At 39.4% G+C, this 121,896-nt stretch overlaps 7 protein-coding genes and 1 pseudogene across 9 annotated transcripts; 1 reads left to right on the forward strand and 7 right to left on the reverse strand.

Annotated features, from left to right (window-relative positions):
• Positions 1-5,127: 5,127 nt before the first annotated feature.
• Positions 5,128-6,072, reverse strand: LOC116872933 (putative olfactory receptor 9A1). The gene is given in 1 exon segment (XM_032866448.1): positions 5,128-6,072. A coding segment is annotated over 1 exon segment (945 nt).
• Positions 6,073-21,801: 15,729 nt separating this feature from the next.
• LOC116872939 lies at positions 21,802-22,775 on the reverse strand (annotated as a pseudogene).
• Positions 22,776-44,614: 21,839 nt separating this feature from the next.
• On the reverse strand, positions 44,615-80,146 carry LOC116873527 (probable inactive serine protease 58). Of its 2 annotated transcripts, none has more exons than XM_032867356.1 (5): positions 79,780-79,848; positions 63,691-63,832; positions 46,506-46,750; positions 45,570-45,706; positions 44,615-45,182 (listed from the first exon to the last, which is right to left on the reverse strand). In XM_032867356.1, exons 2-5 carry the CDS (start codon positions 63,804-63,806, stop codon positions 45,033-45,035), a joined length of 648 nt encoding a protein of 215 aa, XP_032723247.1. In that variant the 5' UTR covers positions 63,807-63,832; positions 79,780-79,848; the 3' UTR covers positions 44,615-45,032. The 2 variants fall into 2 exon arrangements, with proteins under 2 accessions (XP_032723247.1, XP_032723238.1); XM_032867347.1 differs by having other exon boundaries at positions 44,616-45,182; positions 79,794-80,146.
• Positions 77,918-78,880, reverse strand: LOC116873540 (ATP synthase subunit s, mitochondrial-like). The gene is given in 2 exon segments (XM_032867369.1): positions 77,918-78,449; positions 78,451-78,880. Coding segments are annotated over 2 exon segments (600 nt in total). The 5' UTR covers positions 78,859-78,880; the 3' UTR covers positions 77,918-78,257.
• A 3,099-nt stretch (positions 80,147-83,245) lies between the features above and the next one.
• PRSS37 (serine protease 37) lies at positions 83,246-88,758 on the forward strand. Of its 2 annotated transcripts, none has more exons than XM_032865271.1 (6): positions 83,246-83,328; positions 83,667-83,781; positions 85,708-85,849; positions 87,040-87,293; positions 87,863-87,999; positions 88,521-88,758. In XM_032865271.1, exons 2-6 carry the CDS (start codon positions 83,748-83,750, stop codon positions 88,659-88,661), a joined length of 708 nt encoding a protein of 235 aa, XP_032721162.1. In that variant the 5' UTR covers positions 83,246-83,328; positions 83,667-83,747; the 3' UTR covers positions 88,662-88,758. The 2 variants fall into 2 exon arrangements, with proteins under 2 accessions (XP_032721162.1, XP_032721172.1); XM_032865281.1 differs by having other exon boundaries at positions 83,305-83,328; positions 83,730-83,781.
• Positions 88,759-101,745: 12,987 nt separating this feature from the next.
• Positions 101,746-102,632, reverse strand: TAS2R5 (taste 2 receptor member 5). Its single transcript, XM_032865295.1, is given in 2 exon segments — positions 101,746-102,041; positions 102,044-102,632. Coding segments are annotated over 2 exon segments (885 nt in total).
• Positions 102,633-111,894: 9,262 nt separating this feature from the next.
• Positions 111,895-112,794, reverse strand: TAS2R4 (taste 2 receptor member 4). Its single transcript, XM_032867399.1, has one exon. The coding sequence runs from the start codon at positions 112,792-112,794 to the stop codon at positions 111,895-111,897; it is 900 nt and encodes a 299-aa protein (XP_032723290.1).
• Positions 112,795-120,107: 7,313 nt separating this feature from the next.
• TAS2R3 (taste 2 receptor member 3) lies at positions 120,108-121,430 on the reverse strand. Its single transcript, XM_032867383.1, has one exon. The coding sequence runs from the start codon at positions 121,137-121,139 to the stop codon at positions 120,189-120,191; it is 951 nt and encodes a 316-aa protein (XP_032723274.1). The 5' UTR covers positions 121,140-121,430; the 3' UTR covers positions 120,108-120,188.
• Positions 121,431-121,896: the final 466 nt, after the last annotated feature.

The raw sequence follows: 121,896 nt of genomic DNA on the forward strand, positions 1-121,896 counted from the left end.
AAACGTATATCTAATTTATCATGACATAAGTACCCTTATAGCTAACAGCCAGATCAAAGAAAAAGAAAGAACATCCACAGAGACCTCAGAACCTCCTGCACTATCCCACTACAATTATAATCCTTATTTCCCTAAAAGTAACTATCTTTGCAGTAATCACTTCGCCACGTTTCTTTTATCACCCAAATTTACAACACTACATACTATAGCTTAGTTAGTTTTGACCATTTTTTTTTAAATTTCATGTATCCTTTTAGTCCTTTTAATCTGTAGATCCTTTCAGCATCCCTTTCTTTTCTTTATAATCTATCTGTTGAAATCACTAGGTGTTTTGACAGTAGTTGTCTATAATCTGGATTTTGGTGATGGTATCCTCATGATACAGTAAGTAAAGTTCTCTATATATTTTCCTGTAAATTGGCAGCTGAATTCAGAGGACTGATAAGACTAAACTCCTCTAGTTTTGACAAATGAAGGTCTTTTACAGTATTTCATCCAAAGACACATAAGATCTATTTTTCTCTTTTCTATGATGTTAGAAACAGTTGATGCATGATGTATAAACATCACTGGGCATTGCTAAATGGTGATATTCTAATTCTATCATGTTTCATTAATTATCTACAATACTTTGATATTTTCAGTTACTGTATATTTGCCCAAATTAAATACTTGAATCTTTCCATTTATCAGATCTCAAAATATTAAATAGGTTTCCTTAATCTCTTTTGAAGGTGAATAACTTGTAAATATCATTATGAACTCATGGTTCTAAATATGTTTGATGGGTTTTAAATAACTGCAATCATTGTATTTTCAAATTACAACTTGTCCCATATTGGCTAGTGAAAGTCTCTTCAGTTTGGACCCTGAATCCTTTTAACATGTCCCTAGTCAGCTTTGATATTTGGTGTGACAAAATGTTCCAAGCTCATCCTGTTTATTTCTGGCCCCAGACCTGGAGTTGACCATACATCCTGGAGGATTTGCTTTTATGGTTTAAATGGTCATTTAGGACTGTGATCAGGGCCTAAAGGGCATGCTCATTGTTACTGGGTTAGTCATTGAACTACCACTCAAAAAAAAAAAAAATTGAGAATACACACACACATACACACATCCATATGCATGTATATGCATATATACAGAGAAAGAGAAAAAGAGAGAGATTCATACCAATATGTGTAATCCAATTCAGAAATAAACAGACTATGATAATGGCACACACCAATCTGACTATAGCCCCAGCAATGGGGCGGGGGGGGGGGAACCAACTACTCTGACTCCAGGCCCCACCCACCAACAAAAGCTCCTCAGGGAACAACACAGAGAAAGTGCCCTTTAGTTCAATGCTATCACCTCTTGGGCAAACACCTGATCTGACTCAATGAAAGCAATGGCAGCTCCAGACAAGCCTAATAACAACACAGTGACAAAACCCTTCCCACAACAGGCAGAGTCATTGCAGACAAATGGACTGAAGGCAAAAGTGGCTCAGCCAAAAGAGCAGGGCACATGCCACACACACAGAAGACATCCCTGAAGTGCCAGGTTCCATTGAACAAGACACATTGCTCTGCAGGTCACACTACAGGACCTCTTCTTCATAAGTCCACTACTTTCAAGAGCACCACAGGTAGCTGACTTTCCTAACATGCAGAAACAGAGAGACAAAAGGAGACAGAGGAATATGTCCCAAATTAAAGAACACAACAAGATCAAAGAGTGCTGATTGAAACAGAGATAAATAATATACCTGATAAAGAATTTAAAGCAATGGTCATAAATATATTCATTGGACTTGAGTAAAAAGAGTGAAGGACCTTAACAAAGAGATAGAAAACATAAACAAGAATCTATCAGACATGAAGAACTCAATAACTGGAATTAAAAATACACTAGAAGGAATATATAGCAGACTAGAGGAGGCAGAATAATAGATCAATGACCTGGAGGACAAAGTCAAGGAAAATAATCAAGCTGAACGGGAGACAGAAAAATAATAATAATAAAAAATAAAAATAGAGGGAACTCAGCAATACCATCAAGCACAATAACATTTGCTTTATACAGATCACAAAAGGAGAAGAAAGAGAAAACAGGGCAGAAAACTTATTTGAAGAAATAATAGCCGAAAACTTCTGAATCTGGGGAAGGAATAGAAACTCAGATCCAGGAGGCACAGAGAGCCCCCTATTTAACCAAACCAAGAAGATCCACACCCAAATACATAGTATTTAAAATGGCACAAAGAAGGGGTGCCCGAGTCGCTAAGTTGGTTAAGCATCTGACTTCAGCTCAGGTCATGATCTTAGGGTCATGGGATTGAGCCCTGCGTTGAGCTCCACATTCAGAAGGAAATCAGCCTGAGGATGCTCTTCCTCTCTCTCCCTCTGCTTCTTCCTCTGCTTACTCTCTCTCTTTCTCAAATAAATAAATCTATAAAATTAGATGAGATTAAATTAAATTAAAATGTAAAATGGCAAAAAGTAGTGATAAAGAGAGAATTTTAAAAGCAGCAAAAGAAAAACAATTATATACAAGGGAAGCCCCATAAGTCTATCCACTGATTTTTCAGAAGAAACATTACAGGCTGGAAAGAAATGGCATGGTATGTTCAAAGTGCTGAAAAAAAAAAGCCTACAACCAAGAATATTGCATCCAGTAAGGCTATAATTCAGAATAAGAGGAAAGATACAGTGTTTCTCAGATAAACAAAAGTTAAAGGAATTCGTAACGATTAACTCAGCTCTACAAGAAATGAAAAGGGGACTCTTAATGGAAAGGAAAGACCATAAGCAGGAGTAGGAAAAGTAGGAAACACAAAAGCAAAAAAATTAAGTACACCTATAAAAATCAGTCAAGGGATTCACAAAATAAAAGGATGTAAAGTACAATGCCATATTCCTAAATGTTAAGGTGGTGGGGAAAGGAGTAAATAATGGGTTTAAATTTAAGCAACCATAACTTACTATATACTATTATATGCATAGATGTTATATAGAAACCAAATAGTAACCACAAATCAAAAACCAGTAATAGATATGCAAGAAATAAAGAGAAAGGAATCCAGCTATCTGATTAAAGAAAGTCAGCAAACCATGAAAGAAGAAAGCAAGAGAAGAAACAGAGAACTATAAAAATAACTTAAAATAAGTAACAAAAGGGCAATAAGTACACCCTTAAATAATTACTTTGAATGTAAATGGACTAATGGCTCTAATCAAAAGACACAGGGCGGGACGCCTGGGTGGCTCAGTTGGTTAAGCAGCTGCCTTCGGCTCAGGTTATGATCCCAGCATCCTGGGATCGAGTCCCACGTGTGGCTCCTTGCTCGGTAGGGAGCCTGCTTCTCCCTCTGCCTCTGCCTGCCATTCTGTCTGCCTGTGCTCGCTCTCTCGCCCTCTCTCTCTGACAAATAAATAAAATCTTTAAAAAAAAAAGGCACAGTGTGACAGAATGAATAAAAAAGCAAGACCCACCCATGTGCTGCCTACAAGAGACTCATTTAAGACCTAAACACACAGACTAGATTGAAAATAAAGGGCTGGAAAAGCATTGTCATGCAAAAGGAAGTAAAAAGAAAGCTAGGGTAATGATAAGTATATCAGACAAAAGAGACTTTAAAACAAAGATGTAATAAAAAACAAAGAAGGACATTATATAATCATAAAGGGAACAATCCAACAAGAAGATACAGTTGTAAATATTTATGTATTCAACATAGGAGCATCCAAATTCATAAAGCAGCTATTAACAAACATACATATTGACATAATCAATACTAATACTATAATAGTAGAGACTTTAACACTCCACTTACATCAAAGGATAAATCATACGAACAGAAAATCAGTAAGTAAGCAGTGGCTTTGAATGACACAATGGACCAGGTAAATTTTAACAGTTATATTCAGAACATCCTATCTTAAAACAACAGAATATATATTCTTGTCAAATGCACATAGAACAGAGTCCAGAATAAATACATGTATTATGTTGGGAGGCAGTCTCATGTGCACAGTCTTTTGACCTCTACTTAGCCACATAAGAATGGCAGAAATATTGACAATGGCAGTCTGACAGGAAAGGGGCTGGGACTAGACAATATAGAAAGTGAGATATGGATTAGGAAGCTCCCTATAGACCTGGAGGACAGCTTGGTAAACTCTGTCTTTGTAGGGGGAGGGGGAAAGGAAGAAAGAAATGTAGCTGAGAGAGAAGGGAGATGGAATGCCCTGTGTCACGATTGGATAATGTGAGGAATGTAGGGAGAAGCCACCAGGGGTCGCCTCTTTTCTGCACTCCTGCCTCATCCCAGGGACACACCAAGGTCAGCTTGCCGTTGTAAGTTCAGGTCCCAGAATTCATGCCCTCCCACATCTGGGGCTTGGGTGATAATGAGAATCATGCTAGATAAGAAAAATGCCTCTTTCTAAGACCCTCCCTCCTCACCATGAGAAAGTCCACCAATTAGAGACATGCCTGAATTAACATACATCTCCCTGAGATTGGAAAGGAGGCAGGATTGTGGAATGAGTTCACTCTTACAACTGCCAGTTGAGAAGATCTACAGGGAGGTAGCATCCCTGTAAGACCTGGGGGCAGGAACCTCAAGTAAAGGTTGGACCCCCTGAGGCTGAACTTGGGGTCACTCACAAAAGAAATAGAGGGTGCTTTAGGCAGTGAGAAAATCATGAAAGCCCAGGACAAAATATAGGAAGATGACTCAACACCTAGAATCAATCATGGAGGTCAACTGCCACAGAATGAATTATACTCCTCCTTGCTTTTCCCATTCAAAGAGCTGAGTGTTCCAAGAAATATCACATATATTTTGCACATTTATACCTGTTAAATTTATACTATAAGATGTATTATAACTACAGAAGCATGTATGAGAATATATATCCAATTAAAAAATAATAATGAGATCTCCCATTGTAGGAATCATCTGATTATAAATTGGAGCACTGTCGTGTCTTAAAATTCTCTTGAAGAATTTTGTGGAATTCTCATGTAGATCACAAACAACTTAGTGTTGAAAATGATCATTTCAGATTGCATTATTGCTTTCAGACTACTCAGGTCCATGACGATGTGTCTGTGATTGTCCTTAGGACACAGCTACCCCTTGAGGAGTTGATGGCAGCATTTCATGAAATCTCGAAAGGCCTCTATAAATTTATCATTCCGGAGGGTGAAGATGAATGGGTTCAGAAAAGGGGTCACCACTAAAACCATCAGTGATGCTACCCTGTTGTACTCAGCTGCCTGTGTTTGCTTGGGTTTCACATACAGGAACAAGCAGGTGCCATAGCCAATCACAACAAAGGTGAAGTGGGATGCACAGGTAGAGAAGGCTTTCCTCCGACCAGAGGCTGAAGGGATCCTGAGGATGGTGGAGATGATGTAGGTGTAGGAGATGATTGTAGGGATCAAAGAACCAACAATAATGAATACAGCCATTAAAAAAAGAATAAACTCTGTGAAAAGGCTGTCATCACAGGATAGTTTGAGCAGTTGCCCTCGTTCTCATAAAAAATGGTCTAACACATTTGATTTGCAGAAGGTAAGCTGAAATGTGGCACAGACAGGCCAGATTTGAAATAGGAACCCAAACACCCATGACACAATGACCACCCAGATGCAGGTGTGGCTGTTCATAATGATGTTGTACCTCAGTGGGTTACAGACAGCCACATAACGGTCGACAGCCAATGCTCCCATTAATACCAACTCTGACGAACCCAAAGAAAGGTACAAATATAATTGTGCACTACATGCTGTCAAAGATATTGCCTGCATCCCAGGGAGCAGTAACCCCCAGAGCATCAAGGGGACAGCAACTGATGTGATCAGGATCTCTAGGACAGAGAGGTGGCCAAGAAAGAAATACATGGGGGACTGCAGGCGTTTATCAACACTGACAATCACAATGATGAGCATGTTCCCCATGACTGTCACTGAGTAGAGAAGGAAGAATGTGGCAAAAAGAATATTGTGTAGTTCTTTGGAGCCACGGAAGCCAAGTAGATAAAATTCAATGGCACTAGAATAATTCTTCAACATTTAGTCCTGTGTCTTGCCCTTTATGAAATCTAGAGAACAAAGGAGAGCTTACATTCTTCTAATTTCAAAGGACTGAAGCTATTCCCAAGTCGAAGAAGTATTATCTCTGCTCTTGGGTTCCACATCATGACCAATGGGCTCATCTTCTAGTATTCTCTGTACAAGGTTGATGTGAAATGTTTTATGAAGAAAATACATATTAGAATAAATATACATATGCAAAAAGGTGAGCATTAGTCACCAACAACCCCCCCCCCATATGCACCCTCGTCTTTCAACTCACTGGTCCTTCTGCCCCTAACTCTGCTCTGACCTGCCACCCTGTCCACTTCCCTGACTACAATGAGCTCATTTATAACACCAATGCTTCCCTCCTGAATGCCCTAAACCATATTCTCTGCCCCTTATGTCCATGTCCTACAGAATCCTGACAATCCCACCCAGATATGGTATCTTCTTCCCTTCATCTCCACTGAATGTGCGCTCTATTTGCCTTATGTTCACTTGAAGTTCTCACTTCAGTTATCTTAATCATTACTTCAGTCTGTTGTTAGAGCCAGCTTGCAGAGAGGTGGGGTCTACCTAGGAAACTGTCATAAGATAGGAGCTATACTGAAACAAACTATTGAGTCTTTCCCTGTATTCTGAGGACCTGGCTCCCTGGAATAGAGTATTCTACTTTGTTTCTCCTTATTCTTATCACGAAAGACATCTCTATCTCTCGTTTCAATGACTGTGCCTCCTCCTCATAGGAAGAACCTCATTCGTTTCCAGTTGGTAACCCCTAGTTCTGAGATCATTCCTTTTGTCACCAGAAGACAGCAGGGAGTAGAAGTCCAGAGCAGTGAAAAGGAGGCTGGAACTTTCATCGCCATCTCCCACCTGTCCTATACAATCTCCACCCTGGCACCGGAGACAAAAAAACAGGAAACATTCTCTGCCATCCTCATGTCTCAAATCTCTAGTTTCAGTGAAGAAATAAGACCTCCAAATGGGCAGCCTATCTCTATTTCCAACCAGCTATGGTCTGCATCCCATAGAAGAGAAGCTTGGAAAAGTCCCCAGGTATCTGCTATCTATGTCCTCCCATTTTCTCCAGAGTCCTGACAAAAAGGAAAAGTGTCAAAGTGTCAAAGACACCAAAATGAATCACACTGATCTGCTTAGTATATCTGGGCTCCTTCCCTCACCACATGCAGGTCTTTGCTCAGAAGTCTCCAACCATGGGTCTTCCCCAGTCACCCTCTCTAAAATAGTACAAGTATGTCTTCACATTCTATCCTCTTAGAGGCAGCATTTTCTTCTTATTGGTTCTCATCAATAGCTGAAATTGAAGTACCGTGGTCTTTCTTATTCACTGTCACATCTCCAATGCCTAGAACAGAGTCTGACACAGGGTAAGCACATATGTACTCTTTCAGTATTTATTCAATACATTTCTCCAAACAAGTCAGTAAATGAGTAAAGAGTATCCATCCTGACCTGCTTTTCCTCCTATTTCAAAATAGAACCTTCTCTTCACTGTTCACTAAGGCATTGTCTGGTCAATCTGTGGGCTCTCCTCCTGGAGATCCCCTGCAAAATGGCAAGCTTACATAAACAAGGAATAAGGACAAATGAGAGAGCAGGGTCTTAGGTCATGGCAGAGAGCTATGTCTACCACCAGCACTGAGAAGAGCTAAATATGCTCTCTGCTGTGGAGGGAGGATTTCATTTGGGTTCCTCCATTGCACAGCTCTCCTAGCCCACTCTGCACAGTCTATTGAAGATGTCTTCATTTTAGACAGCAATGAAGCCTAGAACTTCCCATCCTGATCTTCTCTTACTCTCTCCTTCATAGGTGGGAGCCCTGGCACTCACCTCCAGGAAAAGAGCCTGAGCTGGAATGTCTATGGCTGTCCAGGGATCAGCCCAGGCTATTCCTGCCTCACTAGTACAGAGCACACTCTGTGGCCCAGAGCATGCTACTGCTGTCCTTGCTCTCAGTGCAAGAGAAAACAGTCTTCATACAATTTCTCAGGGAAAAGTCCAGTAGTAATAATTCTGTGGAAGTCCAGTTGTCTCCCTCTATCTCTCCCCCTCCTTCTTTTCTTCTCCTGTCTGTCCCTATGGGAGTTATTCACTGAGAAACTAAATTTGTCAAGTTCAGAGAAACCCTAGGGATGTAGTCAAGGAAAAGCCAGAGAAAGTTTCACCTTTCCCTCCTGAGGCTAATCAAGTTTTAGAACATGGTGAAGTTTTATGTCATGGGCAAACTTGAAGTCTCCTCGTCAGGGGTTTCTCAATGCCCAGGCTGCCTTCAACCCAGTCACCAAGTCCTGATGATCACCAAACAGTCCGTGCTGTAAGCAGCCAGACCCCTGCTCTCCTCTGTGCCTCTGTTTCCAATTAACTCTGCAAGAGCCCTAGCAACCCATAAGCAGAAGACACCACAAATGGCTCCAAAACACTTACCAAAAATCAAAAACCCAGTGGCCAACAGGGGTGCCTGGGTGGCTCAGTCAGTTAAGCATCTGCCTTCAGCTCAGGTGATGATCTCGGGGTCCTGGGATCAAGCCCCAGGTTGGCCTCCCTGCTCAGCTAGGAGCCTGCCTCTCCTTCTGCCCCTCCGCCTGCTGGTGCTCCCTCCCCGCAACCCCCAGCCCTGTGCTGCTCCCCACTGGTGCTCTCTTGCACATCTCTCCCATTCTCAAATAAATCACTAAAATCTTTAACAAAACAAAACAAAACGAAAAAATCCAGAGGCCAACAAATAGCCTCTGTCAAAAAGTTTTTCACCTCAAAGCCCTAAGAATCCCATATTATTCAGATGATTTCTGCTCTCCCTCTCTACAAGATACTCTGCTATCATAGTTATGGGAACTCATAACAATGAATCTTGGAAAAATTAAATTTTAAAAAAGAGAGAGAGACATAGGATCTGCCCTGCACACCAGTCTCAGGTTCTGCTAATGCCACAACCCGTTCCCATCTCTGCAACATGCATGCATTGCAGCTGTGGCTCTTCAGCCACAGTTTCCCTTCTAGGTCTTCAAATGCTACCAGGGCACCTTCCCGAGCTACTTGAAGTGAGAGGTAAGGGCTTAGGAACCAACACAGAGAGCCGACAGAAAAAATAGTGTATAAAAGTGAGGATGGCTGGGGTGCTGAATAAAATAGCAAAGTAACATTGAAATATGTATGTTTACATTAATAAAGCACTTTCCATTTATCATAAAGTTAGCACAACTCAAGGTAAAAATAAAATTTTATACAGGGATATAAAATGGATGTAAATGTCTCTCTCACCAATGCCTGATTTTCCTGATCTATCTCCTAGAGTAAACAGTACTATTAGTTTCTGTTGTGTCCGTACAGGAATTTTCTATGCATGTACAAGCTTATCTATATATGGTCTTTATTTGCTATTTTAGTAAGTCTATTGTCCTGCTACTTTTTTTGTTATATGCATGTGTGTGCATACATTAAGCCTTTGCATATTAGCAATAATATACTCTCACATGTTAAGTGGCTGACTCTTCCAGTTCTTCACCAGTAAAGAAAAAAGCTGCTACTATAAAAATCTTCACATGTAATCCTGTACATTTGTACAGCTATAACTTCCTAAATTACTATATTAAATTTAATAGCTGTTATCAAATCATCCTCAAAAAAAAAATCTATCAGTCAAAATCTCTTGAAATGAGGCCCAGGGGTACCTGGGTCACTCAGTCAGTTGAGCATCCCACTATTGGTTTTGGCTCAAGTCATGATCTTGGGGTCATGAGATAGAGCCCCATGTTGGGCTCTATGTTCAGTAGGGAGTCTATTTGAGATTCTCTCCCTCTGCTCCCCACCTGGGCATACTCTCTCTCTCTCTCTCTCAAATAAATAAATCTTAAGAAATTTGAGGCTCACTGAAATAACTTCAGTGTTAACCCTGTGCAGATCCCAGAAATGCACTGACATATCAGGAGTCAGTAATTACACTGTGAAATAAGGGCCCATAACAGAGGCTGTTCACTCCCATGGGGAGTGCACTGATGGCTGCCCATGACACCTCCATCCCACTATGTGCCTGTTAGCTTCTGAGCGGTTGTGTGGGCTCATGTACAGACTGTTGGGGAACAGTGAAGGAAGGTCACTGGCAAATGAGGAAATCCGAGGAGAGCGGACTCTTTCCCTCAAAATCCTTAAGCCCAACCAGCTTCTCTACTTGGGTTACTCTAAGATATCCTCCCAGTGTTGTTTAAAGCCACAGTAGCTCAGTAGCCATGGGAAAAAATGAAAACTAGTAAAACCCATTGGAAAAAGTGTTGTCAGTTTAAAATTTTTTTGTGTGTATAGTTGACACATCATGTTACATTAACTTTAGGTGTACTGATTCAACTTCTCTACTCATCATGCTGTGCTCACCACAAGTGAAACTTCAGAACTAAGTATACACTTCCCCTCTGCTGTAGCAATTACACTCCCAGGTATGCACCCAAGAAAAATGACAACATGTGTCCTCACAAAGACTCCCATTAGAATGTTCACAGTGGTTTAGCTCATTATAGAAACTGATACAAAACAAAAATCCATCAGTAAGAGAATAATAGTTCTTTCTTGATCTTTTTTTTAATCTGTAAAAGGAAAAATTGGAAAAGAAGTAAATGTCCATTCTTAGTGGAAGTTGAATAAACCACATTATACAACTACTTATGAAATATTATTCAATCTGTAGCTTTCACATTAGTGCCTATCATATAGTAGGTATTTATTAAAAGAATACGTTATGAAAATGAAGAGTAGGGAAAAACTTATGGTTTGTTGTGATAATGCTAGAACAATGTGTAATTTTGCATATATGATTGCAGTGATGAAAGGGAAGAATACATGGGTCCCTGGCCTCTAAATAAACTCAAAATTCAAAATAAAAATTAAAAAAGAGAGAATGATACAGTCATTCATCCCTATTCAGATTCTGTATTTGTAAATTCATCTGTTAGCAAAATTTTATTTATAACTTCAAAATCATTATCTGCAGCACTTGCAAGGTCATTTGTTTTAAGCTCTAAATGTTATATCTATAGTTCTAAAATCTAGAACTTTCCAAGTTTAATTCTTTTTAATGAGAATAAAGTCTTGTCTCTTCGAGCTGTTGTGGTGGGTGGGTGAAATGTCGACAGCGTGAACAAGTGCCCTGGCTGGACGGTGGACAGAGGGAGTTTCCAGGATGTGGGAATTTCTGTTTTTTAAAACTGAGACAGACCTTGGCAAAGTGAGATAACCAGCACCCTACCTGTGAAACAGATATTTCCTTGGCGACTCAGAAAATACAAGGGACTCTCAGTACCCAATTGCTGTGTATACCAACTTTTAACCACTGCTCCCATTTTAACCCCTAAACCTTCCCCTCACCTTCAATGGTAGCTGATGCTTCCATGTGCTGAAGCTTTTAACAGTTCTGTGAAGTAAATGCAATTACTGGGTTGTTTGGGTTTTTTGGGGGTTTTTTGTTTGTTTTTGTTTTTTTCATTTTCCCTTAGCAGAAATTTCATTTGCATTGCATCATCTTATTATCTTGGAGACTCTGCTTTCCCACATCAAAAATAAACTGCAAAATATCATCTGTTGTACCATTTTCCCCATTCTCTGTTCTTGTTATTTAACTCCTTTTGTATTCTTTTTTTTTAAGATTTTATTTATTTATTTGACAGAGATCACAAGTAGGCAGAGAGGCAGGCAGAGGGGGGGGTGGGGAGCAGACTCCTTGCTGAACAGAGCCCAATGCGGGGCTCGATCCCAGGACCCTGAGACCATGACCTGAGCCGAAGGCAGAGGTTTAACCCACTGAGCCACCCAGGCACCCTCCTTTTGTATTCTTATAGTGCCTCTTATTATGGCTGGAGGAGCAAGTGGAAATTAATGATCAGTTGATCATAAATAGAAAGTCAGGCTGCTTATTTCTTCTTGTCCCTGGAACTCAACTGTAGCATGTTAGGGGAAGAGACAGCTGTCTGCTTGTCAGGAATCTTGATCCTCCCTGATGCTTTATCCGTATCTTTTGGCCCATCTCAGGGCCCATAAGAGTTACTAGGGCAATCATATAGAGTGAATGCACTCCATTCTCGACCAGAAGGAGAACGAATTAGTTTTGGTGAGGAGGGAAAGGGAAGAGCTTAAGAAAGGGCAGATTTAAGAGAGATGCTTTCTCTGGGGCACCTGGGTGGCTCAGTTGCTTGAGCATCCAACTCTTGATTTTATCTCAGGGTTGTGCTTGGCGTTGGGCTCTGCACTCAGCAGAGATGCTTGAGATTCTCTCTCTCTGCCCCTCCCCTTACTCGCTCCCTCCCTCTCTCTGAAATAAGTAAATAAATCTTTCTTAAAAAGAGAGAGAGGTGCCTTCTCTGAGCTCTCTCTTACGCTTAGGGAATCATAGGGAGGACTGTTGTATGAATAGTTCAGGTCACAGAGCCTTGAAAAACATCCTGTTTCCTTGGTCTAGATGGCAAAAAGGTCAGGATTAGAAAAATAGAAAAAGGAATAGTTATGAATGGGCCCTAAATAGCACAAGGAAGCAAGCTAGATCACTTGTGACGTCAATGCCACAGACACTGTAATTGGAGAAGAAGCATCCCTCACAATCTGTAACACAGACCTACCGTACAGGGCTACAGTCGGATCAGCTGGTGTTGCGCTGGAGGTGGAGAGATGGGTTACACTGAGGTGTGCGAACACACTTGCATGAATGCGTACACATGAGTACATCACAGAAACACGAGTTATGGATGTCAATGTCTAGTTAACATATTGTTTAATCCTTAATTAAGGGTCTTCTCCAAATGCCACTGGACACTAGGTAGAAAGCTCTCCGTCTTTGAGTAACTGTGAGTGTTTTAAATCATCTTTAAACTAGGAAAAACATTTTTCTCCACCTGAAAAGTTTCTTTGCACTGACTCACAAGGGACTAATTATTTCCTCTCTTGAAACTTTGTAAGGAAGCAATTATGTCCTTGCTAGATGGCATTCACCTTCACTCAGCTCCTAGTAATATATCAGGGCACACAATCACTCAGAATTTTCTCTTCGGAGACTCTCTGCTGTAACTCTCCAACCTCTTAATAATGCCCCTCCTCTCATCATAAATCAAGCACAAAAACATCTTTTTTTTTCTTACTCTCCCCTTCTGAAGTGATGAAGTTGTTGGCTTCTGATTTTCGGGAACTTGGTTTAGGATAAAGTAACTACCCCATCCTTAGCAGCATCACACAGGACCAACTCTGTCTTGGGTTTCATTATATCAAAAACTAATGATGTACTATATGTTGGCTAATTAAATTTAAATTAGAAAATCAGATTATTTACAAAATGAAATTTATCAGGGCATTATTAGGCAGGTAATTTCCTAATCTTAAGGATGAAGGATCCTCTAAAGGATATTTAATGAAGTATTTGCCATTAATTTCTGAAAGCCTTTTTCCTTGGTCACTACTCTTTCAGATCCCATTTTGGGAGATAGAGTCTGAGAGTTAGAACCTCGGGAATCTTAACCTGAGTTTTGTATTAACTTGTCAGGTAAGCTATACCAAATCATTCGGCTTCCATAATCTCATGAATAAGAAGAAAGGGTGTCTTAAAAATTGGGAGAACATCTGTCCTGTTGAGACTGACCCTTAGATTCTCCAGTCCTCTTACACTAGCTCTTGATTTGTCAGGGACCATGGGTGTAGGTAACGTACCATGAGAAACTCCAGAACGGGGTTTGTGACGAGGCATCTAGCAGATGGCAAATGGAGTCCTTAGGTTAGTTTTACGGTGTATCTTGAAATCCAAAGATCTGAGTTGGTTTTTCAGTTCTTTATCTGACTGACTGACGGTGAGCACAGTGCAGAGACTAATTATGTGATCTATTCACTACTCCTCTGCAAAAGTCACCTAAAATGGCTTTCAGGGGGTTAGTCCTGTGATCACCATGCTTCCCATATTCACTCATCTGCATCCTGATTAGTAAAGATATCTACTATGTTCCTGGTACTGAGATGACACTTTATGTTGAGTAAGGACATCCTCCCACGTAACAAGAATAGCATAATCACACATGAGAAAACTAACATTACTCCAGTCATAGAAAATGTATAGTCCATATTCAAATTTTCCAAAATTTTTCCCAAATACATTTATAGCTTTTTTAAAAAATCAAAGATCTGTCAAGGTTCATGCATTGTCTTTGTTTATTTTGTGTTTTAATTTCTTTTAATCGATCATATTTCCTCTGATCATTTCTAGCTTTTCATTTTAGGGTTTTTTGGCTGTTTTCATTCTCTTCTCAGTGTCACTTATTAAATTTTCACAAAATATAGTCCTCCTTAAGGACCCTATAATATGGCCCTTGCTTGAGATTATTTTTTTGTTATAAAATACTTTATTTCCTAGATTAAGTAAGTTATATAAAAGGAGCCAATTATTTGGGAAATACAAATTCTCAAAGTTCCCTTAAGACAAAAATGATAACTAGAATAGCCCTTATAACTATAATTAAAGACCTTTCAAAAACAAAACAAAACAAACAAAAACAATGGCAACAACAAATAACCTCTAGGGATTGTTGACTTCACCTATGAAGTATTTACTAAAAAAATACCTAAAATGATATAATTTCTGGAATAAATTTTCCAGTTGAAAGTGTAGAAGTACTCCCATTTCATTCTTTTTTTAAATTTTTTTATTTTATTTTATTTTTAATTTTCAGCATAACAATATTCCTTGCTTGAGATTATTTTGACTGTTTTTTCAATTTACTGAATTTACTTAACATTTTTTTCACACCTGTTTCCCTGCACACTTGTATTCTGAGTTTTTTTTTAAGTTTTCTGATTTCCAGTGTTGTTTCATATTTGTAAAAGAGTCTTAATTATGGTTAATTCATGTGGAGATTTATTTCACAAAAGCAACTTTGCCAATTAGAGTACAGTGATTATATATAGCTCTTTTGTCTTTAGCCTTTCAGTTTTTAGGCAAAATACTGTTTTCCAAAATTGCACAGGACTTGCTGAGAACTATGCTGATATCCAAAGTTTCTTAGGTCCTTTTCAACCAACCTCTCCAGGGAGCCCGTATCATACATTCATAACACAGTAAGTTCTTTTGTCTGTATCTTATCCTGGGATTCCCCCAAACTCCTGGTTGATTTTTTTTTCAATTTATATACTTTAAGCTTCAATTTTTATATTGCAAAGTCCTATGAGTTTAGCAAATACATAATGTATCCACCATTATAGTGACAAACAGATTAGTTCCATTGCCCCAAAACACCCTATACTTCCCTAGTCAAACATTGTCCCCTTACTTATCCTAAAGAGATAGGTATCCACTTACCTGTTTTCCATCCCTATTAGTTTTTTGTTTTTGTTTTTTTTTTATTGCAAAATATCATTAGAATTGAATCGTACAGTATGTAGCCTTTTGTTCTGGCCTCTTTCACTTGGCAAAATGCATTTGAGATTTTTTTTCATGTAATTATGTGAGTTATTAGCTCATCTCTTTTTATTGCTGAATAGTATTCACATTCTATGTATAGATTGTAGTTTCTTCACCCATTCACCTACCAAAGAATATTTTGGATATTTCCAATTATGAATAAAGTTTCTATAAACATTTACATGCCTGTTTTTATACGGTAGTAAATTTTCCATTCATTTCAGAAGCACAGTTTCTGGGCTGTACGCTAAGTCTATATTTAACTTTATAAGAAATTGCCAAGCTGCCTTCCAAAGTGGTTATAATATTCTGCATTCCAAGCAGAAATGAAAAACATTTCTGATGATCTATAGCCTTTCCAGGATGTGATAATGTCAGTTTTTTACAATTTTAGCTATTCTAGTAGGTATATAGTGGTATCCGATTGCTGTGGGTTTTTTTAAGATTTTATTTATTTATTTGAGAGAGATAGCAAGAAAGAGCATGAGTAGGGGCGAGGGAGAGGGAGAAGACTCCCCACTGAGCAGTGAGCCTGATGTGGGGCTCCATCCCAGGACCCTGAGATCATGACCCAAGCCAAAGGCAAAGGCTCAACCAGAACCAAAGGCAGAGACTCAACCAACCAAGCCACCCAGGCACTGCCTGACTGTTGTTTTAATTTACATTTACCTAATAACAAATGTTAGCATTCTACATCTTTTTATTTGATATGTTTTTAAGTCTAGCTTAATCTACAGATTCTCCCTACAGCTCATTAATTTTCTTCTAGTTTATTTGTTGAATAATCAGGTTTTCTTACCGTAGAGTTTCCCACCATCTACATTATGATTCCATCCACATGGCACAGTTAAACATGTCTTTCTGGTCTCTGCATATATCTTTCTGTAACTTAGTAGGTGGTCACAGTGCCTTGATCAGACTTGGGTCTGATAAATAATGAATGTAATCTTTTGAAGGTGGCTGCTTTTTAAATACCATTTGAACTCATGGATTTAAATATATTTGATGGATTTCCAATGGTTACAATTATTATATATTTTTGAAGTATTCCTTCTCTCATCTTGGCCAGTATAAGTCTCCTCCAGTCAGCTCCTGACACCTTTTAACATAACCCTAGTAATCTCTTCTATCCAGTATGTTAAGATATTCCAAGCTCATCTTATAGATTTCTTGCCCCAGACCAGGAAGGAGCTCTTTCTCCAAGAAGTCCTAGTTACTCATATTGGGAAACAGTATTTCAAAACCATAATCTCAGCATACGCATATATAAAACTGTGCCTATTTATATAAAATGAGTCTACCTTGATATGTACAATTTAAAGTCAAGACCCTGGAGGCTTTACCTAACCTTTTCTATATTATTTTTTGGAACTAGAATATTGCATAATTATTCATCGCCTTTATCTTACTTACATTACACATACAACAGTCCTAGAATGATTCTGCTAATACTTTCTCTACCAGTATGATTACTGAAAACTGTTCAAAAAAAAAAAAAAACTTTGAAGGAAACCTCAAAGTTGATTAAGTGTCTGCCTTCAGCTCAGTTGATTAAGTGTCTGCCTTCAGCTCAGGTCATGATCCTAGGGTCCTGAGATCAAGTCCCACATTGGGCTCTTTGCTCAGCAGGGAGCCTGCTTCTCCCTCTGACTGCTTCTCCCTCTGCTTGCTTCTCCCCGCACTTGTGTTCTCTCTCTCTCTCTCTCTCTCTCTCTCTGAGAAATAAATAAATAAATAAATAAACAAATAATCTTAAAAAAGAACTTTGGGGGTGCCTGGGTGGCTCAGTGGGTTAAGCCTCTGCCTTCGGCTCAGGTCATGATCTCAGGGTCTTGGGAATGAGCCCCGCATTGGGCTTTCTGCTCAGTGGGGAGTCTGCTTCCCCCTCTCTCTGTGCCTGCCTTTCTGCCTACTTGTGATCTCTCTCTCTCTCTCTGTCAAACAAATAAATAAAATCTTAAAAAAATAAAACCTTTGCATATGCTCTTCCCATTTCTTATTTTATTTTTTTAAAGATTTTATTTATTTATTTGACAGACAGAGATCATAAGTAGGCAGAGAGGCAGGTGGAGGGGGTGGGGGAAGCAGGCTCCCCACTGAGAAGAGAGCCCGACGTGGGACTCGATTCCAGAACCCTGGGATCACGACCTGAGCCGAAAGCAGTGGCTTTAACCCACTGAGCCACCCAGGCACCCCCCATTTCTTATTTTAAAAATAGTTGTACTATATCTACATTGTCAGAGTCTGTAGCTGTGACTATTAAGTCCTTTGAATGGAAAGGGACTCTTAAAGCAATATATATAAATATAAATTACAGAAAAAAATTAAATTTGACAACAGCAAAATTAACTTTTGCATGACATAAGATTTCAGTTAAAAAAGTGAAAAGATAAAACCCAGATTGACAAAAGGTATTTCCAACATACCTATCAGATAATTAAAGATGGATATCTACAATATTTAGATGATCTCTACATCCCTACAAAAGTAGCCAAGGTCTCTGGATAAGAAATGTGAAGCTCTGTTGCTGCACCCCAATTATTCCCCCATTTGCTCTACTCAGCTCTAAGGAAACCTTACAGACTGTCCAGACTTACAGAAGATTATTCTGCTAAAATATCTCCCCTGCTACAGAGAGATATTTGTAGAAACAAGCAACTGGTTTTGGCAATTAGAAACAGGACGATTTCTTTTATTTTTGACTCAGTAAGGCAGAGTATGAAGTAGAATTCATAACCATGTAAAGACCTAGCTGACAGAACCTCACTCCCAACACTATTCCTTAGTCCCCCTCTTGCTGCCACCTCACCAGAAATGTAGCTGAGAAGGAACATAGAATGCCCTGTGTCAGGATTAAACAACGTGAGGAATGTGGAGAGAAGTAATCAGGATCTACCTCTTTTCTGCCCTCCCTGCACTCCTGCCTCAGCCCACGAGCACAGTAACGTCAGCTCACCCTCATCAGTTCAGGTCCTAGAACTCAGCCCATTGCCCTCCCACATTTGGGGCTGGCATGATAATGGGAGACATGCCACATAAGAAAATGCCTCTTTCCAAGACCTTCCCTCCTCACCCTGAGAAAGTCCACCAATCAGAGACATTCCTGGATTAACATCTGGCCCTGAGGTTGGGAAGGAGGCAAGGTAGTGGAGTGAGTTTGTTTTTACAACTGCCAGTCAAGAAGACCTACAGGGAGGTAGTGTCCCTGTTGGAACTGGGGGTCATGAACCTCAAGAAAAGATTGGAGGCTGAGCTGGATGTGGGGTCACTCACAGAAGAAATAAAGGGTGCCTTAGTGAGTGAGAAAATCATGAAATCACAGAACAACATATGGGAAGATGACTCAGCACCTAGAAACAATCACAGAGGTCAACTGCCAGAGAATGAATTATACTCTTCCTTGCTTTTCCCATTGAAAGAGCTGAGTGTTCTACACTTATGAAAGAAATTGAAGTGGACACAAAGAAATGGAAAAACATTCCATGCTCACAGATTAGAAGAACAAATACTGTTAAAATGTCCATACTACCCAGAGCAATCTATACATTTAAAGCAATCCTTATCAAAATAACACCAGCATTTTTTCAGAGCTAGAAAAAACAATCCTAAAGCTTGTATAGAACCACAAAAGACCCTGAATAGCTAAACAATCCTGAAAAAGAAAAATGAAGATGGAGGTATCATAATTCTCGACTTTAAGCTATTATAAAGCTATTACAAAGCTGTAATCATCAAGACAGTATGCTACTGGCACAAAAACAGACATAGAGATCAATGGAACAGAAAATAAAACCTAGAAATGGACCCTCAGCTTTACAGACAACTAATCTTTGACAAAGCAGAAAAGAATATCCAATGGAAAAAAGACAGTCTCTTCAACAAGTGGTATTGGGAAAACGGGACAGTAACACACAGAAGAATAAAACAGGACCACTTTCTTACACCATACACAAAAATAAATTCAAAATGGATGAAAGACCTGAGTGTGGGATAGAAAACCATCAAAATCCTAGAGGAGAACACAGGCAGCAACCTTTTTGACCTCAGCCATTGCTTCTTACTAGACATATTGCCAGAGGCAAGGGAAACAAAAGCAAAAATGAACTACTGGATCTTCATCAATATAAAAAGCTTCTGCATAGCAAAGGAAAAAATCAACAAAACTAAAAGCAGCCTACAAAATGGGAGAAGATACTTGCAAGCAACATATGTGATAAAGGGTACTATCCAAAATCTATGAAGAACTTATCAAACTCAACACCCAGAAAAATAAATAATCCAGTAAAGAAATGTGCAGAAGACATGAACAGATATTTTTTCAAAAAAGACATCCAGATGGGGGCGCCTGGGTGGCTCAGTGGGTTAAGGCCTCTGCCTTTGGCTCAGGTCATGATCCCAGCGTCCTGGGATCGAGCCCTGCACTGGGCTCTCTGCTCGGCGGGGAGCCTGCTTCCTCCTCTCTCTCTCTCTCAGCCTCTCTGCCTACTTGTGATCTCTGCCTGTCAAATAAATAAATTAAAAAAAAAAAAAAAGACATCCAGATGGCTAACAGACACATGAAAAGATGCTCAACATCATTCATCATCAGGGAAATACAAATACAGGGAAATACAAATCAAAACCATAATAAGATACCACCTCACACCTGTCAGAGTGGCTAAAATTAACAACACAGGAAACAACAGATGTTGGCGAGGATGTGAAGAAAAAGGAACACATTGGCACTGTTGGTGGGAATGCAAACTGGTACAGCCACTGTTGAAAACGGTACGGAGGGGTGCCTGGGCGGCTCAGTGGTTTAAGCCTCTGCCTTCGGCTCAGGTCATGATCCCGGGGTCCTGGAATCGAGCCCCGCATAGGACTCTCTGCTCTGAGGGGGGCCTGCTTCCTCCTCTCTCTCTCTCTCTCTTTGCCTGCCTCTCTGCCTGCTTGTGATCTCTGTCTGTCAAATAAATAAATTAAAAAAAAATCTTAAAAAAAAAAAAAGAGAACAGTACGGAAATTCCTCAGGAAGTTAAAAATAGAATTACCCTATGATCCAGCAATTGCATCACTAGGTATTTACCCAGATGATACAAAAATACTGATTTGAAGAAGCACATGTACCCCAATGTTTATAAGCAGCATTATCAAAATAGCCAAACTATGGAAGGAACCCAAATGTCCACTGACTGATGAACGAATAAAGAAGATTTGGTGTATATATATGTTTCATGTGGATTCTGCACATTTTTTGAAGAGGTTAAAAATGTCATGGTGTGCACAAGAAGCAGGCAAAGGAGTTCTGAGGGAGCTAATGCAGGGAGGTAGAACAAACCATCTGGTCTACTCTTGGCCAGGAACTCTGGGAGAGACACAGGAGCTAGGGGGCCTTGAGGAAGGTATATATACAGATATAGATATAGATATAGATATAGATGATATAGATATAGATATACACACACATATATATATGGAAGGAATACACATATGAGTATATATACATATAATGGAATATTACTTAGCTATCAAAAAAAATGAAATCTTACCATTTGCACTGATGTGGATGGAGCTAGAGTGTATTATGCTAAACAAAGTAGTTAGCTACAGAAAGACAAAGACCATATGATTTCACTCATATGTGGAATTTAAGGAATGAAACAGATGAACATAAGGTACGGAGGCAAAAAAGAGAGAGGGAAGCAAACCATAAGAGATTCTTAACTATAGAGAACAAACAGAGGGTTGACGGAGGGAGGTGGGCAGGGGATGAGCTAAATGGGTGATGGGCATTAAGGAAGGCACTTGTGATGAGCACTGGGTGTTGTATGTAAGTGATGAATCACTAAATTCTACCCCTGAAACCAATATTATAATGTATGTTGACGAATTAGAATTTAAATAAAAATTTGAAACAAAGAAATAAATAAAAATAAAACAATTAGAAACCATAGATTTTAAAATAGACTATAAAAATAAAGATTGCATAGAATGCCAAAAAAAAAGAGATGAGTGTTCTAAAAAAGAAAAAAAAATCACATATTTTATATATTTTTATTTGTTAAATTTATATTGTAAGATGTATTATAACTACAGAAGAGTATATAAACAAATATATCTGATTGAAAAATAATGAGATCTCCCATGCAGGAATCATCTGATTATAAATTAGAGCACAATCAGTGTCTTAAAATTTCCTTGTACATCACAAACAACTTGGTGTTGAAAATGATCATTTCAGATTGCATTATTGCTTTCAGATTACTCCAGTTCATGATGATGAGTCCATGATTGTCCTTAGGACGTAGCTACCCCCTGAGGAGTTGATGGCAGCGTTTCATGACATCTTGAAAGGCCTTTATAAATCTGTCATTCCGGAGGGTGAAGATGAATGGATTCAGAAAAGGGGTCACCACTAAAACCATCAGTGATGCTACCCTGTTGTACTCAGCTGCCTGTGTTTGCTTGGGTTTCACATACAGGAACAAGCAGGTGCCACAGCCGATCACAACAAAGGTGAAGTGGGATGCACAGGTAGAGAAAGCTTTCCTTCGGCCAGAGCCTGAAGGGATCTTGAGGATGGTGGAGATGATGTAGGTGTAGGAGATGATTGTAGGGATCAAAGAACCAACAATAATGAATACAGCCATTAAAAAAAGAATAAACTCTGTGAAAAGGCTGTCATCACAGGATAGTTTGAGCAGTTGCCCTCGTTCTCATAAAAAATGGTCTAACACATTTGATTTGCAGAAGGTAAGCTGAAATGTGGCACAGACAGGCCAGATTTGAAATAGGAACCCAAACACCCATGACACAATGACCACCCAGATGCAGGTGTGGCTGTTCATAATGATGTTGTACCTCAGGGGGTTAGAGACAGCCACATAACGGTCCACAGCCATTGCTCCCATTAATATAAATTCTGATGTGCCCAAAGAAAGGTACAAGTATAATTGTGCACTACATGCTGTCAAAGACATTGCCTGCATCCCAGGGAGCAGTAACCCCCAGAGCATCAAGGGGACAGCAACTGATGTGATCAGGATCTCTAGGACAGAGAAGTGGCCAAGGAAGAAATACATGGGGGACTGCAGATGTTTATCAACACAGACAATCACAATGATGAGCATGTTCCCCATGACTGTCACTGAGTAGAAGAGGAAGAAGGTAGCAAATAAGGTATGGAGTAATTCTGGGGAGCCAGGGAAGCCTAAGAAATAGAATTCAGTGGCACTAGAGTGATTCCCCAACATTTAGTTCTGAGCAGTTGTTCCTTGTGAAATCTAAAGAGGATAAAAGAGATCACAGTGCTTCCGATCCAAAATAAAAACAGACTCAGGCAGAGAAAATATTCCCCTCCTGTTCACAGACTCCAGAACATGACTAGGAAGGGTTCAGGTTCTATTGTACCCTTTACATGATCACTGCTAATCTTTTTTTTTTTTTTTAGATTTTATTTATTTATTTATTATTTCTTTTCAGCATAACAGTATTCATTGTTTTTAGAATAATCATGATATATGAAGAAAATTAAATCTAGCCAAGAATATGAGCCCAGCTACTAATGGCATATAGGCACATAGGCAAGACAGCTAGCCCCCTGCCCAGTGTACCACCTGCATCTCTCAATCCACAGGTCTTCCAGCCTTCCACTGTGCTGTGACTAGCCACCCTGTCACCTTCCTGACCAGTGCATTCCTTTTTATCACTAGATCCCTTCCATCTTGAATGTCCTAAACTATGTGGTCCACCAAATATATTCTATGAATCCTGCTCCAGAATCACATTCTGTAGAAAAGTCTTCCTGCCCAATCCTGCCCAGAGCTGGCACATGTTTTACTTTGTTTCTTCATGACATAGGGTCCATTTGCATTACATCCATTTGAAAACTTTTCTTTTCCCTCTGTCATCATTTGTGTTACAGCTAGGCATGGGTATGGACAACTCTTTGAGGACTTTCTGTAAGATCTTGAGGGCAAGGACTGAGTATTTCAGGTCAGCTAGCTGCTGGAGTGAATTACCACTTTCTTCCTCCCTATTTTTGGGAGGGGATGTGTGCCCTGCTTTTCTCCCTCATAAATGTGACTTCTCATAGGTGACAGACTAACCAGCACCTGGGCTTAGTCAGTCAGGGGCCTCATTCTCCTAACCCTAATGTCAAAAATCCACCAGACTGACAGAGGAGGGACTAGAGGAGGGCACAGGTGGAACTGCCATCCTAAACTTCCACTTGTCCCACACTACATCATGTTGGGACTGGCAGACAAGAAGCTAAAGGTCCAATTTCAACATCACCCTTTTGTGAGAGCTCAAAACCCTGGATCCAGCAGAGTATCAAAGCCACCAAATGTGATCTCTGGACTCGGCCCAAGACCTACATATAAATGTAGGGATCTATCTAACAGAAAGTAAGGAGAGTCTCCCCAGAGCCAACAAATAGATTTTTCCTCCAAAATCATTTGAAAAAGATTTAGCTGTCACTAAAATAAAATAGACCAAAGGACCTAAACTCCTTAGGGTTTCTGGGATCCATCCTTCACTTCCTTCAGGTCTTTGCTCAAAGGCTTAAATCCAGGGAGTCTTTCCACATGATCCTTTCTAAAAGAATACAGTCCAGCTTTTACTCTCTATCAGCTCACCAGGATCTATTCATCTTTGCTCTCCTTACTAAAATTGTGTTTTTACTTTTTGTTTATTTTCTGTCTCCTATTTTACAATGTAAGCAACCATGAAAGCAGAAACTTTGTCATGCCTACTGTTTGACACTCGGTTAATATTTTTAAATGAATGAATTAATTAGTCAATCAATTAAGGGATAAATCTGTGAACAAAGCTTATCCAATCCTGGCTATGGCCAATTTTTGAAGGAAATTCTGCTTCTTCTCCCTTCAGTCTTCACTAAAATGCTGCCCTGTTGATATGCAGCCCTCTCTGCAGAGATCCTTTAGGAGATGACAACTGGGTAGCCAGGATCAAGGACAGACTTACTAGGAGAGATGTACTCTCTCACTCTCCAACCTCATGCTCTCACTCTCACATCCTCGTGCTCTCGCTCTCATATTCTCATTCCCTCGCTCAGTGGTCTCCTTTCATAATTTTTGTTTAGCTGGGACCAGATGCAAGGAAAGGATAGAGGAGTGTCCTGACAAGAGCAAGGGTCTGTACCTATGCCCAGCATTGAGTCAGGGAAGAGTTGAATTTGCTCTCTGCTGTTCAGGGCAGATTTGAAGATGAGCCCATCCACTCTGCTGTCCCCTTCACCACTCTTCAGGCTGTAGGTGTCCTTATTCTAGAGAGCAGCCAGGCCCAGAACTTCCCATGCCAATCCCCTCTTATCCTCTCCTTCATAAAGGGGAACCCTGACAGACACTCACCTCCAAAGAAAGAGACTAAACTCGAATGTTCTACAGCTCTCCGGGGATCAGCCCAAGCTATTTCCTGCCTGACTAGTGCTGAGCACGCTCTGTGGGCCAGAGCAAGCTACTGCTGTCCTCACTCTCAATGCAACAGAAAACTGTTTTCATATGAGTACTTAGGGGAAAGTCCAGTAATAACAGTGTTGTGGAAGCCCAATTATCTCTCCCTCTGACTTTTCTTCTCCTTCTTTTCTTCTCTTCATTGTCCCCAAGGAGAGTTTTACACTGAGGAACTAAATCTGTTCAACTTCAGAGAAACCCTAGGGATGCAGTCAAGGGAAAGCCAGAAAAACTTTCAGCCCTTCTCCCCTGAGGCTAATTCAATTTTAGAACTTTTGAAACTTTCTTTTTCTTTAATGGCCTAACTTGAAATCTCCCTTGTCAGGAGTTTCTCAGCCCCTTGGCAGCCTTCCTCCCAAGTCCCAAGTCCTTGTTACCAAAAAACAGTTGAAACCAGCCCCTGATCTCTTCCTGTGCATCTCCCTGATTTGGCCCTACAGAGCCTACGTATCCCCAAGTGGAAGACACCACAAATAGTTCCAAGATACATATCAAAAACCAACACACCAGAGATGAGCAATGATGTGAGCAAAATGGCAGAAGTCAGTCCTTCCTTATCAGCTACTTTAAATGTAAATGGTTTAAACTCTTCAGTCAAAATGCAGACATTGGCAGGATGAGTTTTTTTTTTTAAATGAGCCAACTATTCATGCTATCTACATGAAAGTCATTTTACATCAAAAGACACAAATAGGTTGGGAATGAACAGATAGAAGAAGATATTCCATACAAGTACCAAAAAAAGAGAGCCAAAGTGACTATAGTAATGTCAGACAATATAGATTTTGAGTCAAAAACTGTTAAAAGAGACAAAAGACATTATATATTAATAAAAAGATCAATTCATCAAAAAACATTATGATTATAATAATATATGTTCCAAAAAATAGAGCCCCACAATACACGTAAGAAATATTAACAGAACTGAAGGAAGAACTTCAATACCCCACTTTCAATAAAACATCTAAACAGAAGACAGTAAGGAAATAACTTGAAAAACAGAATAAACTTACAAGGTCTAACAGGTCACACTACCCAATAAAAGAATAGTACACATTCTTCTCAAATGCACATAGAACATTTTCCAAGATAAGTCATATGTTAGGCCAGAAGTCTCAATAGGGTTACAAAGACTGTAATCATACAAAGCATTTTTTTTCTGACTATAATCAACAAAACTAAAAATCAAAACAGAAAGAAAACCATTAAATTCATAAATATATGTAAATTAAACAGCATACTCTTAACCAATGAGTCAAAGAATAAATTAGAATATACTAAGAAATAAATGAAAATAAAAATACAACATACTAAAATTTATGGGATGCAGCAAAGCTAGTGCTAAGAGGGAACTTGATACCTGTAAATACCTATTTTTAAAAAGCATAAAGATCTCAAATGAGTATTTTACACATTATGGCATTAGGAAAAGAAGAGAAACTAAAACCAAAACTAGAATAAAGAAATAAAAATTCAAGAAAAGATAAATAAAATAAGGGATAGAAAAGCAATAAGGCAAATCAATAAGATCAGATGTTGGTTATTGATAGCTTATCAAACCATTGTGAACACCTACAAATCCAACAGAAGGTCAAAGACAAGAAGAGCAACAATTCTAGGAACAGAAAATTGACCACTTTCTGAAAGGTAGGACCGGCGGAGAAGTGACTCCAAAGCGACGGGAAGATAGACCGCAGGGGGAGGCGCCGGCTCCCAGCAAGTGGCGGAGCAACGGACACAAAATCAGGACTTTTAAAAGTCTGCTCCACTGAGGGACATCACTCCAGAGGCTAAACTGGGGTAAAGCCCACGCAGGGTCAGCATGGCCCCAAGTCCCCCGGGGTCGCAGAAGGATAGGGGGTGTCTGAGTGTCACAGAGCTAGCAGGTATTAGAGCAGGGAAGCCAGCTACAGAGACAGAGCCGAGGAGTGACCTCTCAACTCAGGGTTACCTTGAACTGGGCACAGGCTGGGTGAGCTCAGAGTGCGGCTGGAGGCCAGGGAGATGGGAGTGATTGAGCGCTTTTCTCTGAGGGCACACTGAGGAGTGGGGCCCCGAGCTCTCAGCTCCTCCAGGCCGGAGACTGGGAGGCCGCCATCTTCATTCCCGTCCTCCGGAACTCTACGGAAAGTGTTCAGGGAACAAAAGCTCCCGAAAGCGAACCCAAGCAGATTACTCAGCCCAGCCCCTGGTAAATGCAGTGCAATTCCACCTTGGGCAAAGACACTTGAGAATCACTACAACAGGCCCCTCCCCAGAAGATCAACAAGAAATCCAGCCAGGACCAAGTTCACTTACCAAGGAGAACAGTGGAATTCCAGAGGAGGAGAAAGCAAAGCACAGAACTCATGTCCTTCTCCCCATGATTCTTTAGACTTGCAGTTAATTAATTTTTTTAATTTTATTTTTTTCTTCTGCTAAATCTTTTTTTAACTTTTACCTTTTCCTCTTTTAACATTTTTAACTAGTTTTATCTTAACTATACCTTTCATTAAAAATAATAATGTTTTTTGAACCTTCATTATTATAGTCTTATTTTATCCTTCATTGTATCTAACTTTATTTTTTGTATACACATAGGGTATTTTCTTCTAAAAAATTTGGGGTACAACCTCTTCTAATAGATCAAAATATACTGTAAATCTAGCTCCAGGCTTATTCTAGTCTCCAGCCTGAGCAAATTCTCTCCACTTTCTTTTTCTTTATTCTCCCAACCAACTTACTTTATCAACTCCTTTTTTAGAAATTTAAAAAAAAATTTTTTCACCTTATAGGCATATTCCATACCTTCATCATGTTTACCCATATATGTTTTTCATTCTTTAAAATTTGGGGAGGTAGTTTCTTCTAAAAGACAAAAATACTCCCAAAATTAAGTGGGTGACCCTGTTCTCATCACCAATCTAATATATATATTTTTTTCTTTTTTATATTTTTTCTTCATTTGTTTTCTTTCTTTTTTTTTTTAATTTTTTTTTCTGAACTTCTTTTTATCCCCTTTCTCCCTCCCACAATTTGGGGTCTCTTCTGATTTGGTTAAAGCACATTTTCCTGAGGTCTTTGCCACCCTTTTAGTATTTTATTTGTTCCTTCATATATTCTTATCTGGACAAAATGAAAAGGCAGAAAAACTCATGACAAAAAAAAAAAAACAAGAGGCAGTACCAAAGGCTAGGGATGTAATCAATATGGACATTGGTAATATGTCAGATCTAGCATTCAGAATGACGATTCTCAAGGTTTTAGCCAGGCTCAAAAAAGGCATGGAAGATATTAGAGAAACCCTCTCTGGAGAGATAAAAGCCCTTTCTGGAGAAATAAAAGAACTAAAATCTAACCAAGTTGAAATTTAAAAAGCTATTAATGAGATGCAATCAAAAATGGACGTTCTTACTGCTAGGATAAAAGAGGCAGAAGAAAGAATTAGTGATATAGAAGACCAAATGACGGAGAATAAAGAAGCTGAGCAAAAGAGAGACAAACAAATACTGGACCATGAGGCGAGAATTTGAGAGATAAGTGACACCATAAGAAAACAACATTAGAATAACTGGGATTCCAGAAGAAGAAAAGAGAGGGGAGCAGAAGGTATATTGGAGAGAATTATTGGAGAGAATTTCCCCAATATGGCAAAGGGAACAAGCATCAAAATCCAGGAGGTGCAGAGAATCCCCCTCAAAACCAATAAGAATAGGTCCACACTCCGTCATCTAATAGTAAAATTTACAAATCTTAGCGACAAAGAGAAAATCCTGAAAGCAGCCCAGGAAAAGAAGTCTGTAACATACCATGGCAAAAATATTAGACTGGCAGCAGACTTATCCATAGAGACCTGGCAGGCCAGAAAGAACTGGCATGATATATTCAGAGCACTAAATGACAAAAACATGCAGCCAAGAATACTATATCCAGCTAGGCTATCACTGAAAATAGAAAGCTTCCAGGACAAACAAAAACTGAAAGAATTTGCAAATACCAAACCAGCTCTACAGGAAATATTGAAAGGGGTCCTCTAAGCAAAGAGAGACCCTATAAGTAGTAGATCAGAAAGGAACAGAGACAATATACAGTAACACAGTCACCTTACAGGCAATACAATAGCACTAAATTCATATCTCTCAATAGTTACCCTGAGGTAAATGGCCTAAATGCCCCAATCAAAAGACACAGGGTATCAGAATGGATAAAAAAACAAAACCCATCAATATGCTGACTACAAGAAACTCATTTTAGACCTGAAGACACCTCCAGATTTAAAGTGATGGGGTGGAAAACAATGTACCATGGTAATGGACATCAGAAGAAAGCTGGGGTGGCAATCCTTAGATCAATTAGATTTTAAGCCAAAGACTATAATAAGAGATGAAGAGGACACTCTATCATACTCAAAGGGTCTGTCCAACAAGAAGATCTAACAATTTTAAATATCTATGCCCCTAACATGGGAGCAGCCAACTATATAACCCAATTAATAACAAAATCAAAGAAACACATCGACAATAATACAATATTAGTAGGGGACTTTAACACTCCCCTCACTGAAATGGACAGATCATCCAAGCAAAAGATCTACAAGGAAATAAAGGCCTTAAACGACACACTGGACCAGATGGACATCACAGATATATTCAGAACATTCCATCCCAAAGCAACAGAATACACATTCTTCTCTAGTGCACATGGAACATTCTCCAGAATAGATCACATCCCGGGTCATAAATCAGGTTTCAACTGGTATCAAAAGATTGGGATCATTCCCTGCATATTTTCAGACCACAATGCTCTGAAGCTAGAACTCAATCACAAGAGGAAATTTGGAAAGAACCCAAATACATGGAGAATAAACAGCATCCTTCTAAAGAATAAATGGGTTAACCAGGAAATTAAAGAAGAATTTAAAAATTCATGGAAACAAATGATAATGAAAACACAACGGTTCAAAATCTGTGGGACACAGCAAAGGCAGTCCTGAGAGGAAAATATATAGTGATACAAGCCTTTCTCAAGAAACAAGAAAGGTATCAAATACAAGACCTAACCCTACACCTAAAGGAGCTGGAGAAAGAACAACAAAGAAAGCCTAAAACCAGCAGGAGATGAGAAATCATAAAGATCAGAGCAGAAATCAATGAAATAGAAACAAAAAAAAAAAAATAGAACAAATCAACAAAACTAGGAGCTGGTTCTTTGAAATAATTAATAAGATTGATAAACCCCTGGCCAGACTTATCAAAAAGAAAAGAGAAAGGACCCAAATAAATAAAACCATGAATGAAAGAGGAGAGATCACAATGAACACCAAAGAAATACAAGCAATTATAAGAACATACTATGAGCAACTCTACGCCAACAAATTTGACAATCTGGAAGAAATGGATGCATTCCTAGAGACATATAAGCTACCACAACTGAACCAGGAAGAAATAGAAAACTGAACAGACCCATAACCAGTAGGGATATTGAAGCAGTCATCAAAAATCTCTGAACAAACAAAAGCCCAGGGCCAGACGGCTTCCCAGGGGAATTCTACCAAACATTTAAAGAAGAATTAATTCCTATTCTACTGAAACTGTTCCAAAAAATAGAAATGGAAGGAAAACTGCCAAACTCATTTTATGAGGCCAGGATCACCTTGATCCCAAAACCAGACAAGGATCAAAAAAGAGAATTACAGACCAATATCCTTGATGAACACAGATGTGAAAATTCTCACCAAAATACTAGGCAATAGGATCCAACAGTACATTAAGAGGATTATTCACCACGACCAAGTGGGATTTATTCCAGGGCTGCAAGTTTGGTTCAACATCCACAAATCAGTCAATGTGATACAATATATTAATAAAAGAAAGAACAAGAACCATATGATACTCTCAATAGATGCTGAAAAAGCATTTGACAAAGTACAGCATCACTTCCTGATCAAAACTCTTCGAAGTACCATGCTGTCTTGGTGATCACAGCTTTGTAGTAAAGCTTGAAATCAGGTAACGTGATGCCCCCAGTTTTGTTTTTCTTTTTCAACATTTCCTTAGCAATTCAGGGTCTCTTCTGATTCCATACAACTTGTAGGATTATTTGCTCCAGCTCTTTGAAAAATACTGGTGGAATTTTTATTGGAATGGCATTAAAAGTATAGATTGCTCTAGGCAGTATAGACATTTTAACAATGTTTATTCTTCAGATCCAAGAGCATGGAATGATCTTCCATCTTTTTGTGTCTTCTTCAATTTCTTTCATGAGTGTTTGTAGTTCCTCAAGTACAGATCCTTTACCTCTTTGATTAGGTTTATTCCCAGATATCTTATGGTTCTTGGTGCTATAGTAAATGGAATCAATTCTCTAATTTCCCTTCCTGTATTTTCATTGTTAGAGTATAAGAAAGCAACTGATTTCTGTACATTGACTTTGTATGCAATGGTCACAGTCGCCAAACTGTGGAAAGAACCAAGATGCCCTTCAACGGACGAATGGATAAGGAAGATGTGGTCCATATACACTATGGAGTATTATGCCTCCATCAGAAAGGATGAATACCCAACTTTTGTATCAACATGGACGGGACTGGAAGAGATTATGCTGAGTGAAATCAGTCAAGCAGAGAGAGTCAAGTATCATATGGTTTCACTTATTTGTGGAGCATAACAAATAACATGGAGGACATAGGGAGATGGAGAGGAGAGAGGAATTGAGGGAAACTGGAAGGCGAGACTGGACTCTGAAAAACAATTTGAAGGGGCTGGGGGTGGGAGGTTGGGGGAGCCAGGTGGTGGGTATTATGGAGGGCATGTATTGCATGGAGCACTGGGTGTGGTGCATAAGCAATGAATTCTGTTATGCTGAAAAGGAAAAAAAATCTTCAAAGTATAGGGATAGAGGGCCCATACCTCAATATTATCAAAGCCATCTATGAAAAACACACTTCAAATATCATTCTCAATGGAGAAAAACTGAAAGCATTTCCACTAAGGTCAGGAACATGGCAGGGAGGTCCATTATCACCACTGCTATTCAACATAGTACTAGAACTCCTAGCCTCAGCAATCAGACAACAAAAAGAAATTAAAGGCATCCAAATCAGCAAAGAAGTCAAACTATCACTCTTTGCAGATATGATACGATATGTGGAAAACCCAAAAAACTCCACTCCAAAACTTCTAGAACTTGTACAGGAATTCAGTAAAGTGTCAGGATATAAAATCAATGCACAGAAATCAGTCGCATTTCTTTACAACAACAACAAGACAGAAGAAAGAGAAATTAAGGAGTCAATCCCATTTACAGTTGCACCCAAAACCATAAGATACCTAGGAATAAATCTAACCAAAGATACAAAGAATCTATACTCAGAAAACTATAAAGTACTCATGAAAGAAATGGAGGAAGACACAAAGAAATGGAAAAATGTTCCAATCTCCTGGATTGGAAGAATAAATATTGTGAAAATGTCTATGCTACCTAAAGCGATTAATTAAATTAACTAATCTAATTAAAATCATTAATTAATCATTAATTAATGAAATCCCTATCAAAATCCCATCCCATTTTTTCAAAGAAATGGAACAAATAATCCTAAAATTTATATGGAACCAGACAAGACCTCGAATAGCCAAAGGAATATTGAAAAAGAAAGCCAAAGTTGGTGGCATCACAATTCCAGACTTCAAGCTCCATTACAAAGCTGTCATCATCAAGACAGTATGGTACTGGCACAAAAACAGAAACATAGATCAATGGAACAGAATAGAGAGCCCAGGAATAGACTCTCAACTCTATGGTCAACTAATCTTCGACAAAGCAGGAAAGAATGTCCAATGGAAAAAAGACAACCCCTTCAACAAATGGTGATGGGAAAACTGGACAGCCACATGCAGAAAAAAAGAAATTGGACCATTTCCTTACATCACACACAAAAATAGACTCAAAATGGATGAAGGGCCTCAATGTGAAAAAGGAATACATCAAAATCCTTGAGGAGAACACAGGCAGCAACCTCTTCGACCTCAGCCACAGCAACTTCTTCCTAGGAACATCGCCAAAGGCAAGGGAAGCAAGGGCAAAAATGAACTATTGGGATTTCATCAAGATCAAAAGCTTTTGCACAGCAAAGAAAATGGTTAACAAAACCAAAAGACGACTGACAGAATGGGAGAAGATATTTGCAAACGACATATCAGATAAAGGGCTAGTACCCAAAATCTATAAAGAGCTTATCAAACTCAACACCCAAAGAACAAATAATCCAATCAAGAAATGGGCAGAGGACATGAACAGAGATTTCTGCAAAGAAGACATCCAGATGGCCAACAGACACATAAAAAAAGTGGTCCACATCACTCGGCATCAGGGAAATAAATACAAATCAAAACCACAATGAGATACCACCTCATACCAGTCAGAACGGCTGGAAATGACAGACGCTGATGAGGATGCGGAGAAAGGGGAACCCTCCTACACTGTTGGTGGGAATGCAAGCTGGTGCAACTACTCTGGAAAACAGCATGGAGGTTCCTCAAAAAGTTGAAAATAGAGCTACTCTATGACCCAGCAATTGCACTACTGGGTATTTACCCTAAAGATACAAACATAGTGATCCGAAGGGACACATGCACCCGAATGTTTATAGCAGCAATGTCCACAATAGCCAAACTATGGAAAGAACCTAGATGTCCATCAACAGATGAATGGATAAAGAAGAGGTGATATATATATATACAATGGAATACTATGCAGCCATCAAAAGAAATGAAATCTTGCCATTTGCGACAATATGGATGGAACTAGAGGGTATTATGCTTAGCAAAATAAGTCAATTGGAGAAAGACAACTATCATATGATCTCCCTGATATGAGGAAGTGGAGAAGCAACGTAGGGGGCTTGGGAGGCTAGGAAAAAAATAAATGAAACAAGATGGGATTGGGAGGGAGACAAACCCTAAGAGACTCTTAATCTCACAAAACAAACTGAGGGTTTCTGGGTGGAGGGGGGGTCAGGAGAGGGTGGTGGGGTTATAGACATTGGGGAGGGTATGTGCTATGGTGAGTGCTGTGAAGTGTGTAAACCTGGCAATTCACAGACCTGTACCCCTGAGGCAAAAAATACATTATATGTTTATTAAAAAATAAAATTTTAATTAAAAAAATAAAATCTTTAAAAAATTTAAAAAAAAAAATAAAAGGACATCCTTTGATGATCAAAAGATTCAGAAAAGTAGGAACAGAGGGAACTTCCTCAACATGATAAAAGGTATTCATGAAAAACTCAAAACTAATATTATACTCAATGGTGAAAAATTGAAAGCCTTCCCACTAATATCAGGAATATCTGGTCAAAAATGATCACTTCCACTACTGCTAGCCAATATTGTACTAGAAATTCTGGCCACAGCAATTAGGAGAAAAAGAAAAAGGAAGGAAGGAAAGAAAGAAGGGATGGAAGGGTAGAGGGAAGGAAGGAAGGAAGGAAGGAAGGAAGGAAGGAAGGAAGGAAGGAAATTAAAAGCATTCAAATCAGAAAGGAGGAAGTAAATCTGTATTCACAGATGACATAATCCTATATATGGAAAATCCCAAAGAATCTCACAAGAAAGCTCCTATAGCTAATAAATTAATTCCACATAGCTACAGTGTTCATTGCTTTTCTATACAATAGCAAGGAACAATCAGAAAAGAAAATTAAGAAAACAATTCCTATTACAATAACACCCAAAGAATGAAATACCTATTACCTAAAATACAACTTAACAAAGTAGGTAAAAGACTTGTACACTGAAAACTAAAACATTGCTGAAAGAAATTAATGCAGGCTATTATATGAATGAGCAAAAGATGGCCTCTGTGTATTGGTCCCTAGATTGTTGACTTCTTCACTGCAGACTGAGACCTGACCTGTTAGCTTAACAGCCCATCAGCATCAAAGTCAAATTTTATATATCTAATTATTTTTTAAATAGCCCAAAATAAGCAGATTTTTAGCCATTTTGAGTTTGCCTGCTTTGCATATGTCCTTCAGGGTTGTATGGTAATATGGCCTTGTCCACTTTGTGTTATACTCTCCCTTTTTTGCTGTCTTTCCTGCAGATACACTGATATTCTCTCTGCTCATTGAGCAAGTTTTGCTCTCTCCTCCTGCCTCAGGGCCTTTGAACATAATATTCTTTTCTTTTCAAAAATGTTTTTCCCCTTTCCACCCACCTTTCCCAGTTAACCTTTAGTCATCCTTCAGCCCCTACTCAAAGGTGACTTACTCAGGAATGCTTTCCCTGAAACATGTGAAATGCTCTCATTGCACACATTTCCTTTTTTTCATGGCATTTTTCACAAATTGTAATTGTGTGTGTGTGTTCAGTTTGTTGCTATTATTTTTCAACACCAGCCCTCAACAGGGAAGAAATCATTTTCTTTTTTCTCATTGTTAAAGTGGCATGCATTAAGAGCACATTTAATAGGGGTGCCTGGCTGGCGTGGTCTGTAGAGCATTTGACTCTTGATCTTGGGGCTGTGAGTTCAAGTCCCATATTGGGTGTAGAGCCAGCTTAAATAAAAATAAATATTTATATCTATGTATCTTTGCTTCTCTTTAATTGTAAATGAAGTTGAGTATATTTTTACAGTTTTTAAAGTCTTTTGTATTTGTTTCTCAGAAAACTCCCTCCTCATATACTATTTTTTTATTGGCTTGTTGGCTTTTCCCTTATGATTTTTAACACATTTTCATATACAAAGAAGTAAATATACTGTTTTACTCTCATACATATTAGAAATATCTTTACTAATTTGCTCTTTGCCTTCTGTCTTTGATTATGCTTTGCCATGAAATAATTTTTTTAATTTTAAATTCAATTAGCCAACATATAGTATTCCTCTTATGCACAGCTCTCGAGTTTTGTGCTATTTGCAAAGTCCTGCTCCAGGGTTACTTTCTTCTGCTATTGTGAAATGTTTCCTCTTGCATTGTTTTTTATGCTATGGGTGATCTTTACTGTTTCCTTTCCTTAATTTTTCAGGTTTTTTTTTTCAATAAACTTTGCTACTTTTATAAACAGAGATAAGCAATTTTAAACTTTCTTATGTAAAGGAGATCCTACAAAGTTTACTGCAAAAATGTATGACTTTTGTTCAATATAACATACATTCAATCTACTTTATTTCTTGCCCAATTGAGTTACTATATCATAACAAATTCTAAAAATGTGTTACCTTTCTCCTGAAGGAGTACTTTAATTTTGACCAATATAAATTAAGAAAATATTTGAAATGCAGGGTAGACAATATTTAATATTAGTGAATATGAGGCTGAATGACTTACTCAAGGTCACATAGAAATTTACTAGCAAAACAGTTTTAGTGACCAGAGTCTCCTGATTCCTAGTGTTCATTATGAATACAAAATACTATTTTGTAGAAGGTTTCTTGTGAATAAGGAATTGTCCTGGATGGTCTGTTAAAACCTACAAACCAAAATTGTAAGACACAAACATAAAAGGATATGTTTGATTTTTGGCACATAATAGATGCTCAGTAAATTTTATCCATATATCTTATTCTAGAGTAAACTCTAAAGAGGGGGATAAAATATAAATTTGAAAATGGGAACATTTGTTGGGGTGCCTGGGTGGCTCAGTGGGTTGAGCCTCTGCCTTCAGCCCAAGTCATGATGTCAGGGCCCTGGGATCTCTGCTCGGTGGGGAGCCTGCTTCCCACTCTCTCTCTGCTTGCCTCTCTGCCTACTTGTGATCTCTTTCTCTGTGTCAAATAAAATCTTTTAAAAAATTTTTTTTTAAATAAAAATAAAAAAATACTATGTTGAACAAGAGTGGTGAGAGTGGGCATCCTTGTCGTGTTCCTGATCTCAACGGGAAGGCTGCAAGCTTTTTCCCATTGAGGATGATATAAAATGTGGTCCATATACACTATGGAGTATTATGCCTCCATCAGAAAGGATGAATACCCAACTTTTGTAGCAACATGGATGGGACTGGAAGAGATTATGCTGAGTGAAATAAGTCAAGCAGAGAGAGTCAATTATCATATGGTTTCACTTATTTGTGGAGCATAACAAATAGCATGGAGGACAAGGGGAGTTAGAGAGGAGAAGGGAGTTGGGGGAAATTGGAAGGGGAGGTGAACCATGAGAGACTATGGACTCTGAAAAACAATCTGAGGATTTTGAAGGGGCAGGGGATGGGAGGTTGGGGGAACCAGGTGGTGGGTATTAGAGAGGGCACAGATTGCATGGAGCACTGGGTGTGGTACAAAAACAATGAATACTGTTATGCTGAAAATAAAAATAAAATTAAATTAAATTAAATTTAAAAATTTAAAAAATAAAGAAAATGGGAACATTGGGGAAGGCATGTGCTATGGTGAGAAAAAAAACATTTAAAAAAAAGAAAATGGGAAAAAAGAAAAATAGTTAAATTTCCTTTATAATTTGAACATATGGAAAGACTCACTGTGATACAAAATTAAAAAACAAAATAAATGATAGATAAATTTGACCACATAAATATTTTTTAAAGTTAAACTTTTGCTTTCCAAAATGACTCTAACCTAAGTCATACACAACAGACAGATCTGGAGAAAATATTGGTAAATTATAGCACAGATTAAAAGCTAATCTCCTTAACATATAAAGACCTCTTAGAATCAAGAAAATAGATTAAAACCTAACAGAAAAAAGTAAAAAATGGAAATAAATTGTCCTCAAAGATACACTAATTATTTACATTATTTAAATAATTATTTAAATAATATTTAATAAATACTAATAAATATTCATATGTTCTATATAATATATAAAATAAATATTAATAAATATTCAATAAATAATAATTATTATTTAATTGTTTAAAAATAATGTTAATCTTCACTTATTATAAGAGAAATCCACATTAAAATTACAATATCAGTTCTCATCTATCAGATGGGCAAAAATGATTTGCTGGGAAGACTGAGGCAGAACAGAGAAAACTGCTTTTTCTGATGACCAACTCCTCTAATGGCAGGTTCAAGGACACTCTCAGAGAGAAGGGGGGTGGGTATGTCCACCTACTACCCTGTGGCATTGGAGATAAGTTTTAAGGTACATTCTGCTGTACTAATAGGATATTGATTCTTTTAGGTTATGTCTTGTTATAACATTTCCAAGAACACACAAAAAAAGAAGAGAGATTGATGGTGATATGCATGTAAATATAATATATAGAAGCGTATCACTGACAAACAGGCTTAGATAGGTAGGATCACTGCATCCCAAATAGGGATGAAAAGAAACATAGGCTTCCCCCTCTACCCTCACCCTTTTTCTGGCTCTGCCTTTGCAAAACCCACCACATGGAGTTGCTGGGTTTCTTGTGGATCTCTGGGTCTCAGAGACTCACCAGAAGGAAAAAAAGCAGCAGGGCTTGGTGTCTGCCCCTGAACTCAACAAGCAGAAAGATCCCTCCACCTTCCACTGGGAGTAGGGGAGGGAATAGGGCAACAGGTCAGGAGTGTGTAGGGACAATCTCTTCTCCTGGAAACCAGTGAGACAAGGAATAAGTGTAAGCACTGTACTCATAATCTATCACACTTGATCCATGACCCACCCTTCCAGTTATATGTAGCCAATCTTCTGTATACACTCCCCCTGTGTTATCCCCACTCCGGACTACTTACTGTTTGCCAAAGTCTTACTTAGCAAATGTCCCTATCTCTCTGAATTCAGACTTTTGTTCATGCTGATTCTACTACTGAAATGCTCTCTTTTCCCATCTATGTTTATGAACATCCAATTAGTACTTTAAGAACTGGCTCAAGTGATTACTCTCTCAAGTGATCCGTTCCTCCTCCTAGATGTGATCTGCTCCTTGTTAGGATTCCCGAAGCACTCCGTATGCCTCCTCTAGAACCCAGCAGTTCAGCATTGCACAGTTTTTTGTGGATATGTCCTATCCCAATTATGTTGTTTTGAGTTCACAGTTCTTAGTTCTGGGACAGGGTCCACCTTTAGAGTCTTCACAGAGTTGGCTGCAGTATCTAACACATTGCATGTATGCAGTAAGTTTTTGTTAAAAGGGGAATAAATGTGTGTGTAGATCAGTAAGAATTCCCTAGGTTTTCTTTTCCAAAAAAGTTTTGCCAATTGAGACTCCAAATGTTCTTTGATACATCTATACATGTGCGTGACCTTCCAAAAGAGGTGATGTGAGAAACCAAACTGGTGGTTGCTGGAGGGGAAGTGGGCAGGGGATGGGTGAAACAGATAAAGGCAAAGGGGATGGAGGTACAAACTTCCAATTATAAAATAAAAAGTCATGGAGATAAAAAGTACAGCATAGGAAATACAGTGATTAATCCTGTGATAATATTGTATGGTAATAGTGCCTACACTTATCATGGTGAGCACTGAGTAATGCATATAATTGTTGAATCAATATGTTGTATACCTGAAACTAATGTAACATTGTATGTGAATTACACCTCAAAAAATTAAGTTACATCAAGAGTTTTATAAATAAAATACAGTTAAGATAGAAATTGATTTCCATAATTTGGGTAGCAAAAAAAGAGGTGATGTGCTTCTTAGGCATTTAATATCAAGTAATAATTTCAATTTATTGTATACTGATCATGTGTCAGATGTTTTACTTTGGTTATCTCATTCAACCTCTATAACAATCCTGTTCCTAAAATAGTATCTAACATTTATGGAGATCTATGTACTATGCCATCTTTTAAGAACTAGATATGTAACATGTAATATATAATCTGCAACTAGTCTATGTGGGAACAGTAGAGTTATCTCAATTTTAATAAATAAGGAAAGTGAAATAGAGGTTATATAACATAACCAAGATTCTCATAAGTTGTAAGTAATAAATCCAGGATGCAAATGCCAGCAGCCTAACTCCATAGCCTGAGCCCTTAGTCACTAGTTATTATTATCCCTCTTTTTGGAATGACAAAACTGAGGTTTAGAGGGTTTAAATAATTTACCCCAGCAAACGGTTAATTATTTTTTTCTTTTTCTCTTTTTTGTTTTTTTTTTTAATGTTCAGTTAGCCAGCATATAGTACATCACAAGCTTTTGATGTATTGTTCAACAATCCAACCACAATGAGATACCACCTTACACCAGTTAGAATGACTGAAATTAACAAGGCAGGAAACAAGTGTTGGCAAGGATGTGGAAAAAGGGGAGCCCTCTTACACTGTTGGTGGGAATGCAAGCTGGTATAGCCACTCTGGAAAAGAGTATGGAGGTTCCTCAAGAAGTTAAAAATAGAGCTACACTATGACCCAGTGATTGTACTTCTAGGTATTTACCCCAAAGATACAGATGTGGTGAAAAGAAGGGGCACATGCAGCCCAATGTTCATAGCAGCAATGTCCACAATATCCAAACTGTGGAAGGAGATGAGATGCCCTTCAACAAATAAATGGATAAAGAAGATGTGGTGCATATACACAATGGAATATTACTCAGCCATCAGAAAGGATGAATACCTACCATTTGCATCAACATGGATGGAACTGGAGGGGATTATGCTAAGTGAAATAAGTCAAGCAGAGAAAGTCAATTATCATATGGTTTTACTCATATGTAAGAGTTCACTCCATATGTTCCCTCATAAGGAATGGAGGGAAGGACCACAGGAGAAGGGAAGGAAAACTGAATGGGAAGAAATTGGAGAGGGAGAAAAACCATGAGAGACTCTAGGCTCTAAGAATCAAACTGGGGACTACAGAAGGGAGGGAGGTGGGGGGATGAGGTGACCAGGTGATGAGTATTAAGGAGGGCACATGTTGGGATGAGCACAGGGTATTATATGCAACTAATGAATCACTGAACATTACAACAAAAACTTATGCTGTACTATAAGCTCGCTAACTGAATGTAATTTTAAAAACTTAAAAAATAATTCCATCTCTAAATAAAGAAACTATAGAAGTATAAATTACTTAATACATAAATAGATAAATTAGAAGTCCCTTTGACATCTTCCCAACCACTCAGATCCACCAGCAATGAGTGTTGTGGGAAGAAGATATGGGGTAGAGGTGGCAAAAAGAATGTACCTTAAGACTCCCGGGCCTTTGTAATGCTAATATTATCAGGACAGTGATAGTCCCTGGACCAGAACTGGCTCCTGAACTGTTTGTTACTGTTCTGTGAAAAGAACATTACAAACCTGAAAGTAGATATTTAGAAACATTTACAGCAATCTGGCTTGGTATGAGATCCAGATGCAAATCCAAGGGCTGCTGCTGACTGATTTTGAACAAACCCATCCCTGAACTTTGGGTGCCTTATTAGAATAAACATGGTCCTTTCAAGGCAGAGGCAAGAATTAAAGACCTGCCATGATTTAAAAGTTACAAAACCAGGGAAGTGAGGGTGTGAAGTAGAAGTGAGGTAAGGAGAGACAGGAAGCAAAGCTACAGGGAGAGATGTGAGACAAACCCACACCTCAGAGCAGCCTACAGGAGAGTGAGAACAGTGGGAGTTTATCTGGGTGGCTCCCGCTTCTCATTTCTCTTTGGTCAAGGCTCATGCCCCAGCTTACAACCACTCAGAATTCATGAGGATACCATCTTCTTCTCAACAGCCACTCAGAAAGCCCAAACTAAAGCCTGAAAGCGTGCCTCTGTATACAAGTTTTAAAGTAGTGTGGCAACGTGCCGTAGATAGGCTCAGTTTATGGACGTGAGAGCTATTCATGCTCAGAGCTTCAGCCTGGCTCTTAGCTAGTTTGCAGAGCCCTGTGAAGGTGGTAGCAGTATGATCAAGGAGACAGGCAAAGCCTTTGAAAACGAAGAGGCAGTTGAGAAGATCTGAGGAGATGCAGAATGTTTATGTCTGATAAAAATGACTCCACACATATTCCACGAAAATTAATAAGAATGAATATATAAAACACTTAGCACACATTGATCTATATTGATGGCAGAGACAGAAGGAACTTTGGAAACTGCTATCAACTGAGATATTTTTAATTATAGCAATAGAAAGTCCAATTCAAGTTGTCTTAAACACTGAAAGGAACTGCATAGTGGATTATAGAACTAAAAATATCCAGAAAGAAGACTTAAATTCTGGAATGGTTTTATCAGGACTTCAGTTATATTTCTGGGCAATCCTCTTATTTTGACCACCTCTGTGGATGCACTTCGTCCTCAAGGCAGCTTCCCTGATGGCTGCCAAGTGACACCAGCAACTCATTAGTCTCATTCGCCTGCCACACTGCCCAAAACAAGGTTTCAACAATAGCTCATTACAACGTTATCTCAACACTGAATGTAGAGGGACTGATGTTTAATAAGCCAAACTGCTTCATGTATCCATCCCCAAACCAAATGGGGGGGGGAAGTTCACTGATAAGTTTAAATCAATGCAGACCATACCCCAGAGAATGACTGTGACCTTACAGAGGAGGGGTGGAGTGGATGCTGGGAGGGCAGTCACAGTGTCCACCACCAAGATTATCAAGTCTAACTCTTGTTTTATAGATAAAGCAAATCTAAAAACCAAAGTTCATTGATTTTCCAAATTTACAGTTTGTCAATTCTAGGCTAAGAACTGAAGCACAGTCTACAGAAACTGAGTATTAACCCCCTACATATTTCCAAAGAAGGACGTGGACTGAGGAAGAAAAGCTGTGATGTCAGAAGCATATAAATCATTGGCAAGTAAGTGGTAATAAATATGGTGGGCTTACAAGAGCTTACCCATGGAACCAATGGAAATGAAGACCCATAAACACACTGAGGGGTAAATAAAGCCAAATATGTAACATCTACACATGAGTCTAGAAGAGACCTTTGAAGTACTATATAAAAAAATTATGTACCCAAGAGGTGATCCCTATCCTCCTGATCTGAAGGTGAGACATGACTGAAACACAAGGTTGGAGACAGGACGGGGAACCAGAGTACAGCGAAAAGCCATCCACTTGACCAAATAGGGCAAGCATTCCTGTTCCCATTGTTGTGTTCTGCAATTACGATACTGAAATTTGAAGCTTGGTTGTAGGGATCCATTTAAATGAAAAGTACTTAAACTACAGAGAAGGTCATGGAACATTAGTCCTAGCCCATGTAAAGAGAAAAAGGAACCAAAATAAAAGTGAGCAGTTGTTGGTGGGCATATCAGGAGAGGAAGGTGGATGTGATACCTGAAGTTCTTAGTAGACTAACTTAAAATGGAGAATAGTTTAAAAAAAAAAAAAAGAAAGAAAGAACAGAAAAGAAAGGAAAAAAAGAGTTTAGGTGAAATTGATAGGATAATTAACAAAATATTCACACAATCCAAAAATTAGTAGTATGATAAACAGTCCTGGCTCAGTTAGATACACAGATGGTGATGAGATGATGATTAGATAGATAGATGATAGCTAGATGATGATGATAGATAGATAGATAGATAGATAGATAAATGATAGATGATAAATAGATAGAAGATAAGACGACAACTGGATAGACAGACTTACCTTTTCTTTTTCAAATTGAGGAATGAGATGAAAAAGAGAGAAGGTAATTCATACATAAAAACTCAAGTCTGGAAGATACAAAGTAAACAGTCCTTAAAATTGAAGAGTTTATGACCCAATCAATAAGAAAAGGCTTGTAATTAAAACACCTGACTCAGCCTAGAACAATGGCAGTGGAATGGAGAAAGTGAGGTCTGTAAGCCTGAGGCCTCAGGGTAGGTTGTTAGGAAGGACTCAGGACTCAGGGCGGGTTGTTAGGAAGATCATCCCAGTAAAAAGTTTACCTGCAACTAGTTCAGTTGGCTGATGACAATACACAACCTGGCATATGGCAAAGATGAAAAGGATTGTTAGCAACCAGGAATTAGTGGGAATTAACTAGGCAACAAAAGGGCGAAAGAGGTGGAAACGGTCAAAATTAGTTATGGCTGTTAATTCCTACACTGTTCCTCTGCATACGATGCACTTCCCACATTATCTCTGAGCCCCATGAGAGTCTTAAAAAGAAAAATCCTTTGGTTTTGTGACCCTGTAAACACAGGTGATTTAATCAACTGGGTAGCGATTTGAATTATAATAAATCCCAATATTTCATAGCATGGGGTAAAAGGTAAAACAAAAATACATTTCACATTTCAGAGATAAATTTCTTGAATGTTGAATATTTTATATGAAAATGGATAGGCTTTAGTTTAAAATCAGTTTAATCTCTCACGGATTAATGAAAAACAGTATATGGAAAACAGATTTTTGGAATGACAAGCGTCTTGTGAGTATGCTTGTGGATGAACGCGTGTGCTCGTGAGTGCCTACACTGTACAGAATGTGTATTCAGAGGCATGTATGAGTGGCAGAATCCTCATGAACTCCACCACTTTGTACCCCTCTAAGCAAGTATGTGTGATTTTAAATAAAAAGCAGTAAACCAGAATGAAAATGTACTGGAAAAAAAAAAAACATTCTTATGAATATGCATTGCAGCTTTTGTTCAAAATACAGAAATCCTTATTTAGCCCAAATATTACAATGACCTTTGGGTGGTTTCAGTAAACCTAAGCAAATTCTATAGATCCTTTAAGTAACTAATGGGAACTAACTACAACCACCCATACACACACACACAAACACACACCCACACTTATACAGGAGACACTTATCATTAGAAAAATTGCTAATTATCTGACCAACTTTTGGCAAATTATTGCTCAGCTATATGGTTACACTTTGCCCAAACAGACTCCTGGTAGCTATTATCCCTCATTCCACTTGTTTTTTGTGTTCTTAAGATAAGGCAGAGAGTATTTTAATGGAAATATCTGAGTTGGTAGAATCCAGAAAGATTCCTGGGGGAATTCTACTTCCTGAGACCAGCACTCGGGTTTTCCATGTAATAAACATTTAGTCATGAGTTAGGAATAAGCAAAGAAGCATTAAAGAGATTAGAGTCATGCCAACACCCAAGAGTCATCAACGATCTCTTTTGGAACTCCAATAAAACCTAGACCCTAGGAGAGACTGGGACTGAGATACAGAATGTGGTTGCTGTGGATCAGCTGGGAGGTAAGGGTGTCAGTGGAGCTCTATATCAGCTTATTTTGTAGACATAACGTTCTTGATCCATGGAACGTAGTTGTGTAGGTCAGTGAAGACAACAGCATATCCTGTTAGAATACATCCAGTTTCCCAAGATAAAATTCCTTGTAATTCACTGCCACAGATGGCTGGTGCCGCTGTGACCACCTGCCAGATAGAGTAGAGGGATCAGAAACTCCTTCCCACCTGAGATTTCCTCAACACCTGAACAAAAATGAAAGCTACTACATTTGCCATGCAAAGGGGTCCAAGACAGAAGAATACAGTATGAAAGCTTCTTCCCATTGCTTTAATGACCCCTACACCTCCCAATCATCCCTACACAGATATTTCCAGGCAGTAGCTAGAAGATAGCTTTCCACCCCAAAATCTATTTCTTTCATCTCTATCACAGGGTGGAGAAGAAAGAGTCATTATTCATCAGCCCCTTCCTCTCTGAGCTCCTAGCCTGACTAAAAAATCCAGCCCCTCCAAGAATGAGAGACACGAAGAGTAGAGACTGAGCTTAGGGGCAAATGAGGTAAGAAGACTTACCTGGCAGGGCTCTTGGGTTCCTAGCATGGGTCCTATGCAGAACATGTTTTCAAGGAGTTTTTCACCCAGTAATTTTTTGCAGTTTATATTAGAGCTCAGTTGAATCTTGACTCTTTGCAGCTTATGCTTTGAATTTCCTAAGAACAAAAAATAAGGAGACTTTGATTCCTATCTGCCTTTTCATAAGGCATCCTGCCTCCCCCTACTTCAGGGCTTCCTCTCAGTAAAAATAAATTATCATGAATCAAACACATCCTCCTGCTCAATTTATCATCTCTGACAGATGATCAGCAGCAAAGGGTGGTTGCTGAGAAGACAATCCATGCATGAAACAAGATCTGAATCCAAGCTCTGTCATTACCAAGTTCATTACCTTGGAAAATTAATTTCCCTGAGTCTTAGTTTCCTGTCTTATAAGATATAAATCCCAAGGAAACTTATCTACATGATATGTGATGATGACTATATAATATGTATAGGATGCTTTGTCCCTGGTATGTAATTAATGATTGACAAATGGTAGTTACTACCATTGTTGTAATCGATAACAATATAATACTCCTGCTAGGTAAAGGGAAAATATGATTCTTACCAATTCACAAATTAAGATTCAAAGAAGTGAAAGAATTTGTTCATAAACCTATAAAGAATGTTATAATCAATACTCAAACATAGACTTCAGATTCTAATCCCTGTGGTGTGTGCCAATGTGATACATTCATGTAACACCTTGATTTAGGATTTGATTCCCAAAACTCTAAAGATCACTTCTTCTATTCTAGAGAGCCAATACTGTTGTTCCAAGTCTAGCTTTATACATGTGCCTAGAAATCTGGCATTAGTACTATAAGTTTCAATACCTTCCCTTAAATCCTTAGAGATCCTAAAGATATGAATATATCCAAGAACTAACTCTTCTTTTTGATAGTCACTCACCAATAAAGTTTTTGTTGTCTAACCAAGTGTGAATCAAACAATCTTTAATTGTGTTCTTGAGAGTAGGCAACTGAAAAATCATGGTGGAGAAGGTAAAAGGTAGAGGTAGCTTTATCAGCATGAGGTCATCTTTCGGAGAGGTAACGGTAAAGTTTGGGTGAATAATGATCCTGTCATAAGGTACAAACTCCCCAGTAAAGTCTTGAATATTTGTGGAACTGCCATAAAAGATGATCTGAAGATCTCTGAAAAATGAAAAAGAGAAAAAAGATTAATGCTCCCAGATCCCAAGGCTAATCACATACACACACACACACACACACACACACGCACACACACACACACTCCTTCTATGGTAGCCCATTAAATCTTTTCCTCTCATTTTTTCCACTTAATTCTTTATGTGTAGCTGCCACATGTGGTCACACAGATTATGCATTATACAAGCCAATGGGTTGTCATTCACATAGACTATAATGTAAATGGTCCTGCCAGGAGTTAAGCAATGCAATGGCTTGGCTCTGTTCTTAGCATAATTCTAGAGAGAAGCTCCAATTCAAGACCTGGAAATGGTAGAAAGAAGAATGCAAATGGATAGTCAAGGCTTTTATGAAATAGTAGGCTCTGTTAGGGAGGCTCCTTTGGCAAAGGGGAATAGGAAATGTAAAATTGTATAGAGGAAGTAGGTAACAGCTTTGAGAGTTTAAATGTTCTAAAGCTAGGGAGGATTGCCTGAATATACTATGGTCTACTCACATCTATCAAAACTGCTGGCTTAACAGGGTTTTCTGGTGGTCCTTTGGAAAAACAAGAGTCAAAAATCCTGGATGTTCCACTGAGATCCAGTTGAGATCCACTCACAAGCATGGCTCAAGACTCTAAATTCAGAACAGGGCACTCCAGTGAGGCCCATGAGTCTCCCACTCAGGTATTTCTCCAACCACAAGAGTGAGATAAGTACCACACTGGTACTAAGTACCAAATTTTTGTTGAGCTCCCAAATGCTAAGATTATATTGTCTCCTAACAACAGTACCATTTGTCTCTCAGTCTGTCTTTGACACCTTATAGAGAGTTGTAAAGTTTAAAGAGATAGGACAGGGTGGGTGTGCCCTGGGTGTCTCAGTTGGTTAAACATCTGACTCTTGATTTTGGCTCAAGTCATGATCTCAGGGTTGTGAGACTGAACCCCGTGTGGGGCTCTGCATGCAGAGCAGAGTTGGCTTGTCCCTCTCCCTCCAGCCCCCTACCCCGGCTCACACCTATGCTCTCCCTTTCTCTCTCTCTCCAAAATAAATAAATAAATAAAATATTTTTTAAAAATAAAATAAAAATAAAGAGATAGAACAGGAGTAGGCCTGATAAATTCATCCTTGAGCTAAGCCCAAGGACTGATAAGTTTAAAAGGTCTCATCAGAGCAATATCCTTTAGGCAAATTTTGCTTTCAGTCACTTTTACAAGACATTAGATATTATAAGTACTTTCCTTAGTTTTGCTGTGTTCCTGAGAACTTTGTTTCATACTTTGTTTGTCATACTTTGTTTCATCTGCTTGTAGTGAAGGATTTTGCTGGGCCCCCAGGTAGGGATGACTGGTCTTTGGCCAAGTTGCTTTTTACTGACTGCTGTGCTTCTCATTAGATCATCTCAGTCTATTTGGTTCTCTATACCAAACATATGTTCCGTTTGTGTTTAAATTCGTATGATATCTCTCCAGTTGGCATAATTCCTCCAGAAAAATATGAAATTGCAGTGGCCACTGGGAGGAATTTTGACAAGAGCAAGACTGTTCATTGGACTGATACATTAGAACAGAAAAGGAAGAAACCGTGATATTGTTTCTTTCTCTCTTGCCTTTCTAAATGAGAGATCACTTAATGACCCCCACAAATCCATTTCCATAACTTGGGAATTAACGAGCACTGGTGTTTTAGCTATAGAACTTGATGGAATTTTTAGGCCCAACTTATTGTTTAAATAAGTTGTAATAACTCTTGTGCATCTGTGTTTGTCAAATTGTTTTTTTTCTGTTGTAAAGATTACTCTCCCGTCTTTCTAAAGGGAAGTCATTAGTTCTTCCAGTGTTAATTTAATAACTATCTAAAACTGGTGCCCTCTAATATTTTCTCTTATCCTTCCTCTATTTCTCGTTTTTCCTTCCCCTAATTTTATGACTTAATTTATCATAAAATATGCTTATAAGTAAATAGAGAGGTTTATATTGAAAAAAGAGTTCATGATAAATAGATGATTCAGGCAAGTTAGAGCGAGTGAATTTCAGCTTAAGATAACTCTATAGTATGCAAAACTGAACCGTGGTAGAAGAACAAGAGAATAGTGGTTCCCTCTGAGAGATATGGATAGAATATAACTAAGAATGCCTATGAGAACCAAACCTTACACCTAAAGGAGCTAGAAAAGGAACACCAAGTAAAGCCTAAAGTCAGTAGAAGAAGGGAAATAATAAAGACTAGAGCAGAAATAATATAGAAACAAGACAGTAGACCAAATCAACAAAACTAAGCGCTGGTTCTTTTAAAGAATTAATAAAATTAATAAACCCCAACCAAACTTATCAAAAAGAAAAGAGAAAGGACTCAAATAAATAAAACCATGAATGAGAGGAGAGATCACAACCAACACCACAGAAATACAAGCAATTATAAGAGAATACTATGAAAAAGTATATGCCAATGAACTGGGCAATCTGGAAGAAATGGATAAATTCCTAGAAACATACAAACTACCAAAACTGAAACAAGAAGAAATAGAAAATTTGAACAAACCTATAACCATCAAAGAAATTGAATCAGTAATCAAAAATCTCCCAAAAAAACAAAAGTCCAGGGACAGATAGCTTCCCATGGGACTTCTACCAGACATTTAAAGAAGAGTTAATACCATGATGCCTGGGTGGCTCAGTCAGTTAAGCAACTGACTCTTTTTTTCTTTAATATTTTTATTTTTTTCAGTGTTCCAAGATTCATTGTCTAGGCACCACAGCCAGTGCTCCATGCAGTATGTGCCCTCCTTAATACCCACCACCAGGCTTACCCATCCTCCCACCCCCCTCCCTTCCAAAACCCTCAGTTTGTTTCTCTGAGCCCACAGTCTCTCATGGTTTGTCTCCCCCTCTGATTTCCCCCAAAACAAGTGACTCTTGATTTTGGCTGAAGTTATGATCACAAGGTCTTGAGACTGAGCCCCACATCAGTCTCTGTGTTCAATGCAGAGTCCTCTTGAGATTCTCTCTCTTCTTCTGCCCCCCCACCACACTCACGTGCTCTTTCTTTCTAAAATAAATAAAAATAAAGCTAATAAATAAAAATATCTATTTAAAACTTCCAAATTCATTCTACAAAGTCAGCATTACTTTGATTCCAAAACTAGACAAAAACCCCACTAAAAAGGAGAATTGTAGGCCAATACCCCTGATGAATGTGAATGCAAAAATTCTCAACATACTAGCAAATCTAATCCAACAGTACATTAAGAGAATTATTCACCACAATCAAGTAGGATTTATTCCTGGGCTGCAGGGGTGGTTCAAGATTCCCAAATCAATCAATGTGATACACCACATTAATAAAAGAATGGATAAAAACCATATGATCCTCTCAAGAGATGCAGAAAAAGCATTTGACAAAATACAGCATCTAATCCTGATAAATATGCTCAAGAAAGCAGGGATAGAAGGAACATTCCTCAACATCATAAGGCCATATATGAAAGAACCACAGCTAATATCATCCTCAGTGAGGGGAAAAACTAAGAGCGTTTCCTCTACAGTCAGAAACAAGCCAGAAATGACCACTCTCATCACTGTTATCTAACCTATTACTGGAAGTACCAACCACAACAATCACACAACAAAAATAAATAAAAGGCATCCAAACTGGCAAGGAAGAAGTCAAACTTTCACTATTCATGGACGACATGATACTCTGCATAGAACACCCGAAAGACTCAACCAAAATATTACTAGAACTGATACATGAGGGGCGTCTGGGTGGCTCAGTGGGTTAAAGCCTCTGCCTTCAGCTCAGGTCATGGTCCCAGGGTCCTGCGATTGAGCCCCGCATCAGGCTCTCTGCTCAGCAAAGAGCCTGCTTCCCTTCCTCTCTCTCTGCCTGCCTCTGCCTACTTGTGATCTCTGTCTGTCAAATAAATAAATAAAATCTTTAAAAAAAAAACAAAACTGATACATGAGTTCAGCAAAGTCACAGGCTATAAAATCACCACACAGAAATCTGTTGCTTTTCTATACACAAATAATGAAGTAGTAGAAAGAGAAATCAAATAATTGGTCCCATTTAACCATAAGATACCTAACAATAAACTTAACCAAAGAGGTAAAAGATCTGTACTCTGAAAACTAGAAAACACTTATGAAAGAAACTGAAGAGAACACAAAGAAATAGAAAGACATTCCATGCTTAAGGATTAGAAGAACAAATATTGGTAAAATATCTGTATTATCCAAAGCAATCTACACATTTAATGCAAATCTTATCAAATTATCACCATTTTTCACAGAGCTAGAACAAACAATCCTAAAATTTGTATAGAACCATAAAAGACCCTAAATAGGCAGAGCAGTCTTTAAAAACAAAAGCAAAGCTAGAGGCATCCAGCTTTATTACAAAGCTGTTGTCATCAAGCTAGTATGATACTGGTGCAAAAACAGATGCGCAGGTCAATGGAACAGAATAGAAAAGCCAAAAATGGACCCACAACTATATGGTCAACTAATCTTTGACATAAAAAAGGGAAAGAATATCCAATGGAAAAAAGACAGTCACTACAATAAACTGTATTAGGGTAACTGGACAGCCACATGCAGAAGAATGAAACTGGACCACTTTCTTATACCAAACACAAAAATAAATTCAAAATACATGAAAGACCTACATGTGAGGCAGGAAACCACCAAAACCCCAGAGGAGACACAGGCCACAATGTATTTGAGCTCAGCCACAGCAACTTCTTGCTAGACACACTGCCAGAGGCAAAAGAAACAAAATTAAAAATTAACTATTGGGACTTCCTCAAGATAAAAAGCATTTGCACAGCAAAGGAAACAATCAATTAAACTGAACAGCAACCTACAAAATAGGAGAAGACATTTGTAAATCATATATCTGATAAAGGGCTAGTATCCAAAATCTATAAAGAACTTATCAAACTCAACACCCAAAAAATAAAGAATCCAGCTAAAAAATGGACAAAAGATATGAATAGACATTTTTCCAAATAAGACATCCAGATGGCTAACAGACACATGAGAAGATGCTCAACATCCGTCAGCATCAGAGAAATGCAAATAAACCCTTTGTCTGTAGTGTCATTTGTGAAAATCTTCTCCCATTCCATGGGTTGCCTCTTTGTTTTGTTGACTGTTTCCTTTGCTGTACAGAAGGTTTTGATCTTGATGAAGTCTCAAAAATTCATTTTCACTTTTGTTTTCTTTGCCTTTGGAGACATAGCTTGAGAGAAGTTGCTGTGGCCGATATCGAAGAGGTTACTGCCTATGCTCTCCTCTATGATTCTGATGAATTCCTGCCTCACGTTGAGGTCTTTTATCCATTTCAAGTTTATCTTTGTGTATGGTGTAAGAGAATGGTCAAGTTTCATTCTTCTACATATAGCTGTCCAATTTTCCCAGCACCATTTATTGAAGAGACTGTCTTTTTTCCACTGGATATTTTTTCCTGTTTTGTCAAAGATTATTTGACCATAGAGCTGTGGGTCCATATCTGGATCTCTACTCTGTTCCACTGGCCTATGTGTCTGTTTTTGTGCCAGTACCATGCTGTCTTGGTGATCACAGCTTTGTAATAAATCAGGGAACATGATGCCTCCAGCTTTGTTTTTCTTTTTCAACAGTTCCTTAGCAATTCAGGGTCCCTTCTGGTTCCATACAAATTTAGGATTGTTTGTTCCAGCACTTCAAAAAATGCCAGTGGAATTTTGATTGGGATGGCATTGAAAGTGAAGATTGTTCTGGGCAGTATAGATATTTTAACAATGTTTATTCTTCCGATCCATGAACATGGAATGCTTTTCCATCTTTCTGAGTCTTCTTCAATTTCTTTCATGAGTGTTCTGTAGTTCCTTGAGTACAGATCCTTTACCCCTTTGGTTAGGTTTATTCCCAGGTAACTTATGGTTCTTGGTGCTATAGTAAATGGAATCGACTCTCTAATTTCCCTTTCTATATTTTCATAGTTAGTGTATAAGAACACAACTGATTTCTGTACATTGGTTTTGTATCTTGCCACATTACTGAATTGCTGTATGAGTTCTAGTAGTTTGGGGGTGGAATCTTTTGGGTTTGACTTCTTCTCTGCCAATTTGGATGCCTTTTATTTCTCTTTGTTGTCTGATTGCTGTTGCTAGGACTTCTAGTACTATGTTGGACAACAGTGGCAAGAGTGGGCATCCTTGTCATGTTCCTGATCTCAACACTCCAGAAAACAGATAATCACATCTAAAAATGGGCAGAAGACATGAACAGACACTTCTCCAAAGAAGACGTACAAATGGCTAACAGACACATGAAAAAAATGTTCATCATCATTAGCCATCAGGGAAATTCAAATCAAAACCACATTGAGATACCAACTTATGCCAGTTAGAATGGCCAAAATTAACAAGATGAGAAACAACAAGTGTTGGAGAGGCTGTGGAGAAAGGGGAACACTCATACAATTGGTGGGAAGAATGCAAGTTGGTGCAGACCCTTTGGAAAACAGTGTGGAGATTCCTTAAGAAACTAAAAATAGAGCTTCCCTATGACCCTGCAATTGCACTACTGGGTATTTACCCCAAAGATACAGATGTAGTGAAAAGAAGGGCCATATGTACCTCAATGTTCATAGCCACAATGGCCACAATTGCCCAACTGTGGAAAGAGCCAAGATGCCCTTCAACAGACAAATGGATAAAGAAGATGTGGTCCATATATATAATGGAATATTACACCTGCATCAGAAAGAATGAATACCCAATTTTGTATCAACATGGATGGGTCTGGAGGAGATTATGCTGAGTGAAATAAGTCAAGCAGAGAAAATCAATTATCATATTGTTTCACTTACTTGTGGAGCATAAGGAATAACATGGAGGATGTTAGGAGAAGGAAAGGAAAGGTGAATTGGGGGAAATCAGAGGGGGAGATGAAGCATGGGAGACTATGGATTCTGAGCAACAAATTGAGGGTTTTGGAAGGGAAGGGGGTGGAGGGATAGGTGAGCCTGGTGGTGGGTATTATGGAGGGCACTTATTGCATGGAGCACAGGGTATGGCGCATAAACAATGACTCTTGGAACACTGAAAAAAAATTAAAATAAAAAAGAAATGCAAATCAATACCATGATGAGATAACACCTCACACCTGTCAGAACGGCTATAATTAACAACACAGGAAACAACAGATGTTGGCAGGATGCAAAGAAAGGGGAGCCCTCATACACCGTTGGTGGGAATTCAAACTGGTGCAGCCCCTCTAAAAACAGTATGGATGTTCCTCAAAAAATTAAAAACAGAACTAACATATGATCCAGCAATTTATGACTAGGGATTTGGCCAAAGGATACAAATATATAATTCAAAGGGATATATGCACCCCGACGTTCATTATCTGTAATAGCCAAACTGTGGAAGCAGCCCAAGTATCCATTGACTGATGAATAGATAAAGAAGAGGTGGTGTACATATATACAATGGAATATTACTCAGCCATCAAAAAAGATGAAATCTTGCCATTTGCAACAAAATAGACAGAGCTAGACAGTATTATGCTAAGCGAAACAAGTCAGAGAAAAATAAATACATAAATACCATATGATTTCACTCATATGTGGAATTTAAGAAACAAAACAGATGAACATGGGGAAGGGGAGTAAAAAGAGATAGGGAAGCAAACCATTAGAGACCCCTAACTATAGAGAACAAACTGAGGTTTGATGGAAGTTGTTGGGCAGGGAATGGGCTAAATGGGCTTTGGATATTAAGGAGGGCACTTGTGATGAGCACTGAGTGCTATATTTAACTGATGAATCACGAAACTCTACATCTGACACCAATTTTACCATAAATATTAACTAACTAGGAATTAAAATAAAAACTTGAAATCAAAAAAGGGCATTTGAATATTATGTAACTTTAGACTCTGTTACATTAAATCTCCATATTAAAATTTATAAAGCAGGGGCGCCTGGGTGGCTCAGTGGGTTAAGCCTCTGCCTTTGGCTCAGGTCATGATCTCAGGGTCCTGGGATCGAGCCCCACATCAGGCTCTCTGCTCAGCAGGGAGCCTGCTTCCTCCTCTCTCTCTGCCTGCCTCTCTGCCTACTTGTGATCTCTGTCTGTCAAATAAATAAATAAATAAATATTTTTAAAAAATTATAAAGCAATGGCTAAAAGAATAGAAAGTGTGTATACTTCACAACAAAAATGAAAGAAGAATTAAAAGGTATCTAAAATATTAATCAAATAATAGAGCAAAAGCATTTTTAGAGAAATATAAAAAGAGTAGGAATTCAAAATAGGTAGAAACAAGACTGAGTATAGTAATAATCAATATAAACACAATAGCTTAAACTCACCAGTTAAAAGACAGATTGTAAATTGTATTTTTTTAATCTTACTATATGTAAATTAATAGATATATTTAAATCAAAAAGATACAGAAAGGTAGAAAAGATATAAAATGATATAGCAGGACAATACCAACCAACCAAAAAAAAAAAAAAAAACAGGATTGGCATATTAATATCTGAAAAATGGGCTATAAAACCAAAATATTAACTATATGAGAGAAAGTAATGATATATAGTAATAACTTTATTAGGAATGCACAAAGCACCTACATTTATAAATGTACCTGAACTTACATATACTTAATAAAATAGTCTAAAAAACATTTTTAAAAAACAAAAAGTAATAAATGTATAGGACTATTTTGATCAATCGAAATACAGAAGAATATTTCAATGCAAATCTCTAAATTATTCATATTAAGCAAAAAAAATAATAAGGATAACAAAGACTTGAACTACACAATTAAAGTTTGATATACATAGAAACTTCTATCCTAAAATTACAGCATGTACATTCTTTCAAACACATGAGGAGTTATAAAAATTGACTTTATACTGGTCCAAAAAGCAAGTCTCAATTCTCATCAAAGAATCAGTATCACATAGATCACATTCTCTGACCACAAAACAAACTATGACTCAAAGATTTTCTTTTAATATGGAAAGTTATCCTCCAAAATTTACCCAACCAAATTCTAAACTTAGGAATGAAAGGTTTAATCATGTGGAAATTTATAAAAATTATTTAGAATTAAAATAATAATGAAAATGGCCCTTTTCAAAGATGGTTAGTGGAAAATACACAGGAACATATGCATAAATTACTAGAAATGGTAAGAGAATATAACAAGAGAACATGCCATTAGATAAATTTATGATACAAGTTTATTATAACAACTGCATTTCCATCATTACTAATAGACAGAAAATATGATTTTCTGAAAGTACATCAATTAAAAATATAATAGAAAAACATAAGGTACTTTAAGAATAATTTTTTTTTTAATAAACACATAATATATTTTTTCCCCCAGGGGTACAGGTCTGTAAATCGCCAGGTTTACACACTTCACAGCACTCACCATAGCACATACCCTCCCCAATGTCCATAATAACCCCATCCCCCCCTCCCAAGCCCCCTCCCCCCAGCAACCCTCAGTTTGTTTTGTGAGATTAAGAGTCACTTATGGTTTATCTCCCTCCCAATCCCATCTTGCTTCATTTACTCTTCTCCTACCCCCTTAACCCCCATGTTGCATCTCCTCTCCCTCATATCAGGGAGATCATATGATAGTTGTCTTTCTCCGATTGACTTATTTCACTAAGCATGATACCCTCTAGTTCCATCCACGTCGTCGCAAATGGCAAGATTTCATTTCTTTTGATGGCTGCATAGTATTCCATTGTGTATATATACCACATCTTCTTTATCCATTCGTCTGTTGATGGACATCTAGGTTCTTTCCATAGTTTGGCTATTGTAGACATTGCTGCTATAAACATTCGGGTGCATGTGCCCCTTCGGATCACTACGTTTGTATCTTTAGGGTAAATACCCAGCAGTGCAATTGCTGGGTCATAGGGTAGTTCTATTTTCAACATTTTGAGGAACCTCCATGCTGTTTTCCAGAGTGGTTGCTCCAGCTTGCATTCCCACCAACAGTGTAGGAGGGTTCCCCTTTCTCCGCATCCTCGCCAGCATCTGTCATTTCCTGACTTGTTAATTTTAGCCATTCTGACTGGTGTGAGGTGGTATACCATTGTGGTTTTGACTTGTATTTCCCTTATGCCGAGTGATATGGAGCACTTTTTCATGTGTCTGTTGGCCATCTGGATGTCTTCTTTGCAGAAATGTCTGTTCATGTCTTCTGCCCATTTCTTGATTGGATTATTTGTTCTTTGGGTGTTGAGTTTGATAAGCTCTTTATAGATTTTGGACACTAGCCCTTTATCTGATATGTCGTTTGCAAATATCTTCTCCCATTCTGTCAGTCGTCTTTTGGTTTTGTTAACTGTTTCCTTTGCTGTGCAAAAGCTTTTGATCTTGATGAAATCCCAATAGTTCATTTTTGCCCTTGCTTCCCTTGCCTTTGGTGATGTTCCTAGGAAGATGTTGCTGCGGCTGAGGTCGAAGAGGTTGCTGACTGTGTTCTCCTCAAGGATTTTGATAGATTCCTTTCTCACACTGAGCTCCTTCATCCATTTTGAGTCTATTTTCGTGTGTGGTGTAAGGAAATGATCCAATTTCATTTTTCTGCATGTGGCTGTCCAATTTTCCCAACACCATTTATTGAAGAGGCTGTCTTTTTTCCATTGGACATTCTTTCCTGCTTTGTCGAAGATTAGTTGACCATAGAGTTGAGGGTCTATTTCTGGGCTCTCTATTCTGTTCCATTGATCTATGTGTGTGTTTTTGTGCCAGTACCATGCTGTCTTGATGATGACAGCTTTGTAGTAGAGCTTGAAGTCTGGAATTGTGATGCCACCAACTTTGGCTTTCTTTTTCAATATTCCGTTGGCTATTCACGGTCTTTTCTGGTTCCATATAAATTGTAGGATTCTTTGTTCCATTTCTTTGAAAAAAAATGGATGGTACTTTGATAGGAATTGCATTAAATGTGTAGATTGCTTTAGGTAGCATAGACATTTTCACAATATTTATTCTTCCAATCCAGGAGCATGGAACATTTTTCCATTTCTTTGTGTCTTCCTCAATTTCTTTCATGAGTACTTTATAGTTTTCTGTGTATAGATTCTTAGTCTCTTTGGTTAGGTTTATTCCCAGGTATCTTATAGTTTTGGGTGCAATTGTAAATGGGATGGACTCCTTAATTTCTCTTTCTTCTGTCTTGTTGTTGGTGTAGAGAAATGCGACTGATTTCTGTGCATTGATTTTATATCCTGACACTTTACTGAATTCCTGTACAAGTTCTAGCAGTTTTGGAGTGGAGTCTTTTGGGTTTTCCACATAGAGTATCATATCATCTGCGAAGAGTGATAGTTTGACTTCTTCTTTGCCGATTTGGATGCCTTTAATTTCTTTTTGTTGTCTGATTGCTGAGGCTAAGACTTCTAGTACTATGTTGAATAGCAGTGGTGATAACGGACATCCCTGCCATGTTCCTGACCTTAGCGGAAATGCTTTCAGTTTTTCTCCATTGAGAATGATATTTGCGATGGGTTTTTCATAGATGGCTTTGATAACATTGAGGTATGTGCCCTCTATCCCTACACTTTGAAGAGTTTTGATCAGGAAGGGATGCTGTACTTTGTCAAATGCTTTTTCAGCATCCATGGAGAGTATCATATGGTTCTTGTTCTTTCTTTTATTAATATGTTGTATCACATTGATTGATTTGCAGCCTGGAATAAATCCCACTTGGTCGTGATGAATAATCCTTTTAATGTACTGTTGAATCCTATTGGCTAGTATTTTGGTGAGAATTTTTGCATCTGTGTTCATCAAGGATATTGGTCTGTAGTTCTCTTTTTTGATGGGATCCTTGTCTGGTTTGGGGATCAAGGTGAGGCTGGCCTCATAAAATGAGTTTGGAAGTTTTCCTTCCATTTCTATTTTTTGGAACAGTCTCAGGAGAATAGGAATTAGTTCTTCTTTAAATGTTTGGTAGAATTCCCCCGGGAAGCCGTCTGGCCCTGGGCTTTTGTTTGTTTGGAGATTTTTGATGACTGTTTCAATCTCCTTACTGGTTATGGGTCTGTTCAGGCTTTCTATTTCTTCCTGGTTCAGTTGTGGTAGCTTATATGTCTCTAGGAATGCATCCATTTCTTCCAGATTGTCAAATTTGTTGGCATAGAGTTGCTCATAATATGTTCTTATAATTGTCTGTATTTCTTTGGTGTTAGTTGTGATCTCTCCTCTTTCATTCATGATTTTATTTATTTGGGTCCTTTCTCTTTTCTTTTTGATAAGTCTGGCCAGGGGTTTATCAATCTTATTAATTCTTTCAAAGAACCAGCTCCTAGTTTCGTTGATTTGTTCTATTGTTTTTTTGGTTTCTATTTCATTGATTTCTGCTCTGATCTTTATGATTTCTCTTCTCCTGCTGGGTTTAGGGTTTCTTTCTTGTTCTTTCTCCAGCTCCTTTAGGTGTACGGTTAGGTTGTGTACCTGAGACCTTTCTTGTTTCTTGAGAAAGGCTTGTACCGCTATATATTTTCCTCTCAGGACTGCCTTTGTTGTGTCCCACAGATTTTGAACCGTTGTATTTTCATTATCATTTGTTACCATGAATTTTTTCAATTCTTCTTTAATTTCCTGGTTGACCCATTCATTCTTTAGAAGGATGCTGTTTAGTCTCCATGTATTTGGGTTCTTTCCAAATTTCCTCTTGTGATTGAGTTCTAGCTTCAGAGCATTGTGGTCTGAAAATATGCAGGGAATGATCCCAATCTTTTGATACCAGTTGAGACCTGATTTAGAACCGAGGATGTGATCTATTCTGGAGAATGTTCCATGGGCACTAGAGAAGAATGTGTATTCTGTTGCTTTGGGATGAAATGTTCTGAATATATCTGTGATATCCATCTGGTCCAGTGTGTCATTTAAGGCCTTTATTTCCTTGTTGATCTTTTGCTTGGATGATCTGTCTATTTCAGTGAGGGGAGTGTTAAAGTCACCTACTATTATTGTATTATTGTTGATGTGTTTCTTTGATTCTGTTATTAATTGGTTTATATAGTTGGCTTCTCCCACGTTAGGGGCATAGATATTTAAAATTGTTAGATCTTCTTGTTGGACAGATCCTTTGAGTATGATATAGTGTCCTTCCTCATCTCTTATTATAGTCTTTGGCTTAAAATCTAATTGATCTGATATGAGGATTGCCACTCCTGCTTTCTTCTGATGTCCATTAGCATGGTAAATTCTTTTCCACCCCCTCACTTTAAATCTGAAAGTGTCTTCGGGTTTAAAATGAGTTTCTTGTAGGCAACATATAGATGGGTTTTGTTTTTTTATCCATTCTGATACCCTGTGTCTTTTGATTGGGGCATTTAGCCCATTAACATTCAGGGTAACTATTGAGAGATATGAATTTAGTGCCATTGTATTGCCTGTAAGGTGACTGTTACTGTATATTGTTTCTGTTCCTTTCTGATCTACTAGTTTTAGGGTCTCTCTTTGCTTAGAGGACCCCTTTCAATATTTCTTGTAGAGCTGGTTTGGTGTTTGCAAATTCTTTCAGTTTTTGTTTGTCCTGGAAGCTTTTAATCTCTCCTTCTATTTTCAATGATAGCCTAGCTGGATATAGTATTCTTGGCTGCATGTTTTTCTCATTTAGTACTCTGAATATATCATGCCAGCTCTTTCTGGCCTGCCAGGTCTCTGTGGATAAGTCTGCTGCCAATCTAATATTTTTACCATTGTATGTTACAGACTTCTTCTCCCGGGCTGCTTTCAGGATTTTCTCTTTGTCACTAAGACTTGTAAATTTGACTATTAGGTGACGGGGTGTGGACCTATTCTTATTGATTTTGAGTGGGGTTCTCTGAACCTCCTGGATTTTGATGCTTGTTCCCTTTGCCATATTGGGGAAATTCTCTCCAATAATTCTCTCCAATATACCTTCTGCTCCCCTCTCTCTTTCTTCTTCTTCTGGAATCCCAATTATTCTAATGTTGTTTCATCTTATGGTGTCACTTATCTCTCGAATTCTGCCCTCGTGGTCCAGTAGCTGTTTGTCCCTCTTTTGCTCAGCTTCTTTATTCTCTGTCATTTGGTCTTCTATATCGCTAATTCTTTCTCCTGCCTCATTTATCCTAGCAGTGAGAGCCTCCATTTTTGATTGTACCTCATTAATAGCTTTTTTGATTTCAACTTGATTAGATTTTAGTTCTTTTATTTCTCCAGAAAGGGCTTTTATATCTCCCGAGAGGGTTTCTCTAATATCTTCCATGCCTTTTTCGAGCCCGGCTAGAACCTTGAGAATCGTCATTCTGAACTCTAGATCTGACATATTGCCAATGTCTGTATTGATTAGGTCCCTAGCCTTTGGTACTGCCTCTTGTTCTTTTTATTGTGGTGAATTTTTCCGCCTTGTCATTTTGTCCAGATAAGAGTATATGAAGGAACAAGTAAAATACTAAAAGCATGGCAACAACCCCAGGAAAATATGCTTTAGCCAAATCAGACTAGATCCCAAATGGTGAGGGGGGGGAGGGGATATAAAGAGGTTCAGAAAGAAAAAAAGAAAAGAAAAAATAAAGAAAAAAGAAAAAAGAAACAAATAAAAAAAGAAAACCAATAATGAAAAAATATAAAATGGAAAAAATATATATATTAGATAAACTAGTTAAAAAACGTTAAAAAAGAAAAGGGTAAAAGTTAAAAAAAAATAGGAGAAGAAGAGAAAAAAAAATTGAAAAAGAAAAAAAAATTAAATTAACTGCAAGGCTAAAGAATCATGGGGAGAAAGCCATGAGTTCCGTGCTTTGCTTTCTCCTCCTCTGGAATTCCGCTGCTCTCCTTGGTATTGAAACTGCACTCCTTGGTAGGTGAACTTGGTCCTGGCTGGGTTTCTTGTGGATCTTCTGGGGGAGGGGCCTGTTGTAGTGATTCTCAAGTGTCTTTGCCCCAGGCGGAGTTGCACCTTCTTTACCAGGGGCCGGGCTGAGTAATCCGCTAGGGTTTGCTTTCGGGAGCTTTTGTTCCCTGAGCGCTTTCCGTAGAGTCCAGAGGACGGGAATGAAGATGGCGGCCGCCCAGTCTCCGGGCCGGAGGAGCCGAGAGTTTGGGGCCCCACTCCTCAGTGCGCCCTCAGAGAACAGCGCCCAATTGCTCCCATCACCCTGGCCTCCGGCCGCGCTCCGAGCTGACCGAGCCTGCGAGCGGTTCAAGGTAAACCCGAGCTTAGAGCTCACTCCTCGGCTCTGTCTCTGTAGCCGGCTTCCCCGTTCTAACACCTGTAAGCTCTGCGACACTCAGACACCCCCGATTCTTCTGTGACCCTGCGGGACCTGGGGCCACGCTGACCCCGCGTGGGCTTCACCCCAGTTAAGCCTCTGGAGCGATGTCCCTCAGCGGAACAGACTTTTAAAAGTCCTGATTTTGTGCTCCGTTGCTCCGCCGCTTGCCGGGAGCCGGCCCCTCCCCCCGCGGTCTATCTTCCCGTCGCTTTGGATTCACTTCTCCGCCAGTCCTACCTTTCAGAAAGTGGTTGATTTCCTGTTTCTAGAATTGCTGTTCTTCTTCTCTTCGATCTCCCGTTGGATTTGTAGGTGTTTGCAATCTTTAGATAAGCTATCTAGCTGATCTCCCGCCACCTGAAGTAGTCTCAGCTGCTACTTCTCCGCCATCTTGACTCCTCCCCACAAGAATAAATTTTTTAATAAGATATGTACAAGATATGTATGTAGATAAAACTCTTGAAATTCATCAAAGGGAAACCAAAATAAGTAAAGAGATACACCAGATCCATGGCTATGAATAATCATTATCAGAAAAATATTAATTCTTCCCAACTGATTCAAGAGTCAAAGTGATTCCAAATAAATCCCAACAGAGTTTTTCATAGAACTTAACAAATTGATTTTAAAATTTATTTTTAAAAATACCTAAGTGTTCCTGATAAAGAAAAACATGGCTGGCCTACCCTATCAGACATCACAAATTATGAGAAAGTCATAATTATTAGGGCATTGTAGTATTGGTCTATAATAAATAAACCAATGGAGCAGTATAGAGAGTCCAAAAACATGTACAGATAGAAGAACTTTCACAGATGACAAAAGTGGTGTTGCAGTCACTGGAGAAAAAAGGAACCATTAGATAAATGATATTTGGATGTTTAGCTTACTATAATTTAAAAAAATGAAACTGGATCCCTACTTCACATCATTCACAAACATCAAGTCTAAATGATAAAAATATTTAAATATGAAATCAAACCTTTAAAGACTCCAGAAATGAAGAAATATCTTTCTGATCTTGAATCATAAAGTTAATTTCAACTAGGCACAAACCCAATTAATCAGAAATAAAGATGATAATTTAAGTGTTAAATTGAATTATACACAAGTTAAGAGCTCTTATTTATCAAAATACACCATAAAGAGAAGATGGTACCATGAACTGGAAGAATGTATTTTCAACATACGTAATTGACAAAAGAGTAATAACTAGAGCTTTATAGAAGTCTTACAAAGTATTTTTTTTAAATTCACGAAATGTTCATAAAACATGAAAGAGAATTTCCCTGAAGAAACACTATTAGCAGAAGGAAGAGGATGAAGAGGAAAAAGGAGAAAAAATTATGCTAATCATCACTACTAATAAAGATTTAAAAATTAAAAGCATAACAAGAAATTTGACACAATCAGCAAAAGAGAAAAACGTCTGACAATACCTAATGTGGGAAATGCTTATAAATTGCTGGAAGATGTACAAAAGTAAACATTTGCATCCTCTATTACCCAGCAATTCCACTCCTAATTATATACTCTAGAGTTATATACCAAGAGGTACAGTTGAAGGTACACACCAACATGTATACACACTAACACATACATGTGTATTTGGGGAGCCTTGGAGCCTTAGAACAGAGCGGACAGATCCCCATCACTTACGGTAAGAAGCAGTGTGCCGCTGTCAATACCCACTGAGGGGCAATCAAAGTCCCCACACAGGAACGATAATTGGAATTCAGGTAAAATAGGTAGTGAAGATGATTTAACCCTTCCATGTCTTCACCAACATATGAAACAACACCTGGAACAAAGAGAGAAGAAAATCAAGGGAAATAACCTAGCTGACTAAAGAGAACTCAGGGTGCTTATGGAGATTTCGGGATGCCAGTATCAGATAATATCAATATTTACCACTCATTAATCACTTAGCTAAGTGATACCCTAACTCTATGGTACTAGAGAACCATACTGTACAAAAAATGTACTAAAATACTTGGTGTACTTATTTAGATTTTTTATTCTTCACAGGAAAAAAAAAAACCTATGGGATGGATAAATTTTATATTATTTTACAGATTAAGAAATTATTAGAGAGGGGGCACCTGGGTGGCTGAGTGGGTTAAGCCGCTGCCTTCGGCTCAGGTCATGATCTCAGTGTCCTGGGATCGATCCCCACATCCGGCTCTCTGCTCAGTGGGGAGCCTGCTTCCCCCCTTTCTGCCTCTGCCTGCCTCTCTTCCTGCTTGTGATCTCTGTCTCTGTCTCTCTCTCTCTCTGTGTGTCAAATAAATAAATAAATAAAATCTTTAAAAAAAAAAAAGAAATTATTAGAGAGACTGTGTTTCCCACATTGTATATTCTAGTCTCCCTTGTCATAGATTAATGGACCATATAACTGTGGGTTTATCTGTGGGTCCTCTACTCTGTTCCATTGATGTATGTGTATGTTTTTGTGCCAGTACTGCACTGTTTTGATTACTACAGCTTTGTAGAACATCTTGAAACCCAGAACCCAGAAACCCAGAACTGTGAGGCTTTGTTTTTCAGTTTTTCAGCTTTGTTTTTCTTTCTGAAGAGAGACAATACAATGGATATTATGCAGCCATAATAAAGGATGTTATAGTGCCATTTGCAACAATATGGATGGACCTAGAGGATATAATACTAAGTGAAATAAGTCAGACTGAAAAAGACTAATACCATATGCTCTTGGTCATATATAAAATATTTTTTAAAAAGGAATAAATAAACAAAAAGCAGAAACAGACCTAAAAACACAGAGAACAACCTAATGGTTACCAGTGGGCAGGGCGATGAAGGGATGGGAAAATGAATGGAGTGGGAGATACAGTCTTCCAGTCATGGAATGAGTAAGTCATGGGAATAAGAGGCATGGCATAGGAAATACAGTCAGTAATATTCTAATAGTGTTATATGGTGACAGATAGTAGCTACATTTACAGTGAACATAGTATAATATATAAACTTAACAAGTTACTACATTGTACACTGGATATTAATGTAACATTGTGTGTCAACTATACTGAAATTATTTTTGTTTATAGTTTAAATTTTTATTTATTTATTTATTTATTTATTTTTAAATTTTTTAAATTTATTTTCAGCATAACAGTATTCATTGTTTTTGCACCACACCCAGTGCTCCATGCAATCCATGCCCTCTCCAATACCCACCACCTGGTTCCCCCAACCTCCCACCCCGCCGCCCCTTCAAAACCCTCAGATTGTTTTTCAGAGTCCATAGTCTCTCATAGTTCACCTCCCCTTCCAATTTCCCTCAACTCCCTTCTCCTCTCTAACTCCCCTTGTCCTCCATGCTATTTGTTTTACACCTATCTTATGGCTTTTATTTTTTTTTTATTATGTTATGTTAGTCACCATACAGTACATCATTAGTTTTTGATATACTGTTCCATAATTCACTGTTTGCATATAACACCCAATGCTCCATACAATACATGCCCTCCTCAATACCCATCACCAGGCTAAACTATCCCCCTGCCTCCTCCACTCTAAAATCCTCAGTTTGTTTCCTAGAGTCCATAGTCTTATGGTTCATCTCCTCCTTTGATTCCTCCCACTTTATTTCTCCCTTCCTTCTCCTAATGTCCTCCATGCTATTCCTTATGCTCCACAAGTAAGTGAAACCATATGATAATTGACTTTCTCTGCTTGACTTATTTCACTTAGAATAATCTCCTCCAGTCCCATCCATGTTGATGCAAAATTTGGGTATTCCTCCTTTCTGATGGCTGAGTAATATTCCATCGTGTATAAAATATACCACCTCTTCTTTATCCACTGATCAGTCAATGAACACTGGGCTGCTTCCATAGTTTGGCTATTGCAGATAATGCTGCTGTAAACATGGGGGTGCATGTATCCCTTTGGATTAGTATATTTGTATTCTTTGGGTAAATACCTAGTATTTACCTAGTATTTGCCTAGCAAATACCTAGTATTACTGGATCATAGGGTAGTTCTGTTTTTAACTTCTTGAGGAAACTCCATACTGTTTTTTACAGTGGCTGCACCAGTTTTCATTTCCAGCGATAGTGCAAGAGGGCTCCTTTTGCTCCACATCCTCTCTAACACTTGTTTCTGATTTTGGCCATTCTGACAGGTATGAGGTGATGTTATATTGTAGTTTTGATTTGCATTTCCCTGATAAGTGATGTTGAGCATGTTTTCATAAGTCTATTGGCCATCTGTATGTCTTCTTTGGAAAAATATCTGTTCATGTCTCCTGCCCATATTTTATTTTTTAAAAAGTGATATATATTTATTGTGAAAATTTATAAAAGACATGAAATAAAAATAATCAGTAAAAAAAAAAATCATCAGTAATTCCCAAACCAAAAGGTAATCATTAATAATGTTTTGGAATATTTTCTTTCAGTATTTTTTTTGTAGGGATGGCTAGTTTCAAGGGCGTGGGACCTGTGTACTCACACAGAACTCGTGTTCAGAAGGGCCCTACATTTGGTTTAAGGCTCTACTACTGCTATCTTGGAATTAAAATTTCTGAACAAGAGATCTTGCATTTCCATTTTATACTAGGCTCTGCAAATTATGTAGTCAGTTCTGTCTACAGACATTCATGGACACAAATATACAGATTATATATAAATATATATTTATAACCTATGTCATTAAAATTCCAAAATTCCTTGTAAATGTTCTTTTTAATACTTGCATAATATTTCATCATATGGAAAGAGTCATGTATTTAGTTATGTTTTTATTTTGGTACCTAGTTTGATAACGTTTTATATTGTTATGATGAGGAACGTGTTTTCATATTATTTTTTAATGTAGTTCTAATTATTTCCTTAAATAACATCTGAGAAGTAAATTAAAGGGAGTAAGGGATTTGAGGAAGTTTGTATTTATATTGCCAAATCGCTTTTCAGAAATATCACTATTACCAGCAGAGTGTAAGAAACTTTCTCTCCATACCCGTGGCTGCAGAGAATATTATGATTAAAAATTATTTGGTAATTGAATAAGTTAAAATATTATCCACTTAATTTCCATTTCTTTGACTACCAGTAAAGGAAGTCTTTAAAAATTATATTAGCCATTTTTATTTCTTCATGGAATTGCCCAAGAATGCAAACTTCTCTGTATGTTTTTTAAGGCTCTTTGAGTCCTACTACTCTAGCTTTATCTTCCCCATATTTTAATTGGATTATTCCTTTTTTGCGTGTTGAGTTTTATAAGTTCTCTATATATTTTGGACACTAACCCTTTATCAGGTATGTCATCTGCAAATATATTCTCCCATTCCATAAGTTGCCTTTTAGTTTTGTTGATTTTTTCCTTTGCTGTGTAGAAGACTTTTATTTTGATGTAGTCCCAATAGTTTTTTTTTTCCTTTTTGTTTCCCTTGCCTCAGGTGTAGTTGCTACAGCTGATGTCAAAGATGTTACTGCCTATGTTCTCCTCTAGGATTTTTATGGCTTCAGGTCTCACGTTTATGCCTTAAGTCCATTTTGAATTTATTCTTGTGCATGGTGTAAGGAAGTGGTCCAGTTTCATTCTTCTGCATGTGGCTGTCCAATTTTCCCAACACCATTTGTTAAAGAGACTGTCTTTTTCCCATTAGACATTCTTTCCTGCTTTGTCAAATTTTAACCCACCATATAGCTGTGAGTTCATTTCTGGGCTGCTATTCTGTTCTATTGATCTATGTCAATTTTTGTGCTGGTACCATACTGTTTTGGTTACTATAGCTTTGTAATATAACTCAAAGTCTGGAGTTGTGATGTCTCCAGCTTTGCTTCCTGGCCCCCTCACTCCAAGGCTGCTTTGGCTATTCAGGGTCTTTTCTGATTCCATACAAATTTTATAATTCTTTCATCTAGTTCTGTGAAAAATGTTGGAAATTGGATAGGAATTGCATTAAACATGTAGATAGCTTTGGGCAATACAGACATTTTGACAATATTTTTTCTTCCAAACCCTGAACATGGAATATCTTTCCATTTCTTCATGTCCTCTTCAATTTCTGTCATAAGTGTTCCGTAGTTTTCAGATACAGGTCTTTCACTTCTTGGTTAGTGTTATCTTAGGTATCTTACGGTTTTTGGTGAAATTGTAAATGGGATCAATTCCTTGATTTCTCTTTCTGCTGCTTTATTATTGGTGTATAGAAATGCAACAGGTTTCTTTATGGTGATTTATAGCCTGTGACTTTGCTAAATTAATGTATCAGTTCTAGTAATTTTCTGGTGAGTCTTTCAGGTTTTCTACATAGAGAATCATGTCATCTGCAAATAGTAAAAGTTTGACTTCTTCCTTGCCAATTTGGATGCCCTTTGTTTCTCTTTGTTGTCTGACTGCTATAATTAGGACTTCCAATAGTATGTGAATTAACAGTGATGAGAGTGGACATCACTGTCTTGCTCCCAACTATAGAAGAAAAGCTCTCAGTTTTCCCCCCACTGAGGATGATATTAGCTGTGGATTTTTCATATATGACCTTTATGAAGCTGAGGAATGTTCCCTCCAACCATACTTTGTCGAGATTTTTTACCACGAATGGATGTTGTACTTTGTCAAATGCTTTTTCTGCATCTACTGAAAGGATCATAAGATTTGCAGATATTGAACCCACCCTTGCAGCTCAGGAATAAATCTCACTTGATTGTCATGAATGATTATTTTAACGGATTCAATTTGCTAGTATTTTATTTAGAATTTTTGCATCCATGTTCATCAGGGATACTGGCCTATTGTTCTCTTTTTCAGTATTGTTTTCATCTAGTTTTGGTATCAGGGTAATGATAGCCTTATCTAATGAGTTTGGAAGTTTTCCTTCCATTTCTAGATTTTGGAATAGTTTGAGAAGAATAGGTATTAACTCTTCTTTAAATGTTTGGTAGGATTTGCCTTTCATGAAGCCATTTGTCCCTGGACTTCTGTTTTTGGGGAGTTTTTTTTTTTTTATTACTGATTCAATTTCTTTGCTAGTTATCAGTCTGTTCAAGTTTTCTATTTTTTTCTGTTTCAGTTTGGTAGTTTATATGTTTCTAGGAATTTATCCATTTCTTCTAAGTTATCTAATTTGTTCACATAATAGTATTTCAAATTTTTTTATAATTATTTGTATTTCTGTAGTATTAGCTGTTTCTCATTAGTGATTTTATTGATTTGGGTCATTTCTCTTCTTGATAAGTCTGGCTAGAGGTAAATCAATTTTACTAATTTTTTCAAAGAACCAGCTCCTGATTTCATTGATCTGTTTTATTATTTGTTTGTTTTTTAGTTTCTATATAATTTATTTCTGCTGTAATCTTTATTATTTTCTTCCTTCTGTTGGCTTTAGGCTTCATTTGTTGCTCTTTTTGTAGTTCCTTTAGGTGTAAGGTTAGAGTGCTTGAGATTTTTTTCTTATTGCTTGAGGTAGTCCTGTATTGCTATATACTTCCCTCTTAGGACTGCTTTTGCTGCATCCCATAGGTTTTGGACAGTTGTGTTTTCATTTTTATTTGTTTCCATGTATTTTTTTATTTCTTCTTTGATTTCCTGGTTGGCCACTTATTTTTTAGTAGCATGTTGTTTAAACTCTATGTATTTGTGGTCTTTCCAAATTTTTTCTTGTGGCTAACTTCTAGTTTCATAGCATTGTGATCAGAAAAGGTGTATAGTATGATTTCAATCTTTTTGTATTTGTTGAGGCTTGTTTTGTGACCTAAAATGCAACCTATTCTGGAGAATGTCCCATGTGCACTTGAAAAGAATGTGTACTCTGTTTTAGGATGGAATGTTCTGCATATATCTGTTAAGTCCATCTGGTCCAATGTGTCATTCAAAGCCACTCTTCCATGTTTATTTTCTGTTTAGATGATCTTCCCATTAATTTAAGTGGGATAGTAAAGTCCCCTACTATTATTGTGTTATTGTCAATTCATTCCTTTCTGTTTGTTAATAATTGTTTTATATATCTGGGTGCTCCCATGTTGGGTGTATAAATATTTATAATTATTATATTGTCTTGTTGGATTGTCCCTTTTGTTATTACATAGTGCCCTTCTTCATCTCTTGCTATAGTTGAGGATAAAATCTAGTTTGTCTGATATAAGTATTGCTACTCCAGCTTTCTTTTGACATTCACTTGTGTGATAAATGTTTCTCTACCACCTCACTTTCAGTCTGCCTGTGACTTTAATCTAAAATGAGTCTCTTGTAGGCAGCATATAGATACGTCTTGTTTTTTAATCCATTCTGCCACCCTGTGTCTTTTGACTAGAGTGTTTAGTCCATTCACTTTCAAAGTAGTTATTGATATGTATTTATTGCCATTCTATTACTTGTTTTGTTGTTGTTTCTAGAGATTTTCTCTGATCCTTTCTTGTCATTGTCACTTTTTTCAATTTGGGCTTCTCTTGCTTTGTCAATTTATGTTTCTGTGTCTATGGGGTTTTCACCTGTAGATGATAAGTAGTGAAGGAACAATGACTTATACAATATCCCCCACTAACTAGGACAGTGTCTGGCAGGAACTCAATATGTATGTATTATACAAATGAATTAGTGGGTTGGAGTAAAATTCACTTTGTGTGCAGGGGTCCACTGGGAGGCTCTGAAATTAATGAAATGGTTTTTTGATCCATATGTGAAACAAGCATCATCAGACGACTAAGAGTTAATGTTGTATTTATGTGTGTGTACTTTTTTCTCAAATTCATATATGCATGCATTTATTTTAAAAAGTATGTCTTGAATACTTTCTATGTGCCAGGCAACATATTGCATATTAAATATAAAAGGATATCCAAGATAGAAGTAGACTTTGCCTCCATGAAATGAAGGGGATAGACAACAAGCAAATAAGTACATAAATGGACAGTTATAAATTGTGATGAGAAAGTGACAGTGTTCCATGAGAAAACATAATAAGAGAGTAAATGAAGAATCTAATTTAGTTTGGGTGTGCAAAGAAGTATTTGCTGGGTAAATGACAGGTGATCTGAGACAGAAAGATAAGAAAAACCAGCTATGGGAAGAGCAAAAGAAAGATTTTTCAGGAGAGGAACTGCATGTACAAAGGTTCAAAGAGGAGAAAGGACTAGGAGGGCTCAAGAATCTGAAGAGAGCCAAGGAGACTGAAGCACAGAAGCTGAGGAAAAGATCGCCCTAGGATGAGCCTTTAGAGGAGGCAGGGACCTCATCAAGCAGGGCTTGAAAGCCATGCTCAGGAGTTTGAATTTTATTCTGAGTGTAAAAAAAGCTACTAAAGAATTTGAATATACAAAAGTTATGTGATCCAATTATTTTTTTAAAACATCACTGGATTTTTATTAAAAATGAGGGCGCCTGGGTGGCTCAGTGGGTTAAGCCGCTGCCTTCGGCTCAGGTCATGATCTCAGGGTCCTGGGATCGAGTCCCACATCGGGCTCTCTGCTCAGCAGGGAGCCTGCTTCCCTTCCTCTCTCTCTGCCTGCCTTTCTGCCTACTTGTGATCTCTCTCTGTCAAATAAATAAATAAAATCTTTAAAAAAAAAAAAAAATGAACTAGAGGAGTGCCTGGGTGGCTCAGTCTGCCTTCAGCCCAGGTCATGATCTCAGGGTACTGGGATCCAGCCCTGCCTTGAGCTCCCTGCTCAGCAGGGAGTCTGCTTCTTCCCTTTCCCTCTGCCCCTCCCCCGCACATGCTTGCTCTCACGCGTGTTCTCCTCTCTCTCTCTAATAAATAAATAATCTTAAAAAAAAAAAAAAAAAAAAAAAAAAAGAAATGAATTGGAAAAGGGCAAGAGAAGAAACAGTTAGGCTTACTGTAGTAGGCCCGGCACAAAGTGACGTGACTTGCACTAAACTGGCAGTGGTGGAGACAGAGAAGAGCACGTAAGTGGGTGGATGGACAAAAGATCTACTTCAAAAGTAAAGTTAACAGGAAATCCAGTAAACAGTATTCAATAAAATACACATTGCTTTAACAAAGATAGTTAATTCACCTTTTAGCATTACGTAAGTATTCAATAAAGAATTATCATTCAAAGAGTCAAAATACGTTAAGACTAAAAGAGGTTCTCATGCTCAAAAAAGTTGAGAATGCAGATAATCTTCACATTCCTTCTTATTCTAAGATAAACCAGTGCATAAATTCAGTCTTACTTAATTCCCACAATCCCGACTCCAGACCATCCCTCGTTAGCTTTAAGAAGTCTGCACTACTACTAGCTCCATCTTAGCTGCAGCAACAATACACAGTTCCTTCAAGCCACTGGTCCTTCCAAGGAAAGCTGTGGAACAGGTTTCTCCTAATCAAAACTGAGTTATATTCCAGGCTGAGCTGCCAACTAAATATTGGTATTTACTCTAAAAATGCTCATATTTCTTCCCACTAAAGCCCTGATGTCCTAACTCACTCTTGACCAAGCTTTACAGTCACTGATTCTAAGAACTCGTTAGAAACTTATACCTTGTGTCCTTACCCCTGCATTCCAGCCAGTCCCTGCCTGTTTTATCTTCCCTCTCTACCTGATTTAGATTCCTTTATTCATCATTTTATTTTTTATTTTATTATGCTATGTTAGTCACCATACAGTACATCATTAGTTTTTGATGTAGTGTTCCATGATTTTGTTTGCGTATAATTTTTAATTATGTTCTTATTACTCTTCAGAGACCCTTGTCCTAATGTCCTTGAATAATACCTTAGGCAAATTTTAATTCCATATTAATGCAACTATATGCCTTCACTATGTCTGCACTTTAATTTTCTTAATTTGTCACAGGCATAGTACACATTAACTACTTCCTCCTTCTAGAAACAAACTCTTCTGACTGGTGTAAATTACATTTTTAATTTCTCTCCCTCATAAGGTACTTTACCAGGCTCTCATCTTCTAGCAGCCCCTAAAGCATTAGAGCTCAACTTTCCATTTGATCCAAGAAGGAGTAGCCCCATTCCCTGCTCCCAGCTTTTCCCTTTTACAACTAAAAACCCCACACAATAGGGGCGCCTGGGTGGCTCAGTGGGTTAAGCCTCTGCCTTCGGCTTAGGTCATGATCCCAGGGTCCTGGGATCGAGCCCCGCATCGGGCTCTCTGCTCAGCTGGGAGCCTGCTTCCTCCTCTCTCTCTGCCTGCCTTTCTGCCTACTTGTGATCTCTGTCTGTCAAATAAATAAATAAAATCTTAAAAAAAATAAAATAAAATAAAATAAAATAAAAATAAAAATAAAAACCCCACACAATAAACACAACAAACATAGAAAGACTCTGAATAATGGAAAGAAGAAAGTGGACTACCTAAGGAACCTGGGGACTTAAGGAACAACATAACACTAACTTCCCTCAGTATTCTTACATCTCATAGATCCAAGATAGAGCACTGGAGCAGAGTAGCCTATAATCCAGAACCACCAAAAAGCAAAGCCAAAAAACAAAAACAAAACAAATTTTTAAAAAAACTTCAAGAAAAACATGCTCCTCTGAGCCAGAGGAAAGGGGAAAGGATAGCTGAACACAAAAGAACTCTTTTTGACAACACCTACCCTACTCTAACTAAACAATGGGAAGTGGCAATGTTCCCAAACAATGGGAAAATGCCCGCCTGCCATGGGTTCCCCAAGGCTGAGTAAGGGGCTAATATTCGACCCTCACTCCCAGTGGAAACAGGCAATACTCCCAATTTCTCAAGCAGTATGAATGGAGCTCAGGGGGAAGCTGAGCCTCTGCACAGTGGCCAGGAGGCTGACGGAGGAGTCTGAGGCAAAGTTAACAGTACTCTGCTTCCTTCTCTCCACCACACATGGCCCTATATCCCCAAGACCCAGCAGGTTGCCAAGCCTTCATTGTCATTTGACAACTATATTGAACAAGGCTATGTAAGGTAGAGCTACTTAGAACATTGCCTCCTCCATCTCCTGGTAAATGGAGCACAGTAGGGAGGTGCATTTCAATTCTCACCCTTTAACATGGAAATGTGCTGGTAAATGCAAAACTTCAATTCACTTCCCCCCCAACCCCGGCAATGTATTCAATGATATATGCTTACATGAATATATGCTCATATACAAGTGAAATGAATGACAGCAATGATGTAAGGGAAAGGAAAGAGAAGTCAGAATTATTTTATTATCATTAGGTACTCACACTAACCATGAACTGACACAGTGTTTTTGGAAGTGGACACGATTATTTTAAATTTATATTGCAAGCTCTAAGGCAACCATATAAAAAATATTAAAAAAGAAGAAGTATAATGGATATGCTAAGAAAGGAGAGAAACTAAAATAATATAAAATACTCCATTTAAATGACAAGTGGCAAACCAAAAAAAGTGAAAGAAAAAACAGGAGCATAAAACAAGTAGAAAACAATAACAAATATGGTGGATAGTAATCAACTATATCAATATTCACTATAAATACAGCAGTTTAAATGCACCAATTAAAACACAGAGATTGTCAGAATGAATCAAAATACAAGATCCAAGTGTCTGTTGTCTACAATAAACCCACTTTAAATTTTTTTAAGTTTTATTTATTTAAGTAATCTCTACACCCAACACGGGGCTTCCCTAAGACCAAGAGTTGCATGCGCCTCCGACTGAGCCTGCCAGGGCCCCCTAAACCCACTTTAAACATAAAGACAGACCAAAAGTAAATGGATGGAGAAAGATATACCCCACTCTCACTACTCAAAAGAAAGCAGGAGTAGCTATATTAATTTCAAACATAACAGACTTTAAGGAAAGTTATCAGAGAGAAAGGCAGGCACTATTATATTATAATAAGGGGATCAATGATCCAAGAAGACATAACAATCCTTAGTGTGCATGTGCATAATCACAGAGCATCAAACTACATAAGATAAAAGCTAATAGAACTACAGAGAAGAATAGATAAATCCGTTCTCCTACTTGGAGACTTCAACACGTTTCTCTATCAGGAATGGACAGTTCTAGAAGGCAGAAAAACAGTCAGGATGTCATTTAAGTCCACAGCACCTTTGACCAACTGGATGTAGTTGACAAGTATAGACTGCTTTTGTAAAACCAGCAGAACACACATATTTAGCAGGCCCACATGGAACATTCACCAAGAGAGACCACGTTCTGGACCACGTAACACACCTTAACAAATGTAAAAGAAAAGGGCATCATGCAATTTCTGAACTTAAGCCACAATGGAATTAAACTAGAAATGAATAACAGAAAGATACCTGGAAAATCCCAAAATACATGGAGATTAAACATACTCCTGAATAACCTATGGATCAAATGATAAATTGGACCTCATCAAATTTAAAAACAATTGCTTTATAAAAGACTCTCTGGAGAGAGTTTAAAGACCAGTTATAGACCGGGAAAAATATGTGCAAACCTCATAGCTGATAAAGGACTTGTACAGACTGGATACTTATTCTCAGACTCAATAGTCAATAAAACAAACAATCTAATTAGAAAATAGGCAAAAGACAAGAACAAACACGTCACTAAAAAGAACATCCAGGGCCATCTGTACCCCAATGTTTATAGCAGCAATGGCCACGGTTGCCAAACTGTGGAAAGAACCAAGATGCCCTTTAACAGACGAATGCATAAGGAAGATGTGGTCCATATACACTATGGAGTATTATGCCTCCATCAGAAAGGATGAATACCCAACTTTTGTAGCAACATGGACGGGACTGGAAGAGATTATGCTGAGTAAAATAAGTCAAGCAGAGAGAGTCAATTATCATATGGTTTCACTTATTTGTGGAGCATAACAAATAACATGGAGGACATGGGAAGATGGAGAGGAGAAGGGAGTTGAGGGAAACTGGAAGGGGAGGTGAACCATGAGAGACTATGGACTCTGAAAAACAATCTGAGGGTTTTGAAGGGGCGGGGGGTGGGAGGTTGGGGGAACCAGGTGGTGGGTATTAGAGAGGGCACGGATTGCATGGAGCACTGGGTGTGGTGCAAAAACAATAAATACTGTTAACGCTGAAAATTTTAAAAATTTAAAAAAAAAAAAAATCCAGGGGTGCCTGGGTGGCTCAGTGGGTTAAAGCCTCTGCCTTTGGCTCAGGTCATGTGTGATCTCTCTGTCAAATAAATAAATAAATAATCTTAAAAAAAAAAAAAAAGACTATCCATACGGTAAACAGGCACATGAAAGATATTTGACATCATTAGTCACTAAGAAAATGAACATTAAAATTTCAATAAGGTATTACTATACACCTAACAGAATGGCTAATATAAAAAATAGTGAACTTCGGTGAAAACACCAAATGCTGGCAGAGAAGTAGAGAAAATGGCTCCCTCATACATTGTTGGTGGGAATCTAAAATGGTGCAGCCAATCTGGAAAACAATTTGGCAGTATGGTATAAAACTAAACATACAATTACCATTGCCAGAAACTGCATTATTGGACATGTATCCCAGACAAACAAAAACTTACTATCACACAAAAACATAGCAGCTTTATTAGAAAACCACCCAGATGTGCTTCAGTGGGTAAATGGTTAAACAAACCAGTGTGCATCCATACCCCAAAATAATAGTAATAAAAAGAAAAAACTATTGATATACACACAACTTGGACAAATCCCAAGGGAATTACGCTAAAAAGAGCCAATCCTGAAATATAACATACTATAGGATTCCATTTCTGTAACATTCTTGCAACAATATTACAGGAGTGAAGAGCACATTAGCAGTTGCCATGGCTTAGGGAAGGGAGGTTTTGTGGAGGAGGGAGAATGTAATGGTGTGTCCATAAGAAGGGCAACAGGAGGGACCCTGCAGTGATGGACTCTTCTGTGTCTTCAAAGTGGTGATGGACGCATAGACCTACAGGTGTGAAGTTTAAATACACACACGTAAAAATGAGGAAAGCTGAATAAACTGGACAGCACCAATGTCAGTTTCATGGTCTGTCATATTTTCGTGCCATAGTTATGCAAGATGTTACCATGGTGGAAACCAGATGAAGGGTATGTGGTACTCCACACATTTCCTGCAATTTCCTGTAAATGTATAATTATTTCAAAATGAGAATTTTAAACCAAAAAAGCAGTTAGAACTCTTCATAGTTCTATCTTTTACACATTTCCATAAACTCTTTTCAAGTAATCTTTTCCACTCATTCCCATGAATTCAAATCCTGTCAAAGTTCCCAAATTCCAAGATCTGCATCCCAGCTCAGATCCGTCATGAGTTCCTGACCTTTATATTCTGGTGGACATCTCCTTTCGATGTCAAAAATACTTCGAACTTAGTAAGTCAAAAAAGTAACCTGTCTCCTTCCCCAAATACCTCCTTGTCCAGTGTCCCTGATTTCCATAAACTGTACTACCATTCATTCAACCAGAAATCTGGATGACAAGCCTTTACTTTTTCCTGCCCTTCATTCCTCACATTCAGCTGATCATGACTTCTATCTCACTACTACCTCTGGTATCCTTTTCCTTTATTTCAGACTCGCGGCTACCATCCTAGTCCATTCAGTTGCCCAGAAAGTTGCAACAGTCTCTTAAATTTCTCTCCAGATCTTTCCCACCCATGACCCCTATCTCTACCCAAAATCATTCTCCATACTAAAGTCACGTGAATGTTTCTAAATCCTAAATGTGGTAATAGAACTCAGATATTTAAAACTCTTGAAAGGATTCCTATTACACCCAGGGTCATTTCTAAAATTAAGGCTAGAAGACTCTCTACTATATGACTCTTTTTTTTTTTTTAAGATTTTATTTGACAGGCAGAGATCATAAGAAGGCAGAGAGGCGGCGGAGAGAGAGGAGGTAGCAGGCTCCCTGCCGAGCAGAGAGCCCGATGCGGGGCTCGATCCCAGGACCCTGGGATCATGCCCCGAGCCGAAGGCAGAGGCTTTAACCCACTGAGCAACCCAGGTGCCCCGCCCTAAATCAGTTTAAAGAACTCTGTTGTCATCTACAACAAAAGTTACCTACATAGATATTTATATAAAATGAGGAATATATCAGAATTAAACTGCTACCTGCTTTCCATTTTTCTTAAAATGACTTAATGTGCATAGATTTTTACTTCCAACTTAGTAACTTTAGTGAGTCATGTCTGAATATTAATTTTCTACATGATGGACTCTCTGCTTCTGATACATCATGATACAACATTCTTAAGGTCTGTTGATGATTATGTAATATTTACTGCTATTTAGGATCAACAATTTTAAATGATACTTTATATTGAAAGAAGACACTTATTGAATATTATTATTTTACTTCAAGTCTAATTTTAGTTCCAGAGAAGGCAGTGCTGTCCTAAAGGTTTGGATAAGATTTTCTTTTTCTCTTACTCCAGGAAGATCACTTAACAACAAATACTTGAGGTTTCTTAAGTGATATAAAGCAATGATTCCTTTGTCTGTGATATTCCCACATGAAATTATTTCCATTTCCAGTATGCTTTTTTTGTAAATTTTCCAGTTTACCAAGTCTCTTCAAATAGTCATCCTCAATATAATGACACTTGCATTGTCTTATTTTTTCAACGTGCTGTAGGCCCTCCAGATAATCAAATCCAATTCTCATGATACAGGACTCGGTGGCATCAATTGCCTGGATCTTGTATTTGTCCAGAGGTCCTCTTGGGAGGTGGTTGTAGTCCTTCTGCCACCTCTCCTGGCCATGGTAGCGCACCGTGGCCCCACAGCGTAGCAGCCACTCAGATGCTGCCCTATCAGGTCCCACGTCCTTGATGCGTTCATAATCTACTTTATTAAACACTGCATTCAACCAGCCCCAAAAGTTTCTGTAGTCACATGACCGTGGGGGTTTCTTTAAGCCACACAACTGCTGGGAAATTTTTCCAAACAGCATCACTTGATAGCTCCAGAGGAAGGGAGGGGTCTACTTTAGGACTCTTAATCTACTTCCTTTCTCTCTGCTCCAGCCACACAGATGGTCTTTTAGTTAACATGTCACACCTCATGACCTTCACACTTACTGAAACAACCTTCCTCTCTGTCGGAAACCACCTACCCACCCCTCACCCCACGTAACTTGGCTAACTCCTCTCAGTCTAATACAAGTTTAGGAAGCACTGATGTCCTTAAGAGACAGAGAGTTTTCTCATGCTGCACATATGGAAACTGAGGCTCAGACAGGTTAGAGTATTTCCCTGGCCATATAACTGGGTAGAAGAGCATAACTGCCTAATTACAGAGCCATACCAACTTCATTGCAGGCAAGTTACCTAATTACTCCATGCCTTCATTCCTCATCAAAAGAAAAAAAAGAGAGAGAGAGAACAATAATAATACTTTTCTCACAAAGTTGATATGAAGAGAGCGGTGTCTGTTATAAAACCACTATGTAGTTATGTGCTTTTATGGCAGTGGTGGTGATAGTTATTATTCTTATTATTGTACGTTACATTTTAAAGCCCAAGAGCAAAATCAACCTTTCCCTTTCGACCCTTACAGCAGAACACCTGCTTTTTTGTTTCCTATGTCTTTTACACATTCCTATGCCCCCTTCCAGGCTCCTATCTCCATCATCCTTTCTGGCATACCCCCATGTTTTAGCCCACGAACTTCATAAGCATTGGGAGGAGATTTGAGCCCATAATAGAAAGTTTTACTTGGGTCCTACCAATGACAGAGCCTGTACAGAAAATGAGTAATGTATCACCCATTTCCCAAACTTTCATGTCCCTGATCCACCAGCTCTCCCTCCCCAACACAGCACCACAGCCTCACCTCCCCCAACAGAGTCCTAATAAACTTGACAAAGAGTTACCTTGAGTCACTCACCAGTCACCATCAGCAAGGTTAATGGGATACAATTCATGTTGATGCCCGAATCCTGTGCTGAGGACAAGGATGTAGTGGAAATTAACAGGCACAAAGAAAGCACAGAATTTATATCCTGCCTGGGGATTTGAGACAGCAGAAGGTGCAGGTGGGAGACCAGAGGATAAGGATTCTACAAAAGTCTGTCATCTAGAGGTTTCTCCTTCTACTCTTGATCCTTGGAGTGAAAGCAGAGTCACCCGTCACAGCCGGAGATCTTCTCAGTCTCACTGAAGCCTGCCCTATGGGAAGATGAGGTCCACGGTTCTGAGCTTTACCTACTTCATCTAAAGAAAAGAATTCCAATGCAGGAGTCAAGTAACCCTTCTGTGGAGTTAAAAGTCTTCCCAAGTTCCTCCCCCAAGCCTCTCCGTTCTTCTCACCAGTCCCTTCCCCACAATGTGTGACCAGCACCCCTCCCTCTACATGTCCCATTGACCCCTTTCTGTTCTGGGCTGCTCTGATGAAGCACAGCTGTGTCCCACCCTCCTGTGTGACACTGACCTCCTCCCCTTCATGCAGGTAGTGAGTGCCTAGCCCACCTCTCCTGAGAATGACTTCACTTGTACAGGTCATGTCTCACAACCGCAGATGCCATTTGAATAAAAGCTCCCAACCAACACCGACACCAGTGGCTCTTCTCAGAGCTCCAAATCTTTCTTACTACACTGCCCTCCTGTATGCAGGGATCTCTTGCTCTCTCATTCTATCCTTTTTCAAAAAGGCTTTGTCTTTCACTTTTTTTGGTTGGCCACTTGTGATTTTAATGGAGTATTTTATATTATTTTAGTCTCTCTCCTTTCTTAGCATATCCATTATACTTTTTTTTAATGTTTTTTATATGGTTGCCTTAGAATTTGCAATATAAATTTACAATTAACCGTTGTCCACTTCCAAAAACACTGTGTCAGTTCATGGTTAGTGTGAGTACCTAATGATAATAAAATAATTCTGACTTCTCTTTCCTTTCCCTTACATCATTGCTGTCATTCATTTCACTTGTATATGAGCATATATGCATGTAAGCATATATCACTGAATACATTGCGGGGGGGTGAAGTGAATTGGAGTTTTGCAAAAGTTGCCTTTTTCAAAAGTTGACTTTTTCAAATTGATTTTTGGTGGTGGAGTAGGACAGGAATATTATCTAAATAGAAAATCAGGTGGCAGAATGAAACAATAACAGAATTAGAGTCTCTGTAAACCTGATGGTTTGTGGAATGAGGCTAGAAGCGGATGCATCTCCATGTGCACAAGGAATTTGTAATAATACTAATAACTTAATAACAAAAAATTACAAACATGAGGAAACGCTGAGTATCAAACACACACACAAACACACATACACACATCCATCCACAGAATTCTAAAGTTATTTTTTCAAACAGCTTTATGAATGATGTCCATATCAGATTATCAGTATCCTAAAACAAAAGAGAAAAAAGTGGGGGCACCGGGGTGGCTCAGTTGTTGAGTGGCTGACTCTTGATTTCAGCTCAGGTCACGGTCTCAGGGTCGTGGAATCCAGCCCCGAGATGGGCTCCTTGTACAGCAGGGGAGTCTGCTTAAGGGTTCTCTCTCTCATTCTCTCTCTCTCTCTCTCTCTCTGCCCCTCCCCCTGCTCTCTCTCTTTCTCTCTCTTTCTTTCTCTTAAATAAATAAATCTTTAAGAAAAAAAAAATAAATAAATAGGATTGGCAAACTACAAGAAGCACTCAACAGCTAAAATAATATAAAAAGGTATTCATATGGAAACAAGAAATCCCACACTTGAAAGTAGTTTGCTAAGCCTGTAAAAATTATGTGGGGCAGGGGGGCGGGGTGTGGGAAAGAAGCTAAGGAGAGAGGGTTATGAGGACAAGATGGAAGAGGTTCAAGGGAGACCATTAAAGCATGCTAGGGGTTTACTCTACAGACAATAGGGAACTACTGAAGAGTTTTTAAAAAGAGACTGACATGATTTCATATGCATTCTAAAGGGGGGAAAAAAACAATTCTAAATAAAAAGGAGAATGTCAAGTTGAGCAACACCAGATGGGCACACATATTAGTTCAAGCGTGACAAGATTATGGCCTGCATTAGGATGACAGCTGTGAGAAATGAAAAGATAAGGGTGGATTTAAGACACTTCTGGAAGTAGAACTGTTTAAGGTTGAGTGGTGAGAAAAAGGGAAAAATCAAACAAATGGTAGGTAATCTCCTATAATTAGAAAAACAGGCAAAGAATGCATTTGAAAAGCTAGAGGAAGAAAGGATAAAATTCTGACATGCTAAATTTCAGGAACCTCAAGCAGATGCAAAAAAAAAAATGGTTTCAAGGAGGCAGTTCTATATGTGGGACAGGAGGTCTGGGCTAGAGATACTGATTTGAAACTCATAGACAGGTAGTAGTCCCCAGTACCAGCCTCCTCCAGAAAATCTGTTGTCTTTGGAAAGGCCTCAAACTCCCCTCCTGGCCCATAAGCTTTCCAAAAAAATCTAGGCCCAACAACCTCAGAGTAAAGAATATCTCTCTCTCAGATTTCATCTCTGTTAACTAACCCTACCCTCCCCACAGAAAACTTTGCACAGATCCATCCTGTCTTTGAAACTCAAGCACATTTCATAAACCAGACCTATTCCCCAGTGGACCTCTGTGTCCACTGTGAGGGTCAGAAAAGTATGTGCCATGTCTCTTTTTCATTTTACACTTCAGGGAATTTGTGTGAAGAAATGTATCTCTTTCAAGATGTAGGAATGCCAGTTGATTAGCTGAAGCCTGGAGAACGCAGCTGAAAAGCTATGTGTCTCCAATAATAAGACCTAGATTCTATTTCTAGTCTTTCCAATCATGTGTGATTTTGAGACACTGGTGTAAATTCTGTTTTAGTTCTGTTATCTACAGACCAAGAAAAAAAAAATGGTACCAGTCTTGTTTCCTCTTTGTAGGCTTATTGTCCCATTGGCATGAGATTATGGGCTTATGAGACTTTGAAGGGCTAGAGTGATACAAAGAATAATTAATTTTACATCTCAGACTGCCCTGATATGAAATCACCACTGGCAGTGTCTATAAAGAATTTAGCTCAGAGCCTGGGATTTAAGAGCTGTTACTGAAAGTGTTCTTGTTAGAGTGTGCTCTGAATTCTCCAAAGATGACCCGAGCAGTTTATTATTGGCTGAGAAATCTTTTCATTAGGTAAAAAGCACTGAAGGGTCCTTCCTTCTGAATTGTCACCAATACACAAGAGGTCCTCAATTTACTATAACCTAGAATACAGACCATTTACCCAGCTGTCAAACTAACTGCTTTATGAGTGCTTTTCATTCCCACATGTCTTTAGCTCAGAGCTGGGGACCAGGATAACAGACCAAGCTGGTGATGATGGCGGAGTGATGAAACAAACAGTGATCACAGGGAAAGAGGAAGGAAGTGTAATAAAGATGGGAGGGGCTGAGGAAAGGGATAAGTATTAGGTGTTTCGGAGCAAACCTGGGGACACCGCCTGAACTAAGGTGGTGAATCTTGTCTCTCACAGCCCTGACCTCAGAAACTCCATGTGGAAGATAAGCCCTGAGCCCAGAGCTCCCTTCCCCACAGACAGCTGATTTGAGGCAGATGGGCTTTTAGGGACAGCAGGTAGAGGGACCTAGACCTAGAAGTCTAAGGAACTGGGCTTTTTTTTTTTCCTTCCCTGAAAGACCCAAGAGAGGAACAGTCCATCTTCCCTCGAGCAGAAGCCCATCCTCATTGTGTACCTGGAGCCCTCTTCCACCCCCCTCTTTATGCCCAGAGCTGTTTTCCTATTCCATTTCATGTCCCCCTACCTAACCATATCCACTGATTCTACCAGGCATTCCTGAGGAGAACACTGTCCTGAGAGTTTCATACTCTGCTGATTTTCTGCATCTCACAGGGAAAGATCTGGACTGCTATGAAATTTATCTTCTATTTGGGTGTCCTTGCTGGTATGTATCCATGACCTTCTACTCCATCCTATAAGGCACAGGTTAATGTAGGCTGGAGTAAGGCGGATTGGGGTGTGTGGAGGGTACAAAAGAAGAAGAGCAAGAAAACCAGTCACGGACAGAACTAGGCACCTCCCTTCTGGGACCCCAGGCAAAGTCTCACAGGAGGCTGAGCCCACTGTTCCAGTGCTAAGCCACAGAGTGGGCGATGGTGCTCACTTGCCTTAGAGAATGCTCAACAATGAGTGTTCCCTGTGATGACTCCAAAATGTGGGCCTCATTACCCACAGAGCAGGTCCCAGTGTAGTCGCAGGGACAAAGAACTCATTTCGAAGTCTGATATCCTCCTGTTTCAAAAGCTAAGAGACTCAGAATGCAGGGAATGAAGCCGGCAGAAACAAGATCAAATGCAAGGGCCCTACCTCCTGCACTCCCTGACTTCCAAGAAGTCCTTCTGATGGCAGAATTTGCTGGTGAGGCATTCCCCACCACACCGTGTTGCATCACTATTCGCTGTGTGGGCTTGGACAAATTACTGAATCCATCTGTGCTGCAGTCTCTTTTGTCGAAATGGGATATTACTATCTGTATTATAGACATGTTGTGAAAAATGTTAAATAAATCCATGTAAAGCACTTAGAACAAGAGCTGAGAGCCTCTTGTCCTTATTAATATGCCACGTTTTTCCCCCTTGGGATTTCTGTGTGATCAAAAAGGGTGTGGGGCAGTATAGGCTATGGCTTGGGAAAGATTATGGAAGAACCAAGGACAGCTGAGACAAGAATAGTACATTATTTGACACTACAAGCAGACTTCCTCCCTATCGTCTCAAGTGTTTTTTTTAACAATTCATTTTTTTAAGTTAGATGTTCATATTAAAAATTTGGAAATATTAAAAAGTAGAAAAAAAGAAACATTGTTCATAATCCCATCTCTCACTCAGCACATGCTAACACTTTAAATTCATTCCGAGGCTTTATTTTATTTACTTTTGCATTTAAATGGTTTATTTTTTTTTTCTTTGCTTGTTTTTAGATGATTGGATTACGGGATTGATGTACATGTTTCATAGTATTATTAACTTAATGAAAGTTTATCAGTATTTCCTTTGTTTAATATTCTTTATAAATATAATTTTAGTATGTATATAATGTTCCATATGTTGATGTGCTTTTTCATTTCAGCACCTTACATTACTATATTGGACATTAATATTTCCAATGTTTAGCTATTACAGATAGTCTAAAATGAGCACACATTCATAATCTTTGTCTACACTTAAATATTTCTTTGGAATGGATCCTTGGGGTTGGAATTATTAGGTCACAGGTGATGCACTATTTACACTCTTGATGTCTATTTCTAAATGTTTTTCAAACAGAATTAATTCATGTCCCTACCTACAGTGAAAGAGAGTCTCTTCCATTGTACTTTCTTAGATTTTAACAGTATCAACATTAAACCAAAAATTATTATTATAAACATTAGATAAAACGGTATGTGATTTTTACTAGAAGAAGAGGGTCAAACACTTTCACATCTCCTGGCCAATTCATTACTTCTTTAAAATTGCTCATGTTGGGATGCCTGGGTGGCTCAGTGGGTTAAGCCTCTGCCTTCAGCTCAGGTCATGATCTCAGGGTCCTGGGATCGAGCCCCGCATTGGGCTCTCTGCTCGGCAGGGAGCCTGCTTCCCCCCAACCCCCGACTGCCTCTCTGCCCACTTATGATCTCTGTCTGTCAAAGAAATAAATAAAATATTTAAAAATTTAAAAATTAAAAAAATTAAATAAAATTGCTCATTTTCCTTCCCAACTAGGAAACTGCTGATTAAGACATGTTTTAAGACAAGTAAGACAGGTAAGACATGTCTTAACCTATTAAGAATAATGTTCTGTGTATTAAGAATACTGATTACTTTCCCAGGGACAGTTTTCTCTGCTCACTCATCTGTGCAGAAAGAGGACGATGCTCCGTATCTGGTATACCTCAAGTCTCACTTCAACCCCTGCGTGGGTGTCCTCATCAAAAACAACTGGGTGCTGGCCCCAGCTCACTGCTACTTACCGTGAGTGCTGGGAACCCTCCCCTCCCCCCCCCCTGAAGCAGCCCCCCTCATTCTACCTCAGTGGTGCTCAAAGAGAGGCAACTTTCCCTTCCAGGGTGCATGTGGCAAAGTCTGAAGATATTTTCGGTTTGTCACAATGCACTGAGAACGTGCTGTGTTCTTGGCACCTATCTAGCAAACAGAGGCCTTGGCCAGGAGGGCACTGATCATCCTACAGTGCGCAAGCCAGCCCCCACAGGAATCACCCAGCCCCAAATGTCAGCAGTGAGGAAACCCGCCCCACAGAGCATGCCTCCTCAGTTTTTTCAAGTTTTTTAGTGACAATATGAATGTGTCTGAGTTAAGGGACCAGCAGGTAACTGAGGGTGCACTCGAATTAGACAAATTGAGAATAGTTCAGTACCCCTAGGATTAGTACTAGAAAGGTATTAAGGGGGCAAGAGGAAAGAATGATACAAGAAGGGCAGTGGGGATGGCTGGGGAGGAGAGAGAGGGAGGAAGGGAGGAAGAACCGTGTGGAGGGATGGCTCGACAGGAAGCACGGTGTGACAACCCTGCGAGAAGGTAGCTGGGAGGATAAGTACTCCCCCCTCATTCTCCCTCCCAACACTGCCTGCTTCTGGCTATCAACCAAAACCTATTCAGAGACCAGAGGACAAAAGAATCCATCAATTTAATCTACATATATCACCTTCCAGAGGTAGAGAGCAGGATGAAGTAGGCTTATGAGTGGATCTGATGAAGCAAACAGAGCTCCAGCACTCAGGGCATCCCATTCTCTTACGTCCACCAGAATGAAATGCCCGGTTGGATAGGCTGGAGCTGGAGTGGAGGGAAAAAGTAATATTTTTCTGCCACACACAAGTGGCAGAAAACACTACTACATTAAGGATGCCGCATGAAAACACAGCGGTTAAAGGCTCCCCCTTTACCGAGTGACCAAAGGTGAATTACTACTATATGTCTCCATTACTTCACATGCAAAATAGATTAAAAATAGAATCCACTTCACAGTTTTGTGATGAGTCGTAATTGAGGTAATCCAGACTCCAGGTAAAGCAACTGATACAGTACCTGACACATTGTAACATTCAATATCGTCTCTGATGACAATAATGATAATGATGAAAATGATCATGATGATGGTGGTAATGGTGACACTGGTAACTTCTAACCCCTTCTCCCTCCAGAAACCTGAAAGTGCTGCTGGGAAATTTCAGGATCAGAGTCAGAGATGGCACAGAACAGGCAATTAACCCCATCCAGATTATTCGCTACTGGAACTTTAGCCACAGCAACCCCCAGGATGACCTCATGCTCATTAAGCTGGAGAAACCTGCCAGACTCAACAACAAAGTCCAGCCCCTTCCCCTTGCCACTAGCAATGTCCGGCCAGGCACTGTCTGTCTGCTCTCAGGTTTGGACTGGAGCCAAGACAACAATGGTGAGTGTACCCCCCCACAGCAAATCAGAATCATTAGTTACCCCGGAAGAGGAACACCATGTCCACACAGCTGGGAAGAGAGGAGAGGAGAATGGGAAGAGATCATGAGTGGTCTAGCAAAAAGAGACCCACCCAGAAGTCCAAAGCCCCTCCCTTCCCAGGATGGTGACACACCACTACCTCCTTGGAGCCACCGGGCCATCTGACTCTGCACAGAGGCCACACCATTCCTGTCAGGCACAATTCCCACTGAAGGGGCTGGGCTCCTCCATTGCATATGGTTCATTCTGTATGTAGAGGAACCTCAGAGAAGGGGAGTCAGGTCACCTCTTATTCCTCCAAGACTAGAAACAGAATAGAAAGGAAACTCTGTTTCTTAAAGGGACATAAAGCCTATTTTTAAATCCTCTGGATTAATTCTCATAACCATGCATGAGATCATTCCCCTTTCTCATTCCTTTTTTCTTCAGACATACACAGAAAACACTAGTGGAAATAGAGGGTGGTGGTTGGAGGGGCTCCATAAGAAAGGCAACCAGGAAGGCTTCTTCTGTCCTGTCTTCCCTCAGGCAGACACCCTGATTTAAGGCAGAACCTGGAGGCCCCTGTGATGTCTGATAAAGAGTGCCAGAACACCGAACAAGGAAAAAGCCACCGGAACTCCTTATGTGTCAAATTTGTGAAAGTCTTCAGCCGAATTTTTGGGGTAATCTTTTTCTCTATATTGTTTATTTGCCTGTATGTATCTAGTTAACCAATCATGACATTTAAAAGAAAATTAGAATGCCCTCATTCTCTCACAATTTTTTGAGAATTTGATAAGGCTGCAGCAAAGCCTCCATTGTTCCTTCAGTAATGGGCCCTCCTTATAGATGTCCTTATTCATTAAAGCGTGTCATGCAAAACCTCCATTTTGCTAGGCTTATTATTCTCATAGTTGCAGGTCAAAATGGGCTTAAAAAAATTCAAACTTCACCATGGAAACTGGCTTCACCAGTCCAGAGAAAAATGGGGTTTGATTCATTTTACAGTTCTAGAGAGGTTTTTCTCTGACTTTCTCAAGAAGAAACAAGGCTAGAACTCATCTAGATCCAAAGCTTCCTGTCCCCTGATCTGCGGCTGTTTTCATGATCCAGCATGCTACCCTTGGGCAGAGCTCATCCATGTTGGGGACGAGAGGGCTCCTGTGACAAGATCTGACCATCTCTCTGTGTCTCTCTCTGGTAGGAGGTGGCCGTCGCTACCGTGATCTGCAAAAACAAGCTCCAGGGGATCGAGGTGGGACACTTCATGGGAGGAGATGTCGGAATCTACACTAATGTTCACAAATATGTATCCTGGATTGAGAGCATCACTAAAGAAAAATGACACCCTACTCTTCCCTCTGCATCCCACTGGCTTTGTCATTAACTCTACAAGCCACTACTTCCCTCAAATTCAAAATAAAATTTCCAAGTGGAAATGCATCACACCACTAGCCTATTTTTTCTTGGTTGTGTCTCTGCCCATATCCCACCATGATGTGAAAAACCAAGAACGAAAAATGAAATGAGCGTTTATCACACTATACCAGGGTTACATCCATTATCTCATTTAATGCTCATAACAAACCCTTGAGGTTATCTTTCATCCCCACCTTACAAATGAGAAAGTTGAGAATAAAAAGAGTACTTAACATTGTCTAAAGCCAACAGACATCACAGACTGGAACGGAACCCCCAAATTCAGATTCTCAGTCTCGTGCTCTAAGCCCCAAAATTATGGGGGGGGGGCTCCATGGAATCACAAAAGATTGTGGCTTCTATTTTCCTGCTATTTCCCTTATTTAAAGAGTCTGAAGCTTTCACTTGTGGCTAAGATTGTGGGTTCTGGAATAATATCTCTTAAGAATGGCCAAGCTTTCTCTCACTGCTGTACTGACTGCAGTGTGCTGCAGGAGAAGAGCTAGTAAATATGTAAGAAGTAAAAAACAGAACATCAGGACAGGGTCAACAACCATAAATCAAGTCCAACAGGAACCTTTGCAGCTCCAGAACAAGGTGAAAAATTCATCTGGATCCAAAGAGAGTAAAACCTCAGAGCAGTAGAAGATTCCAGAGGCAGATATGGCTGAGAGGAGGTGAAGGAAGGGCAAAATTGGGCTTAGCCACAGACCATGTAATTAATAAAGCCAAGAAAGGGGGTACCAGTCCTCTGGTTGAGAACTTTGGTAAAGAACTTGAGAACTGAAACGAGAAGAAACCAGAGAGGGAGACAAACCATAGGAGACTCTAAATCTCAGGAAACAAACTGAGGGTTGCTGGACTGGAGGGGGGTGGGTGGGATGGAGTGGCTGGGTGATGGACATTGGGAAGGTTATGAGTTGTGGTGAGTGCTGCATATTGTATAAGACTGATGAATCACAGACCTGTACCCCTGAAACAAATAATACATTATATGTTAATTTAAAAAAAAAAAGTGTTCAACCAATTGGTTGAACCAATGTTTGAACCATTGGTTGAACCAACCAATTGGTTCAAAACCAATGTTCAACCAACTGAGCCACCCAGGTAAAAAATAAATTAAAAAAAGAATAAATAAAGAATAAAAAGAACTTGAGAACTGAGAACTCCCAAGTGTCTCAAATCTGGAAATGATAGAGAAATTCTGGATATTCAAGACATTGGGGAATATGGGACAAGGATGGGTAAAGTAATCTCCTCGCAGTGGTAGAATGAGGAAAGAACCACACGCTATCCTTGGACAATATTTTCTATTTCCTAAGTTTAAAATACAATCTATACTTTAGAGACTTTTGTGTTAGGCAGAATAATGGTTCCCTAAACATATCTACACCCTAGTCCCCAGAACCCATAAATAAGTTATTGTACATGAAAAAGGCAGCTTTACAGCTGTGATTATGTTCATGCACCTTGGGATAGGAAAATTATCCTGGATTATGTGGGTGGGAGCAGTGTAATCACCTGGGCCCTTAAAAGTAGAAGAGAAAGACAGTATTTGGCCAGAGAGATGTGACAACAGAAGAGGTAGCAGAGATTCAAAGCATGAGAAGGATCTGACTGGTCACTGCAGGTTTTGCAAATGGAAGAAGGGGACTATAAGGCAAGAAATGTGAGTAGTCTCTAGAAACTGAGAATGAAACTCAGCTTCAACTAGCAAAGAAATGGGAACTTTAGTGCTGTAATTGCAAGGAACTGAATCCTGACAACAACCAAAACGGGCAAGGAAATGGATTCTCCCCAATAAGAAACACAACCTGAACAACACCTTGATTTTAGCCCACTGAAATTTTTCCAAACTTCTGACCTATGGTACTGTAAACATAATAAATTTGTGTCAATTTAAGTTATTTGTGGTAATTTCTTATAGCAGCCATAGAAAACTAATACAACTTTCAAAACACATTTCCTAAAAGAACTGCTTTCTATAATAGGATATAAAAAACCTTCAATGGTTGTCAATTGCCCTGAAAATAAACTCTAAACTCATCAGAATGGCATCCAAACCTCCTTGAGACCTCCCACCCACCCTACCCTACTCCCAAAATATTTCTAAATACATCTTCTGTCACTTGACCCTGTGAAATGCAAATATGAGTAAAAGGAATGTCAGAAGAAAATGTAAAGAAAAGCCTAATGCCCTCTGTCTGTTAAGATGGCCACCTGGTCAAGACCCAAACTTCACCGGGCGCCTGGGTGGCTCAGTGGGTTAAGCCTCTGCCATCAGCTCAGGTCATGATCCCAGGATCCTGGGATCGAGCCCCGCATCGGGCTCTCTGCCCCACAGGGAGCCTGCTTCCACCTCTCTCTCTCTGCCTGCCTCTCTGCCTACTTGTGATCTCTGTCAAATAAAAAAATAAAATCTTTAAAAAAAAAAAAAAAGACCCAAACTTCACAAAGTTAGATTCATTTCAAAAAATTCCTCAAGGGGCACCTGAGTGGCTCACTTGACTTGGCATCGGATTCTTGATTTCAGTTTGGGTCATGATCTCAGGATCATGAGATCGAGCCCCAAGTTGGGGGCTCCACTGGGCATGGAGCCTGCTCAAGATTCTCTCTCCCTCTCCCGCTGCCCCTCCCCACCCCTGCTCACTCTCTCTTTCTCATAAAATATAATATTATATTATATTATATTATATTATAATATTATATTATATTATATATATTATATAATATAGACACATATATAATTATATTATATAATATAATATAATATAATATAATATTATAATATAATATAATATTCTTAGTGTTGAAGGCAAAAGCAGCATTATCCCAGGCAAAGTATTTCCTCTCCCCCCACTGCCTATGATTTAGACAAAGACAAATTGTATCAATCACTATAACAATCAACTCCTCAGTGGAGGTTTTTTCTACTAATTTTTTTCAATCCCATTAATTAGAGTGAGTTTCCCAGGCACAGCAACCAGGAGCAGCATGGTTCGAGGGCTAAACCATCAAGACTACAAACCATCAAGACTTCCCTGAGTGCCATGTTGCAGCTCACAGATCCCTTTCCCTCTGTCCTCCCTCTACTCCTGGCTCCTACATCCAAGGTTGTACTGTGTTCTCTCCTTGAGGAAGATGCCAGCTGGCCTACACTAATGTTATTTCACTGATCATAACCCCTTAAAACCCCAAAAAGATTTTAGTTTGCATTCTGCCTTAGACAGAGAGGCAAGTTTACTCCAAAATAAGAATACAGTTTTAGGGGTATCTGGGTGGCTTAGTGGGTTAAGCCACTGCCTTTGGCTCAGGTCATGATCTCAGGGTCCTTGGGATTGAGCCCTGCCCCGCATCAGGCTCTCTGCTCAGCAGGGATCCTGCTTCCCCCCTCCTCTCTCAGCCTACTTGTGATCTCTCTCTCTGTCAAATAAATAAATAAAATCTTTATTAAAATAATTTTTTAAAAGAATACAGTTTAAACAGGATGCAGTAAGGGGCACCCAATTCTCGTTTTTTTTTCTTAGATCTCTTCTTCTAAGCTATATTTCCCACTTACTTGAGGTTTCTGAGGAAAAAAAAAAAAGATATCTAGTGACTTGTCCAAGACCATAGAGTAATAAAAAGCAGACTAAGGATACAAACCTTGTCCAATTGACTCCAAAGCCTGTGCCATTTCCTTTATGTTCTTCCATAACTACATTTCTAAATACACAGATGTTTCTTAGATACTTAAACTTCCTTCTTTCCTCACATACAGCAAAAAAGCCCCTATTTAGATAACATAAGAAGTTTCATGGCTTCTCACGTGATCTCTGATTTTAGCTCCCGCTGAAAAATTCTTCGAGGTCTGTATATAGTGCGTCATCGTAATTCCTATTTAAATTTAAGGCCTCTTTGGAAACCACTTCACAATGTTCCAGTTCTATATTCCAGAAAATGATAGACTTAAGCCCAATATAGGTATAACAAGAATGACTAAACTATGATATCAATAGATGATTGGCAATATCATTTCAACTTATGTATTTTGGTAAATAGCTTTGAAAGAGAAATCAAAGCCAAAACAACATTTTAAAAACAAATAATTGAGGCACCTGAGTGGCTTAGTCAGTTAAGCCTCCAACTCTTGATTTCAGCTCAAGTCATGATCTCAGCGGTCATGAGATAGAGCCCCAGAGCAGGCTCTGCGCGGGGGGTGGGGGGGACGACACACGCGGAGGGGGGGAATCTGCTTGAGATTCTCTCCATCTCCCTCTGCCCCTCCACCCACTCACACATGCATTTTCTCTCTCTCTCTCTCTCTCAAACAAATAAATAAATCTTTTAAAAATTAAGAAACAAAACCAAATTGTATTTTAGATCACTTATTTGTGGAGCATAACAAATAACATGGAGGACATAGGGAGATGGAGAGGAGAAAGGAGTTGAGGGTAATTGGAAGGGGAGATGAACCATGAGAGACTATGGACTCTGAAAAACAATCTGAGGGTTTTGAAGGGGCGGGGGGTGGGAGGTTGGGGGAGCCAGGTGGTGGGTATTATGGAGGACACGTACTGCATGGAGCACTGGATGTGGTGCATAAACAATAAATTCTGTTACACTGAAAAGAAATTAAAAAAAAAAAGAAAGAAATTCACTCTCCTTTTACAAAGAATTTCAAAATCATAATGAGCCAGTAACTAATATTAGCAGAGATAAATTTAAGAAATCTGCAGATAAATGCCTGAAACATAAAGTTGAGGCTAAGAATGATTTGTTGAACAAATACTACATCAGCTTGGATGTGCTACCATTGTTATTAAAATAAACAATATATTATTTCTCAAAACAATTTAAGTCATAATCAAGGAAAACAGATTTTTAACCCTCTTCATTTTAGCCACTAATGCTTCTGACACAGATTTAGCTATAATTTATTCATCTTCAGAATACAGAAATTTCTATCAGTCATGTGCTTCAAAAGAAAATTATTACCAAGAGTGAAAATATTTTTAATTCAGACTATTAACTATATGTAATAGAATTACCTTATGGACATAAATTTTTGTGCAAGAATTTAACTTGTAGGCTGATACTAACTCTGACATGATTTTTTAAAATACTCATTCTAAAATCTAGTAACAAATTGCTGAAATAATCATTAAATCTTTAAGATTTTTGGATGAGTATCTACCAGGCTCCTCCTGTTTAGAATATTCTACTGCACGTGTACATTAAGTAAAAAGGACAACTGTAGACATCAGTCATGTTCTGACTTAGACCCATCCTAATCAGTGTCACGTCACATTCTTGGCTAAAGTGAATGCTCGACTGAAAAAGAATAGCCAATGCAGAAGAGCTTTTGAAAAAGCATTTATGCATTTGTTTTAGTAACCTTTCGAAGGTTTCTAAAGATACTGGCTTCTGAAGATATGGGCAGTAACCTCTTTGACCTGAGCCGCAGCAACTTCTTGCTAGACACATCTCCAAAGGCAAGGGATACAAAAGCAAAAATGAACTATTAGGACTTCATCAGGATTAAAAGCTTTTGCACAGCAAAGGAAACAGCTAACAAACCCAAAGGCAGCCTACAGAATGGGAGAGGATATTTGAAAATGATTTATCAGATAAAGGATTAGGATCCAAAATCTATACAGACCTTATTGAACTCAACACCCCCCGCCCAAAAACAAAACAAAACAAAAAAAACACAAAAAAATCTAGTCGGGAAATGGGCAGAAGACATGAACAGACATTTCTCCAAAGAAGACATACAAATGGCTAACAGACATGTGAAAAAATGCACAACAACACTCCACATCAGGGAAATACAAATCAAAACCACAAGAAACCACCTCGCATTGGTCAGAATATAAAAATTACTAATAAATGACTCGGCTTTTGACATAGGCTTTCTGATGATTTTTGTATGGATTTTAATAGCTCTTATCTAAAGCAAAGCCTCCACTATTCAGGAGATCTCATACTCTCTCTTCTAGTCAAGAAAATCACGCCAGTATTTCCCCTCCCTACTCCCTTTCCCTCCACCTTTCTCCCTGCCCTTCCCTCCATCTCTCTCCTGGATCAGTCACATCAATATACAACTAAGCCATTATTTCTTCTATTAATAGTAAGTATCTAGATCTCATGTCCCCTACCCTCTGCTGCTCTTTCTCTCCAATTTACAACAAAACTCCTTGAAAAGTTTCTCACTTTCTCCAATTGCTTTCCAACCCAGTCTCCTGCCCCAACTCAAATCTGACTTTCACAAAGTGTTCTCTCTAAAAACTCCTCTTTCTAAAGTCTTTGATGACTTGTATATTTCTACAAGGTCAAATCTCGGCTCTCATTTCACCTGACATTATCAGTATTATCTGACAGTTAGTCATTCCCTCTTCTTAGAAACAGTTTCCTGACTTAGCCCAGGGCAACATGATCTTTTTTCTACTGACCTCACCCGCTACTTCTTTTCAGTCTACTTTACTGATTCAACCACATCTCTCCAATCTCCTAACATCAGAGTGCTCAAGTTTCAGTCTTAGACTTCTTCCATCTATATACACCCACTTCCTTAGTGGTCTATACCAGTCTTGGGATTTTAAATGCCATACATGCTCTAAAAACTCCGGAATGTGTATCTCAAGTTTGGACGTCTCCCTTGACTTCCAATCTCGTCTCTTCAGCTGTCTACTCAACAACTCACTTTGATATCTAATCTATATCTCAAACTTAACATATCCAAATTGAACTCCAAGTTTTACCCAAAGATCAACCTCCTCCACCCACAGTCTTCCCCATATAATCTGATGACCCTGTAATTTACTCAAGCCAAAAGTTTTGGAATCACTTTTGATTCCTCTCTGCTGCCTCAAATCCAATCTACAGGTAAATTCTACCAGTTCTACTTCAAAACATTTCAGCAATCTTACCACTTCTCCCTGCCTCCACTATTACCACCCTGGTAGGCCTGGTTATTACAAAATCCTCCTAACTCATCTCCCTTTTTCTACTTTTGTTGTATTAAATTCAACCTATTCTCAATACAACTAACTACCAAAGTGATCTTTTAAAATATAAGTCAAGTTTTATCACTTGCCTCTGCTAAAAACCCTCCAACGGCTTCCCATCTCACTCAGAATAAAAGACAAAGTCTACACAGTGGTCTATATGGACCCTAAAAATTCTACTGGCCCCTTTGACCTAATCTGCACTACACCCTCTACTCTAGCCACACTGGCCTTCTTGCTCTTCTTTGAACACATTAGACACTTTCCTGCCTCTAAATTTTTGCACTTTCCCCAGATACATGCATGGCTTACTTCCTAAAAATCTGTGCTTAAATATTAGTTTCTCAGTGAAGTCTTATCTGACTACCCTGTTTAAAATCAGGATCCCCACCTCTGATGAAAGTATGTATGAACTTTCTATGATATTGTGACATGCATGAGAAACCTTAGAATTATGTTTATTCACCACTTGTAGACTTCTGCTTTTAGGGTTTTTCAAGGATGTTTGCTGTAGCACGGTAAAGAGCAAAAAACGGGGGCAGATGGTAATAAAAATGTCCAGCCATAAACTGTTGCTTATTTTTTAAAAAAGCAGTACAATCATAAACAATAACATATATGGTCATTTAAAATGGTGTAGAAAAGGCAGAATCTACCTATAAATAGAAAGAGCAAAGTGACGGTCACCAGAGAGACAGGGAATAAGGAGATGGTCAGAATGGGTGTATGGGACTGGGAAGTACAGGCTTCCAGTTACGTAATAAATACATCATGGGGATAAAAGGCACAAAAAGGGAATAGCCATGATATTGTAATACTGCCCTACAGTGACAGGTGGTCACTATAAGCATAGCGTAACATGTAGAGAAGTTGAATTCGTATGTCATACATCTGAAAATAATGTAACAATGCGTGTCAACCATACTCAAATACAAAATATTAATAAAAATTAAAAAGTACAATGATATAGAGACGAATGTGTAATGGCATCAAAACCGTAAGTATAAAACTCAGTTTATACAATAGTGTATGTGTTATAGCTGCATGGTTTTTATGCCCATGGCTATTCACTCAACAATACCTAATAATCTAAACAGTGAAGAACAAGAGGAAAACTAACAAAAAGATCCCTGTCCTCTTGGAGTATACATTCTAGCTTAAGGATAAAGGCAGTTAAATAAATTTAAAGATGGATTATACCACATAAGTGCTATGGGGGTGGGGGAGTGAAACGGAATTGGAAGTGCTGGGATAACCTGAGCGGGTTCTAAGAATCCTTGGGAATCCCAGGAAAGCAGTAAATGGAGTTGGAAGGTGGTTGTGGGAGGTGGCATCTGTGTTCCTAGAGATGTTATTATTAACATGACGTAGTGAGAATGCCATCATCAGGGTGCGAGTGAGTATAGGGAATGTTTTTGGCAAGGTGTAATAATAAAGTGTGACAAAAGGTGGCCTCCATGTCTGAGTGTACCCATGTGATGCTGAGGACAAAAAAACAAAAGAAAGGAAAAGGATATGAGAGCTCTCTAGGGACATCTAGAACACGAATCTCAGAAGCAATGATTTGTGGTGCGTAAACAATGAATTCTGGAACACTGAACAGAAATTTAAAAAAATAAATAAAAATCAAAAAAAAAGGAGAAGAAGCAATGATTTGGACTGGCAAGTGCTCCTGTGGGAACAATGGGTAAACCCAAAGCCAGCTGATACACAGCTAAGGGCCTTGGAGTTCATCAACTGCAATATCAGATATTCCTCCAACCCTTTTTCTAGTTCCTCACAAATATCCAGAGTGCTGAATTACAAAACCTTATTAAACGGAAGAAAGACTGAACCGTTCATACGCATCTTTTTTTTTAAGTTTTTATTTAAATTCCAGTTAGTTAACATACAGTGTAATACTAGTTTCAGAATGATTTGACACTTAACATACATCACCTGGTACTCATCACAACAAAAGCACTCCTTAATCCCCATCACCTATTTAACCCATCCCCCTTGGGGCACCTGGGTGGCTCAGTTGGTTAACCCATCCCCCTACCCACCTCTCCTCTAGCAATCATCAGTTCGTTCTCTATAGTTAAGAGTCTTTCTTGTTTCATAGTCATGTTTTACCCTATATTCAATAAGTCCTCCTCAACATAATACTATGTTAATTAGATTGATTATACATTAGGAAAACTTCAGTGATTTTAATGCTCTACTCTTTCTAACCCTTGCTGCACTTTAGAATCAGCCGGGGAAGCTTTATTTTATTATTATCATCATCATATCATTATTATTATTGTATTATTTTCAGTTAGCAAACATATAGTACATCATTAGTTTTTGATGTAGTGTTCAACAATTCATTAGTTGTGTATAACACCCAGTGCTCACCACAACACAGGCCCTCCTCAATTCCCATCACTCAGTTACCCCATCCCCCCATCCCCCTCCTTTCTCTAACCCTCAGTTTGTTTCCTGGAGTCCAGAGTCTCTAATGGTTTGTCTCCATCTCTGATTTCTTCCCATTCAGTTTTCCCTCTCTTCCCCTGTACCATTCCTTATGTTCCACATATGAGTGAAACCACATGATAATTGTCTTTCTCTGTTTGACTTATTTCACTCAGCATAATCCCCTCCAGTTCCATCCATGTTGATGCAAATGGTGGGTATTCGTCCTTTCTGATGACGGAGGAATATCCCATTGTATATATAGATCACATCTTTATCCATTCGTCTGTTGAAGGGCATCTTGGTTCTTTCCACAGTTTGGCAACTGTGGCCATTGCTGCTACGAACTTTAGGCTATATATGGCCCTTCCCATCTCCTCTGGGACTCCGCTTACACAGTAACTACTCTGTTGTTTCTATGTACCCTATAGCTATTCTTTTCTTTTACATTTTCCATCTTTTTACAGTTGCCTGTTACCTTCTGAGGGTTCTTTGAGCTGAACTTCCAGTTCGTTAATTAGTTTATTAAGTATTCATTAATTCACCATCAATTCTGCTGTTTAATCTAATTATTGAGTTACTTTATTTCATTTAAAAATACATATTTCAGAATGCAAAAAGAAATCAGACAGCAGGTGTGTGACCTAGAATCAGCCAACCAGAGGCTCACCAGCAGGACTATGGACCTTGGAGCTAGGACCCAGGGGCACATTCACAGAGGCAGTGGCCGTGTCACAATGTTGAGAGGCACAATGTTGACAGTTGAAATGTGTGTGGTGGTTCCAGCATCAGTCCCCAGAAAGAGACTTGGTCGTGTTCTCAGTTGTTTAAACTCTCTTGGTTCCCATTCTGATCTTGACTGTCCAGTCTTCCCACTGATTCTGTGAGATAGCCAATTTCCTCCCAATAAATGTATTTTCTCCTTAAGTCATTTGAAGTTGAACATGAGATAGGATATGGGGAAAGTACCAGACAGATGAAGCACTAATTTCTTCCTTCTACATAATTCAGATTCCATTGATACTATCACAAGTTATGGTTCAAAATAGTAAAGTTAAAAACATATTACTTAAAGTTATACAATTAAGGACAAATAAAACTCATCAAGTTTAGGGGAGGAGAAGAGTTTTGGGGTTAAGTGAGATAATCCCCAAACTGTGATGGATAGGATTCAAAAGTTACAGTTCAAAGTTGATAAACCAAGTAAGAGAGGCAAAATCTTAAGCGTTCTGAAAGTAACTAAGGCAAATGGCAAAATATGACTACATCTGGACAGTGGGACTAATAATGGGGAATGGAATGAAAACATGTTCGTTTGAAACTTTTTAGTCCCCTCCTAGGCTGAATCATACTACGTAACAGCAAGAAAGGCTAGTGATATCCACACACATTGAGGCACACACAGGCACGTGAGCACGTGCACATGGATCCAGCTGCAGCTCTGGGAATGCAAACTAGAAAAGATTTACCTAAGAACCAGTGCAAGAGCACAGATTTGCCTCCAGATTTGTTTTCTGGGATAAAACACAAAGCAGCCTCACACCCATCCTGAGCTAAATCATGTTTAGAAAAGGAAGGAAATCTAATCCCCCAAAGTGGGGAAAATGCAAGTGGTTTGTCCCCAAGAAGAGCCAGTCATAGATACTTCAGTTGTGACTGGGATCTTGGCTCCCAGGCAACCCACTAATAACCTTTCAAGTTGCAACAAACTTGAAAGATTAATTGTTTATTTCATCTGTTGAAAAATACTCATAAAGTTGGAGTTTATGAGTATGGAGTATTCCACAGGCTCACCCCAGCATAAAGCCTTATAAGTATGAACAAGAGAAACTTAAGGTTTACTGGAAAATGTACAAGACCCACAGTCCAAAGCTCTGAGACTGTTTTACCTGCATCGTTTACCAGCTGATGATCTTGAGCAAATCACTGCTCCAGCCTGAGTTTTGTGATGTATAAAATGAAGAAAGAAATGCTAACTACATAGAGTTGTTATTAAAATCAAATGAGATGATGGGTGATATATAAGAATACGTGGTAAAATGTAAAGCCCAACCCAAATGGGAGATACTATTACTATCATTCTTACAATTGTTCACAAAGGACACCTGTATAAAGGTAGGCATGGCATAATGGAAAATTCATCCTACTACTAAAAATATAACCCAGGAGAAGCATCTCTCTACTTGAAATGGATGGATATTATCATTCCCAGAAGACAAAAGACAGTCCTTGACTTCATACAATGCACGGTGACATCAGAGGAGCCAGTTCTGCCCTTCGTGATGACTAACGTCTACACATGCCTAGCACGTACCTCAGTTCACAGCTTTAGGTAAGGAAAAGACACACATTGGGGAGAACAGATAAAGAAAGTAGATGATCATGGTTCCTAAGAAGTGAAAAAAAAATGTTAAGTATATCAAGTATTGTCCTTTGAATTCCAGATCCCCTCAACTGAACCAAAACAAATTGTGCTCAAAGCTAAAAAAATGACTGAGAAAGCACATAAGAAGAGGGATGGGATTCAGAGAAGCCAAAGGCAAAGCTAGCTGTTCAGGAAGGTAGCATGATGTCCAAGGATAGAGCCCAGACCCCAGAGTCAGGAAACTGATTTCTGGTCCCAGCATTTCCCTTGGCTCTCTATGAAACCCTGGGCAGGCCATTGTCCTCTACAGGCCTCTGTTTCTTTATAACATAAAAGAGTAACTGAAAGACTAATTAATGCAGCTAATTGATCATTTAGAAATATTTACTATTTATTATAAGCTAGGGACTGTTCCAGGCATCAGGAACCTAGGAGAAAACAGAAACAGACACAGTTCCTGCAGCCATGGATTTGACATAGGTAATGTCCATCTAGCTCAAAGGCATGGTATGCTATACTCTGATTTCAGTCTGTGGAGAGACCAAAATGGACCAAAGAGGAGGAGGCTTCACCTCTTCAGGGAGCAGTGTTTTTTTGAGAGCAGAAGCAAGTGCCCCTTATTCCCATCTTGTCCCTATCTAGGTCCTGGGCTTTGGAGCTTAATACAGAACACGACAGCCAACTGACTTTTATTGTAAAAAGCAAGTCTAGGGCTCAAAGAAACTTCTAGAAATATAAAGATATGTTGTTTCATTTTTCAGTTAGATAACTAGACCTATACAGTAGAGAAATGGGAAAATTATTTGATACTTCTTTGTTTAAAAAGCTTATCTAAAATGACAAACGTTAATGGATAGGCAAAATATAATAAAAATCAACAATCTCTATATTAATTGTTCCTAACCTCTGTTCCCTATAATAGGAAAAACATAACTTATATATGTAATATTAAAAGAAATGAATTATTTAGTACATATAAACAGAATATAACACCTACTTTACCAAACATAAAGCCCCAGTCTCGATGTCTATAATACAATAAAACGGTTATACTTTACATTGCCAAAAGAGAAACAGCATTAGTTTTTATTCTGAATTTCCTGTAGCTCATTTGTTGATTTGGTGTCAAAAAAGAAAAATTTTGAAAGATATGAAAGTCAGCTCCTTTATAGAGAGCTACCAAAAAGTGTCTCAAAAGAGTATTCTGAGCATACATTTCTCTAGGATCTCCAAGCTCACACTGTCTTCCAGAGAATTCTTTGACAAGTCTCCTTCACCCTGGGATTCCCCATGATCAATATGACAGAATGAAGAGAAGGATAGGCAGCCATGACTGTCTCAGAGATGAAGACAATGAGGAGATTAGCAGAAGACTTGTAGATGATGAAAAAAGGGCTGGCCAGGATGTAAACCACATGAAAGATAAGGAAGCAGCCCAAGGACTTCAGGACAGTGATGTGAGCCTTGGCCTGAGCATCTCTCCTACCAGCTGTATACACCTTCATCTTCTTGTGTGTCTGTACAAAGAGACAATCAGCATCACGGAAGATACAAGAAATACCATCAGAGGCAACCCACTTCCTGCATTAAGCTTTAATACATACAGGTAGTGCCAGCTTTCAAAGGGGTACAGAATGCTGCTGTTGCCTTGGGAAGGATCATAGGGCTTTAAGCCAATGTGGGTTACAAGTAACAAACTGATCATGAAGTACCCCAGAAGGCACCAGAGACTCAGGCAATAGGCCCTCTGCTTCAGCCACAAGCAGACAGGGTGCTCAAGGGTCATGATCTTCCTGCAGTAGAAAACACTGAGGAAAGCAGCAAACCACAGGCTGGCCTGGCTTACCAGGATCCAGAAGACACCAAGATACTGAAGCCAGTGGCTACTGTGGAAAAGTGGAAACAGGCTTAAATCCATCATAATCAGCCACTGCAGGAGAAATCGGCAGACAGCCAAGCCCAGGACAATGAGGTTGTATGAGGACCCATTGAATTTTCGGACCCATTCTCCAAAGCTTCAAACCACAAGGACACCATTTCCAATGAGGCCAATGAGAAATTCGGCCACCGCCACCACCATCAGCAGTGCTAGGGCAGCACTCAGCATGGCTGGGGACAGGAAGGAGTCTGACTTCTGTTACAGAAGGTGTCCTGCTTCAGCAGGAATGTGTGTGGCTGTGGCTGAGGTTCAGCTCCCCGGAGGGTGAGACAACACCCAAGGTAAGTCTTCACACCACAGAATCTGGATTTGGCCTTGCTCTGCTGTTCAAGACTGAAGAGCTGTGACCAGGCACAGAGAGTTTAGAAATTATGATACCCTCTGTATTTGCATCCACATGAATGCACTCTGTGCCTACACTCAGAGACTTAAAATAGCACCACAGATACTGGCTCCCCTTCTCAAGGGTCATGAGCTAGCATCTAGACACTAGCACATATAAAGACCTTTCAATAAGAAGATCAAATCAAAACATTCTCAGATTTTATACAGTGCCAAATGTGAGCTCATTATTATAAAAAAATTTTATTTTTATAAAAAGTACTCTGAACATAAAAATATGAAAGCTGAATAAACTCAAATATAAAATATATTTCATTATCAAAAATAATAAAGTAAAATATATTTCACTATCAAAGAGAGAAGTAGGGAAAATTTGGGGGAAGAAAACAATCAGAGAACAAAAATAGCACATTTAAGTGCCAAATAATTAAAAAAAAAAATGGAAGTCAGGGAGAGGAGCCATCACTACTAATCTGAGTCTTTGAGGTAATCTGTCCTAATTTATGATCAAGTACCCACACACACATGACTCAGCATATATCTCAAACCAAGATCATAGAGGAAGGAAATGAGCTCAAATAAGTGAAAAAAGACTAGCACAATTATCAAGAAATATAGTAAAGTGTTTCATTTATTGTCCAGATTCCAACTTCCCTAGGACCAGTCTAACACAAATGTTTATGGAAGGTTGAATTCTAAGACAGCGTCAAAGAGATTTTGAATAATCCTTGGGCAGGATGGGACTGTAAATAAGACAGGTTGTCACTTCTGTAACTAGGTTACGTTTTATGGCAAAGATAAAGGGCTTTTGCAAATGTAATTGAACCAGTTGCATTTGAACTTCTCAAAAAATTACCCTGGGTGGGTTTCACTTAACCAGTAAAAGTCTTGGAAGAGAAACTGGGCCCTCCTACTGACCTTGAAGAATCCAGCTACCAGGCTGTGAGAGAGACACATGATAAGAACTGTGAGGTGTTGAGATTGGCCCACAGAAGGCAATAGCAGGAAAATGGGGACCTTTGTCAAACAACTGCAAGGAATTGAATTCTGCAAATAACTAGTGATCTTGGAAAAGAACCTAAGCTCCAAAAAACTACAGCCCAGTCAACATCGTGACTGCAGCTTTTAGGACTCTGTGCAGAGGGCCCACTTAGGCTGTGCCTGGACTCTTCACCCCCAGAAACTATGCGATAAATGTGTGTGTTGTTTTAAATTGCTAAGTATGTGCTGCTACACCACAAACAGAAAACCAATACAATGGTCAAACTAGGCCAGAAACTATGAGGAAACAAGGAGAAAGAGGAACTGAATTGGGAAGAAGGAGGAAGGTGAAGCTAGCTTCTGAGGAAGTCAGCATGGATGCAGAGGAAAGACCAAAGTATCTGGAAAGGTCCTAGAAGAAACCAAAAACCCCACCCCAGGCCCTCTGCTTCGGCCACAAGCAGAGAGGGTTCAGGGGTAATGATCTTCCTGCAGTAGAAGACACTGAGCAGCCAGCATACCCAGGACAATGAGTTTGTTTGGGGATCTCTTTACATTTTTGGATCCATTCTTCAAAACTCTAGACACAAGGATGCTATTTCCAAGCAGGCCAATGAGAAATTCAGCCACAGCCATGACCATCAGCAGTGCCAAGACAACGGTCAGCACGCCTGTCCCAGAAGGTGCCCTGCTTCAGCCGCTGTGTGTGTGTGTGTGTGTGTGTGTGTGTGTGTGTGTGTGTGTGTCCTCGCTGAGCTTCAGATCCTGAGGGTGATACAGAATTAGGGTAGAACATTCCACTCCTCAGAGTTCGGATTCTGTCACTCTCCTTTTGAAATCCATTCTCTGACAAAGAAGACACAGCTGTGAACACAAGTAATGTTCTCGAAGGTAAGAGCCTCACTTCCATTTGCATCTGCATGAAGCTGGCCTAGCATCTGAGATGAAGAACAAGCCACAGCTACAGACTGTCCTTCCGAAGGAAGCAAGTCAAATCCACCGTGCTCTTGGACCCTGCTCCCACCCACCCTGACTCTACAGAACCAAAATAAGACATTCTGAGAATCTCAACAGTGGCAAAAGCAAAGCACCTCATATTATAAACAGGTCAAGTACAACATTTATGAATAACTTGGCAAATATTTATTAAATGTCTCCCGTGTGCCAGGCCCCAATCCAGGCTCTGGGGATACAATCACCACATACACACACACACACACAAAAACAAAGTCCCTACTGTCACAGAGCTGATATTCTGGTGGGAGAGGCAAATAACTAATGCTGTTTTAACATGCTTGTAACTTGAATATATAAATCTAGAGTTGTATTTATATACACACAAAGGCTTGTTTCAATACCAGGGAAACAAATAAAAAAATAGGGTGAGAAAATGAGTAAAAACAACTATGAGACAAGATAAATATTTATTGCTGAATATTATGTGCTAGAGGAGGTCAAGATGGAGAGAAATCTGGGAACGACAGTGCTAGTTCACTAGCACTAATAGGGTGGGTCAGTACAGCCTCTTGGTGGGAGGTGTCTGGAGGGAGGAGGGGTGCAGTCGTGACCCATAAGTAACAAGGATCACAATCTTCGAGGAAGATCATGATAAGAATCAGTAGCATGGCTGTGGGGAGGACGATTAAAAACCCCAGGGCAGGGGGTGACTTGGAAGATAAGAGGACAGAAGCTAATTTTGTCTGCTTCCATAAGCATGAAAATTTGGGGGAGAGAGGTTAAGTACAACAGATAAAAGTTGGAAGATAGTCTAGAAGGCAAGGCTTAATTTCCCTTCTCCTGAGAGTGAGCTGGACTTTGAGACTTCTAAACAAGAGACTCTGGAAAGGGAAACAGTAACGGGGCAGTGGAGAAACCCAACAGACACCACCTTAACCAAGCAATCAAGGGTAATATAACCAATGAGAAGTTCATGATGATATCTGGTATCCCCCATGTGACATGAGGAGAAGGGCACCTCATCTTTTTTGGACTCCCTCTCCCCACCCAACCTCCATTAATTCCTGTCACTTCCTGGTTGTTAATTTCCTTGCCAGGCAAATTCTCACAGGAGTTCCCTTTCACACTTTATTCCTCAGGGAATAAAACTGACCATGGGCCAATTACACAAACCCCTGGGGAATTCTGTCAAACTACCCTTTCCCCCTTGACTCCCACACCCCAGAGCAATGGGAGGCAGGGCACACAAAATTTGAAAAGAGTTCCTTTCTTCTCACCTCTCCACCCTTCCTTGAGGAGCAATGGTGAGATCAGAGGGTCCAGCTCCAGCTCTAACTTAAAAAAAGGAAGAAAAAGTTTTATTTTAAATGCTTTCAGTAAGCTTTAGTATAACCTGAAGACTCCACCATTTAAGGCTATCTTAAGGGCGCCTGGATGGCTCAGTCGGTTAAGCGACTGCCTTCAGCTCAGGTCATGATCCCAGAGTCCTGGGATCGAGTCCCGCATCAGGCTCCCAACTCCATGGGGAGTCTGCTTCTCCCTCTCACCTTCTCCTTGCTCATGCTCTCTCTCACTGTCTCTCTCTCAAATAAATAAATAAAATCTTTAAAAAAAAAAAGGCTATCTTAAGAGTTACATTCAATTCACGCTTTAAAAGACTAATGTCTTCTTCCCCTTTGTTTGTTTTTCAAAACAACTGAAAATGGCTCATCAACAGAATGCTAGTAACAGCAGAAGTCCAAAGTCACACCTGTTTAGGTAAAATTGAGGCAATAAAAGAAACTTCTAAAATCCTTGAAATGACCCATAAACACTGTGAACAAACTGGTGGTTGGGGGATGGGAAAAATGGGTGAAGGGGAGTGGGAGGTACAGGCTTCCAGCTTCAGAGTGAATGCATCACAAGAATAAAAGGCACAGCCTGGAAAGACAGTCAGTGATATCATAATAGCTTGTACGGTGACAGGTGGTAGCTACGTTTGGGATGTGCACAGCGTAATATTTAATTTATCAAATCACTATGTTGTACACCTGAAACTAATGTAGCATTGTGTGTCAACTATACTCAAAATTTTTAAAGTAGTTTTGAAATGAAAAAGTAAAAATCCTCAGAATGCATAAGAACTTCATTTAGTTCACCCATGAATTGTATATACTTTCTGTTGGGTCCACGGGCTCCGGGAATGCAGGAGGAACAATAGAAATGACCCCTGGAGCCACCATCTTCCAACCTCCTCCCCACCACTTTTCCTTAACCCTTGACTCTCCCGCCAAAAGGATGTATGCCCAGGTCACGTCTCCATAGGTAACCTGATACCTATGCAGGAAACAGAAGTATCAGGATCCCCCCACCCCATACCCTCCAATCACCAAATACCCTACCATATATGGATGTGAGCCCATGCCCTGCCTTGGCCCGATAAAAGACCCCTGCCGCCTCCCTCCCAGTGCGACTTCCCACACTCCCCTTTCTGGAGTCGAGGAACCTCGCCCGAGGGTGCCCACCTGCTCCTGACGTGACTTTCCTGCCTCCCCTTCTCCTAAGCCCTGAAACTTCGCTGGAGATGCCTTTAATAAATCTTGCATTGTGCCTACCTCGCCTGGTGTCGTGTTTATCTTGCCTATAAAACCTTACACGTTCCCAGCACCTTTCTATTGGCCTATTCCTTCCCATGTTGCAGCATTCAAAATAAATTTAAAAATGGTCTTTTCTTTCATATTGCTACACTTTGGGTTTAAAAATGTATCTCACCCAGGGGCGCCTGGGTAGCTCAGTCGTTAAGCGCCTGCCTTCGTCTCAGGTCATGATCCCAGGGTCCTGGGATCGAGCCCCGCATCGGGCTCTCTGCTCAGCAGGAAGCCTGCTTCTCCCTCTTCCACTCCCCCTGCTAGTGTTCCCTCTCTCACTGTGTCTCTCTCTGTCAAATAAATAAAATCTTTAAAAAATTAAAAATTAAAAATAAAAATAAAAATGTATCTCACCTAAAACAAAAAGCTTCTGTAAGGGAAGGAAACAGTCAACAAAACTAAAAGGCAACCTACGGAATGGGAGAATATATTTGCAAATAATATGTCTGATAAAGGGTTAATATCCAAAATATATAAAAAACTGATAAAACTCAACACCCCAAAAACAAATAATCCAATTAAAAAATGGACAGAATATATGACATTTCTCCAAAGACATCCACACAGCCAAAAGACACATAAAAAGATGCTAGGCATCACTCATCATCATCATGGAAATGCAAATCAAAATTACCATGAGATACCACCTCACACATGACAGAATGGCTAAAACCAAAAGCACAAGAAACAACAAGCACTGGTGAGGATGTGGAGAAAAAGGAACCCTCTCACACTGTTGGTGGGAATGCAAACTGGTACAGCCACTGTGGAAAACAATATGGATGTTCCTCAAAAAATTAAAGATTGAATCACCATAGGACCCAATAATTTCACTACGCGGTATTAACCCAAAAAAATACAAAAACACTAATTCAAGGGTACACATGCATCCCCATGTTTATTGCAGCATTGTTTACAACAACCAAACTATGGAAGCACCCCATGTGTCCATGAGTCCATCAATATATGAATGGATAAAGAAGCGTGCGCGCACACACACACACACACACACACACATATACATACAATGGAATATTATTCAGCCATAAAAAATGAAGTTTTGCCATTTGCAACAACATGGATGGATCTAGAGGGTATAATGCTAAGTGAAACAAATCAGGAAAAGGCAAATACCATATGATTTCACTCATATGTGGAATTTAAGAAACAATACAGAGGAGCAAAGGGGAAAAAAAGAGAGAGACAAACCAATAGACCCTTAACTACAGAGAACAAACTGACGGTTACCAGAGGGGAAGTGGGTGAGGAAACGGGTAAAATAGGTGATGGCAATTAAAGAGAACACTTACCATGATGAAAATATAAAATAATAAAAAATTAAAAATTGATAAACACACACACACACACACACTCCTCACCTAAATTTCAAGCTTAAAAGCCCACTATCTCTCTGCTTGATATCATGACATTTATTTCACCTAAGGAACTAAGCACCTATAAAATTTTTATACCTCCCCCTATATGGTATTATTATATTATACAACATTAATCTTATATTATGAAATATTAATTATATATACATGTACATATGTGCATGTGTGTGTGCGTCTATCTATGTATATATTAGCAGCCCTGGGTGAGTTTTTAAGGCTGGACATACCATGCTTCTGACACCCTTTTGAATATTATCTTCTTTTTTTTTAAGATTTTATTTATTTTGAGAGAAGAAAAGCACAAGCAGAGGAAAGTGTGAGGGAGAAGGAGAGGCAGGCTTCCTGCTCAGCAGGGAGCACGATACAGGGTTTGGTCCTAGGACCCTGAGATCATGACCTGAGCCAAAGGCAGAAGCTTACCTGACTGAGCTACTCCGGTGCCCCTTGAATATTTTCTTCGTGTCCTAGGAGATAAAGCTTTATAACTGGGCATGATTCTACACTGTCCCAGTCTTTCCATCCACCTGGTGATATCATTAAAAAAGAACTGGCTTTTAGAATCCGAAGACAAATTGGAGCCTTAGGTCTACCCCTTCTTAGTTAATGAGCCATTTATAATACCTGTTTGTGCCTCAATTTTTTCATCGGTATGACAGGCAATACTAACATTCTTTACGAAGTTGTGAGGAACCAACAAAATCACATGTGAAAATGTAGCTCAGACAATACTGGACTTTAGCAGTCCAAAGTTAAATGGCAACGTGCCCGAGCTACAGCTCCACAGTGTTTCATGATATCATACAGACGCTGCCCCGGCACCCACCCTTCATTTCCACCAGTGCCTCTTCTTAACAGGGAGTTTTAAACATCCTTCCCTTCCCTGGATAGGCAGAAAATATAGGGAGGAGGAGGAGGAGATTGCTTATTAGAGAGCCTGTAAGGTATCATATCTTAAATAAACTCTAAAATTTTTAAAGTCCTGGTTAATAAGTATTTAGTGGCAGAGCATACTGGAAGCAGCAAAACTCCCAACCTACGACATCATTAAAAACTCTACCCAAAGAGGACTATGGGCAAGTGTCCCAACAAAAGAATATGGCATAGTGAGGTTTGCTGAGTAAGGCAACAGAGACCCAAAACTACAGCATCTGAAAGAATGGAGATGTTTATTTCCCATGAACAGTCGCTGAGTTAAGATGTGAACAGTCCAGAGCTGGGGTGGCAGCCCCACGGTGTCGGCAACTGTGAAGCCAAGTAGGATGGATGACTTCTCCACTATCCCCAGGCAGTCCCTTCAACTGCTGGCCCAAGATGGCCAATTGTTACACCCGCCATTCCAGAGCACAGGAAGAAGAGGGAAAAGGGGAAGGGAGGGCACACCTGTTCTAGGGGCACCACCTAGAAATTAAACACATCACTTTCTCCTCACTCCGCTGGCAGAATGTGATCACGTGTGATGCCTACTTATAAGAGAAAGCTGTAAAATGTAATTTGCGCCAAAGCTCTAGGTAGCTAAAAATTCTGTTATTATAGAAGAGAAAGTAAAGAGAATGGATCTGGGGGGAACCATGAGGCTTTCTGCTTTTCATTTAGAGTTCTTATGTCATTGTATACATTTAATCCTTTTATCTCCTAATCTTAAGATCCTAACATGATGAAAACCTCTTTTTTTTAGCAAAAAATATTGGTTTGGGTAATCCTCACTGAATAATGCAGTCAAGATTCTGGTGTCCAGAATGGGAAACATCAGGTAATTTGTAAAATTTGGAGATTTCTTATTTTTTCTATTTTAATAAAGAAATTATTATTTTAATAAGATTATTTACTTTGAGACGTGTAAATATCACGTATTTTATAAATAAAAAAACTGTACAAATATAAATTATTATCCCCAATTTCCATTCTAAAACGGATCAATATTCCATCTTCAGATTTCTGTTCCTCCAGAGCCAGTCCTGCTGTCTCAACTACCCTCCCATCCAAAAAAAACCAGTGTTCCCCTGAAGAACCATGCAGTGCTCATACAACTTAGTAGATAAATTCATAAGCAGATGACATATACTCACCAAAAGTCTGATGCTCCCACTACCAAGCTATTTAATAAACTCTTGTCTTTCCCCTGAATTCCATATTACATGACAGGGTATAATCTTTTGTAAAGTTGTACTCAGATTGTGTTAATTTCACTATTTGGCACTCGCCTTTTTTTTAAAGATTTTATTTATTTATTTGAGAGAGAGAGAGAGAGAACACAGAGGGAAAGGAAGAGGGAGAAGCAGACTCTCTGCTGAACAAGAAGCCCAATGTGGGGCTTGATCCCTGGACCCTAAGATCATGTTCTGAGCTGAAAGTAGACTCTTAACCCACTGAGCCACCCAGGTGCCCCCTAGCACACGCTTTTGAATTCAGGCTGACTCCCTGGATTTTGAGATCCTTGGAACTATCTTAGACTGGGCTTCTGTCACACTAATCCCTTTCTTCTACCATTCCATTACCCTTCCATTACCATTAAGAGGAAGCCCTTCCCTTCTTTCCAGAACAAACCTAGAAATTTAGTCCTAGAGTTTCTTGATAATAATAGCTCAATGACTGTGACCCTTTTCGTGTACATCTGCCACAATATACACCTGTTTTCTCTCTTCTTTCTCTTTCTTCCCTTTTCTCTCTACAACTTTCTTTTCTCCCATTGCTCTTTGCATCCTCTTGCTATGGTTTAAGCCAGTCTAGCGCCTGCTGATGACTCATCCACTGCTAAGCCCTTACCCAGGGCTCCTCAGCTAAACCTCAAAAATTTAACTAACGATGTGAATTATAATGTATTGCTTAACTTGGGGGAACTCCCCCTTATACTTTAGTAGCTCATGGAACAATGTGGTGACTTCCACTAGCCAGGGATGCAAACTACATGATAAATAATGTCTTAAACTTAGAAAAAAAATGCCTAATATTTTAAATTTTTTTAATTGCAGAATAAACTGAAGTACAGGCACTCAAAGGCTGAGGAGTTCAGCTCAGCAATTACAGAAATGGAGTCCACAGTCCACAGTCCGCTAAGAAAACCACTAACAGAGAAAGTCTTGCTCCCAAACCATGAGGTGACTCTAGCCACTCTTCACTACTGAAATTCTACTACTTGTTGAAACAAAGAATCGCCTTTGCTTTTGTTCTCAGTTTAGGATGTGTGAGAATAATGAGAACAGAATGTCCTGGAGGGTAAATGGTGGAAATAACCATGCAGATGGATCTGGCTCCCAAATCCATCCTGACAAAGGGGAAATAATGTAGCAGAGAAGCGAGCGAGTATGGAATGTACAAGATGAGGAAACAGATCATGAGCTTCATAGCGCCCAGGTGAGCTTCAGTCTGGGGAGTCCAAAAAATAGTGGTGTTTTTCTGCATCTTCTGTATATGTTTCCTCAAGGAATGAATTAACAAGGAAGCAGAAGTCACATTAATGATGAACTGGAGAAACGAGCGCAAGACCAAAGAGATCACCAAAGACAAGACGCCCTCGTTGATGTCACATCCTGTACCATTCCTCCCAGGCACAAATTCGGGAAAGCACGATGTCTGTCTGAGCGCCACATACAGGAGAGTGGTGAAGGCAGAAATCAGCGCACAGGCTAGCACGAGCCTAGGGATCTTTGGGGAGAGATTTCGTTTCAGCAGGAGAAATACCGCGTGTTGCATGTCCGTAATCTTCACACAGTACAAGGCATTGAGCAAGGTGACAAGCCAGAGACTATTCGAGTCCAAAAACATCCAACACAACAGGAAAAAAGTAGATAAGTGCACTGACCTTTCCACATTTGGAGAGATGAAGGAGTATGTGATGTTGAGTAGAAACAGTCCCAGCGTCAGAAATCTGGTGACACCCAAGCTGAAGAGGATCCTATTCGAAGAGGAGATTCTGGGGCTTTTGAGCCAAGTCCGAAAACTGACCACTACGATAAAGAGATTTACAATGAGTCCCGCAAAATTCAAAATTGCTGAGACAATAATGGCAAGGAAAAAGAATATCTGAAGCATCTTTCCTCATCGAGAACTTAGCATTGTGGTCTGGATGCTGGGAACAGGAGAAATACTGAGATGCGCAAGTAGGCATCAGGACCCAGCCAGGAAGGACATTGCTTCTCTAATTGTCTCCAGTGTGACAAATGAGCCATTAATGGTCTAAAAGCCAGCTGCTTTTCCTGAGATGCAAATCTTCCCAGGATTGCATTACTATTTCTTCATTTATATCCTGTTTTCCTTAGAAATGCCTAATTAAAACAGCCCCAGTGAACTCTGAAAACAGAGTCCACTCCGCCAAGAGGATAGCTAGAGGGAAAGGTTATGGAAGGCTCCAAGGATTTCAAATCCAAGTGACAAAACTCCAGTCCACCAATGTCTCTGTCCCTGTTTCACAGGGAATAAAGCTCTTCTTCAGAGCAACCCCAGAAGATAGTGGGAAATCCCAGGCTTCACTCCCACCCACCCACTCTCTTCCATATATCCATGGATGACTGAAGTCCAGCTTCTCTTCTCCCTGTAACCTACTGATCTGCTGCAGCCCTATTTTCTCCATCTCTCATTCTAGCCAACATTACATTGTCATCCCTGAGCACATACAGTGATTCACAGTCACACACAGACCAAGTTCAAGGACTTCACACTTCCTCAAGAGAGCCTTTTTGCAATTAATTCCATCTATCAGGATGATTCCTTTACTTTGCATTCCCCCACCAGTCACACACATGTGTGCCATAATCATTTGCTGTGATATGCTTTGCTTGGGAAAAAAAAATCAGCCATTTCATGTGTTTCTTTTACAGACGTGGGTTTATGCTTAGATCACATAAGACTATTTCTTCTTGGGCATTTAGCTGCAAATCAAAGTACTCTGATCCCAAATACACAGTAATGCTTTAGCTATAGTTTTGCATCTCATTGCCTGATTCCTCTGTAATTTCTCAGACAGGGAAGGGCACAGTAAGAGGCAAATTATAGTATTGAAGACTATGAGTGAGTGTGAGAGTATGACATATCTTATCTACTCTAGCAGTTGGGGGGACCCAAGGTGCAAACCTCTATGCAGTCACATGTAGGTTACCAAACGAGCATCAAAATAAAGCTTACGAAGTCCTGTTCCTTTGTATGGGAACAGAAATACAAACAAACAGATAGAATAGAATAGAACAGAGGAACAGAAGAAGCTAAGATATGAAGACTAGGTCCAGAAGAGGGAGTAATTCATGGGGCCCTTTAAGACAGGAAAGCAGCCTGGGGGGATTCCTTGAGCTGGAACCCAGTGGCTTACAGAAGCATTTGTATAAAACTAAGAGGCACAGGACAAAAGCTTGCCCAGATCGGTTAACCAGGCAAACACAGGGTGAACAAGCAAGGCAAGGGAAGGGAAGTTTATATCATAGCACATATTTCCACTGAATTATTTATAAAATAGATCACTGTGTTAAAGTAATTAAGTTAAAATATTAAAAATATCACATTTAAATAGAATAAATAATATGGAGTAAGATATAAGAAGTAAGTGTTCCAAAAGGGGTGGGGGAACCACATACTGGCAGCAAGAGACCCTATCCAAAATGCGACATAAAGGTTGTTGGGCTCTCAGTAGCAGGAGGAGCTATAATTAAGATATGATCATGTCGCCTAGGGTCATCAGTGAACACACTGGTTCTGTCAGATGTTATTTATGAAAAGGTCAGTATGGGAAAAGCATTAACAAAACCCTTTCCCCCTCTGCATGAGAATTTACCTTCGGTTAAATATATAAGTCTTATGGATACTCGCTGCTTTGGGCTTCCTTGAGTGTGGTGACTCTTTTGATGTGTGTGCCTTTTTTTTTTTTAAGATTTTTATTTATTTGCGAGACACAGAGCATGAGCAGGGGAGGCGGGAAGGGCAGAGAGAGAGGGAGCAGCAGGCTCCCTACTGAGCAGAGTCTGACGCGGGGCTCAATCCCAGGATCCTGAGACCATGACCTGAGCCGAAGGCAAACGCTTAACTGACCAAGCCACCCAGACGTCCCTGATGTGTGTCTCCTTTGACTCAACCTTGGCAGCCATGTCTATGAAATTATTACAAGAGAAACTGGCACCTTTGGGACATCAATCTTTTTAGGCCAGTCCCACCCCTGCACAGCTGTGGATCTCTACTCCTAGCACCTTGGCTCTATGGCCGCAGCAAGGACTCTGCAAAACAGGAAGGCCTGACACTCCCCTGCCCATAAGCTAGGTCGCTGAACCATATCCACCCGAGTAGACTGGTGCCAGAGGCCTAAGACAGCCGTGTAAGTCTTACTATTTCCTGGAGCCCAAGAAGACCCAGTGGCGGCAGGTATAATGTAGTCAGGTGTCCAAGCTCTAGATTCATCTGGCAGATCTGTTGGGAAAACTTTAGGGCCAATAGTCCAAGCAAAAGGACAACTTAGCTCATTTGATGAAGGCTTTGAATAAATGGGAATTACAGTCATGAATAAATGGGAATTACAAACTGTGAGCTGTTTTCGACAGAGTACTAATGTTGCTTGGGAGGAAGAAAGAAGGAAACTTCCACTACTTACGCTGTTTTTAGGGCTTCCTCTGTTGCCGGCAGTGCACCAGGTATCTTGAAACTCAGGTAATCCTTAAAACAGTTCTACAAGGAAGATATGGTTATCCCTACTACAGGTGAGGAGAATGTTGATGAGAGAAAGTAAGTGGCTGTGAGCCAGCATAGGAAATCGGTGGCTAAGGTGTAAGGTGTCTCTGAGACTGAGCTCTTTCCACTGTTGCCCTCATCGGGTCATTCATTCAATAAACTGTTACCATAAGCCAGGCACTGTGGTAGGTGCTGGGAAAACAGAAGAAACACCCACAGCCCAACCTGCCTTCAAAAAAACACACAGAAACGGGGCACCTGGGTGGCACAATCAGTTAAGGACCCAACTCTTGCTTTCGACTCCAACGGTGATCTCAGGATTGTGAGATCAAGCCCCGCCTCTGGCTCTGAGCTCATCATGGAGTCTGCCTAGGATTCTCTCTCCCTTTCCTTCTGCCCCTCTCGCTCATGCTCGCTCTCTCTCAAATAAATTTTAAACACACACAGAAAATGGAGAGACAGACAAAAAAACAAACAAACAAAACAACAGAGCTCAGTGTTTCCGGTGCTATGTGAAGGGAAAACAAAGGGTGTAAGGGGGTTGTTCAGGAGGGGCCCTCGAGCCTCCTGTCTCAGGGGACTAGAGCTGTCTTGGCACTCCACAGGGCTCCAGCCCTGCTGAAAGCAGCCTTCACAAACTATGGCCACGCAGTGGTGGAGCCCAGCAGCAGAACAGAGCAGTGCACGTTTGTGGCTGTCACAAAAGGAGTCTAGAGACAAAAATCACGGGGGCCAGAACCCTTCATTGTATCTGAAGCATTTGTTTCAGCGACGCAGAGATGAAATACTTGTTTGTGTATCTTTATTGCCCGCTTGGTGTGATCTTTTTGAGAACAGTCACTGCTATCTAATATAGTGCTTGGTACAAAGCGACAGTCAGATAAATGCCTACGGTATAAATGAATGAACTGGAATCAAGATGAGCCAGAATCAAAATGGTGTGAGAGGGATGACTGGGTGGCTCAGTTGGTTAAGCCGCTGCCTTTGGCTCAGGTCATTTTCCCGGGGTCCTGGGATCGAGTCCCGCATTGGGCTCCTTGCTCGGCAGGGTGCCTGCTTCTCTCGCTGCCTCTGCCTGACTCTCTGCCTGCTTGTGTGTACTCTCTCTCTCTCTGGCAAATAAATAAAATCTTTAAAAAAAAAATGGTGTGAGATTGATGTATGCCTAGAACACACAGCAGTATCCAGCCGCTAGCTGGAACCCATCCATCTCTCAAAGAGATCTGCTAGATGGGCTGTAAAGGTACAAACCTGAGCAACCACAAAAAGTTCAGGATTCTCCCTCTCTGGCCATGAGTACCCTACTTAGCAACAGATGGGTGTTGAGGCTAGACAGACCACACAGAGAAACTCCACTCATGGGCTTCTGAAAAAATAGTTTTCAGAGTTAACCTGGAAATACCGCTCTGGTCATCTGGCCAGCTCTACCAAGTCGCACTGACAATTTCATTACAGGGAAATCAACAAAATGTGTTCATTGTCAAACTCATAAGAGGAGGAAAAAAAAAGTTCTTAATTTTGTCTAAAGGTAATACAGTTTTTCTCCTGAGCCCCTATCTGCTGGTTGGGGTAAGTGTTTATTTAATCCAATGAGATAATGAATGCCTTCAGAAAAAGTTTGAGTCTCTTTAGATTTAAAAATTAAAATCTGAAACATTATCCCCTTGAAATGTTTCTCCTCTTAGAGTCCGTGTGTAGGGGGAAAGGGGTGGAGATTAATGCTACCTCGTGGTGTCAGAGAAATGTCATGTCCTCCCTCTCCCTCAGCATCCTTGTCTCCTCCGGCTTCCAGAGAGAGGTCCTTGCTCTTTGGTTGCTGCTTGCTCTGTATTCAGGGCTGAGTCAGTGCCTGTGTTTTGCTTCCACTGATCATAGCCTGGGAGCTCTGAACCAGTCCTCAAAGAGAGGGGAAATCTGGACTCTCACCTGCCATCCTTGCAATCCCCTTTCTGTCTCCCTCTACTTCCTCCCACCATCCTGTGGGGACCAGAAGGAGCAGGCTTTCACTTTGACCATGTCCTCTTATACCACCAGCAACAGCAAACTCCACGGATACACTGTCATAAGACTAGAATTCCATGAGGCACAGTCTCTGGGCTCAACCCCTGATAAGCTAAAATGCTAGTAGCTAATATCTGTTGTATAGTTATTATGCTTTAGTTGCTAAAATAATTTACATACATTGTCTTGCTTAATCTGCACACCAATCCTGTGAGGTATTTTATAAAATTACCTCTTTATAGTGAAGGGAACTGAAGTCTGAGGAGGTTTAGTAACTTGCCGAAGATCATGCATCTGAGAAGTGATGAGGTCAGGATTTGAATCCAGTGTGTTAGGTTCCATAAAATAACACCCTTAGCCCCTACGCTATACATTTTTCTAGTCCAGCAAAATGTAGAAACACCAAAAAGTAACATACGATTGTCATTAGCAGTTCTCGGAGTTTTTGACATCATTTTTGCTTTCTTAAAACACAACGTCTTGCAGAATATCAACAGAATATCAGACTCTGTCTTCCACATATCCCAAGATCTAGACAGCTCTGTTCATCAACTGTTGGGAAATATCACGGACATTATTTAAGGCAAAGGGCATTGGTGAACATGGAAACTGAGAAATGTTGGAATGCATTTTGGGTTTTTGTTTTTGTTTTTTTTTTAGTTTTGTTGTTTACTTATTTTTATGTATGATCCTTCTACACCCAAAGTACAGCTCAATCTCATTAAGGATCAGGATCTGTGAACTCAGCTCGAGTTCAGAGAACACTAAAAATGAGAAGTTAGCCTAAGGCACCAAGAACCAAAAAACAGCTAAGCCAAAATCTCCAGTAAAATGTTACATTCAAAAAAACCCATACCTAAACTAGAAAGCAGAATCAGGAATTCAGATTAAGGACGAAAAAACCAGAAGGTCAGAGCTCAGGAGACAAGTCCTCAATGTAATGAAAGTAAGAGCAAGTCTTAGAGAGTGGGTGACAATAAATTCAACGGTGGGGATCAGGGTTAATGAAACAGAAACCAATCAAGACGGCATGGATTTCCATAGCTAAACTTCCCTGTGCTGGAAAGCAGCACAGATTTTTATTCAGTACAAAAGTACCCATTTCAGAATCCCTATATTTTAGTGAGGTATGAATGAATATTAAACAATTATTTTAAGTTTCAACAGATACCTTTCTGAAAGACAATTTTATGTCAGAATTAAGAATTTTCCTTTTTTTTTTATTATGTTCAATTAGCCAACATATAGTAGTACATCATTGGTTTTCGACAAGGCAGCTTCAAGAAGCAAGTATCAATCTGAAAACAAACAGTGCAAACCAAAAGACATTTATTTCTGTAACTTTAAAAATGAATACAGAAATCCCAGAACAAGCCCCAAATTAATTTCTGGTTTCATACGACCAAATGCCAAGTAGCATGGTGACCCTTAATGCTATGTCAAAGTATCACTCATTCCACAAAATAATAAAAATAATAACAATAGCTATTGTTTACTCTCCCTGGGACTCTAAGTACTTTTCATCTGGTAACTCACTCACTCCTTCCAGCAATCCCATCAACGACATACTATTACTAATCCCATTTTACAAATGAAGACGGTGAAACAGAAGTGAAGAAACTTCCCCCAAGTCACCCAGTTCACAGGGGCCGGGGCCGGGGCTAGAACCCAGGCCGTCTGCCTTCAGGGCCCATATTCGTAGCCACAATGCTCTACACCTGACAGCCCCATTAGTGACAGAAAGCTGGATTCAGATTTGCCATGGGACCTAACTGTATATACCCATGAGTAAGAATTCTTCATGATCGTAAGTAATAATCTTCTCATTGACTTCTTGACGCTGTTCAGTGATAGGAAATTAATCAATGCCTGCAAAACTGTATTAAAAGATGATGTACTGAATTTATAAAAACTGCTTATACTATTTTTTTTTATAAAACTCTCAAGTTTTCAAAGCTCACATGCATCGTGGTTAGTTAAAAAAGGAAAAATTGCTTAGACTTTTGCCCTATCTAAAAAATTTTAAAAATTACTTGGCAATTTACTTCAGCCAAACGATAAAGGAACGCCAGGAGTCCTGAAGGGAAATCACCACCACCGGACTGGACAGGAGCCTGCTGGCCAAGGGTCTTGATTCTCATTCCACTGCTTTTGTCCTCGCACAGAGGATGTGTGGAAACTCATCTCCTGCGGGAAGTGCTCCTGCTGTACAATTCACTGTCAGGTGCCCGCGTCACCGACCGAGGGCTCTACACAGCACGCTGGGATACGCTGCCTCCTGAATTGTGAAGTCCATGTCACCATCCGCATTTTAAAATGACGGAAGAGAGGATCAGAAAGTAAATGAAAGTAACTCACCAAAGGCCAAAAGTCTTGGAAATAGAACCAGAATTCAAACCCAAGTCTGTGGAACTGCAAAGCCTCTTCTCTTTCCCGCAGACCCATTACACTGTTCTAGTTACATCAGCTCATCACTGTCCCTATAAACTTGCAGTTAAAGCTAGGAATCAGCTCATTAGGTTGATAGCTATTAAAATACAACGCTACATCTATACAGTGAGTGTTCCTACTATACTGACATTTTCCAGAGACTGTTTCATTCTCTCCAAAACACCACACAAAGAGAAGCCAAAAGACATGTCCCCAGTGGACCAGCACAATATAGTCGCATCTCTCTCCTCCTGGCGTCACAGAATTGGTGCCACGGAAGGATCAGGAGAGCCCTTAGCCTTGAGCCAGACTAAAGGACTCCCAGGCTCTCGTCTGTGCCCTCGGTCACTCTAGGGGGCAAAAGGTCCTTTGAATCCAGGCTTCGGAAGGCCAGACTCACACCAAAGCATCTCCACAAACGTCTGCTTCAGCTTGTTGTTTCCCAGAATGAGAATCAATGAGTGGCCAGCAGGATAAAACATTGTAACTGCTTCTCCGATCATAATGACCATCTCAGTTCCTGGTATGAAATAACTGCAGGATGTAATCAGAAAGGCCAAAAAGTAAAGCAGGAAGAGAAAGAGGAAGGAGACGATGATTTTGATGGCTCTCTGGTGGGCCTCGGTGCTTGGATCTCTGGAGCTGATGCTTCTTTGCTGCAGCTGCTGCACGTGTCTCCCCAGGGAGAGGATGAGCACAAAGTACGAGGCCACAGACACAATTAGGGGAGGGAGGTTCCACAGAGTCCCAAGAACATGGAACACTTTGTATTCATTTCTTTTCTTTCTAAAGTGCTCGGTCACATTCCCTGTGAAATCGACCCCCCTGAGAACGGAATAGATCTTAAATTCCTGGATCAGAGATAGGGCACTCACACACGATAAGAACAGGGCAACCAAAATCATGCATACGACCACCCTGGAAACTCTCCACTTGAGCCAGAGGAATGCAGGATGGGAGAAACTGGCAATTTTCAGGCAGTAGAGGACACTGAGACAGGTGGTGAGCCAAATGCTCAGGTGGTTTGTAAATGTCCAGAAAATATCGATAATTTGCATCACTATCCCTTCATTACGTACTTTGGAAGAGAACACCATTAAAACACCGTCAGCCAAGAGAATCCACAGGAGAACGATCCTAGAGAGAGCAAGGTTAGTGATGATGAAGTCAGACAGAGAGACTGTCTTGTTTTTGAACCAGCTGCTGCCATTGGCCAACACTATGAACCCATTCCCCAGCATCCCCAGAATGAACTCGGTGACAGACAGAACCAGGAACATCCATTTCTCCAGCCCTGACATGTCAGCTAGACCTGATCTTGTTCTTGATCTTGATGTACAATCTCCTTGCTGACTTGAAACTCCGCTCTGTGAACCTGTCACTTCTACCTGTTGCTTCACTGTACCTGTCTCTTGTCTCTGCCCAATTTAGTCCGTAGTAGAGCACAATTTAGTGAACCCTCTCTGGATCTTTCCAATTAGTCTGTCCTCTTCACAGATGACAGGGACTGTCACATTCCATCTATGATCTAAACTCAGCAGCTCTTTGCCAAAATGCAAATGGGGTAGTATTCAATGTCACAAGAAGAAGGAAGAGATCTCACTCACAAAGGTGAGGATTTGCACATGATTCCAAAGGGAGGGAGGTTCCAAGCCAGCCAGGACAGAAAGGTGCATGACCAGAAGTCATACAGAATCGCTCTGAAGAGTGAGAAGTCTTCTTCCTGGAAGGAGGACTCAGGGACACACACAGAAGGAGGGAGATCAGAATTCCACCAGAAGGCACTATCAAAGTCACCCTGAGGGAGGTTTAAGTGCATGAAACGAAGTTCAATGCCAGACGTCCTGGGTTAGAATTAAAAGGTGTGCCTCTTAGTGTATACCTTACATGAGGGGGCTCCAAGTTCTTCCCTAGAGAGCCATATCACCAGAAGTCTTAACTACCTGACTACTTAAATAACAATAATGAATTATAGCATATAAGCTACTTAAAATGTAGATTTTCAGGGGCACCTGGGTGGCTCAGTGGGTTAAGCCTCTGCCTTTGGCTCAGGTCATG

Source organism: Lontra canadensis, unplaced genomic scaffold, assembly GCF_010015895.1.
Source record: "Lontra canadensis isolate GAN:19392208 unplaced genomic scaffold, GSC_riverotter_1.0 scaffold2, whole genome shotgun sequence".
NCBI lineage: Eukaryota > Metazoa > Chordata > Mammalia > Carnivora > Mustelidae > Lontra > Lontra canadensis.

What these genes read in the sequence shown, in the direction of transcription:
- TAS2R4 (XM_032867399.1), bottom strand. Translation starts at nt 112,794, where the DNA reads ATGCTTCAGATATTCTTTTTCCTTGCCATTATTGTCTCAGCAATTTTG.
- LOC116873527 (XM_032867347.1), bottom strand. Translation starts at nt 79,830, where the DNA reads ATGAATTGTATCCCATTAACCTTGCTGATGGTGACTG. An exon ending in AACCTTGCTGATGGTGACTG is followed by an intron (nt 63,833 to 79,793) that starts GTGAGTGACTCA and finishes TCTTTGTTCCAG; the next exon opens with GTGTTGTTTCATATGTTGGT. An exon ending in AGACAACAAAAACTTTATTG is followed by an intron (nt 45,707 to 46,505) that starts GTGAGTGACTAT and finishes TTTTGTTCTTAG; the next exon opens with GAAATTCAAAGCATAAGCTG.
- PRSS37 (XM_032865271.1), top strand. Translation starts at nt 83,748, where the DNA reads ATGAAATTTATCTTCTATTTGGGTGTCCTTGCTG. An exon ending in CTATTTGGGTGTCCTTGCTG is followed by an intron (nt 83,782 to 85,707) that starts GTATGTATCCAT and finishes TTACTTTCCCAG; the next exon opens with GGACAGTTTTCTCTGCTCAC. An exon ending in CTGGAGCCAAGACAACAATG is followed by an intron (nt 87,294 to 87,862) that starts GTGAGTGTACCC and finishes GTCTTCCCTCAG; the next exon opens with GCAGACACCCTGATTTAAGG.
- TAS2R3 (XM_032867383.1), bottom strand. Translation starts at nt 121,139, where the DNA reads ATGTCAGGGCTGGAGAAATGGATGTTCCTGGTTCTGTCTGTCACCGAG.